Below are 144,179 nucleotides of genomic sequence, written 5' to 3'. Positions count from 1 at the left end.
TCAAACCTTTGCAAGATTTGATGAAAACATGTAAAATACTCAAGAAGGACAGAGTCTCACCTCAAAAATTGAAAGGAATCGGCGTGCCTTATCCTTTCAACCGACTGAGGGCCTTTTATAGGTGGCTTGCCAGACCACCTTCGGCGGCCACACGTGAAACCGAAAGCCATGCATGTTCGGCGGCCGAACCTCAACTTCAGCGGCCGAACCTGGCTTTTCTGCCTTGGTTTATTTCACTCAAAAACTCATTTCCTTATGCTTTAAAACTTATGAACATATCAAAACAAGATAGAAAAACATAAATTGAACCCTGCTAGCGTCTTCCGGCATCCAAAACTCCATCGAAAAGTAGAATTCCAATGCCGAACTCTAGCCGGGTATTACATTCTCCCCCCCTTAAGAACATTCGTCCCCGAATGTTCCGAAAATAAATAACTAACACATAAAAAGGAGGAAACTAACCTCAAAATAAATATGGATATTGCTGGAGCATAGACTCCCGCGTCTCCCAGGTGCATTCTTCTAGATTATGGTGGTTCCACAGAACTTTCACCATTGGGATCTCTTTGTTCCTTAGCTGTCTGATCTGCGTGTCGAGAATCCGTACTGGCTGCTCTATATAGGTGAGATCTGTAAGAATTTCCACCTCAGGCTCACTCAGAACCTGATTCGGATCTGACACAAACTGCCGTAGCATAGAAACATGAAATACCGGGTGAATTCTTTCCATAGAAGCAGGTAAATCCAGCTTATACGACACATTTCCGATCCTCTGCAAAACCTCAAAGGGTCCAATGTACCGTGGAGCTAATTTACCCTTCTTCCCAAAACGAACCACTCCCTTCATTGGAGACACTTTCAGCAATACCCAATTACCCTCTTGGAACTCTAACTGTTTTCTGTGAACGTCTGCATAACTTTTCTGTCTGCTCTGCGTTGTTCTGATTCTCTCTCTGATCATAGGCACCACTCGACTAGTAATCTCGACTAACTCTGGCCCTGCAAGAGCCTTCTCTCCTATCTCTTCCCAGCAAACAGGGGATCTGCACTTCCTCCCATACAAAGCTTCATAAGGAGCCATCCCTATGCTAGCATGATGGCTGTTATTGTAGGCAAACTCCACCAGAGGTAGATGCTGCCTCCAAGAACCGCCAAAGTCTAACACACACAGTCGAAGCATATCCTCTATGGTCTGGATAGTCCTCTCTGACTGTCCATCAGTCTGTGGGTGGAAAGCAGTGCTAAAATCCAATCGCATGCCCATCGCACTCTGCAGACTTCGCCAAAATCTGGAGGTAAACTGAGGTCCTCTGTCTGAGACTATAGACACTGGAACGCCATGTAATCTCACTATCTCATCCAGATATACCTGTGCTAACTTATCCACAGAATAGTTACTCCGAACTGGAAGAAAATGAGCAGATTTCGTGAGGCTGTCCACAATCACCCATATAGAGTCTATCCTGTTGGATGCTGCTGGTAAACCCACTACAAAATCCATAGCTATGTTCTCCCATTTCCACTCTGGAATCGGCAGTGGGTTAAGCATTCCAGCTGGTTTCTGATGCTCTAGTTTCACCCTCTGGCAAACCTCACAGGCTGTCACAAACTGCGCCACTTCTTTCTTCATGGCTGGCCACCAATAGACCCTTTTCAGATCCTAGTACATCTTGGTGGCTCCTGGGTGAACACTATACCTCGCATTATGAGCGTCCCTCATAATGTCTTCCTTCACACTGCTCCTATCTGGTACACAAAGGCGACTCCCATAGCGGAGGATCCCTTTACTGTAAAATCTGAACTCTGCACTGTTGCCTGACTGAACAGTCCTGGCAATTTTCATCAACTCTGGGTCCTCGTGTTGTTTCTGAGCTATCTGCTCCAGAAACATAGGTGTCACTCTCATCTGTGCTATCAACACACCTGTACTAGACAACTCTAGCTGTAACCCCTCCTCGATGAGCTTGTAAAGCTCCATCACGACTGGTCTCCGCTCTGCTGCTATATGGGCTAAACTGCCTAGTGACTTCCGGTTTAGGGCGTCTTCCACAATATTCGCCTTACCCGGATGATACTGGATCTTACAATCATAATCACTGAGCAATTCTACCCATCTTCTCTGCCTCAAATTCAGCTCTCTCTGACTCAAGATGTACTGTAAACTCTTATGATCGGTGAAGATCTCGCATTTAACCCCGTAGAGGTAATGCCGCTACATCTTGAGTGCAAAAATAACTGCTGCCATCTCTAGGTCATGGGTGGGGTAATTCAACTCGTGCTTCTTCAACTGTCTAGAAGCATAAGCTATCACCCTATCATTCTGCATCAAAACACAGCCCAATCCCACTCGAGATGCATCACAGAACACTGTGAAATCCTCATTACTGACAGGCAGAGCTAGTACTGGTGCTGATGTCAATCTCTTCTTGAGCTCCTCAATGCTCTCTTCACACTGGTCTGACCAGATAAACTTCTGATTCTTCTGAGTCAGTTTGGTCATAGGAGCTGCTATCTTTGAGAAGTCCTGAACGAACCTCCTGTAGTAACCTGCCAGTCCCAGAAAGCTCTTAATCTCAGTCACTGTAGTGGGTTTGGGCCAGTTAGCTACAGCCTCTATCTTCTTGGGGTCTACCTCAATCCCTTCTGCTGATACCACGTGTCCCAAGAAGGAAATGCTCCTCAACCAAAACTCACACTTCGAGAACTTGGCATATAACCCATGCTCTCTCAGTGTCTGCAGAACTATCCTCAGATGTTGGGCATGCTCCTCTGCATCTCTGGAATACACTAAAATATCATCAATGAAAACAATGACAAAGTGATCCAAAAACTCACTGAAAACTCTGTTCATGAGATCCATGAATGCTGCAGGGGCGTTAGTCAACCCGAACAGCATCACTAAGAACTCATAATGCCCATATCTGGTCCTGAAAGCTGTCTTTGGCACATCTGCCTCTCTGACTCTTAACTGATGATACCCGGATCTCAGATCTATTTTAGAGAAACAACCTGCTCCAGCTAGCTGGTCGAATAGATCATCAATCCGAGGTAAAGGATACCTATTCTTGGTAGTGACCTTGTTCAACTGTCTGTAGTCGATACACAGTCTGAGGGATCCATCCTTCTTTCTGACAAAGAGCACTGGAGCACCCCAAGGTGAGGTACTGAGGCGGATGAAACCCTTATCTACCAAATCCTGCAACTGTTCTTTTAACTCTTTTAACTCTGCTGGTGCCATCCTGTAGGGAGGAATAGAGATAGGTCTGGTATCAGGCAGCAATTCTATTTCAAACTCGATCTCCCTACCAGGTGGTAGTCCTGGAAGTTCGTCTGAGAAAACATCGAGAAACTCTCGGACTACTGGTACTGTGGCTGGTTCCCTCACCTGACTGTCTAGCTCTCTCACATGAGCTAGAAACCCCTGACAACCCCTCCGAAGCAAATGACGAGCCTGAAGGGCTGAAATCATACCTCTGGGTGTACCCCTCCTGTCTCCTCTGAAGACACACTCTGACCCATCCTGGTCTCTGAGGCTAACTATCTTCTCTCTACAGTCCAAAGTAGCACTATATGCAGATAGCCAATCCATCCCTAGAATGACATCAAAATCTGTCAAGTCTAGAACCACAAGGTCAGTTGGAAGGCATCTACCCTCTATGAACACTGGACTGAAACGACAGACTGACACTGCCACTGATGGGTCACACTTGGGTCCACTGACCCAGAGAGGATACTCTAACTCAGAACTGATCAAACCCAATCTCTCTATGGCTCTCGAAGCAATAAAGGAATGAGAAGCACTGGGGTCCATCAAAGCATACACATCTGAACACCCAATGATGAGATTACCTGACACCACTATGTTCGACGTGTTCGCCTCCTCCTGTGTCACAGTGAAAATCCGTGCTGGGGCTACCGGATTTCCACCTCGGGAACCTGCTGCTGAAGTAGAGGCTGCCCCTCTCCCTCTACCTCTGCCACTACTCTGAGGCATGACTGGCGTTGTTGGCTGTACAACTGGCTGTACCACACTGCCTGAACTCATCTGCTAGGATGGTGCAAAAGTCACCTGAGGACAATCCCGAGCAATATGCCCTTCTTGTCCACATCTAAAACAAGCTGTAGATCCCAATCGACAACCTCCTCCATGTGGTCTTCCACATCTTCTGCATACTGGAGCTGTGCCAGAGCTTGAGCCACTACCTATTCCCAGACCTGACTTGACTTTACTTCAGAACTTACTCTTTGTTCCTTTTTCTCTATCCCATCTCTTGCTGCCTGAAGGTGCTGAATTGGGGGCCTTAGAACCCGAAGCCTGTGCCTTTGACTGTTTCTGAATATTGGCACTAGCTTTCATTTTCCTGGCTGCGTCCACTATAGTGTGGAAACTCTCCTTTTCTGCTGGAAGAATCAAGGAAGAATACCTGGGATGCAGTCTCATAGTATATCTCCTTGCCTTCTTCTGATCAGTATCATAGGCTTGACCCACATACTGAAGCAAATCCAGGAACTTATCTGTGAATTCATCAACACTCATTTCGTCTGTCTGTCTCAACTGTTCGAACTCTATTACTTTCATCTCCCTGGAACTATCAGGAAAAGCCCACCCTGCAAATTCATTGGCGAACTCTCCCCACGACATGTTGTCGATCCTAGGCTCCATATAGTTCTTGAACCATTCTCTGGCTTTCTTGCATTTGAGTGTAAACCCTGCCATCTCAATGGCTCGACTATCATCTGCTCCCAATTCACTGGTTATCATCCTAACTAATCTGAGGTATTCAAATGGATCATCTCCCGTGTTGTATTTAGGAGCATCCAATTTCAAGTAAAGATGTGAGGAACTCGTCGATCAGCTCGATTGACTGGAGTCCCACCAGATAGTGAGAGAACAGCTGCTCGTCCTCCTGCATTGCCGAGGGCAAGGTCTCAGAGATCTAGCAGGGAAGGTACGTCAATAGACCCTAGAAGGTCTGTCGACGAGAGCAGAAGGGGAACAACTAGGGGAGGAAGATTAGAGGAAAGGAGGGAGGCTATGGAGATTGACCAGTCTAGAGATGACAACATGGGTATAGGTAGATTTGAGGAAGGTATGGGAGAGTCGCAGGGAGGCGCTCAAGCCTCAGGTTTTGGCTATCCAGTCTTTCCGCAGGATCCAGAGTATCCGATGGGAGGTATGTCGGAGTACTCTAGTTTTGTCCCATATCCTCCTTACATGCCATATATGCCTTATCCGCATTATTACCCACCATATCCTATGTATCCACCTTCCTCTACCCATCCAAGTGCAGCACACCCAGAGCTAAATGACCCAGTACCTCCACCACCACCACCAGAACCAGTAGCTCCTGTTGTTGACAGACATCAACCTAGCTCATCTGGAAAACAACACATAATATAGCACTTTAGCACATAAACATCACATATCAATAATGCACATGCATAACTCATGGCATCAAACAGATAGGACTCACCACCCTCTCCTAGTGAACATGATTTCCTATTGTGCTTGACCACCTCTACCCTCTATGAGCCCGACACTCTCTCTATAGGTCCGATCATGTGAACCTAGGGCTCTGATACCAATCTGTAACGACCCCAAAATGGACCGTCACCGGCGCTAGGATTCAGGTCGGCTTAAGGTCGCCAGAACCCGTAGCAAGCCTGCTATACTCTCTGTGTACCTATAAATCTCATACATGATCATACATTTTCTGTGAAAATAAAAACTCTTTTCTCTGTACCAAGGCTTAACCTGTGCATGCACTATCTCTGTACTCTGTACTCTGTACCCCTGACTAGAGCTTGCTCTAGATGGGTAACTCATACCTGTTAAGCCTGGTTTTTCACATACTCTGTAAAACATATACATATACAGATCATGTACATAACAAAAGATTTACAACACAAACATCACTAAGTCAAGCACATTTCTACCTTTATACACAACTATTACATCTCTTTAATATTACATGTCCACTCTAAGCTATTACAAATCTCTTTACTCTTTATGTACTCTGTTGATCTCCTCTGTACACTGAACCTGCAAACCTGGGGTTAAGGGAGTGGGATGAGCTCTATAGCCCAGTGAGTAGAATAGTAAAACATATCATTAAAATATGATCTTATGGAATGCATCAGAACACAGACAATCCACATCAAGGGTAAACCTGTCACCACATAGTCCCGGTAACTCTGCCGTGCCAGGGCGTAGAATCGAGCACCTGATCTTCCTGTCATATATATATATGTGTATATAACACCTCTGTACTTACCATTGGCAGGGCGTAGTCAAAGGCTCCTGGACTTTACTATACCTGCCAGGGCGTAGTCAAAGGCTCCTGGACTTCTCTATACCTGCCAGGGCGTAGTCAAAGGCTCCTGGACTTCTCTCAGAGACTATTGGATCATTCAGCATTCACCCACATCAACAAATAACTATGCAATGCAACATATTCGTGGATTCTAATGCCAACAACCTACTATATACTCATGATGCATGAACTATGCCAAAAGCATTTCATTTCTCAATTAAACACATTAAGTTTAGTTCCACTCACCTCTAGCTATCTGGACTGACTCTGCAGGCGCTGAAAACTCTGGAGCAGTACTCACTACTGCTCTCTCTGGTTCCTCTGGTCTGTACCTATACAGATAGACTCAAATGAGGGACCAAACTAGCTTATGAGCAACTCTAAGAAACTCCCCAAGAATCCCCTTAAACTCACTCTAATCATCCATGCAAAGCATGCAAAGGAAGGCTGGACAGGACACTTTCGGCGGCAGGTTCGGCGGCCGAAAGTCCTCTCCAGAGACGAAACTCATGCACCTTCGGCGGCCGAATCTCTACTTTCGGCAGCCGAACCCTTTCGGGGGCAAGTTTTGGAGGCTGAAAGGCACTCCAGAGACGAAAGTCTCTAACCTTCGGCGGCACCTTCGGCGGCCGAACTCCCCTCCAGAGCCGAAAGTCCAAAAGCTCGGGGGCAAGCTTGGGCAGCTGAAGCCACCTCCTCATGGGTTCGGCGGCCGAATGTACCTTCGGCGGCCGAACCTGAGTTCATCCGCAAGACAGAAACGTGCTCTACCTCTCGCCAAAAGCACCAAAACTCTCTCAAACTCAAACACCTTAAGTCCTCAACTTGCATACACTCATGTATATGCTCAAAGGGGTCAAAAACTACCTTAAAACCCCAAACACACAACACATACAACACAGAAACAAGTTTTACTCACAAAATCATCAAAACTTCACAAATAACCCTATTCATGCAACTCTCCCCCAAAACCTCATAAAAACCTTCAGAAAACATAAAAACAAGCTCAGGATCTTCACTTACCTCTTGAAACCAAGAAGATGAACGATCCTAACGTGGAGTTTTGGAGCAACTCTCCTTCAAACTCTCCAAACTTCACAACTTTGAGTTTTTAGCTTAAAACCTTCAAAATAACATAAAAACTAATCAAACCTTTGCAAGATTTGATGAAAACATGTAAAATACTCAAGAAGGACAGAGTCTCACCTCAGAAATCGAAAGGAATCGGCGTGCCTTATCCTTTCAACCGACTGAGGGCCTTTTATAGGTGGCTGGCCAGACAACCTTCGGCAGCCACACGTGAAACCGAAAGCCATGCATGTTCGGCAGCCGAACCTCAACTTCGGCGGCCGAACCTGGCTTTTCTGCCTTGGTTTATTTCACTCAAAAACTCATTTCCTTATACTTTAACTTATGAACATATCAAAACAAGATAGAAAAACATAAATCGAACCCTGCTAGCGTCTTCCAGCATCCGAAACTCCATCGAAAAGTAGAATTCCGATGCCGGACTCTAGCCGGGTATTACAGTCTACATGAGCCTTTAATTGTTAGCCTTCCTCCAACAGTAGGTTCCTCTCCTCCTTCAAAATCCCAATACTCCCTCCTCAGGGCTTTGTCCTACTCCTTTGCAAGGTACACAGACAAAACACATTCCATAGCATAATGGATGGCATTGGCATACAGGTCATCAATCTCAATCACCCCTAGCTGATGACAGTCACCAGGTTGTATTGCATTTTTTGTACTTAGGAGAGAAAGATGCGGCTTCTCGAGGAGGGAATCCACCTTGGTCAATGCAAACTCTAGGTTATGAATGCTTTAGGGCCAGAGGGCACTAGTACTGCCCTCCTCATGAGCATGGGGAGAGCTCCTAGGTGAGGGAGGAGGAGTAGTCCCCTGGACTTGGTCCTCGGGCTGGGAGGAAGAAGGCCCGATAGTAGTTGTGAGAGGGGCTTAAGGGAGAGGCAGTATAATGAGCTCCTCCTAATGGCGAGCTCATTTTGGTGGGGGGCAGAGGTTCCAGCAGCAGCCTTCCCTTTGCAGGCAGCACAAATTGCTTCAGCAACCTTATCTTTCTTCTTTTTATTTCCATTGGTTCATGGTCCAACGTATGTTTTATGAGTAGAATGAATTGATAAATTTGATACTCTAACTTGCAATATTTATTGAACATAATCATCAAAACTTATATGAAATAGATTTTAGGAATATTTTTTGTTGGTATAACTACATATATCTCTAAATTCATTGAGATAAAATTAAATCATGTTTGTAGCCAGTAGACTCATTAAAAGGTAAAGTGCTCTCCATCAATGAAAATTAAATTCTTGACTTCACTTAATTGTGAAGATTGTCGAACCATTTATCATAATACTCGTTAATAGATTTTAGGAATTTTAATTGTTAACATAACAACCACATGCATAATTATCATGGGATTGTTTTCATAATTATAATCATCATTTTAGTGTAAATTATAATACCAGAAATAATCATCTTCTTCTTACTCCACGAGGATCAATTGTAAAATATACATGTTCAGTAAATAATTATTATATGCATGTTTGTAACCTCATAAATCTAAAAAGTAAAATTCCGTAATACAAAAGCCTGCCTCACTTCAGTGTAGCAATAAAAAATTAATAGAAAAATTACTATTTAATCCTTATAGTACGAAAAAAAAATTACTAGTTAATCCCTCAATTTTCAAAAATGTATTAAAACGTTTCTAACATTTTAAAAAGTCTACTACTTAGTCCCTCCATTAATTTTATTGTTAAATATTCTACTACTTTGTTCTTATAGTTTTAAAAAACTTAATAGTTGATCTCTTAAATTTTTAAAAAGTTTATTAATTAATTCCTCCGTATCAAGGGTATTTTAAATTTTTTTTATAATGTTTAATGGCTAAAATTAATAGAGAGATTAACTAATAGACTTTTTAAAATGTCAGAGACACTTTAATGCGTTTTACAAAATTGAAAGATCAAGCAGTGAGTTTTTCTATACCATAAGAACTAAATAGTAATTTTTTTAAATCAGTAAAAGTATTTTTTTTTTTATTTTGTACTACTTTCTTTACTCTTTTGATCAATTGAATATCTCTATCTTTCACACTATTTCTTTTTATATAATTCTTTTCCACGCATGAAAGGAAGAGGTGGTTGAAATGTTAAAAGCACCAACAGTTCATTATACAAAATTCGTTGAGATGTAGAAGCAGAATTTCTAAAGAATTAAAATAAAAGTACATACGCTTTTTATTTAACATGATTTATTTTATAAAAAAATATTAAATAAATTTTTATAAAATTTTTTAAATTAAAAAATTTATTTTGAATAAAAAAATTATTAAAAAATTAATTTTTATGAAATTTTTTATTTCAAACGAAATGATAAAGACACCAAGCAGAAATGAAGCAGAAATTGCTTGAATCTAGAATGAATATGTAAAAATCTCAATGAAACCCAAATTCACAGGGGGCATGCAATTTAGAAATTACAGTAAAAAGAATCACGTAGCCATTGGAATTTGATATTTGACCACTTTTATTTGTGAAAAATTATATATATATATATAATTTTTTATGTATAAAATACTTTCTATAAAAATTTTTATATAGAAGAATTTATTCTATATTACTTAGTTTTCATTTATAAAATAAAAATATTAATAAATATATATACATAATAGTATTAATAAAATTATTAAAATATAAAATTTTCTATAAAATAATTTATTTTTTTAATTAAAAAATATTTTCATTGATTTATTTTTTTAAGTATTTCAAACATTAAAAATGTAAAAAAAAAATATTTTGAAACAAGTGAAATTTAAATAATAAAAATAAATCTTTCACAAATCCAAAAAATAAAAGAAAGGAATGAAAAGAGATAAAGTCGAATGAAATTGCGAAATAGAGAAAAACAAATCAAAAGTTTCATAGTCTAGAATTATAATCCAAAGCTAGCAACATGTATGGTGGAAACTGAACTATGGGATATATCAAGCTAGGACAATGAAAATAGAGAAAGTGTAAAGTAAGAGAAACTTTTTTTTTTTAAGATTTTTTTTGTCGGAATCTTACTTGGATTAGACTAATTAATTTATTTTATTTACGATAAAGTAAATGAAATTAAAGTATTCCCAAGTAATTACTAAATATTGTCAATTAAACGAGACTTATTTTAACACTTATAAATAATTTTTATTTTATTAGAGCTTATTTGGCATTAACTTTGGAAGGTTAGAAAAGTTTTTTTTTAATTAGTTGGTGAGAAAAAAATAAATTTAAAAATAAATTATTTTATTATTTTAGTGTTTTATAATTAAATTATGTTATAAATAATTTTAAATTAAATTTTAATATTTTCTAACTATTATTTTAAATAAAATATTTTTCTTTTATTCAACGCATAATTAGTCAAAATAAATTACGAATTATCATTATAAAACAGGGTCATGTGATAATTATATAATAAATCGAAACGTGATTTCACATGTAAAAAGGAAGATCTGAATACTATGACATCCGACTCTTCATCATTAGCCGGTGGTATCATTTATCAATTAGTCGGCAACAGCTAAACTTTCAGGAAATATTATAATTAGCTCTATTTTCTTATAATATAAAACCTCATAATCGCAAAGATAAAGATATGCAATTCCTACACAACTACTCTTAAGTTCTAAGTAATTTTTTACACTCGCTCTTTTCTTCAGTTTATTGACTTGAATGTCGGAGTGACGGTTGTAAATGTAACCATTTCACATTCTCTTTCTTACATATTATCTAATTGTAACACAGTTTTATTTCGGCCACATCAAAACCTTTAGCTATAAATTATTTAAAATGAAAGCCTAAATTTGAAGTTTAAGTCTTGCTAAATGAGATGGAAGTGACCATGTTAATGTAGCTTGAAGAATATTCCAATGTATAAAAAAAAAACAAGTATAATTAAACTTTAGTATTTTGTATGGACATAATGAATCAAATTATTTATGAATTATTTTAAAATCGACTAGATGAAAATTTGATCGGACTCACTCGATTTCTAAATGAGTTAAACCCAAACTTAATTTTTGGACTTGTTTAGTAAATAAACTTAACTTAAGTTTCACATTATTTGAATCATTAAATCTAATGAATTCGATTTATTTTCAAGTTCATGAGTAACCTCGTAAACTAGTTCGTTAAGAAGGCTGAATTCAATGTAATAAAAGAATTGAATTCAAAATTTATATAAATTTTTATGAGTTAAAGTTGAGTTTTTTAAAATTTAGTTATGGACGGTTTGATTACACGTTTTAAATCTCGTAAATATTTAAATTTTTAAAATTTAAAAGTTATTCAAATTTTTAATATGTAAGATTTTGATTTTTACACTATTGTAAGTTAATTTTTATATATATATTTATTTAATTAAAATTATTTAATTTTAAATTTATATTATTTTAAATTAAAATTTATTATGCTGTAAATAAATTAAACTGTTTGATATTAAATTTGATAAAAATTCGTAAACGAACCAAATTTGAATTTGTTAATATTTGATTCGAGTTTGAAATGTGTAAAACTTGAATTTGACTTGAATTAAAAAATATGATATTATTAAAAATTATATTATATTTAGAATTGAGAAAAATATATAAATTTAATTGAAAAAATTATATTTATTTAATTCTTAAATAAAAATATAGAAATTTAATTGGATTTTTTTCTATATATATATAAAAGAATGGTAGAGTTTTATCAAAACTATAAAATGGAAGTAATCTCAAGTTTCATCATCATTGTCTGTGATGACAAACAAATCTTGTAATACTATAAATGAAATGAAAGCATTAGATTTTTTTTTTTTTGTCAAAAACAAACTTCCATTGATAATAAATAGGATCAGATCTAAATACAAGTTTAATAAACACCAAATCCCAAAATTAAGCTCAAAAAATATCAAGACCACATAAGAAATGCCTATATAACTATGGCCGAAAGACTAATTAAAGAAACAGGTCCATTGGCCCAGCAGTCCAGAACTGAAATTCTAACTAGAAAGACTGTATAAGGAAAGGGCAAAATATGCCACTTGAATATTTGAATCAAGCTTAAGTGCGAACTTTATAAAGAAAGTAATCTCTCTTTTTTCTGCGAAATATTAAAGGCACAGCGAAAATGCAATTTGGCATTGGAAGTTGCATTAAAATCTTTCGGCGACTTGTACCAACTTTACTTGCAGCTGCATTTCAATGGAAAAAGGAGAAAGATTAGGTAATTAGGTTGATGATAGATTAATTATTGAAGAAACATCTGCCTAACTCTTTTTGCTTTCAAATCCCACCGCAAATTTGCAGAAGCACTTCCACCAATCATATTGCTCTACCATTTAATACATATGAGCATGCCTCAATTTACTAAAAAAAAAAAAAGACAAGACAAGAATATACAAAGACAGAATTATAGTATAATATACTTATAATAGTAAGTTTACTTTAAAGGAATACTTCCAGTAGTAAGGAAAAAAAGGATTTCTTTCGCTGGCCCCGGAGCTTCAAAAGAGTATAGCCAGCTTTTAGATTTTGTTTGGTTAAGAGTAATTTATTTAAAAAATTTTAAATTTTTAAAAAGTATAAAATTATATTTAATTGATTAATTATTTTTTTAAAAAAAGTCAAAATTCTTATTTCAGAAAGTAAGTTAATTTACCTAATCTAATTAAAGTAAAGGTATATAAAAATTTATTAATTAATTTATTAGCTCTTAAAAACATATCAAAATGCCTCAGAGTATTAAAAAAATCTATTAATCAATTTTTTGTTAATTTTATATATTAAGTTTTCTATTATTTACAAAAAAAAAAATTATTTTCAATTTTATAAAAATATAAATTATTAGTTTTTATACTTGCAAATATGGTGTGGTTTTATAAATATGTATTTTTTCTTTTTTTTTTTTTTTCAGTTTCTCACTATCTAAGAGGTTAATATAAATCAATATAACCCACTCTTAAAAATATATTTTAAGCTTATTTTTTTAAGGACAATTTTAATAATTTTAAAGAATTAGCGATGGAAAAAATTATGTCGCTAAATTTTACTTTTTCATTATTAATTTATCAAAAATCTATATAATATATTTTTATCGTAAATCTTTTGCTGCTAGTTCCATTGCTAATCTTTTTTCTCAATAGAAATAAAATCTATCGTAAAGTTTATCAGATATTTTTTTTATAATATTAAAAAAATAAAATTATACATAATTTATTTTTAAAATTTTTCATTTATTTTTTCTATTATTTTTCATTCATCTCTTATCATTTTTCTCTTTCTTTTTTTATTCTCTTTCCTCTTCTATTATTTTTTATTATTTTTCATAATTTTTTTCACTCATTTTTTCTATTATTTTTCATTAATGTCTTATCATTTTTCTCTTTTTTTTCTTATTCTCTTCCTCCCCTATTATTTTTAATTATTTTTCTCTATAAATTTCTTTTTACTTTCTTATTTTCTTTTCCATCATTTTCTTCCCTTTTTTCTTCCTCGTATTCTTCATTTTCTCTATAATTTTCATTCATATTATTTTCTCTCACATTATTTTCTTTTATCATTTTTTTCTATTTATATATTTTTATTATTTTCTCTTCATTTATTTTCTTCTCTAATCATTTTCTCTTTTTCTCATTTCTCTAATTTTCTTTTTACTTTACTCTCATTCTTTTTCCTTTTCATAGTTTTTATTTTCCTATCATTTTCCTTGTTTTTCTCTTTTTTTTCTTTCTTTTTTTATCATTTTCTTTTATTTTTTTCTCTTATTTCCACTTTTTATGTATTTCTAATAAATATTGAATATAAATTAAAAATTTAATAATAATAATAATATAATTTTAAATCTTATTAAATTAATAAAAAATAATATTAATAATAAAACTTATTATTTAATTAAAATAATAATTATTTTAAAATTATTTAAATTTTTAATAAATTTACTAATAAATTGTAATTTATTAATAATTTACTAACGAATTCATCAACGGATTTCACACTTATTAATAAATTATTTTTCTAACAAATTTACTAACGGATTTAAAATTCGTTAATAATAATAATAATAATTCTATTAATAAATTCGTTAGTGTTGCTAACGGACTTGAAAGCCACTAATAAAAATTTATTAATAATTTTTTAACAATGAATAGTAATATATTAGTAATTGTTAATAAATAATTTATCCACAGATTTTTATTGAATTATGAATGGAAAAATTCATTCATAATTTGAAAGTTTGTTATCGTGGATAAAAGGGTAAATAATTACAACTTTTAAGAATTAAATGATATTTATCTTAAAAATACCAAAAAAATAGATGAAAGAATGATAGATAGTAAAATTGAGATACCAACATAGTTTAATTTTTAATGTTTATAGACTCTGATGACTGTTGGACCTCATCCACCCAGGGCAAGGTCAAGTTCAAGTGAACTAGCTGGCCTAAAACCCACAAAACTCCTTAGGCTGACCCAGACATGTTGGACCGGATAGGTTACCCGCGAGCCCAGATCCAGCAGGAAGAAGCCCAGCTCGGTGATGTGACGTGAGGGTGAGGAGCTGGTCCAGTCACTTTGCAGCCCTGCCCGCACGCGCGCCGGGAAAATTAAATGGCCGCCTAGCATGGAAGGGGGTCTGACACGTCCGTACGTACGGGTCTGAGTGACATAAACGTGTAGCACTGTAATAGAGAGGCAGATATAGATAGCAGAAGAGAAAAAGGGTTTTTTCATTTTATTTTTATTTTTCTCCTCAACTCTTGCCTATCCAGACGACTCTAGTTTAAAAACCTGACTTGAACGTTGGAGAGTCTTCACCGGGGACATTCCCGATAGACCCCTGACTATCTTTCTTTACTTTGCAGATCATTTCCTCAAATCGAGTATTGAAGGACCCATATGATGGAGTAAAAAAAAAAATCAAATCTATCATGGAATAAGAAAAACATCAGATTTATCATACTCAAAAACTTTTTTTTCCGTTTGAGCATTGGGAAATCAACCCTGGGTCTCTTGGCAAGTGATATACCTCTAGCAGCTAAAACCAATTAGGTTAGGCAAGGACTTAAGTACTGTTAATAATTAAATTATTATTTTTTATTTTTTTATCAATTGAATTATAATCAAATTAAATAATAATAATAACAATGTGAAATGCAGCATCTCATATAAGATAGAATCTGGCGTTTTGACGTGAGCAATTCTGTAACGACCCGAAAATCGGACCGCTACCGGCGCTAGGATCCGGGTCGACTTAAGGCCGCCGGGACCCGTAGCAAGCCTGACATAAAACCTGTAAACCTGTATAATCCCATACATGATCAACAACATGCATATATCTCAACCAAATCATGCATACAAGTTCCTAGGGGCCTCAAAACATCAAATACCCCAACTACAACACTTCAAACACCCACAATCAACACACATTGACCAAAATATCAATATTAACCCATAACTCAACATATAACCTAACATGCATTTCTACCCATAGATCTAGCATAAAACTTACTTAAAACATATAAGGAGCTTAAGATCGGCCCTTACCTCTTGAAGATCGAGAGGGAGACGACCTAAACTTGGAGATTCACGAAAATGAGCTCCTGAGTTCCCAAAGCTCCAAAACTTGGTTTAAATGTTCAAAACTTGCAATGTGAGTTTAAAACTCAAGAAAAATGGAAGAGATTTGGAGGAAGAACACAAGAGTTGCAAAGGGAAGGTCGGAAGCTCGCTGTGGCCGAAAATGGGAGAAAGCTCGCCCATTTCGGCTAAGTGCCACATTTATAGTGGCTGGCCAGGCCACGTTCGGGGGCCGAATGTGCCTCCGCATCCATGAAATGTTCGGCGGCCGAACTTGACCTTCGGCGGCCGAACCTGAACTTCCCTAACTCATGCTTTCGGGGGCCTAACGTGCCTCCAAAACGCATGCATGTTCGGCGGCCGAACTTGACTTTCGGCGGCCGAACCTGGGTTTTCCTCCAATGCTATTTTCATGCAAAAACTCATTTAGTTTCATACTTTAAAACCATTAAAAACATGAAAATATTTTTATGAAAGCATGGTTCCACCCTTCTAGAGGTCTCCGACATCCGAGATTCCACCGGACGGTAGGAATTCCGATACCGGAGTCTAGCCGGGTATTACATTGTCAATCAATCGTGACCCAATGATTAGATTGATCATTATAACTGAAAATCAAATGAAAACCTCTTTTCAGAAACTAAGGTAACATCATATTTGAGAGAAGGAGATGACTATACAAAATCTTCAAAAATGGAGAAAAGGAAGTGTCACGTACTACCTAACCAAGCTCCTCAAAGCAGACTAAAATACCCATATATGAAAGGGTATTTCTTTTCTTTTCTTTTCTTTTCTTTTGTTGGGAGTAGAATGTAATTCAAAAATGTAGAACTTAATAGAGAAGCAGAAGAAACAAATAATAAGTTAAAAAGCAGTCAACAAACAATAAAGGCTTGCTTAATTTTTTATTATTATTATTATTATTTTCTCCTTGATTACTTTTTGATGACTTCTATGATTAGGCTTCAATAAAATTTCTTGGGACTAATCCACACCGACTTTTTGCACGGAAAGCCAATCATTGAACCAAATTAAACATTTAAAACAAATGCTTAATATTGAAGAAGAACTATACTTATCATTGATAACTCAATCCTCCCCTCATATAGACAGAGGATGAGTCCTCAATGACCATCTTTCTTGTCCATCAAACAGTTAGAGGTAAAAAAATTTAGATGCAAATTTGTAATTGCTATCTCAGCAGACAAAAGATTTATAAAAAACAAGATAACATCTGACCATCCATGTAATTATGTTTGCTTTTGGTTAGAGGCTGGTTGAGATTGGAAAGAGACCAGTCCCAGCTTGTAGTATAGAAGGTTGGAATTCGATAAGGCGGTGGATTTGGTGAAAACATCAGCTAGATGTGACTTGAATGGGATGTGTACAGTTTTAACAAATCCATTTTGGATGTGATCTCTTCTTACACAGTGGCAATCCAAGTTAATATGTTTGCTGTGTTCGTGGAATGTGGAGTTGTTGTTGATGTGTATAGCAGCTTGGTTGTCGCAGTAAAGAGTAATGGGTAGGTGGAGTGAGATATGAAAATCTTGTAGGAGATAAGATATCCATTTGAGTTCATAAGTTGTGCTCTTATTTCCATAAAATAAGAGCATCACTAAGAAAAATACAGAATCTTGTGACAGATCTTCGACTTAAAGGACAAGTTGTCCAATCGGCATCACAATAAGCGGTAAGTGAAAATAAAGAGGAATCTGGAAAGAAAATTCCTTTTGATGGGCAACCTTTTAAATAAGGTAAGATTTGAACCATAGCTTACCAATGAGGGACACAAAGGGCTTACATGAATTGGCTTAAGTGTTGCACAAGAAATGCAATGTTAGGTCTGGTAATGCTAAGGTAAAAGAGCCGACCAATGGCGCTTCGATATTACTCTAGATCATGTAACAATGTTTGAAACAATCCGGTCGAAACTGATCCAAATAAATTTTGGACCTAATTTTTACTTGGTCCAAAATGATTAACCCAAGTTATTTAGTAGTATTAAGTCAGGATTTATATATTACCAATTTAATTAGTAATTTGCCGATGTGGGACTCTTTCCCACATCAAGCAGGCAGCTGAATATCATACTCTCCCCCGTTAAATTTGTGACGTCCTCATCGCAACTGAATGGGATATGATGATCTGAGATCCAAAAGAATAGGGTTTTACAAGGGTTTGTGTATTGAAGAATAAAGCTCTTTTTTTTCTCTCTATAGGGGTATCCCTTTTATCCTTTCTTTCTGCTTGCTGGTGAAGTATAACGGCTCTCCCATGATTGGGCCACGCGTCTCTGCCATACAGATATGGGCGTACGAGGATATCAGGCGCCTGCTCCATGCGTAACGGCCTCTGATTCTCCCCCGTGCATACGCTCGAGCGGATCTGCCAGGCTGTATGACGAGTCTCGTTCTAGATTCTGGGCTGGGCCGAGAGCTGGGTTGGACGCTGAACCCAGGAGGAGAAGGAATCCATGGGAAGGTTATACAGGCTGGGCCGATCTCGATGAGGAAGAATCTGGCGGAGTCCGGCCTCAGGAGTCTGATGATCTGGGCTTGTTTTGAGAGGGCGTGTGGGCCTTCCTTTCATGGGTCGTGGCCGTAATCTAGGCCCAGGATTGGGGGTAGGGAAATCCAGCTGTCATCAATTGCCCCTTCATCTTCTTGGCAGTTATTGCTCTGACTGCTGAGGGGGTGAATATCGAGAACCATTATGACCGCGCCTGTTCGCGTACAGATGCCTTCATAACTCCCTTTCATCTTTTTGTCATTCCTCATTTCTTGAATCCTATCTGCCTCTTTCCCTTTCTGGCCTTTCCTTACCTCTCAGATACTCTGCTCTTCTTTACTTTCCTGTCATTATCGCCTGGACATGCTTCTTTTTTCCTTTTCCATGAATATCTTTTAAAGATCCTGACATCGTGGGCTTAGAGTCTAGAGTTACTTTGTGCTAAGACTTCAGATTTTGAGTATATATCAGTGTTGACTCCTCTTCACTTCTAGGCCCTTTGTTGGAGAAAGGGAGTCTTTCCTTCCAGCCCTCTGTCTGTTTCCTTCTTCCAGCGAGATTCTCCTGTTTTTTCTGCAAAGGATCTATTTGACGCCTTCTTCAAACGGATTGAGGTGAGCCTGGGGCTTCATTGCTTTGTTTCCCCAGGGGTTTGCTTTAATCTTGCTTTCATTATCTTGACAAAAGATTATCCTAACTTGTCTCTGTTTGGAACTTTTTGCAGTACCTGAGATAAAGATGGGTCAGTCCAAACCTCTGGAAAATCTGATATTACCTCGAGGGAGTCTGAAGGTTGCTTCCGAGGTCCTCCTAGTAGGGCGGTTGATGGGTGGAGCCATTTGGCAGGTCGTTGAAATTGTTTTACCCGGATCGTCTGGCTGGCCTCCTCCTCTGGTTACTGTTCGAGCTCCAAAGAGGCTATGGGCTGTTGAGGGGTCTGTTTTGACTTTTCCTTCCTTCGAGAAGGAAATTTCCCCGATGTCCTTGTTGTCTGCTTTTGATATAAATGGAGGTGGCGAAAATGATCAATTTATTGTCCCCTTTGGTGTGGAGTACCTGTATTATGAGAGGCAGAGATCTGCTGCACTCAGTCAAGCTTCCGTCGATGCCTTCGAATATATGCTCTGTGATCTTCTTGAAGCCGTAACTCGAAGACTTATGTTTTTCATGCGTGACATACGAACAGCATATAATATCTGAGCTTGTTCGTATGTACCGTGCATCACATTTGGGCAACCGAATGTTTACCTATAGGGGAACAGTGAGAAATGCTTATGGGAATCAACTTATTCAGTTCCCCTATAATAACGAAGCAGGGCTCGGCCGACCTACAGAGCTCGTTTTCTGTATTCAAGAGTTCCTCTGTATCGAAAACTAGGATAGTGTGATAGGTGATAGTGATGTAAACATAGATGATGTACTTGGTCATGTAAATCCTCTGAGGATAGCTATTTATTCTGTAATGTGGGTATTCGTAACGTGCTGTAATGAAACTTTCGTTTTTTCGTTCATATTCGAACTGTTCCTTCTTTATTCTGAATGAGATGTTGAGACTGTTTTCTTCGTGGTTTTCTTTGAGAAGTCTACGATATTGTTTTTTCCTTCTTGCCTTTTAATTGATCCGACCTAGAATCCATTTAGTCAGTCTGAGTTTTTAGTTTACTCTTTCCGAGCTGTACCAATCGATCTGCGAGCTCGCTTTTGATTTACTTTATCCAAGTGAGACTAATCGACCTGCGAGCTATGCTTTTAATCAAGGGGTTGAGCTTCTGACCCATAACTTTCAATTTACTTTTTCCGAGCTGGACTAACCGACCTGCGAGCTCGCTTTTGGTTTACTTTATCCAAGCGAGACTAACCGACCTGCGAGCTCTGCTTTTAATCAAGGGGTTGAGCTTCTGACCCATAACTTTCAATTTACTTTTTCCGAGCTGGACTAACCGACCTGCGAGTTCGCTTTTGGTTTACTTTATCCAAGCGAGACTAACCGACCTGCGAGCTCTGCTTTTAATCAAGGGGTTGAGCTTCTGACCCATAACTTTCAATTTACTTTTTCCGAGCTGGACTAACCGACCTGTGAGCTTTGTTTTTAATCAATGGGTTGAGCTTCTGACCCATAACTTTGTAGGATTCCGAGGCGTCTTCATCGCTTCGTTCTGGGCTCCTGGCCTTTGCTTAATGATGATCCTTCTTAGGTGATAGGCTGGTCTGACCTTTATCATGCTTCCCCCTGTTTGTCTCCTTGGGTTTTTCTATGACTTACTCTTTTTCCTTAGTTTTTACTGCCTGAGCAGTGATGATGTACATTTTGCATGTCAGGTCATCCTGAGCGAGAGATTCAATTGGAGCTCGGTCTCAAGGTTTTGACAATTTGGGTTTATCTTATGTAGATAGCGTGTGGGCCTTCGGCTGATGGGCTATTGTCGTGGGCCTGGCCCTTTGTAGGGGTGGAGAAGCCCAGCGGTCATCTCCTTGCCCCTTTACCTTCTCGCCGGTTATTATCTAACCGTTGAGAGGGTAAACTTCGAGAGCAATTAATGATCGCGCCGCTCCAAGACAAAACTGCTTAGAACAACGTTTCATCTCATTATTGCCTTTCACTTCGAATTCTCCCTGTCTTCTGAAGAAACTCGCTCTCTTCTGCTCTCTGTTTTCCTGCAACTTCTTCTGCTTTTTCCACCCTATTGCGTTTTCAGGTACGCTTCTTTGTTCTTCCATGGAGGGTCCAAAGCTCCCGGATGTCGCTAATCTTAGGTCGCATATCACTTCTTCTACCATAAATAAACATATTTCTCGGAGGTATTTAGATACTCCGCTTTATCTTATTCGAGCTCCTTTCCAAAATGAAAGGATAGTTCTTCCAAACCCTCCCCCCCTGGTTTGATGGATCCCCAGAGGGGGCGTTGTATAGTCTTTTTTCTCAAACAGAGGGATTTCGGTTTACCTTTCCCTTTTACTCCTTTTTTTGTCGAGGTTTTCCAATACTTCGGAGTAACCCCCCGGATGTTATCCCCAAATTCTATTCTGTTCATGAGTTGTTTCGAATCCATCTGCCGAAGCTGGGGTTTCACACCCACGGCCTGTCTGTTCGTCACTTTCTTCCGTCTCGTTAGGGCGGTTCAGAATTTCTATTATTTTTCCCCCCGTAGTGGGTTGTCTCTTTTCACGGGCTACAAGGATTCCATAAAGGGATGGGTTGAGAATTTCCTTGTGGCGGAGCTGAAATTAGAATCCGCCTTATAATGGGAAGTGGATCTAGGTTGGGAGGATGTTCCTTCGGGCTGCAATGACCTGCCCCGATTGAGCCTTATTGAGCAGGTGGGGTTGCTTCGACTGACTTCTGTTGAGAGGAAGTATGACGTCGAGAAGTGTATGTTCGTGTCTAATCTTAGGGATATTCGGGACACGGGTATAGTGCCTCGTCCAGCGATTCCGTTTCTTCTTTGTAAATAATATTATAAAATGAGCTAATCCTTTATAGTTTCGTGTTTTTGCAGCTTCTGACGTTAAAATGGAAGAGATCAAGCATCCGAAGAACTTAGTCCTGTCTCGGGATAATATGCATGCAATTTTCGATGCCCTTCGGGCTGGGCGTTCGGTGCCTGAGGTCGCTGCAGAGGTGGCTCAAGTTGCTTCTTCCAAGAAAGTTAGCCGACCTCCTACCAAGGCTTCCTCTCGAGATCCTAAGCTGAGTTCTCGAGGCTCTAAGTCATCTCGACCATCCAGTCGTGGCAAGTCGGCCTTGACTATTAAGCCTACTGAAGAGTCTAAGTCTGCTCAAGCTTCTTCAGAGGGTGTGAGGGAAGTTTCTCTAGCCATTATGGAGCAGACCGAGGTCGTTGAACAAGCACAGTTGGGTCTTGCTCATTCTTCTGAAGAGGTGTCAGGGGGAAAATTTAAGTCCCCCATTACCGAGGATGAGGAGGCCTCTGGGAAGGGAAAAGAGATTGTCCTTGTGGAGGATGACGTCTTGGAGGCGCCTGCCAAGGATGCCCCTGCCCCTGTGGGGGTCAGGTCTGAGTCTAGAGACTCCGTAGGGAAAACCGGGGACAAGTGTCCAGCCCCTCATGGAACATCTGCCCCTCCTCCTGCCCAGAAGAAGCCCAGGGTTTCCAAAGGATCTTCTCCTGCCCTTCCTCCTATTGGGAAGGGAAAAAATGTTCCTGTTGTACCTCTATTGTCTTCTACTGACAACGATACTCTGAACGTGGCGGACATCACCTCTCAATCTCCGGCCAATGCCGTCGCCGAATTTCTTAGAGAACGGATGTTCGGCGGAGCTACAGAGGCCTCGGATCCACGACTGCTTACCCTTACTGGTTTTTTAGCCAGTTCTACAAGGAGCAAGCGTCCTTCCAATCTCGATCTCGTGAAGAGCTCGGGAATACAATCAGGGAGATGCTTTTGATGGTAAATTATTTTTCTCTCTTTTTTGGTCTTCTTTATTTCTTTCTTTTGACGGTTGTTCTCCCCTACTAGGTGACGGGTCTTTTTATGGAGGTGGACGCTCGCGACCACTCCCTCCGGGAGTCCGTGGATCGCCAGATTGAAGAGGCGCGCCTGGAGGAGAATATATCTGCCACCAATGACGCCAGAGGCAATCTTATAGCTGCCCAGGAAAATTCTCAGTCCCTCCAAGTGGAGTTGCATTCTGCGTTGGAGGCCCTTAAAAGAGCTGAAGGCAGAGCAGTTGAGGCAGCAGAGCACACCAAATCCCTGGAAGCAGAGTTGTCTCGTACTCGCAGGGTTCTCAAGGAGTCTGATGAGAGGACAGCTGAGGTGGAAGTTCGTTGTGTGGAAGTTTTGAAGCAGCTGTCCTCTATGACAGCGGCTCTTCAGGAGAGAGATGAGGCTGTAAGTCAAAGGAATGAAGTTCAGTGCCAATATGAAGCCTTAAAGGCTGATTCTGAAGGACTTCAAGTTCGCCTGAATGAAGTGAATGCTCAGAAGGAGAGGGCCCTAGCTCGGGTGGAAGTCCTTGAGCAGGAGCTGAGCACGAGCTCTGAACGTATTAGAGTCTTGGCTTCATCGGCGGAGGAGTCCCAACTTCGCCATCAACAGCTTAACCATAAAGTCAGGACTTTGGAACGTAAATGTTCAGCCCTGCTCGAGGTGGTAAAACATGCTGAAGGCAAGGTCCTGCTAGAACGCGAGAGGTGTCTAGCGGAGTATCAGGAGTCGAAGGAGCTGAAAAGAAAGATTGAGCAGGCCTGTGAAGCTCACCTTCAGGACTACAAGAATTCTGCTGAGTTGAAGGCATTTATAGCTGAGGCCTGTGAGACACATCTTGACGAATATAAAGCCTCATGAAGGCTGCTATTCTTCATAAAGCCTTCCGCATGTACGTAACTAGTTACAATCGCGGTATAAGAGAGGCTAGACACGCTCCTGATACTCCTCTGGCAAAGCTTCGTATGGCCGAAGATGGCGAGCCGGTGTTATATGGGGAAGATGATTTCCCTATGCCTAGAGGTGATTGTCGCATTGTAGGCTCGTTAGCTGTGTCTTCTGAAGAAGAATCCGAGCCGGATGGGGAGGACATGGAAGCCCTTGAGTCTGAAGGAGGCGACCCCGAATCTGAAGGGGAGGACCTCAATCCAGGGTTGGAGATTGCCCCTGTTGTTGATACTAAGACATCTGACCCAAAGGATGTCGGGCTTCCTCCAGATACAGTTGTAAATAAACATAATGTAGGCGAGGATGTTCTTACAAATGTAAGTCCTTTAAGGACTATCTTTCCTTCAACCTCTTCTGATAAGTAGATTGTAACAGCCCTGTATTCTTAATGAAATTTTAATTTCTTTTTACTTGAACTATTTTTCGCTTTATAATTTCTCTCCTTCTCGTAACTGTAATGCTTACATTGTATATTTTTATTCATAAGCTTTTTCTGAACTGGATTATCCTTTAGTCATGAGCTCGATTCTTAGCTAACTGTCTGAACTTATAAAAAGTCAGATCACATACCTTCTAATGGTGATTAGCAGGGCTGCCTTATTGCTTTTAGTTCTGTCTTGTCAGGAAATGAAGCTGAGGTCCTTTCTTCCCAAATTGCCCCCTTTACCTCCTCAACCTTTCATTACATGTGTGTTGAGGGGGTAAATAATAATTTTTTCCTGTTTCCTTGGTGATGAGCTCGGATGTCTATGTATGGCGAAGCTGAGGTCCTTTTTTTTCTTTTTTTTTTTTTATATCCGAGCTGAGAGCTCGGCTCTTCACTCTTTACGTAGGCTTTTACACCTATGGCCTGTGATGCTTCTCGTAGCCCTGGGTGTCTTCCAGGCTATTTGCTGTCTAGACCTTTTTGTAGACTGAGCCAGCTTAGCGTCAGCGATCACTTTTTACGTTCAGTGCCTTTTGGCCATAGTGCTCCGAGCTCCTTCGGGGGATCGGAGTTTAGCCTTTCTTTGATGCGTTTGGACGCATCTTTTTGTGAGGTCGGAACTGTATTTTTATGAATTGTCCCTGCATATGATATGGGGAATTTTTGCTTAAAGATGGTCTTAAGGCCTTCTCCAACTGTTTTTTACTTTGTTTTCCCGGGAGTTCTTAGGATATCCCGGTCTTCTTTGTATTTCCGGGACGACCTCGGGGCCTCGCCGGCTATTTTTACTCCAGGAGATCTTACGGGATCCTGGTCATTTTTGTATTTCCGGGATGATCTCGGGGCCTCGCCGGTTGTTTTTGCTCCAGGAGATCTTACGGGATCCTGGTCATTTTTGTATTTCCGGGATGACCTCGGGGCCTCGCCGGTTGTTTTTGCTCCAGGAGATCTTACGGGATCCTGGTCATTTTTGTATTTCCGGGATGACCTCGGGGCCTCGCCAGTTGTTTTTGCTCCAGGAGATGATCCTGGTCATTTTTGTATTTCTGGCATGACCTCAGAGCCTCGCCGGTTGTTTTTGCTCCATGAGATCTTACGGGATCCTGGTCATTTTTGTATTTCCGGGATGACCTCGGGGCCTCGCCGGCTATTTTTTTCTTTGTTTTCCCGGGAGTTCTTAGGGGATCCCGGTCTTCTTTGTATTTCTGGGACGACCTCGGGGCCTCGCCGGTTGTTTTTGCTCTGGGGTGACCTCGGGGCCCCGCCGGCTGTTTGTGCTCTCAATTTGGTTTGTGGTGTCAGGAAATCTAGGGGATCCTGTACACCTACCTTTCTTTTTCTTGGAGGAATTATTATTCATGATAATAAAGATAATCTCATTGTGTAAATAACTTGTTTCCTTCATATGTATCAGAATACAATGTTTTTCTTTACAACTATATCAGGGGAAATACCTCTTTAGGTGTTGAATATTCCAAGCGTGGGGCTCATGATTCCCTTGCATATCTTCAATCCGATATACTCCTGGCCGGACTACTTTTGTTACCTTGAACGGGCCCTCCCAGGTCGGTGCTAGCTTACCAGCTGCCGCCCTTTTTCCTGTGGCTTCCAGGTTTCTTAAGGCCAGGTCTCCCACTTTCAAGCTTCTTTCTCTGACCTTTTGGTTGTAGTATCGTGCAGCCCGTTGTTGATAGGCAGCAGTTCGGATTTGAGCTTCTTCCCTGATTTCCTCAAGGGCATCCAGATTGCTTCTTAGCTTGTCATCGTTAGTGCTTTCACTAGCAAATTGGACTCGATGAGTAGGAATCTGCAACTCAACTGGGACTACGGCCTCTGTACCATAGGCAAGTGCAAAGGGCGTTTCTTTAGTGGGTGCTTTAGGGGTGGTTCGGAGTGCCCACAGGATGCTGTTGAGCTCTTCTGCCCAATTTGTCTTTGCCCCATCTAGTCGCTTTTTTAATCCTTGTAGGATGGCTCTGTTGGTGACCTCTGTTTGGCCGTTAGTTTGAGGATGAGCCACGGAGGAGAATTTATGCCAGATACCCATGTTCGTTGTGAAGGCTCTGAAGGTGCTGCAATCAAACTGTCTGCCATTATCTGAAATAAGCACTCTGGGTACACCAAATCTGCAGATGATATGTCCCCACACAAAATCTATCATCTTTTGAGCTGTAATTGTGGCTATTGCTTCCGCCTCTGGCCATTTTGAGAAGTACTCTACAGCCACCACTACAAATTTCCTCTGCCCCGTAGTCTTGGGGAAAGGTCCCAGGATGTCAATTCCCCATTGCGAGAAAGGCCATGGACTGGATATGCTAGCTTGAGGAGTGGCTGGAGTTTTGATGGCATTAGCAAATCTCTGGCATACGTCGCATCTTCGGACGAACTCTTCTGCTTCTTTTTTAACAGTGGGCCAATAATACCCTTGCCTGAATACTTTATGAGCTAATGTCCCTCCTCCCTCGTGGGCTCCACACATGCCTCTATGTATTTCTTCCATTACCTTCGTAGCCTTTTCCGGGCTCACGCATCGGAGCCACGGACTGGACTTTCCTTTTCTGTATAAGGTCCCCCTTATCGCTTGGTAGTTAGCGGCACGAGCTGCTATCTTTTTGGCTTCATCTTTATCCTCGGGGAGTTTACCTTTCTCCAGGTATTCTAAGTAAGGGGTCATCCAAGTCGGGTTCTGTTCTACCTGCAATATTGTGTTAGTTTTATTAAAAGCAGGTATATGGACATGTTGTATGTACACTTCATCGGGAAGCTGTTCCAATTCTTCTTTGGATAATCGGCTAAGCAGATCTGCTTCCTCATTTTCCTCTCGGGGTATTCTTTGAAACCTGATGGTTACTCCTCGACTTGTGAGCTCGGCTTCTAAAGTTTTTACTTTAGCCAGGTAACTCTGCATAAGGGGGTCTCTAGCCTGATACATCCCTGTTACTTGGTTGATCACCAGCTGAGAGTCGCTGTTTATCTCGAGATCGGTTACTCCCACTTCCAGTGCCACCAACATCCCATTTATCAGGGCTTCATATTCTGCCACATTATTCAAGGCTTTGAACTCTAGACGTAAGGCGTAACATACCTTAAAATCCTCTGGCCCCTTAAGCATTATTCCGGTGCCACTGCCCTCAGTGCCTGATGCTCCGTCTACATACAACTTCCAGTTAAATTCTGGATGAGGCTCCCCCTCACGTTCCTGTCCTGCTATCCCTGAAGATGATCCTCCCTGCTCCTCGTTGAATGAGCACTCTGCTATGAAGTCAGCCAAAGCTTGAGATTTTATAGCTGTCCTGGGTCGATATTCTAGACAGTAAGGGCTGATCTCTACGGACCAAGCCAACATCCGACCTAAAGTTTCCGGCGTGCGTAGAATCTTCTTTAAGGGTTGGTCTGTCATCACAACTCCTTGGTGGCCTTCCAAGTAAACTTTGAATTTCTGGACTGCTAGCAATAGGGCGTAAGCCATTTTTTCAATGTTCGAATATCTGACCTCGGTATCTCTGAGTACCTTGCTGACGTAAAAAACGGGTTTCTGCTCCCCTTCTTCCACCCTTACTAACACTGCGCTGACTGCTTGTTCTGAGGCTGCCAAATATATCAGGAGTTCTTCCCCTTTCATAGGACTACTGAGCACGTGGGGCGAGCTGAGATATCCCTTAAGCTCTGCGAAGGCTTTTTGGCAGTCTTCTGTCCATTCAAAGTTTGGCACCTTCCTCAATTTTTTGAAAAATGGTAAGCATTTTTCTGCTGACCTTGACATGAATCGGTTGAGTGCTACTACTCTTCCGGTTAGTCTTTGGACGTCCCTTACACAGGTCGGCTCTGGCATTTTCAATATGGCTTCTACCTTCTCTGGGTTAGGCTCGATGCCTTTTCCGCTCACCATGAATCCTAAGAATTTTCCTCCTCTAATAAAGAAAGCACATTTTGCTGGGTTCAACTTCATTCTGTACTGGTTTAATACCCCGAATACCTCCTTCAAGTCTGCTATGTGCTGCTGGAAATTTGGGCTCTTGACCACCATATCATCTACATAAACTTCTACATTTCTGCCAATCTGGTTTTTGAAGATTTTATTCATCAATCTTTGGTAAGTTGCCCCGGCATTCCTCAATCCGAATGGCATAGCTCTGTAGCAATAAGTTCCATCTTCAGTTATAAACGAGGTCTTTTCCTCATCCGACCTTTCCATTGGGATTTGATGATAACCAGACATAACATCCAAAGAAGACATATAATCGAAACCGGCCGTAGAGTCGACCATTTTATTAATATCAGGAAGTGGATAACAATCTTTAGGGCAGGCCTTATTTAGGTCAGTAAAATCTATGTACATCCTATATTTGCCATTGGCTTTTTTGACTAATACAGGATTTGCTAGCCACTGCAGGTACATAACTTCCCTAATAAAGCCTGCCTCCTCGAGTTTCTGCACCTCCTCCCTGGTGGCCTGCTGCTTCTCTCTTCCTACTACTCTTTTCTTCTGCTTTACTGGTTTGGCTTCGGGGAGTACATTCAGCTTGTGTGTCATTACTTTGGGGTCAATTCTAGGCATATCGGAGGGCTTCCAGGCGAAACTAGACGCATGACCTCGGATCAGGGCCATGACTTCAGCTTTTTGTTCTTTAGTGAGGCCGGCATTGAGACTGAAGACCTTTTCTGCCTCCGCTTCTGATAAAGGGAAGATCTCCAGCTCCCCCACCGATTCTGTCCTGGCCTCTGTTTTTTCATCTGGAACCTCTAGAACTTCCGAGTCAAGAGCTTTTTCAGTGGAGCTCGGTTCTGCTACTGTGGCTAAGTATACCGCTCTTGCCTCTTCCTGGCTGCCCCGGACTACTCCCACTCCTTCTTCTGTTGGAAATTTAAGCGCCAAGTATCTGATACTGGTGACAGCTTCGAAGTTGAACAGCGCAGGCCTCCCCAGGATCACATTATAGCTTAACGGAAGTTTGACCACTAAAAATACCTCGTGGTGAGTGCGAGTCCTGGGTGCTTCACCTAAGGTGAGAGCCAGCTTCACCTTCCCTTCTACGAGCACCGGTACTCCTCCGATCCCCTTGATTGGTGCCTGGTCTCAGACCAACTGTTCTTCCGGAATTCCCATCTGCTGAAAAACCCGGTATGGTAGCAAGTTGACTTTACTCCCGTCATCCACTAAGACCTTCTTTACCCGATAATTATGAATGACGGCTTCAATGACGAGCGTGTCATCATGGGGCATCTAAATACCCTAGGCATCTTCTGAAGAGAAAGTGATGGTCATGGGAGAGTGATCAACGATTTGCATGACCTCGGTACTGCTGGTCTCTCCCTCCCAATTTCTCTTCTTCCCTCGGCGGCCCATCCGACCTCCCGTTCCTCCAACAATCATGTTGATGGTCCCACTGGATCCATCGTTCACTGGTCCAGTTCCTGTTCTCCTCGGCATCTGAACCGCCGGACTGGATTGAGGCCTTTGTCCCTCTGATTTCTTCACGAAGTTCTTGAGATGCCCCCTCTTTATCAACCTCTCGATTTCTGCTATCAACTGGAAGCAGTTGTTGGTATCGTGGCCATGCGTCCGATGATACTGACAATATTTGTCAGGATTCCGTTGGTCTGCTTCCGACTTCATAGGTTTGGGCCACTGGAGGAATTCCTTATCTTGGACAGCCATGAGCACCTCGGCTCTGGACGCATTTAGTGGAGTTGGCTTCTCAGGGACCCAAGGGGGAGGCAATCTTGGCTCAGGGACCCGTGGAGGGGGAGGCCTTTGATCCCTTCGCTCCCAAGCCTGCTTGTACGGCTCGGGCCTCTTGCCGTGTTTCTTTTCATGTCTCTCCGGCCTCCTTTCTTCTGAGGCTTTTTCTTTTCCTATCATCCCTTTGGCAAATCGGCTTGTTACTAAGGCGTCATCCTGCCTTATATACTTCTCCGCTCTCTTCATCAACTCGGCCAGGGAAGTCGGAGGCTTCCTGCTTAAGGAACCGAAGAACTCGGCAGAGGTCGTTCCCTTTTGCATGGCTTCTACCGCCCTTCCTTCATCAAGTTCAGGAATCTGCAGGGCCTCCGTATTGAAATGAGCGACATACTCTCTGAGTGGTTCGCCCCCTCTCTGTCTTATTGTCTCCAAGTAACTCGTCTTCCTCTCTGCTGGCACCCCGGCTATGAATCGACTGATGAAGCGAGTGGCTAGGTCTCCGAAACTTCTGATACTTCCGGCCTCAAGGCTGTTGAACCACGCCCGCGCTGGTCCCGAGAGCGTCGTTGGGAACACTTTACACATTAAGGCATCTGACAGAGTTTGCAACTCCATGAAGGTCTTATAGTTCATGACGTGCTCTCTCGGGTTACCAGCTCTGTCATAGGCCGCCATTGACGGCATCATAAACTTCTTAGGGACAGTCTCTTGCTGCACCCACTTTGAGAAAGGGGAAGAAGTAGGCAAAGAGGTTTGGCTTTGGTCTTTCTTACCTAGCTCGGCTAAGAGCTGTTCTCTCAATCTTTTCAACTTTTGGTCCACCTTCTCGTCTTCCAGGCTGGGTTTTTTCTCCAGGTGGTATTTCTCCTCCTCTGCTTCAGTTCCCGTCCACCCGGTTGTTTCGGCTGAATAGTTATCCACCTCCTCATTTTCTATCACATCTCTCGCCCTCCTCGCATGGATTCGGGCCTCCGGTTCTTCCTCTTCCTCGGCTCTTCTCCCTCTTTCTCCAGTATCGCGGCTGCTAGTTTGAAGACGGTCAGATGCAGGTCGGGGGTCATTGGTCTGAGGTTCCTCTACAACCGGGAGTGTATTTACTGGGGTGCTGAGACCTCTCTGTTGCATTATCTGCCCCAACCAGTGGGCGGTATTTTGTAACTGGAAAGCCATATTTTGAAGATCCTGGTTAGACAGGGTAACAGTGGGAGTATTCCCTGCCAAACTTGGCGAGGGATGAAGATGTAACAGCCCGGAAATCCGGACCGCTACCGGCGCTAGGATCCAGATCGGCGTAAGGCCGCCGGGACCCGTAGCAAGCCTGACATATATCCTGTAAACCTGTAAATCCCATACATGATCCACAAAACTCATAAACCTATAAACATTCTCATATAACAACCGAGCTCAACCTGTACATAAACATAAACATATCATAAACCTCCACTGGAGTCCTCATCAAATGCTCCAATGGGGTAACTCATCATACATAAGCTTGGTTGAAACATAAGCTCATATCTCATATCATAAAGACCATGTACATACAAGTGGGATTAACAATCTGTATTGGTCAAGCACAACTCTATCCTCAATATTCAAATTTTCACAACATAAATTAAAACTCTTTTACATTACATCATAATACAATTGTCATGTCCACAATCTAACTATTACATAACATCACTTCGTGCTCTGGCTAACCTCCTGGTCTACCCTGTACCTGCACATCTGGGGTTAGGGGAGAGGGGTGAGCTATAAAGCCCAGTGAGCAGAATAGAGAAAACATATATTAAAATATTTCATGCTTCCATGAAATGCAACACATCACAAACATATCACATAAGGATGGTATTGTCACCTATAGTCCTCAACATAGTCCAATCGTGCCAGGGGCGTAGAATGGGCCTCACTGGTCTTTCTCTTACATACATAACATAACATAACATTCCAATATGCCAGGGGCGTAGAATGGGCCTCACTGGTCTTTCTCTTAACATAGTCCAGGGGCGTAGAATGGGCCTCACTGGTAATCCGTACCGTATCATCCTCATATCATACCATAGGAGGACTAGAGGATCATCCAATGACCCATCCGCATCCACATCATATTATGCAATGCAACATATTCGTGAATACTAATGCAAACAACCTAGAATATCGCATGGCATATATGATGCATGAACATGCTCCAAAAAGTTATATTTCATTTAATTAAAAACTTAAGGTTCATTCCACTCACCTCTTAGCTGAAGCTCAACAGACTCTGAAGCAGCTATCTCACTGCTGGGGTCCCTGATTTCTCGGGTCCGAACCTACACAGGTGGACTCAAATAAGGGACCGAACATACATAAACATGACTCATAAATACTCCCCAAAAACCCCCTAGAACATCATGAAAACATCACATAGAAATATGCATGAAATGGCTGAACAGTGCACTTTCGGCGGCACCTTCGGCGGCCGAAAGTCCTGGACAGATCCGAAAGTCAGGCACTTTCGGCGGCACCTTCGGCGGCCGAAAGTCCCAGACAGAGACGAAAGTCTCTTTCCGGGGGCAACTTCGGCAGCCGAATGCTGCCTCCACAAAAGAGGGTTCAGCGGCCGAAAGTCACTTCGGCAGCCGAACCTGAGCTTCTCCCGAAGGGCAGAAACTCAGCTCCTCTATGCACATTTTGCCTCCCACGCTCAAATCATGTAAAAACTAGTTCTAAAACATGCATACCTCACATACATTACACCTAGGGGTCTCAAACTATCATATACCCCATCTACAACACTTCCAACAACACATAAACAAGCTACATTGTTCATCAAAGCATCAAAACCCATAAACTCAACATATACCCTAACATGCATTTCTACCCATAGATCTTGCATAAAACTTAGTTAAAACACATAAGGAGCTTAAGATCGGCTCTTACCTCTTGGAGATCGAGAGGGAGACGACCTAAACTGGGAGATCCACGAAAATGAGCTCCTGAGTTCCCAAAGCTCCAAAACTTGTTTCAAAAGCTTAGATCTTCAAAACCAAGGGAAAACAAGTGAAAATCTTGAAAGATTTAGAGGAAGAACATCAAAAATGGGTGAGGGGCGGCGGAAAGCTCACCTTGGCCGAAAATGGGGAAAAGCTCGCCCGTTTTCGGCTAAGGGACCCTTTTATAGTGGCTGGCCAGACCACGTTCGGGGGCCGAATGTGCCTCCGCATGCATGCCATGTTCGGCGGCCGAACATGAGGTTCGGCGGCCGAACCTGGACTTCCCTCACTCATGCTTTCGGGGGCCTAACGTGCCTCCAAAACGCATGCATGTTCGGCGGCCGAACTTGCCTTTCGGCGGCCGAACCTGAGTTTTCCTCCAATGCTATTTTCATGTAAAAACTCATTTTCTTTTATACTTAAAACATTAAAATACATGAAAACATTTTATAAAACGTGTTCTTACCCTTCTAGAGATTTCCGACGTTCGAGATCCCACCGGACGGTAGGGATTTCGATACCGGAGTCTAGCCGGGTATTACATTCTCCCCCCCTTAAGAACATTCGTCCCCGAATGTTCCTCGACTAGTACATAGCATAACAAACATCATAACATACATACATACATATAAAACACATAGGGACTAACCTTAAAAGAGGTGGGGATATTGCTGGAGCATAGACTCCCGTGTCTCCCAAGTGCATTCTTCTATGTTGTGGTGGTTCCAAAGGACTTTCACCATTGGGATTTCCTTGTTTCTCAACTTTCTGATCTGAGTGTCAAGAATCCGCACTGGCTGCTCTACATAGGTGAGATCCTCTTGGATCTCTACATCAGGCTCACTAAGAACCTTGCTCGGATCTGACACGTACTTTCTTAACATGGAAACATGGAAAACCGGATGGATTCTGTCCATAGATGCAGGCAAGTCCAGCTTGTACGATACACTCCCAATCTTTTGCAAGACTTCAAAGGGTCCGATGTATCGTGGGGCTAGTTTACCTTTCTTTCCGAAGCGAACCACTCCCTTCATTGGAGACACCTTGAGCAATACCAGATCCCCCTCCTGAAACTCTAACTGTCTCCTGCGGACGTCTGCATAACTCTTCTGTCTGCTTGCAGCAGTCTTGATTCTTTCTCTGATGATGGGTACCACCCTGCTAAAGCCTTCTCTCCAACTTCCTCCCAGCAAACAGGGGACCTGCACTTCCTTCCATACAAAGCTTCATATGGAGCCATCCTGATGCTAGCATGATGGCTGTTATTGTAGGCAAACTCCACCAAAGGTAGATGCTGCCTCCAAGAACCGCCAAAGTCCAACACACACATTCTGAGCATATCCTCTATGGTCTGGATGGTCCTTTCTGACTGTCCGTCCGTCTGTGGATGGAAGGCAGTACTGAAATCCAATCTGGTACCCATGGCATCCTGCAGACTCCGCCAAAACCTGGAGGTGAACTGGGGCCCTCTATCTGACACTATAGAAACGGGAACCCCATGCAGTCTGACAATCTCGTTTACATACACCTGCGCTAACTTGTCCACAGAATAGCCACTCCTGACAGGGATGAAGTGAGCAGATTTGGTGAGTCTGTCCACAATCACCCATATGGAGTCCAATCTGTTGGACGCTGCCGGTAACCCCACTACGAAGTCCATAGCTATATTCTCCCATTTCCACTCTGGAATAGGTAGCGGGTTAAGCATTCCAGCTGGCTTCTGATGTTCCAGCTTCACCCTCTGACATACTTCGCAGGCGGACACAAACTGTGCCACTTCTTTCTTCATCGCTGGCCACCAATAAACCTTCTTTAAATCTTGATACATCTTGGTGGCTCTGGGGTGAACGCTGTATCTTGCATTATGAGCTTCTCTCATAATGTCTCCCTTAAGCCCTATGTCATCTGGTACACATAATCTGCTCCCATAGCGGAGGATCCCCTTACTGTCAAATCTGAACTCATTATCTTTGCCCGACTGAACAGTCCTGGCAATCTTCACTAACTCTGGGTCCTCATGCTGTTTCTGAGCCACCTGCTCCAGAAACACGGGTATCACCTTCATCTGTGCAATCAAAGCACCTGTACCAGACAACTCTAACTGTAGACCTTCATTCATGAGCTTGTAAAACTCCTTCACCACTGGTCTCCTTTCTACCGTGATGTGGGATAGACTGCCTAGTGACTTCCGGCTTAGGGCGTCTGCCACGACATTCGCCTTACCCGGATGGTACTGAATCTTGCAATCATAGTCACTCAGTAGCTCTACCCATCTCCTCTGCCTCAAATTCAGATCCCTCTGACTCAAGATGTACTGCAGGCTTTTATGATCCGTGAAGATCTCACATTTTACCCCATAGAGGTAGTGCCTCCACATCTTGAGTGCAAAGATTACTGCTGCCATCTCTAGGTCATGTGTGGGGTAATTCAACTCATGCTTCTTCAGCTGCCTAGAAGCATAAGCAATCACCTTCTCATTCTGCATCAGTACACAACCCAGTCCCACACGGGAAGCATCACAAAAGACTGTAAAGTCCTCATCACTAGATGGCAGAGCTAAAACTGGTGCTGAAGTCAACCTCTTCTTAAGTTCTTCAAAACTCTCTTCGCACTGGTCGGTCCACAGAAACTTCTGATTCTTCCTGGTTAGTCTGGTCAGAGGAGCTGCTATCTTCGAGAAGTCCTGAACGAACCTCTTGTAGTAACCTGCCAAACCCAAGAAACTCCTGATCTCCGTCACTGAAGTGGGTCTAGGCCAGTTAGCTACGGTTTCTGTCTTCTTGGGGTCTACCTCTATTCCATTCTCTGACACTACATGCCCCAAGAACGAAATGCTCCTCAGCCAGAACTCACATTTAGAGAACTTGGCATACAAGCCATGTTCCCTCAAAGTCTGCAAGACCAACCGCAGATGATGGGCATGCTCCTCTGCATTCCTGGAATACACTAAGATATCATCTATGAAGACAATAACAAAGTGATCCAGGTACTGGCTAAACACTCTGTTCATGAGATCCATGAATGCTGCAGGGGCGTTGGTTAACCCGAACGGCATTACAAGGAACTCAAAATGCCCATATCTGGTCCTGAAGGCTGTCTTCGGCACATCCTCATCCCTTATCCTTAGCTGATGGTACCCCGATCTTAGATCTATTTTGGAGAAACAACCCGCTCCGGCTAGCTGGTCGAATAGATCATCGATCCTTGGCAGAGGGTACCTATTCTTGGTAGTGACTTTGTTCAACTGCCTGTAGTCGATACAAAGTCTAAGGGATCCATCCTTCTTTCTTACAAACAGCACTGGAGCACCCCAGGGTGAGGTACTCGGTCGGATGAAGCCCTTGTCTACCAATTCTTGCAACTGTTCTTTCAATTCTTTCAACTCAGCTGGTGCCATCCTGTAGGGAGGGATAGAGATCGGTCTCGTTCCAGGCATTAACTCTATTTCGAACTCTATCTCCCTAGCAGGTGGTAAACCTGGAAGCTCGTCTGGGAACACATCTAAAAACTCATTAACCACTGGCACTGCGGCGGGCTCTCTAATCTGACTATCTAGCTCTCTCACATGAGCCAAATACCCCTGACATCCCCTCCTAAGCAACCTACGAGCCTGAAGAGATGAGATCAAACCTCTAGGTGTACCCCTCCTGTCTCCTCTGAAGACTACCTCTGATCCATCCTGACCTCTGAACCTGACTACCTTGTCCCTGCAGTCCAAGGTAGCACCATGGGTAGATAACCAGTCCATCCCTAGAATGACGTCAAAATCTGTCAACTCTAGAACCACAAGGTCGGCGGACATGCATCTCCCCTCAACAAACACTGGACTACATTGGCAGACTGACTCTGCCACTGATGGATCACACTTGGGTCCACTGACCCAGAGAGGACACTCTAACCCAGAAGTCATCAATCCCAACCTCTCTACGGCCCTCGGAGCAACAAAAGAATGAGATGCACCAGGGTCCATCAATGCATACACATCAGAACAACCAATGATGAGATTACCTGCCACCACGGTGTTGGATGTGTTAGCCTCTTGCTGTGTCATTGTGAAGATCCTTGCTGGAGCTGACGGACCTTCACCTCTGAAACCCGCTGAAGAAGAGGCTGCTCCTCTCCCTCTACCTCTGCCACTGGCTTGAGTTGGTGCTGGGGCTACTGGCTGAGCTACACTGCCTGAACCTGTCTGCTGGGACTGTGCCATAACAGCTGCTCTAGGACAATCCCGAGCCATATGTCCCTCTTGCCCACATCTGAAGCAGGCTCTGGACCCATAGAGGCACACTCCCCTGTGTGGCTTACCACACTTCACACATGCTATATTGTCTGCTCCTGAGCTCGAGCCACTTCCTAATCCCAGACCTGACTTGATCTTGCTCCAGAACTTGTTCTTCTTCTGCTTCTTGGTGGTACTGCTCCACCTCTTACTACCTGAACTTAAAGAAGAAGGATCCATTTTTCCCCTACCTGGGGTTTTGGAACCGGAAGGCTGTGCTGCTGACTGTTTGACATTTCCCTCGATGATAGCACTAGCCTCCATCCTCCTAGCCATATCCACTATGGCATGAAAACTCTCTCTATCTGCTGACTGTACCAAGGAGGAATACCTGGGATGGAGCTTCATGATATACCTCCTTGACTTCTTCTGATCTGTATCAAGGTTCTGCCCAGCAAATGGCAGCAACTCCATAAACCTGTCAGTATATTCATCTACACTCATGTCATCAGTTTGCCTCAACTGCTCGAATTCTATCATCTTCAATTCCCTTGAACTATCAGGGAAAGCCCATCCTGCAAACTCATTTGCGAAATCCTCCCATGAAAGACTGTCCACCCTCGGTTTGATGTAGTTCTTGAACCACTCACGGGCCTTCTTGCATTTTAGGGTGAACCCAGCCATCTGAATGGCTCTACTGTCATCCGCCCCTATCTCGTCTGTTATCATTTTGACCCTTTCCAGATACACAAATGGGTCATCACCACTATCGTATTGGGGAGCACCCAGCTTCATGTAGTCGGTCATCTTGACCTTGCTCCCTCTGGATGAGCTAGGGTTAGGAGGTTGAGTAACTGGGGCTGCTGGTTCTGTAGGTGGTGGAGGTGGTGCAACATTTTCTGAGGTAGGGTTTGCTGGATTTGGATAGTAGGGTGGAGGTGGGTACATTGGGTACTGAGAGTATGGTGGGTAGTATGGTGGGTATGGCATCTGTGTGGGATAAGGGGTGAAACTAGGGTAATCCGATGTACCTCCCATCGAATACCCGGGATTCTGTGAGAAAGGTGGGTAATGAGGTGGCTGAACAAAACCCGAGGCCTGAGTGCCTCCTTGGGACTCTCCCATGCCTTCCTCTGGCATACTCATCCCCAAACTGCCATCCCTCCTCTGGTCCACATCCATGTCATCTCCCACATCTTCTGACATACCACCTTGAACTGTTCCTCGTACTGATCTGCTCCTACCCAGATCCAGAGACCTTCTAGGGTCTCTTGCTACTCTGTCCCTGTTGGACCTGCTAGACATTGCCCTAGGCAATGCTGGAGGACGGGCGCTCATGCCCTCATCCTCAGGTGGCACTCCAGTCAATCGTGCAGATCGACGAGTTCCTCTCATCCTGTTTTCTGGAAAACCACACATAGCACAAACATCAGCATCATATGGTTCATGTGGGCACACATGAACCCTCATCACAAACATCACATAGCATAGCATATCATTTATGCACATGCATATAATCATGGCATATCACATCATCATGTAAGACAGGACTCCACATCCTATCCTAGTGGACATGACCTTTCCTATTGTGCTTGACCTTCTAGAACATCTATGAGCCCGACACTCTAGGTCCGATCATGTGAACCTAGGGCTCTGATACCATTCTGTAACAGCCCGAAAATCTGGACCGCTACCGGCGCTAGGATCCAGATCGGCATAAGGCCGCCGGGACCCGTAGCAAGCCTGACATATATCCTGTAAACCTGTAAATCCCATACATGATCCACAAAACTCATAAACCTATAAACATTCTCATATAACAACCGAGCTCAACCTGTACATAAACATAAACATATCATAAACCTCCACTGGAGTCCTCATCAAATGCTCCAATGGGGTAACTCATCATACATAAGCTTGGTTGAAACATAAGCTCATATCTCATATCATAAAGACCATGTACATACAAGTGGGATTAACAATCTGTATTGGTCAAGCACAACTCTATCCTCAATATTCAAAATTTCACAACATAAATTAAAACTCTTTTACATTACATCATAATACAATTGTCATGTCCACAATCTAACTATTACATAACATCACTTCGTGCTCTGGCTAACCTCCTGGTCTACCCTGTACCTGCACATCTGGGGTTAGGGGAGAGGGGTGAGCTATAAAGCCCAGTGAGCAGAATAGAGAAAACATATATTAAAATATTTCATGCTTCCATGAAATGCAACACATCACAAACATATCACATAAGGATGGTATTGTCACCTATAGTCCTCAACATAGTCCAATCGTGCCAGGGGCGTAGAATGGGCCTCACTGGTCTTTCTCTTACATACATAACATAACATAACATTCCAATATGCCAGGGGCGTAGAATGGGCCTCACTGGTCTTTCTCTTAACATAGTCCAGGGGCGTAGAATGGGCCTCACTGGTAATCCGTACCGTATCATCCTCATATCATACCATAGGAGGACTAGAGGATCATCCAATGACCCATCCGCATCCACATCATATTATGCAATGCAACATATTCGTGAATACTAATGCAAACAACCTAGAATATCGCATGGCATATATGATGCATGAACATGCTCCAAAAAGTTATATTTCATTTAATTAAAAACTTAAGGTTCATTCCACTCACCTCTTAGCTGAAGCTCAACAGACTCTGAAGCAGCTATCTCACTGCTGGGGTCCCTGATTTCTCGGGTCCGAACCTACACAGGTGGACTCAAATAAGGGACCGAACATACGTAAACATGACTCATAAATACTCCCCAAAAACCCCCTAGAACATCATGAAAACATCACATAGAAATATGCATGAAATGGCTGAACAGTGCACTTTCGGCGGCACCTTCGGCGGCCGAAAGTTCCAGACAGAGACGAAAGTCTCTTTCCGGGGGCAACTTCGGCAGCCGAATGCTGCCTCCACAAAAGAGGGTTCGGCGGCCGAAAGTCACTTCGGCGGCCGAACCTGAGCTTCTCCCGAAGGGCAGAAACTCAGCTCCTCTATGCACATTTTGCCTCCCACGCTCAAATCATGTAAAAACTAGTTCTAAAACATGCATACCTCACATACATTACACCTAGGGGTCTCAAACTATCATATACCCCATCTACAACACTTCCAACAACACATAAACAAGCTACATTGTTCATCAAAGCATCAAAACCCATAAACTCAACATATACCCTAACATGCATTTCTACCCATAGATCTTGCATAAAACTTAGTTAAAACACATAAGGAGCTTAAGATCGGCTCTTACCTCTTGGAGATCGAGAGGGAGACGACCTAAACTGGGAGATCCACGAAAATGAGCTCCTGAGTTCCCAAAGCTCCAAAACTTGTTTCAAAAGCTTAGATCTTCAAAACCAAGGGAAAACAAGTGAAAATCTTGAAAGATTTAGAGGAAGAACATCAAAAATGGGTGAGGGGCGGCGGAAAGCTCACCTTGGCCGAAAATGGGGAAAAGCTCGCCCGTTTTCGGCTAAGGGACCCTTTTATAGTGGCTGGCCAGACCACGTTCGGGGGCCGAATGTGCCTCCGCATGCATGCCATGTTCGGCGGCCGAACATGAGGGTCGGCGGCCGAACCTGGACTTCCCTCACTCATGCTTTCGGGGGCCTAACGTGCCTCCAAAACGCATGCATGTTCGGCGGCCGAACTTGCCTTTCGGCGGCCGAACCTGAGTTTTCCTCCAATGCTATTTTCATGTAAAAACTCATTTTCTTTTATACTTAAAACATTAAAATACATGAAAACATTTTATAAAACGTGTTCTTACCCTTCTAGAGATTTCCGACGTTCGAGATCCCACCGGACGGTAGGGATTTCGATACCGGAGTCTAGCCGGGTATTACAGAAGAGGAATAGGCGTTTGGTTGTTTAATGTCGTAGGACTAGAAAAGGAGAATTGTTGCCCCTCTTGGGCAGAGTTTAGGTCATTTGGGACGTTAAGGTTACTTTCTTGGTGATTAGCCATCGTAGATCTCAGTGGGTTTTGTTAAGAGTGAAAACTCCGGTGATGAAAAGATCTCCGTCGTTTCCCACAGACGGCGCCAATTGATGATCTGAGATCCAAAAGAATAGGGTTTTACAAGGGTTTGTGTATTGAAGAATAAAGCTCTTTTTTTTCTCTCTATAGGGGTATCCCTTTTATCCTTTCTTTCTGCTTGCTGGTGACGTATAACGGCTCTCCCATGATTGGGCCACGCGTCTCTGCCATACAGATATGGGCATACGAGGATATCAGGCGCCTGCTCCATGCGTAACGGCCTCTGATTCTCCCCGTGCGTACGCTCGAGCGGATCTACCAGGCTGTATGACGAGTCTCGTTCTGGATTCTGGGCTGGGCCGAGAGCTGGGTTGGACGCTGAACCCAGGAGGAGAAGGAATCCATGGGAAGGTTATACGGGCTGGGCCGATCTCGATGAGGAAGAATCTGGCGGAGTCCTGCCTCAGGGGTCTGATGATCTGGGCTTGTTTTGAGAGGGCGTGCGGGCCTTCCTTTCATGGGCCGTGGCCGTAATCTAGGCCCAGGATTGGGGGTAGGGAAATCCAGCGGTCATCAGGATACAATTGCTAAGTCAAAACCGAATCCTCATATATTGTGGTTCGCTAGTTGACTGTGCGGTTATCGAACCCGGTCAAAAATAACCTTTTTGGTTATCCACAATTTTACAACTGTAGATAGTGGTAAAATAATCGAATTCACAGGGAATTGATACTCACCTATTTTTCTTATCAAAAACCAAGTAAATAAACTAAAAATAAAATAAAGGGGGGTTTTGAGATTTGATGAACTAAACTTGTAACGACCCGAAAATCGGACCGCTACCGGCGCTAGGATCCAGATCGGCTTAAGGCCGCCGGGACCCGTAGCAAGCCTGACATATAACCTGTAAACCTGTATAATCCCATACATGATCCACAACATACATAAAAATTAAAACTTTTCTTTACATGAACATCAACCAAACTCAACCTGTGCATAAACATTAACATAACATTGATCCCTCTGTGGGATCTCATCAGTGCCCCCAAGGGGTGACATAACATACGTTGAGTTGGTTTACATAAACATCGTAAAAATCTCTAAGATCATGTGTTAAAGGGATAGCACAATCTATGGTCAAGCACACACTAACATCCATAAACCTCATTACATAACTATACTGTACTTTTACATTACAATTTGATCATGTCCATTGCTAGCTATTACATAAGCATGACTTCTTTACTCTATCCGGACTCCCGCACTATACTGTACCTGCAAGCCTGGGGGTAAAGGGAGAGGGGTGAGCTAAAAGCCCAGTGAGTTGAACTATAAAACATATTAACACTATGTTTTAATGAAATGCATCATAACACAGACAATTCACATAAGGGTTGGGTGAACTTGTCTCCAATTAGTCCAAGCTAACATAGTGCCAGGCCGTAGCATGGGGTCCTGGTCTTCCTGTCATACATACATTACTTACCATTATTCCAGGGCCTCCTCTGGGCTCCTGGTCTTCGAGTCCACAATCGTGCCAGGCCGTAGAATGGGGTCCTGGTCTTTCATTTCCGTGCCAGGCCGTAGAATGGGGTCCTGGTCTTCCTGTCATGGACTAATTGGGTCATCCAACATTCACCCACATCAACAACACATAATACAATGCGGCATATTCGTGAAACTAATGCAATCACCCTATTGCATGATCATGATGCATGAAACATGATAAAACATTTAATTTAAAAGATTAAGTTTAGTTCCACTCACCTCTGGCTGACTCTGACAACACCGAAGCAGCTGAACTCACTGCTGGGGTCCTCGGTTCCTCGGGTCCGAACCTACACAGGCGGACTCAAATGAGGGACCCAACATACCTGAACATAACTCTAAACTACTCCCCAAAAACCCCCTAGAACATCATGAAAACATCACATAAAAACATGCAAGAAATGGCTGAACAGGGTACTTTCGGCGGCAGGTTCGGCGGCCGAAAGTCCCTCCAGAGCAGAAAGTCAGGCAGGTTCGGCGGCACCTTCGGCGGCCGAACCTCCCAGACAAATCCGAAAGTCTTCTTTCGGGGGCAAGCTTCGGCAGCCGAATGCTGCCTCCACAAGGGGGTTCGGCGGCCGAACCTGGTTTCTGCCAGAAGGGCAGAAACTTGGTTCACATGAACCCCTTGCCTCCCAAAACCTCAAATCATGCATAAATCTCAACCAAAACATGCATACAAGTTCCTAGGGGTCTCAAACAGTCATATACCCCAACTACAACACTTCAAACACACACAATCAACACACATTGTTCAAAACATCAATATTAACCCATAACTCAACATATAACCTAACATGCCTTTCTACCCATAGATCTTGCATAAAACTTATTTAAAATACATAAGGAGCTTAAGATCGGCTCTTACCTCTTGAAGATCGAGAGGGAGACGACCTAAACTTGGAGATCCACGAAAATGAGCTCCTGAGTTCCCAAAGCTCCAAAACTTGGTTTAAATGCTCAAAACTTGCAATGTGAGTTTAAAACTCAAGAAAAATGGAAGAGATTTGGAGGAAGAACACAAGAGTTGCAAAGGGAAGGTCGGAAGCTTGCTGTGGCCGAAAATGGGAGAAAACTCGCCCATTTCGGCTAAGTGCCCCTTTTATAGGTGGCTGGCCAGGCCACGTTCGGGGGCCGAATGCGCTTCCGCATCCATGCAATGTTCGGCGGCCGAACTTGACTTTCGGCGGCCGAACCTGGACTTCCCTAACTCATGCTTTCGGGGGCCTAACGTGCCTCCAAAACGCATGCATGTTCGGCGGTCGAACTTAATTTTCGGCGGCCGAACCTGGGTTTTCCTCCAAAGACTTTTCATGTAAAAACTCATTTAATTTCATACTTAAAATCATAAAACACATTAAAACATTTTTATAGAACATGATTCTACCCTTCTAAAGGTCTCCGACATCCGAGATTCCACCAGACGGTAGGAATTCCGGTACCGGAGTCTAGCCGGGTATTACAAAACTAGATTTAAAAGCCAAAACGTAAAGCAAATAATAAAGTAAAGAGAATTCAATAATGAGAAAAGTCTAGTTGAAGAATTGGATCCACTTCAGTTGTTGGCATTGATCATTGACTCTTATATTCTTTTATTTGACTCAATAAATTAGTTACGGGGGTGGAAGACGCTTCTCACCACCATATCCCTCCTTAAGCATAGACTAACTAGGAAACGTTCTCTAATTAATCACTAATCAATAAGTTGCCAAGAAATATACTTGGGGCTTTAGATTCATTCAACTGTCAATTGCATTAAGAAATAGAGAGACCTAATTCTAGCTATCCAAACGTATGGTGATATTGCTAGGTTATGCAATCTCCTTGGTTTTTACACCAAGAATTACTAGTGTTTGAATAATTCAAGAAATTACGGACTTAAACTATCCAAACTAACAAATTATTACTTTGCAATTAAGAATCAATGGACCCTATTGATCTAAACAACAAAGTAACAATAGAATTAAGCATGAAATTGCATAAATATTGATAAATAAAAAATAAACATCATATGTTCAGATCTCACAATCCATAAACAAACTAAAGTTTCACATAATCTTCAACTAGAAAAAGAGGTTTCAACCACTCATAGCTGAAACTAACATAAAAATAAAAGAAAGAAAACAAAAAAGAAGAAGAAGAAGGGTCGGCCGTGCTGCGGCAAGAGGCGCGAAGCTGCTGTGGCAAGAGGCGCGCAGCTGCTGTCTTCAATTCCCAAGATGAAGATTGTTTTTCTTGCTGATTTGGTTCCCTATTTATAACTGATTTGTGCAGCCCTTTGTTTCCTTATTTAGATGGAGTCCTTTTTCCTATTTAGAGTTGGATTCTTTGAAAGCAATTGAATCTTTTTTAGATTTGGCTTCCTTGATATGCGGGATAGGGTGCTGAGTTGTCTTGAAGAGTTGCTGAGCTGTTGGACAGCTTTAAAGCCATTTTTCACCAAATTATCCTTTTATATTATTTTCTGCAAAATAAGATCAAAACTACAAAATTAGGTAGAAAATGTGTAAATTAGCATTGATAACATCATGAAAAATGAGACTAATTTTGGCTTGATCACTAGTATCTCTGGCAATTCCACCTCGTCTCACACGGGTAGTCCTTTTTTCGCAGTCCCACTAGCTCTGCACAATTTTTCTGACCCAGGGTGGCTCTGATACCAATTGAAACAATCCGGCTCAAACTGACTCAAATAACTTTTGAACCCACTTTTCAATTGACCCAAAATGGTTAATTGACTGTGCGGTTGTCGAAACCGATCAAAAATAACCTTTTTGGTTATCAACAATTTTACAACTGCAGATAGTGGTAAAAGGATCGAATCCACAGGGAATTGATACTTACCTATTTTCCTTATCAAGACTAAGTAAATAAACTGAAAGTAAAATAAAAAGAGGGGGGTTTTGAGATTGATGAATTAAATTAATACTGAAAGCAACAAAGTAAAGCAAATAATTAAAGTAAAGAAATTCAATAATGAGAAAAGCTCTAGTTGAAGAATTGGATCCACTTCAGTTGTTGGGATTGATCATTGACACAAAGATTCCTTTATTTGATTCAATAAATTAGTTATGGAGGTGGAAGACGCTTCTCACCACCATATCCCTCCTTAAGCATAAATTAATTAGGGAACATCCTCTAACTAATCACTAATCAACAAGTTGCTAAGGAACGTCTTTGGGCCTTTGGCATTTAACAACTGTCAATTGCATTAAGAAATAGAGAGATCTAATTCTAACTACCCAAACGCATGGTGATATTGCTAGATCATGCAATTTCCTTAGTTTTTACACCAAGAGTTACTTGTGTTTGAATAATTCAAGCAATTACGGACTTAAAACTATCCAAACTAATAAATTATTACTTTGCAATCAAGAATCAATTGGCCCTATTGATCTAAACCACAAAGCAACAATGAAATTAAGCATGAAATTGCATAAATATTGAAAAACAAAAGATAAACAATGTATGTTCAGATCTCCCAATCCATAAAACAACTAAAGTTTCACCTAATCTTCAACTAGAAAAAGAGGTTTCAGCCACTCATGGCTGAAACAAAACACAAAATAAAAGAAAGAGAAGAGGAAAGGAACCAATCGGCGCTTGGGGAGGAAGGAGAGGTATGACCACTTGCAATCCGTATGTTGGAGAGAAAGAAGAGGTGGGCGTGCGGCTTGGAGAAGCTTTTATAGCCCAAGGTGTTATCCTAGGTTTTCTTGATGAGGTGGAGCCTTCTTTTGAATTTTGAATTTTGAATGTCCTCTTTTGAATTTTGAATTTTGAATGTCCTCTTTTGAATTTTGAATTTTGAATTTTGAATTCTTGGGAGGCAAGTACATCTTCTTGAGATTTGGGTTCCTGAATAAGCTGAATTGAATGCTGAATTTCAAATTTCAAATTTTGAATGTTCTCTTATGAATTTTGAATTTGAATTCTTGGGAGACAAGTGCATCTTCTTGAGATTTGGCTTCCTCAACAAGGGAAAGACTTCTTGAAGATTTGAAATTTAAATTTCAAATTACTCTGCTGAATATACTTTCCTTATTTATCTTCACTTCAGCTGCAACTTGACTTGGGCAAACATGCTTGTTCTCCTTTATCCTATTTTAGGCAGTTTTAAGAGTATTTTCACCAAATTACCTCTTTACACCGTTTTCTGCAAAATAAGATTAAAACCACAAAATTAAGCAGAAAAAGTGTAAATTAACATTAATAACAATATGATAAAATGGTCTAAACTTGGTCTGATCATTAACCCAAGTTATTTAATAGTATTAAGTCATGATTTATATATTACCAATTTAATTGGTAATTTGTCGATGTGGGACTCTTTCCCATGTCAAGCAGGCAGCTGAATATCACAGTGTTCCTGTATCATTGTTGAGCTGAAGTCCTTTTTGTGGAGGAGAAAAAACAGGTTTGGCAGTAGTAATCCCAACATCTTAAATAGGCATACTTGCTTTGACTAAAGAGAAGCCCGGCATACTTGCTTTGACTAAAGAGAAGCCCAGTTGAGGATCTGGCTATTTCTTGCTAAATCATTGTTGATAAACCAGCTCCATTGTTCTCATCAGTGACTTCATTGTCCAAGAGAGTTTCATGAACCTGAGCAACATGGGCATTGCTTGATGTGCCGACGTTACTATGTTTCAAATCTTTGTACCAGTCTGGATATCCATTTAGTTTGAAGCCAGTATCTTGATAGTGCTCATGTATCTTGCAGTAGTTGCAGAATCGATCGTCCTTCTTACTGCCATCTCACTTCTTATACTGGTTCCTTATATTTTCCCCTTTTGGCTTGGGTCTAGTTTCTTTTATTAATAAAGCAGTGGTGTGATCCATAGCATCTATAACAACTTGTGCCTCTCATTGTTTCTCACCACGGTAAAGCATAGAATAAGCTTTGGGTAAGGGTTCCAATAATAAGATTTAGTTACGTACATGATCATAGCTATCGTTTAATCCCATTAGAAACTTGATTAATTTGTCTTCATTTTTTATGTCAGCCACTAACTTAGCAGCACCACAAGAGCAAGTAGGAAATGTTTTCAAGCAAGAAAGCTCATCCCACAATTGTTTTCAGCTTTGTGAAATAAACCATCAAAGTAAGATTACCTTGGCTGAAGGTATTGATTTCTCTTTTTATTTGATACAATAGTGGCTCGTTGCTTTCCCCAAAACGTTACTCTAACTCCATCCATAGTTCATATGCAGTTGTAGCATATAGGAAGGCTTCCACAATCTCCTTAGAAATGGAATTGAGAATCCATGACAGCACCATGCTATCTACATACTGCCATTTTTTGAAGTTGCATGAATCTTCAAAGGAGATTGTGGAAGTCTTTCGATATGCTACAATTGCATATGAACTATGGATGGAGCTATGCAGAGCAATTGGGAAATCAGGTCACAAGGAATCGTGGCTCTGATACTATGCAGAGCAAGCAGAAAAAGGATCATGAAAGAAAAATTCTCCAAAAATGTATATTGAGAAGGATTACATAGTGTTTATATACATGTGAATGGTACATTCTATAGCCTTATTTTATTGTAACAAATTGTACAACATTTATTCTATACTATTCTAGAGTCTTTTATTGTGGATTCATGTAGCATAGCTATATTTCTTCAAAGTGCAAAGGAGAAAAAATTTCAAATAATTTCAAGATGATAATCCCAACAGACAAGCTGATAGATCCCAGGATTCCACTCCATTGACTTCTTTGACAGCCTTGTTTTTGGTGAAATATTACCATATGTCCATTCCATGCACAACGACTTTATTATAACTATTGAGCATGGTGAATGTTAAGTAGAACTCCCTATAATCAATGATTAATATTTAACAATTTTAGATACAACGATTTAAAAAAAATTACTATAAGAAAAAATTCAATAAGTGATGTTTTAGCTTTTAAAAATATATTAAAATTTTTCTACCACTTTAACAAGAAGTCCACTTATTAATTTCTTTATTAGTTTTAACAGTTAAGTATTACGAAAAAATTTAAAATATTCTCAAAATAGATAGATTAATTAGTAGACCTTTTATAAAACTGAGAGATCAATTAATAAGTTTTTTCAAATTATAAAAACTAAATAATAAAACTCTTAATGGCTAAAACTAGCAGAATGACTAACTAATAGATTTTTTAAAACGTCATGGATATTTTAATATATTTTTTAAAATCGAGAGATTAATTAATAAATTTTTTTATAATATAGGTATTAAATAATAAATTTTATTTTTTATTAGTGTTCTTTCTTAGAGGAAAATAGAAAATTTTACACATTGAAATAAGTACGACACATGAAATAGAAAGAAAATGAGAAGACATTCATGATTGCTTTAGCCTTCTTGTCTCATCACTTTCATTTTTTTTTTCAATATGAAATTCATTGATGACCATTAAAAGGAAGAAGAAAAAAAAAACTATTATATATACACTATGCTCACTTATCCATCATGTTCTAATGTATTTGCCTCTCCACCTACAACTAACAAAATACAAGGCCCACTTAACCCTTCATTTTCTCAGAAGGAGAAAAAAAAAAAGAAAGAAAAAGAAAATTACAGAAAACTTGGAGAGTGCTAGATCCTCCATTTTCATGGTTCTTCAAGAGCTAAACAACTGTGACTGCTAGCTTTCTAATTAAGATTACTATAAAAGAAAATTAGGGGGGAAAATTATGGATGTAACTTGAAGTTTAGACTCTAAGTAAATAGATACTGAGCTCAGGAGCTCCATTGCTGTCAGGATTCATCATGTAGAAAGCTTCAGAATCTCTAGACCCAACAATTCTCTCAAACTTAGCTCTCATGTACATGACTTCACTATCAGTTCCATTGTCACCTGGCAACACACCAGCACCCATTGAAATTGGCTCCACAGCTTTCAGCACCTTCCACTCTTTAGCCCCACATTCCTTCCTTGTCCCAAAACCACACTTCTTCCCATTACAGTAACTCCTCCACAAAGGCTCTTCAAGCAATCTCACTGCTTTATTTTTCTCCTCTTCTTTCTCCTTGTCACACTCCAATGCAATTCTGACCAAACCAGATGCCATTTCTCGAACCAATCCTCTAATTGGCGTAGCAAGTTCTATAAGAAAAGCTGGAGGCGAAGTGGGATCTCTTTGAAATGCAAAATGAACATGACCACGGCGGCAGCCGAAAAGGGTGCCGATCACACGAGGCCCAAGTCCCAGTTGTAGATTAGGCCGATTCTTGCCAAAAGCTGAAAGAACAGAGCGAAGTCTAGCAACTGCTACTGCTGGAAGCTTCTTCTTTGGAGTTAGCAAAGCAGCAGCATGGTTCCTAGAATTTTCTTGCTCATCATTTTCAGCTCCAATCTTCTTAGTCCAGTGGAAGTGCCTCTTGGAGGAGGAGTAGGCGGCGGCGGCGGCTTGAGAGGGTGGAGGCATGAGTGATGGGCTTGGTTTTGAGTTTGAGAAGGCAAAATTAAGGAGAAGGGTCCCCCTTATAGATGGTGAGGGAGGCAGATTCTGAGTTTTGATATGTATTTGATATGTGGGTCTTCCATATAATTGTTTGCTTTTAGCCCCTTCTTGTTGAGCAAGAGAATCTGACAAAAGAAACATTGGGTGCCCCACTGAACTGATTTAGCAAAGAGAGAGATTTGAATGGAAAAGAATAAATCAAAGGGGACAATTAGAGTCTAATTTCACTTTGTTGTGGGGTAAGGTATGGGGGATTTGCTTGAGCTTGACTAACTCTTTTGACCTGAAAATCCAATTCCAGAAAAGAATGGCTAATGCATTCCATTAAAAAAATAATAAATTAAAAGGATTTAGTTAATATGGTGCAGAAAATTTCATTGTTTAGTGATGCGGTTACAAAATAGACCTGTGTTGTGATTGATTAAATTTACAAAAAAGGTTACAAAATAGATCTGTGTTGTGATTGATTAAATTTACAAAAAAGAGAACGTGAGGTGGTGGGTACCTTTAACAGTCACTTTGATACTCAAGTCAGTAAACTAGAGAATAGGGTGAATATATAACTTAAAAATAGTTGTATAAGAGAATTGTGTACATTTACCTCTATAATCGTTCCCTTTTTATATTTTAAGAAAATGGAGATAAATATAACATTTCTTGATAATCTGTCAATGATGTGGCCGACTAACCTGATAAATATAACATTTCTTGATAATCTGTCAATTATGTGGCCAATTAACCATATAAGGGATTCTACCGAGTTAATTAGTTGGAAATCTCATAATTACAGATGTAATAGGATCCGCTGGATTATACCTGATAACGATAATTTTATGCCAAGACTCGTCTATCCAGGGGAGAGCGAATCTTGATGATGAATCTGGTGGTAAGGTGTCTGGGCCTTCCTTTTCTCGGGTCGAACCGCGATGCACACCTATTGAATCCTTGCCACGTGTTCCTATTTTATGGTGACAGCTCATAGTTTACTTTGAGCGATCGTGGTGTAATATCAGAGATCCCCCGCTGGTCTTCAATTCTTTAGATTCAAAGGTAACAATTGTTTTAACAATTTGAGACACGTGGCTTTTTGAGATTAGTCTTCCCCTGCTCACGTCGTTTTACCTATCTAACTCTTCAATGATGGCTAGCTCGTTTCTCAAACCGCATTTAAACCCTGTCATCAAAACCGTCTTATAAAAACCCTTCTTCTTCCTCAAATATCACTTTTGCTTACAACTGTAATCTTTACTTTTACAAAGACTCAGTCGCTCATTCTTTCTCGATTATACTCCCATACTTTCTTAGCAATTTCTTTTTTTCTTTTAAAATGAATAGGGATAGTTTCTCTTCTTCTTTTGGTGAAAGCTCTGCCTTAAGCTCATCCTCCAATGGGCCCATCTGTGCCCCGACCCCTATCGTTCCACTGAGGGTAGCTCGCAAAAGCGAAGGCAGCCTAATTAATGCATCCCTTTCATACTATCGGAGCAAGATGTAGATTGTCTTCACGACTAATACTAAATTTTTTGAGAGCCTTTTCGAATTTTTGCTCCTTCCTCAGACGTTCGCGTGATTGACCAGATCTTTGTAGAAGATGCTATCATAATCTTCGAAGACTAGCTGAAGGTGGGTCTTCGATTCCCCATAGACCCTTTTTTGTTGAGGTCCTTCCATTTCATGAACTTATAGTCGCCCAACTGCATCCTAACGGCTGGAGAATTTTGACGGCCTTCCGGTTTGTTTGTCTTAATAACAACATTGAACCGAGCGTGGCCCTCTTCTCTCAGGTGTCCCAACTGGATACTCGCAAAAATGAAGAGTTCTGATTTTTTTAGCGGTCGAAAATTTCAGACGATGTTTGACCGAATACCTCTTTCACTAAAACAATAGAAAAATAAGTTTTTTGTCTAACGTCACCGGACGTCTAAGGATTTCAAGCACCTCCAAACGAGTTGAAACCTGTGGGTGGAGTTGAGAAAGGATGGGGTCCAGCCATGGAGGGATGAGAATAAGACTCCAAACTTTCTTTTGACAATGGCTAAGTCCCCAAAGAAAATGGACATTACCAAGGTGGTGAGAACACCGTTTTGTCTTGGCAAAGTCATCTTTAGGCCAGCCAAACTCGGCAACTTTACCTGTCCAGCCTTCTTAGACTTGGGGAGAGCACTTCCCTTGCTAGAGATCATGGTATTTTTCTTTTTATTTTCTTTCAAATTTCAATCTGCCTCACTTACTTACTTACTTTTCAATTTACATAGATATGGTTAGGTCAAGAAGCAAATTTTTTGAAGCGGCACGTACTTCCTGCAAAGGCAAAGCTATCGCTGGGGTAACTGGCCCCCCTTCCAAGCGTGCTCACCGAGTAGAAGAAGTGATCATGCTTCCTCCTTCTCCTCTGCAATGTACAATAGAAGAGTCGGCTTCCTCATAGCCCGAGTCTTCTGCAATAGGTGCCTCTGCATCTGTCCCAGTTCCCGAGCATTCTACTACAGTTCCCACTTCTACTAAGCCCATTCCTGCATCGGTGGGGATTGATTCCTCGTGGACTCCTAGCATCCAATACCTGGGGCTAGCACTAACTCGAACACCTTCTCTCCTTGAGGATCCCAGCCTAGTCGTCCTACTAACTAAGAATGCTCTGAGACTTGGGGACCGTCGTTGCCTGAACGAGGTCAAGACGGATGAGCTTTTTGACAATGTTATGCATTTTGCTCTAGAGAGTACCCTCTGTGCCTATATGGCCAAGGAGTGTAATAAGGTCTTGAGGTGGGAGTTTGGTGCTCAAGAAACAGATAGAAGGCTCCTGGCAAAGGAATGCTCGAGGATGAAGGCTCGGGTTGATGAGGTGGAAGGCACCATGAAAGAGATTCTGGAATTAGTGGATAAGCTCCAGGCTGACCTGGGTGAGGCCAATGCTTCCAAACTGGCCTTGAAGAATTGGGCAAAGAGCTCCGAGGATCAAGTGGCCCTACTTTATCGCTAAGTGCGTAAACTACAATCTCAGGATGAGGAGGCTCGGGTCGCCTCTATCAGGATGGCTGAGCTTGCGGCAGAACTTTGAGAGATGGTGGCCTAGGGTGGGAAGATGTTCGTACAAGGCCAAGGGTCCGTCAAGAAGGAGCTTCTCAAGTGTTTTCCTATAGAGAACTTCTCTTGGATCAACGTTATCTTCCCTGATGAGGAGAATGAGGATGAGGAGAATGAGGATGAGGATGGGCTTAACGAAGAAGGACTAATTGAAGATAACCCTCCTGATCCGGCTTCTAATGTAATAGCCAATGATGAACCTGTAACAGAAGCTCGGGAGGAGGCGACTGATAATGTCCCTCCTGCCCTGTAATAAGTCTTTTATTTAAATGAAAAATATTTTATTTTGATAGTTTTGTATGATCAATATGTAACTATAAATCTTGTCTACTCAAGACTTAAATGATTTCTTTTAAAAGACTGCTAAGGGATTGACACCTGACTATCGTACCGGTGATAAAATAAATAACTTAAAAACTTTTGAACAACGGGGTTAACACTCGGACATATGGCTTAGCAGATGCCTGCCTTGGGCCTAAAATACCTTATAGGATTTCTTATAATCTCGAGGCTAGTACTTGTCCGCAAACACCCATCTTATGGTTTGGGCCTTAAATGCCTTGAAAATTTTATATGGGTCAACACCCTGTAGTTGAACCTAGCAAAACCTACCTCCTGGCCTGGTATGAATGTCTTGATTTATGGGGCCAACGCACAGTCTTTTTCCTGGCTTATACTCACCTTATGGCCTGGCCTGGCAAATACCTTAGAACTTTTTATGGGTCGGGACTATCACCCTGTCACGTGGCCTAGCTAACAGCCGCCTTATGGCTTTGGCATAAAATGCCTCTTTTAGTGAGACTGATGCCCTGCCTTTTGGCCTAGCAAAGCCCGTCTTGTGGCCTTGATCAATGGATTTGATGCCTAGATTGCGATCTGACAGAACCTGCCTTGTGACCTAACCTGGTGAAACCCGCCTTATAGCCTTGATTAGTAGATCCAATGCTTGGAATGTGGTGTGGCGGAACCCACCTTGTGACCTGGACTGGTAGAACCCGTCTTGTGGCCTCAATTAATGGATCTGACGCTCGGATTGTGATCTAGCAGAATATGCCTTGTGGCCTTGATTAGTGGGACCAACGCTCAGATTATGGTCTAGCGGAACCCACATTGTGACCTGACCTGGCAGAACTCGCCTTGTGGCCTTGATTAATGGGATCAATGCCCGGATTGTAGTCTAGCTGAACTCGCCTTGTGACCTAGCCTGACAAAACGCGTCTTGTGGTCTTGATTAGTAGGACTAACGTCCAGATTGTGGTCTAGCGAAACCCCCCTTGTGACCTGGCCCAGTGGAACACGCCTTGTGGTCTTGATTAATGGGATCAACACTTGTATTGTGGTCTGTCGGAACCCGCCTTATGACCTGGCCTGCCGGAACCCACCGTGTGGCCTCGATTAGTAGGACCAATACCTGGATTGTAGTCTAGCGAAAACCGTCTTGTGGTCTTGATTAGTGGGACCAATGTCTGGATTGTGACCTGGCAGAATCTGCCTTGTGGCTTGCCATGAATGTTCCTTATCTTTTTTGAAAAAGGTAACCCCATCATTTTTTGTCACTAAAGAACACAATATGTAAAAAAAATACCTTGTTAACTATTATTAATAAAATTTTCTCATGTTACAAATATTCCATGACTTGGTCATCTAATTTGGTCAGCCTATAAGACTCTGGGCGAATAACCTTTGAGACCTTAAATAGTCCTTTTTAGTTTTTTTCGAGCTTACCAGATTGGTTGTTACATCTCCTGTGGTTTACTTATTTTTCCAAATCATCACTAGGTCCTTCTTCGATTACATGAATAATCCCCATAGGCTCCCTATTAAGGGTGGTTTCAGGAGTTGTTGCCTCGGGTTCAAGTCTTCTCTCCTCCCTACCCTTCTTGGTGAACTTTTGAAGAGTGTCATCCCTTATCAGCCTCTCGATCTCATCTTTTAGCTGCCGACACTCCTCCGTTGTATGGCCGTGATCTTCCTGAAAATGGAAATACTTAGTCCTGTCTCGTCTTTCTGCTTTCTCGGGATTGAGTTTGGATGGCCACTTGACCTCCTTGTCATTTTTCCTGACCACATCAGAATATGTGTCCTGAGTTATTTAATAGAGTATAATTCTTATACTTACTTTGGTCATCCCTACTTCGGGAGACAGGGTAACTCCTGTGATCTTCTTCATATCCTTGCCTCTCTGGCTTTTGACTTTGTTTTTAATTCACCCTCTTATCCTCCCTTAATGCTTAGACTTTGTCATCCAGCTTAACATACTTCTGGGCTTTTTTCATTAACTGTTGATACATAGCGGCTGGATTCTTGATCAAGAAATATATGAACTTAACGTTGTGTATTCCTTTCTTCAATACTTCGCATGTTATCTCATGATTTAGCTCCTCTACTTGTATTGCTTCAGCATTGAATCATGAGATAAATCTCCTTAAAGACTTGCCCTCTCCTTAGCGAATCTTTCGCAAGTCAGAGAAGAGTTTTTTAGGAGATATACAAGTAATAAATGTGAATTTGAATAACATAGCAAACTGCGTAAAGTTCTGAATTAAACCTGGCCTCAGATGTTGGTACTATTTCTAGGCCAAACCTATGAGTATTGACGGAAACACTCGGCACAACACAAAGTCGTTGACATCCTAAAGCTGCATGGTTGTCCTGAAGATCGCCAAGTAGCTTTTGAGATTTGTTGTTCCATCATATTTGTCCAAGCTGGGCAGCTTGAACTTGGTTGGGAATGTTTCTTCTAAGATTTCTTCTGATAAAGGCGAGGCACCATCCATGCCAAAATCCTCCTTATGCTCCTTCTGGTACCTTTGAATAGCCCTGATAGCGGTTGTCGAAGCCGTAAAAAATAAACCTATTATCAATCAACAAAATAATTTGTAGATAGTGGCAATAGGGTCGAACCACAGGGATTTGACACTAAAGATCTTTCTAATTATGACTTGGACAAGTGAATAAAAAATAATAAAAAGAGGGGGGTTTGTTTTGATGACAATGACTTAAAACTAAATAGTAAGAGAAAGTAATAATTTAAAAAGATTAGTAAATCAATAGGAGAAAAGCTCTAGTTGAAGTATGGATCTATTTCAGCTATTTAGAATTGATCATTGATTCTTTGATACTCTTATTTATTTCAATAAATTAGTTTAGGTTGTGGAAGACGCTTCTCACAACCAAATTCCTCCTTAGCTTTAGTTTGATTAGAAAACGTTTGCTAATCAATCACTAGTTAACAAGTTGCCAAGGAACGTTCTTGGGGTTTTTTACTTTTCAACTGTTAACTGCATTAAAATTTAGAGAAACCTAATTCTAACTTTGCCAACCGCGTGGTCAAGTTTATATTATGCAACCAAGTGTGCTTGTGTTCAAATAATCTAAGCAATTACGGATCTAAATTGTTTAAACTAACAATTTATCACTTATGCAATTAAAAGTAACAGGCCTTAATTGATTCTAATAACAAAGCAATAATAGCATGAAGATCAAGTTGCATAAATATTGAAGAATAGAAGCTTAACAATGGAGTTTTAAATCTTCCAATTCATCACAAAACTGAAATTTCCCAACTTCAACTAGAAAAGAAGGTGTTTAGCCACTCATGGTGGACAAAAATACAAAAAAAAGAAAGAAGAAAAGTAGAAGAAGAGAGCTGCGTGTTGCTTGCTGAATTTCTGCAGTAAATTCGATTCCCCTTGCTGGTTTTGGTGTTGTCCCTTTTATAGGTGGAGAGTCCTAATTCAATTAGGATTTGGAATCTTACTTTGAATTGGTCTTATGATGGTCTTTTAATTCCCCCTTGCCTTTGTATTTTATAATGAATAAAATTCCTTTGGTGAAGAATTTTCTTTGGTGTGACTTTTGGAGTTGTCATAGGATTGATCTTGTAGTGTTTGAAGTAGGATAGGACTTCAATGCTTTTGAAATTTGAAATTTTCTTTTTTCCCACGCTGCTGTCCTTGTCTGCGTCAGTTTGATTTGGGCAGTTGATTTGCCCAAATCGTTTGCCCATATCATTTCTACAAGTCAGTCCCAGTTTTCTGCTTCAGTTTTCTGCTTCAGCTTCCTGCGAGTGATTTGGCCAAATCACTTCGACCCAATCAATTTTCCAGCTTTTTCTGCACTTTTTCTCTAACTTTTCATTTTCTTACTTTTCTGCAAAAATATCACAAAAATATAAATTAAGCTGAAAAAATGTGTAATTAAACAATAATAAAGATAATAAAAATGTGGCTAAATTATGCTTGATCAAGCCCCTACCAACTTCCAATCGATATCTTTCAGTGTATCGTCTAATTCATCTTCTTTGAACTCGGCCTTCCCTCTGGACCGCCTCTTGATCGCCTTTGTCCGAGTCCTAAGGGTGTCAACGGAGACTTCCTCCCTTCCCCTGGGAGTCGTGACTGACGCCTCTCCTCGAGCTTTGTACTGCTCGAGGGTAACTTGCAACTTTTCGATGTATTAGATCATTTGCTTATTGTTTATACTACTCGAGAGTAGCTTGCAACTTTTGAATGTATTGGATCATTTGCTTGTTGTTTACATTATTGAGATATGCTTCGTAGACCATTGAGGGCATGTTTTTTCCACTGCCAGTGGTGGAGGAAATGATAGCGCCCTCATTAGTAACAACCTTAGCAGCAGTTCGTGAACTATAGGCCATTTCGAGAAAAAGAAGAGAGATTTTTTTTTCTAAAAGAAAAGCGGGTAAGAGACCCGCTTTAATCCAAATGAACAGAAAGGATTCAATGGACTTCCCGCCAATGGAACCAAATATTGCGGTCAGAAAACAGAGTTGTGATGTGATTGACTAAACCTGCAAGAAAGAGAACGTGAGGTGGTGGGTGTCCTTGGCGGCCACTCCGACACTCAAATCAGTAAATTAGAGAATATGGTGAATATAGAACTTGAGAGTAATTGTGTAAGAGAATTATATATCTTTGCATCTGTGATCGTTCCCTTTTATATTGTAAGAAAATGAAAATAAATATAGTATTTTCTGATGATCCGGCAATGATATGACCGGCTAACTTGATAAGGGATCCCGCCGAGTTAACTGGTTGAGATCCTGTGATTATAAGCGTAACGGGGCCGCTGGATTATACCTGCTAGTGGTAACTTTATGCCGAGACTCGTTCTATTTAAAAAAATGTGAGTCTTGATGATGAACCGGATATTAAAGCATCCATATCTTTCTTTTCTCAAGTGGGACCGCAATGCTCACGTATCAAACTCTTGCCACATACTCCTATTTTGTAATGAAAACTTAGGACTTATTTTGACCAATTGTAATATAATATGATTTAATTTCTTAATTTTAAAAAGATATTTTTAAAATTTTTAAAAATATATTAATTAAATATTTTTTAAAATTTTTTAAAATATATTAATTAAATTTTTTATTAATTTTAACTGTTTAAGTGTTTTTAGCCAATGTAATATAAAAAATTTTATTAGTAAATACTGTAAAAATATAATTTAAAATAAACTTTTCAAATATTTAAATATATTTACAGTAATTATTGCCCCTCAAAAGAATTGATGACTGCATTAATTTACTAAAATTAAAATATATTTAATAATTAATTTTTCTATATTAAAAATATTTTAACTTTTTTTAAAAAATTAACAGTTAAAATTAATAAAAATATTAATTAATAATTTTTTTAAAAAATTTCAAAACCATTTTATTATATTTTTTAAAACTCACATATTATATTACAAAAATTAAATTTTTGCTCTCATATAACAAGTCAGATAAATTATTTTATATAAATCATACTCTCGAATAATAGAAATTTTTTAAAAAAGTTTAATTTAATTATTTTTTATTAATTGTCTCATTTGAAATAAAAATAATTTATTTTAAAAAATAAATCGTAAATGATTTTGTGAAAAATTGTTTAAAATTTAACTAAAAAATAAATTAAGAATTGGATCAAGTTAATTTAACTTAAATTTTCAATTAAAACATCTAGTATACTCTGGCTAGTCACAGGACAATGTCGTCTCCCTCATCGTCTTCCGAGATAAACGTGGTTCAGGCAGGTGCTGTGACATCGGCGATCCGTCTACGTTTCGCCAACCTAGGAAGCCCCACCTCGTTCCACGTGGGTCCCTCGTAAGAACCACTCTCTTGCCTGCATTCATTGATTCGGATTTGGATTTCGCCAAAAATTGGAATAATGCTTATATTTAGGCCTGTTCAAAGTCAGCAAAAAATCAGCTTTTCAACTGTAAATTATTTTTTTCATTTAATATGAATTTAGCATATTTGTAAAATCACGTGTTTGAAAATAATAAATAATTATGCTGTAATCATCGACAGCTGATTGTGTTGGAGAAATTTTTTTTTTTTTCCCTTATTTAATCGCACTCTTCCCTTTTCTTTAGACTGGGAGAATTTTTGTCTCCGTTTTCATCCATTCTCTGAGGTTCGATCCTCGCCATGCCGTCGCTCGTCCATTGTTCCCTGCCCCATCCAAGTGAAAGACGACTCTTTCTAATCCATTTAATTTGTAGGTTTCTTCCTTCCTCTTTTTGGGTGGGTGTATAATTTTTGTTTGGTTTTGTTACAGATTTGAGCTATACAGTGAGGGTTTTTTTAAATCCACTGGAGTTTATTTTCCTTGTGGTTTGGTTTTTTCAGAGACAAAGCAAATCTGAGACTTGTGGATCCTAAAAATGGTGTTGCGTGCATCAATCTAGGAAAAATTGTTTTTTCTGTGTTTTGCTTTGTCCTGTTGGTTCCTTTTGCAGGGTTTTCTTTTGGGAAGCTTAAATCTAGGCTCTTTTCCTTGCTTCGACAAAGGTTTCAAGTGGCAGTGATTCGTTGAATTCAGAGAATTTCAGAAGACGCGAGTGGGTAGCTGAAGAGCACATCGTCTCCACCCTTGTTCGTGTTCATTTGATAGATTTGTTGCTTCTTGGCCCTTGGCTGGGCGCTATTGACGCAACGGTTCGGTTTGAACTGTGAACCGGATCGATCAAATCCGAAATTGAACTGAAATTTTAGACTAAAAAGCCAGTTGCGGTTTTTTCTGTGATCCAGAATCGAAATCGATTAATTTGAACCAATAATCCCATTTAATTCTGATTTGATTTTTTATTTTTTAACAATCATTTTAAAAAATTGTCACCTTAAATTATTAAATAATTAAATTTAAATTTATTTTTAACTTAAAAAGAATTATTTATATTTAAATGTAATATTATTTTATTTTTATATTATATGTATATTATTTTATTTTTATATCATGAAAAAATAAATAAATTTTACAATTTGTTTAATAAAATGTATATTTAATAATATTTAAGACTTATTTTATTTCTTTATATTTTATTTAAAATTTTTACTTTTAAATTTTTTTAAAATCAAAATTGAATTAATTATTTATAATTTGAATTTAATTAAAATCGCAATCGAAATTGTAAAAATTTAAAATCGTAATCACCTTAAAATCAGATCGAAACTATTAAAAATTTAAAATTATTTTGAATTATTTTAAATCAACCAAATTTTGATTTAATTCAAAAAATAAATTAAATTATCAGTTTCAAATTGAAATCAAACCGAAACCGGCTGTGGCTATGACTACCCCCTCTTGTATGGATTCTTGTTCAATCTTGATCGTTCTTTGCTTCGGAAAGATCCTTGCTGGGTTCTGAGGCCTTGAAATCTTGTTGCTAAAACAACTGTTCGCTGTTGGGCTTCCTTCGCTGTGACGACTGCAATGGAGGAGAGGGGTGTTGTTATAGTGACCCTACTTGGTACTGGGTCACTCGCTTTCGTTGTAGCCTAGGGATTTTTTCTGGCCCAAAGCTTGTTCTTAATTAGATTTGTTATTTTTGTTAGGTTTTAGACCTGCGTTGTTCCATTTTGAATTTATGCCTATGTAATCTTGTACGTTTTTTCTCTACTAATCAATGAATCTTTACCTTACGACAAAAAAAGACGGTGAAAACATGGTTTATTTAGTTAAAGACAGCAACATTTATGTTTAACGGTTCCAGGTAACATTTATAGTTAGAGAATTAAACTATTTATTAAAGTAATATTTACACCTATCAATAGTAAAGTATACATTTAACAAGATTATATTTAATATAATTATGTTAAATTAAGCATAATTTAACTAGATTTAAATTTAATAAAAATACAATTGTAATTTATTAAACTTATTAAATTTCAAGTTCTTGGAAATTTATCTGATTTCTTTAATTCAATCAAATAAGTTGTGGAGGTTTGTTGCGGAGGAGCAACATAGTTTTCAAGTGACTAAATCGCCATTGCTGCGGGTACAGGGGAGGAAAAGCATTCTTTGGATCTCATCTTTTCTAACTCAAAAGTCGGTAAAAATGTTAATTTATCTTTGAATTATATAATAAAAGTTAAAAGTATTAAATTTTATTTAAATTTAACTTTTTAGCCCTAAAAAATCCATCATCTGTGTGTTCAAGATAATAAAAATCTCATATATAGCATTTGGAGATCAGATGAACGTTGTAAAAGTGAAAAATGAGCAACCTATAAACATAGCTATGCTTCAAATTACTTTTTGTAACAGAAGTAGTGAAGAAACAGATGAGGATTTGGACCAACTTGCACTAATTACATTAAGTTACAAACATCATCCCATAAGATGAGCTACAATTCCAAGTGCATCTCCACATGCTAATGCACTTGGTCAAATGACTTTTTGTACACTATATAGGACTATATAGGGCAGTCACAGCACAAAACGAAAAATGTCATGGATGCTTGCCTATGCTTTTTAATAAATTAAATTAAATTAAAAAAGCACCTACAATTAGCTTTCTAAACTTCTGTCACTCTCTGGTTGCTTTGGAGCGATAGCTCCTCCATTCATTCTTGCACGTGCCTCGGCAAACATCCTTTGCTGCTCTGCCACTGCTTCTTCCTCCGTCATCTCTGCCCCATTGCTCCATTTACCACCTCTTAAAGAGTCCTGCTGAAAAGAAAAACACGGCAACTTAGCCATAGTCTCAAACCAGTTTAGGTTCCAGAATAAATTCCCAAAAAGTTTCAGGAAATATACTTCGCAACGCCCTCACAAAAACTTTATTTTTCCTAATGTCCAGATCAGATATCGGTTTGATAAAGTAATTGACCATAAAAATAATGCAAATCCAAAAGACCTTTATATAATGCTATTATTGTCAGAGATAAAGCGAAGGTTGAATCAATGAACCAGCACATTACAAGTGTACTATGAATTTTCATGGTTTTTGCATCCCCAAATCTTTTCTTAGAAATAACCAAATGCGAATCGGAATAAGAAAATGATGAATTACCATAGTCTCAATCTTGTGTTGCTCATATGCAGTATAAACCTCCTCGATGTACTCTCCAAATCCAAGAACCTGATGTCAGAGAGGAATCAGATTAATATGCAAATAAAATGCTTCAAGGAACAACTTGGCTTTCGTACTTATAGCATACACAACAGAAAATGCTAAATCTTGAAATTCACATATGCCCCATCCCACTTGAGATTTGGTCATCATAAGAGCCACTCTTAGGTGAATAACTGAATATATCCATGTCACCATCCAATGGATTAAAATGTGGAAGAAGTATACAAGCTGATAATAGAAAGAGAGCTTGCCAAGAATGAGCATTTCACCTTAAAAAAAATGACTGTTTCACCTAAACATTACACCCACAAGTGTAAAAATATGATCGTCAAATGAAAGGAATGCCATATATCTCGAGTTACTTTAATTCAAAATCTTGAACATTGACTGGGCTTTAACAACAAGTGGCAGAAGGATGTTAAGGCATTATATAGATCTTAAAAGCAGGATAGATTAGCTTTATGCCAATGAATAGGTTATGCTGGATGAATTACTAGCAAAATTAGAAGTGAAGAAAACATGAATAAATTAACCTGAGCAAAAGATCAGTATAAACACAATCTACAAATTCAAAAGGAAATTTAACAATATTGATCCGTATGCAAAAAAAGTAGCATAAACTAAATTCAAAGGGGAAGGGAAGAAATGAAAAGAAAAGAATGGTAAAAAATAGTTCTTTTTGGAAGGGTGGGGGGGGAGGATAGAAAGGATTAGTTAAAAACCTGTAAGGCCTTGAGAACATGCTCAGGTGCAATCGTCCGCTTCTCCTCTCTACTGCATACTTCATTGGACTCTGATGATACAAGGTTTATAAATTCTGAAAAGAGAAACATTTGCCAGTCATGAGTAGAACACAAAAAATTAGAGACACCTCAGCACACAAATATATTAGAAAATCCAGTAAGAAAATAATGACAGAAGCAGAACTACTATTGTGGATTTAGAAAAAATGTTAATAAAAATCAGCAGCCAATTAGAACAATAACAAACAAAATGGCATAAGCAAATAAATCTCAAGAACTCGCACTATTCTAAATAGACAACCCAAAGCTGCAACTTTGTTTTGGGGAAAATCGCTTTAACAGCAAAATAATTAGTGAAATAATTATCTTCTGTCAGATTGGATATGCTTTCTTCAAAGTAGAAAGTTGTGTTGAAATCCTCTGAAATGCAAATAGCTTCTTTTGGAAGCTTATCTGCAAAAAGATTGAATACCTTACAGAAATTCCCTCATTGAGACATCCAAAACTAGGGACAATACTTACAATATACAATTCCAAATTTATTCATTGATAGCACAGGAGTCTCTGACTTCAATATTTTTGAAGGGACTATTTTATGATTTAAAGGTTTTCGTAGACATGCAGCTAAGTGATACTGTTTCAAGCAGTACTTGAAAATAATTCAAATATAAAAAGTGTGGGTTAACACGCCAAAATATAATCCTGAAGTTTAGATTAATATGCTTTTTCACCATTTTATTTTAATGAAAAATTTCGATTCTTTACTTTTGTTAAAGTCAAAAAGTTAGGCCAACAAATGACAAATCAATGTTCTTTTACATGAAAAAAATTCTTTTGACCTTCTTTGGTTAATAAAATACTTGCATAAAATTTAAATGTCCATGAATTGAATTTTGAAAAAAGAGGGAATTAGAATGTGTAGAAGACCATATCTCAAGGAGTTTTTTAATAATTTCCCCATGTAGATTAGAACCCCAAACAGATACACTATTTTAAAATGGATCGATAATTTAATAATAATATTTGTGCTTCTGCTTCATCAGGAGAGATTTTAACTTTTAAGAGTTGGCTTCATGTTTAAACAAGTACTAAAGAAATGACTCCATAATAAAAGAAGAAACAACCGACTGGTTCAAGCAGATATATAAGCGAACAGCTGACTTCATAGATGTTATAAAGGAACTATTCTTTTGGATCCTACCATATAAACTGAATTTCCATGAAAGTTTTTCTAAATGATAACCTTTGGTATTCCTCACAGCAAGAATATGTTGTTATAAAATTATGCTTCCTGTATACCTCTATGTACTCCCTCTTCTTTCTCTTAGGGTGAGTGAATGCATGTGTGTGTGTCCGCAATGTAAAAGGACAGTACTTCAATCAGCCAGTCATGAAAGAGTTGCCTTAAATAGCAAAAACAAGTACTATAAAATTACTTGTGCACCTATTTTTCTTAAACCCTTGCTGCCTGGAAGGTAAAAATCTTGTTTGACAATACTAAACAATAATATTATCTCTCTTTCGACAAATGTAACATCTTGTGGAGACCTAGAGGCATATAATACATTATACAGTAATAAAGCAGTTCCTAAGAAATTAACAAAATGGCACATGATAATGGAAGTAACAACCTTGTGATCAACAGCACATATTGGAAATATCATGCATAAAAGGAGAAGAAAGATGTAAGGAACCTATAAGGGAAAACTGGACAGATAAATCGATCAAAGAACATTTTAGAAGCTACAAGTCCAAGTAAAGACAATAACATTAATAGATACAGGTTAAGAAATGGAAAAGTTCAAGCTAGATAGGCAGAAATCTTATAAAGGAAAAAACACACCTACACAACACTCTATCAAAAGATCTTGAGCGTCTCTTGCAACACGAACGTCTGGGGGTAACATCTCTTTGATAATTTTAGTCATAGTTGCTGGAAAAGAAATATATTAGTTTTGAGTCATAAAGGAGCACGGAGCATTATTTGCCAAGCATCAAATACAGTTCACGGCCAATCACTAGCACATACTCAACTACCGACAAAATATAATGTTCATTTATGGTCATGCACATCCATGCATTAATTGATGCACTTCAACCAAATAAATGTCCCATATTATAAAACCTAACTCAGCACAACCAATGAAACAAGTACCAAAACTAGGCAGATGCCATTATCAACCCACAACCACGCTAAAACTGAAAATGCATAGGCCACTCTCATTATGCTACAAAACCAAATTTCAGAAACTAGTAACAATCCAGTAAGAACTCTATTACTGAGCAAAGAAACTTTTTAGAACTCTCAATTACACAGTAATTTCCCAACCCTTTACATTCTTCCATAACATTACACTTGCAACAGTCTGCATTTCCCTTCACTATGCACTAGCTTAGAATCCTTTGGCTAGATGATAGCTTACGCAATAAATCAAGTCAAACAAAGAAACTAGCCAGATTATAGCTGTACGGAATTAGTCAAGCAAATGTATTTGACACAAGTTATTAGAATCACTTTTAACTCAAATCGCACAAACTTAAACTTACCAAGGTAAAAGCATCTAAAAAGTAACGTAAAATCTATTCCTTTAGCTACTCAATCCAAAATAACAGTAACATCACTGATAAAGCATTTAATAAATATAGTTCTGAATTGTTCTGCATACCATAAATTAGAAAGCACGTCTAGAACATCCTTACTCATAGAAAACCATTATGATTGAATACCTATGTAAAATCAGCACAATAATAATGATATTTACAGTAATATTACACCCAAAAGAAAACACTTCTTTTGAAATTTTGACATCCCTGCAACTTAACCAGCAGCTCAAACTTTCTAATTTTCAACAAAAAGAAAAATTGCTGCTATAACCATAAAACTAATAAACTGCCAACCCTAGCATAAAGAAATTTATAAAAAAAATCCGAAAAAAAAATTGACATAACCACTCAAAGTTAAATCACGATTGTAAATTTTTCACCTTTAGGAAGCGACGCATCCTCTTTTGATTTACCAACAATATCCATCGGTTCCATCTTTAATATTCAAAACCCTAATCAATAGAAAAAACTTATATTCACGCATGAAAAAATAGCGATATATGATTTGAATCGAATCAACCAAAATCAATAGATCTGAAACACAAAAAAAAAAAAAAAAAAAAAAAAAAAAAAAAAAAAAGAAGAAAAGAATAGAAAGCGATTGAGTTGACTCACCGAGTCGAAACGCAGAGAGCGATTACGGAAATTTACCGCCGGAGAAAACGAGCGAACCAATTCACGATCGGAGATGTTGCGTGAGGTATCAAACACGAGAAGAGGAGGAGGAGGAGCATCGTTGATATATGGATTTATCAGGCAAGGGCATGATTTGGGTCTTCCTCTTCTTCACGATAAGAGAACCAGGTCTTGCTCGCAGGCGATTAGGGGCAAAGTCCACTCTTCCCCAAAAGCAGTTGCTTCTCGTAAAAAGCACGCTCTCAGTTGAGCGCGTCGAAATGTCATTAAAGAAACACAGTTCGTAGGTAGGAGTAGGACCCATAGAGCTGATTGGTGGGTGCATACACGAACTCTTTGGCGCGTTATACTGGGTCTCTGAATTTTTTATTTCCTTTTTTTTTATTATGATGTTTATGATTCGCTTGTTGTCTATCAGACGACTTTGCGGTTCCTATCTTGTTGTAGTTTCGCGTCATTTTCTTCCTTCAGCAATCGGAAAAGAGACGGTGTGGGCCTGGTCCTGGGCCTGGGCCTAGCCCAATAAATATCCTTCCTTCAGCAATCAGATCTTTTATTATAAAAATAATAATATATATTTTATAATTTAATTTTATAATAAAATATTAAAATTATTTTTTTAAAAAAAATAAGAATTAAAAATTAAAAAAATAAAACTTGAGATTTCTTAAATTTATTGAGATCCATTTACCACTGTGAGTACATTATTAAAATTATTTTTTATATTTATTTCATTACTTTCAAATATAATATAAACTTATACTATAAAAATATTTTTTATTATAAAAATAATAATATATATTTTATAATTTAATTCTATAATAAAATATTAAAATTATAATATTATAATATTATATATGAAAACTTAAAATATATAATTAAATCAGTCAATTTCAAATTAATTTATTATTTATACATATATAAATTAATTTACAATAATAAAATAATTAAAATAAAGAAATATATTTTAAATATAATATAAAATTATATTATAAAATACACTTCAATTTTTATAATACACATTTTATAGTTTAATTCTACAATAAAATATTAAAATTATAATATTATAATATTATATATAGAAAAATTAATTATATAATTAACTTCAAATTCTCAAAGCAGTGCTAAATTATATTTGCTTGGTTAGATTTTTTTTTTTTTTACTTCATCCAAATTAATCCTTCAATTTTAAAAATAGTTTATATTTATTTCTCAATTTTATTTATTATCATAAATCGTTCAATTTTAATTTTATTTAAATAAAAACATTTTCTACCTACAATGGCAGGCTTTTAGATTAAAAAAAAATAAAATTATTTTTTTTCTTTTCTTTCTTTTTATTTCTCTATTTTACTTTTATAATTAAATTAATAAATGTTTTATTATATTTACCTATAAATTAATTATTTATTGATGATCACTTTTGTTATTAAAATAAAATGCTATAATTTATTTTTTTATTTTTTTATTTTTTTAAATTTCTCAATGTTTATTTATTTATTTAATAAAAATATTTTAAAAATAGCAAAATAATATTAAAAAACTTAATTAACATGTTACATAAATAAATAAATATTATAAAGTAAGAAAGAGAAATTAAAGGTGATTTAGGCAATTGCATTTTTTTAACAGATTTTTATTAAAATAAAATTAAAATTGTGGGGTTTTTTAACAATCAAATGAAGTTAAGAGACAAAAATAAAATAAACTCTAAAATTGAGGAACGAATGATATCATTTACCCATCGAGCGAAAATTTCAATTACAGAAACAAAGTGAAAATTTTAAAAAGTGCAAAAGGAAAAATATATTAAAAATTATAAAAGATTTATCACCTTTTAAGATTTTTGAATATTAGCTTGAAATATTTAAGATAATCTTTTAAAATTAACTTATTATTAGCTCTCGTCACACTTTTAAAAATGATAATCTTAAAATTTTCTTTCTAAAAATCTATCGTGAATCTCCATCAGATGTCGACAATAAAAATTAAATTCAATCTAAATTTACCATAAAGTTCAAAATTAATTATTCTGTATCATAATAAAAAACTAATTGTTCTATATCATAAACTTTATTATTGTAAAAACTTTAAGTAACTTTATAATAGCATTTATGAGCTCATCAACGATTTTAGGTGATATTTTATAATACAAAGGTTGAATAGCATTAAAAACTCAAGATTTAAAACGTTCAAATATAAACAGTTTTGAGATTGACATATTAAAGGAATGTTTTTCTTAAACAGTATTTTAGCAAAATTCATCATCATTCTAATCAATGCGTGCTCTTGCATTATTTTGCTTAGTACATATTGGATAACCTACATCTTATTTTATCCATTTTAATTTAATGACATCTAATAATCTGAGATCCATAAAAAGTAGGATTTAGGTGTGTATGAGTAAATTTAACTGGAATGGTTCATGCCTCCCTCTTTCAATTTTTTTTTTATTCTCTAGTGACGCATAACTGTCACCCTGCTACATGTCACTGTGAGACAGAATCGTACGTATGGACGTACTTGCCTTTCCACCATCGGCATGCGGCCATTTAATTTTTCTCCGATACTCGTACTGATAAGGTCATGGCATAGCTGGGCCTGTCCCCCTACTTCCCATCAAGTCAGATGAGCTGGGTTCCTCTCTCTGATGAGACCGGGCCCCGGTCAGCCCGACCTGCTCGATTGTGGGATAGGTTGCATGCTAATGGACCAACTTGCATAGTGGGCTCTAATAAGTCTTGGGCCCGACTCTTCTGTAAGGACTCGACTACAGTCTGAGTGTCAGTAGCCCAGCAGTCATCAACATATATAATTTTTTTAATTAAATATAATCTTATAACTTTTCTTTTTATCAGAATTATGGATTTTGTCTCTTAGAGTACTTATAGCTCTATTGATACTCATTATTTTATTTGCTCATATATAACAAAAGGAGATTCACCATTTTTTTCAAAGAAAACTTTACTCACTGTGCATCAAAACCTAATAACTAAAAATATGACTTTTTCTAATAAAACTTTTACTTTTAAAGTGCACATGGAATCTTCTTCATTTGATAACAAGTACTAATTCTCAAATATTGTCATGTAGAATCACTTACGGTAATGTGAATGATGTTGTACACCCCGATAGAAATTGAATTACATAGTATGCTACCATCATCCAGCATTGATATGCAAATTTGCAATTAATATCTTTTGTTTGATTTGATATAATTAAAAAACGTGTTTGTTTTTGGAAAGTACAAAAAAATATCTAGCGGTTTTATTCATTTTTCACTTCAGAATCTGTAATTCAATTTATATTAAAATAATATATGTAATATCACACCGTTAGTAAATAGCGGCAATTTTTAAATATCATCAGAAATGTTGATATAAAATTTATATTATGAGATACAAAATTAATATAACTTGAACGACAGATTCTGAAATAAAATTAGTGAAACTATATAGTACTTTTTTTATACTTTCTCTTTATAATTAATAATTATATTTTACTTGCCACGTCAGCATTTTTTGATGGCGTCAGAAAATTATCATTATTTGCTAACAGTACAATATCACAAATACTATTTTAACACAAATTGAATTACAAACCCTAAAGTAAAAATGAGTTAAACCACAAGATATTTTTTTATACTTTATCCTTTTTTTTTATCAAAGAACAACTTAAAGACTAAATACTTGTTTGTTGGTGCAAAGAGACCTCAATGGCTAAAGTCAAGTTGAATTCTTTTGGGACCATAATTTCTCATCTTCCCATGGGTGCACTAGCATGGCATCCACTTATCTTTTAATTGTTTCTAAATTTATTGAAAGATATATAGAAACTATAAAGTGTGATGCTACATTTTTTATGGCTCCTCATTTCAATTTCCCATCAACACTTCTTGTAGTAGCATATATGTATGACTCTACACTCATTTTTATTTAAAGTTTTGAGTTTATTCTCAACTAGTAAAATAATATATAATAAAAGTTGAGGACAAAGACAGTGTGAAAGATCGAGAGAAAAAAAAAAGCAAATCAAGGAAGAAGTATTATCTCAATAGAAAAAAAAAAAAAGAAAAGCAAGTCGAGGAAGAAATTATAAATTGGGTTAACCTTCTTTTTTACTCTTGCATGATTTTATTTAGGTAACTATATATGTATATTCAAGAAAATATATCCAATGAAGGTTTTCCAATCATTGGAGAATATATATATACATTAAAACTCAGTTGCAATTTGCAATAGTCTTTAAACGGTGTGAATTTTGGAATAGTGAAATTACTAATTTACCCTTGCCTACTGTTGTTGCATGCCATTTCATCATGGTTTTTTAGTTTTTGTAGCGAATGTATTTATTGTCTTCCTACCATGTTTTTGTAGTAAAAAAATGCTATGGCCACCATCTCTTTTTAGCGGCTTTACCCTTTTTTTTACCACTGGCCATCATTGACTTCCTATTTTTGTGACACAGCCCTCTTCCTCCCACCCTTTACAAAATGAAATCATTTATTACTATTATGTAGTCCTGTAATTCAAAGCCTCTTGATTTTTTTCCTTCTCTCGCAGCATTGCGCTGCCGTTCATTATTGCTATTGGGCTACCACGATGTTGCTCCTGTGGGACGACGTCATTTGAGAGAGCATGGCTATACACGGACTTCCATCTCCACTGTTTGCCTATGCTTTGTGTGCTCTTGTTGTTCTCCTCTATGAATCCGTTGTATTTTTTCAAAAAAAAATAATTGTCTTTCATAATCATGTGTTGTCTATCAGTTGACTAGCGCATCCTGTAAAATATTGTTGCTGATGAAATATTATTTTGCATATCATTCTTTGTGTTTCTTGCTCCATGTATATTTAGTTTGTTTCCTATGCTTTAAAAGTAAAGGGTATATTTCCATGGTGATTCTCGCTTATTGAGTGGTGCAGCTGAACTCCCATTTTGGTTTTACATGCAGTGTTTTCTTAACAAACTTACATGGAAGTAAATTACTTGATGGCCATATATTCTTATGCATGGGTCTGTATGTTGTTCACGTTGACTAAACACTTCACGTCTATTGTCCACTTTATGAATATCCTTGCATCTATTCCATGAATATTTTCATGCACCAGTTACTCTGTTTTATGAATAGTAGCATACATGGCTTGTGTTCGAGGTTTAGCTTTATCTTAACTATAGATGTTTTGTTTTATTTGCCTCTTATTAGTTGTTGGTGCTTTATTAGACATGATATCTAACTGCTTATTCAATTTCTCTTCAGAATATCATTAGTTCTTTTAATAGAATTGATTGTTAACTGACTATTTAATGCGAATTCATCTCATTTTTTAGTTTCACGCTTAGCTTTCATCCATGCTCTAGATATTATGCTCTGCACTTTATTAATTATTTTGCTAGATTTGGTAAGATATTATTCTGTTTGCAGGATTTCCTGAAAGATTCGAGTTTGTTGGCTTCATTTTACCTATAAATAGCAAGCATCGTTCCTTTGTTTGCATGGTTGTCTTCGAGGTTGGTATTTTGTATTCCTTCTACTTTCTTTTTCTATTTTTTCATATTGTCTTTTAATTGTTCCTTCTAAGATTATTATTGACTTCTTAGTCCTTATTATGCAGTGTTGTTATCCCACTCTGCTGGTAGTGCACTGGCTTAATTTCTTTTTATATTTTTTCTTTGTTCTTTTGTTGTCTATTTCGAAAATGTTTAATTACAAGGAAGAGGACCAGTGTTTTTTCTTACGGCCCTTGCAAGTGAGCTTGGAAATTTATCCAACTCCAAGGACCCATGCGACACTTAACCTTCCCCCAAGACTAAGCCAGCCTTATACCTCTCAACTCTGATACCAACTATCACGGTATGAGAGGGCTTCACTTCCACAGGCAGCTCGACAAAAGAGCTGAACAATTAGAACAGCAGCAGAGTGGCACAATGGAAGCAACACTTTGAAGCAGAAAGGTAGAAGGAAGAACTCAACACATTAGAGTTAAGAAAGAGGAGCTTTCATTCACTCAAACACATTTACAAGGACCAAACTACAATTGAACACAACACAAGGAATACATGGACACAATTTGGAAGAGGGACTCTTGGCTACACATCCTCATCTCTCTCTGCCGAGTGTGTGCCTTAGGCTCTCAACTCTCACCTCTAGAGCTTACTTCACTGGAGCTTTCTCTCTTGGGATTCCCTCAGCCTCGCATCTAACATGATGCTCGTCCCTCGGCAGCTCTTCCCACCATCAGCTCCTTCCGCCGACAGCTATGCCTACTCCGCAACTCTTCCTGCTTGCTTAGCAAGTCGTCCCGCCAATCTGGCTTCACAATTCTCGCCTGCTCCCTTTGCCAACTCGTTCGCCAAATCCAAAAGTCTCGCCAGTCACCAAAATGGTCTGACCATCCTTCAAAATAGGCCTGACTTCTTGATTCTTGCCCATCCACGACAACCAAACACACATGGCTTCCCTCCAACTTGCGGGAGCCCAAAATCAAAGGTGTCACACTTTGTATTGAACCTATTAGGAATTTTGACTGACCAAGAAGACACAAGCATTAAATGAGGAGTTAGATATCACATCTAATAAAGCCACAAACAACCGGTAAAAAGGTAAATAAAACAAAACACCCATAATGATACGAAGCAATTAGGCTTGGACTTTACGGCAGACTTTCACTGGACCTAATTTTTACTGCCGACGTCCGATCGAGACCCACGATAGCTTTTTGGAAAGGAAATTTTGAGACGCACGACTTTCAAAAGTGTGACAAGGGCCATAGGCCTGTCACAAAGTTTGAGGCAAAAATTTCATAATTTAAAGGGTCAATTTTGCATTTTGATTATTTTTTTTGAATTATTTTTATAATTTTTCATATTAGGATTTTTCTACTATAAATAGTCTTTCCTTGGCTGTTTTGAAACACTTTTCAATCTTTCAAGAATTTCAATAAGAGTTTTTGGCTTCTAGTCTCTCGTTTCTATTATTTCGTCTTAGTTATTGGTTAAAACTCCTAACGGAGTCTAATAAGTCCTATATCACATAGTTAATATAAAGTCACACCTCTGGTGCAAGCCATGTATGACACTATTCTTAAAACATAGTAAATAGTGCATGAAGATACATATGTGGCCCAAATGCAAGGATATTCATAGAGTAGACAATAAATGTGCACCATTCACTCAGTGTAAACAATAAACAGACCAATGCATAAACATGTATGGATGAACAGTGGTAAAATCGGATTTGCACACAACTGTAGCGAACTTGTAACTAAAAAATTAAAGCCAATTGATCCTAAAAGGTCCAACATTTGTGTGTATTTGCATTTTAATCAAATTCTTTTAATTTTTATTTAATTAACATAATCTTTGCGTCTTGGTGCAATTTTAGTCAATCTGTAAATCTTTCAATTTGATAATCTAGACCATGTCATATGTATTATTGTTATTATTTTTTTAATTATAAATTAATGACCAAATAACTAAAAAGGCCAAATGTATACATTTTTGCGTTTTAATCAAAACGTTTAAATTTTGGATGAATTGGTTCAATATTTGCATTTGGTTGTAATTTTAGCCAATTTTCAAAAATCAAAATGTACGAGTTTAGATAGAATACTAAATGTAATATTTTATTATTTTTTTAAATATAAACTAACTTTATATATGAAAATAATATTAACTCATACTTAACTATAGTTAAATGATATATTTAATTCTAAATATAATAGTAATTTATCTATTAAATAAGTCGTTAGATAGTTTCAACATTAGATATATTTTATTTTCCAATAATAATTATGAAGATTTTACAATAGATATATTATTTTTAATTATTTCATATATGTAGCTATTTTGAATTAAATAATATGTCTACTATAAAATATTCATAGTCATTACTGTAATATAAAATTCATTATCCTTAAAGATATGAATAACATATTTAATAATTAGATTGTTTATATTTAATTTTAATTTTAAAAATTGACCAACAAACACAAACATTGAACCAATTTATCCAAAATTTAAATATTTAGATTAAAACATAAAATGATATAAATTTTGGGCCTTTTTTCAGTTAGTTGACCTAATAATAATGCATGTAGCATGCTAGCTATATTATCAAATTTAGAAATTTGCAAATTGACTAAAATTATATTAAAATGCAAAGATTGAGCCAATTAAACCAAAATTAAAAGAATTGAATTAAAATACAAATACATACAAACTTTAGGTCTTTTTGGATCAATAAGTGTAAATTCTTAGTGATTATGATAAATTATTACAAAAAAAAATTGGATGAACAATATAAAATAAAAATAGGTTAAAATACAAAATAAACATACCATTAATGACTGGGAGGAAGAATTAGGTGTACGAAATTTTTTTAAAAAATGCTCAAGGTTGCAAGCAATGAAAAAAATTAGGTGTGTGAACAAATTTTTAAAATCCATAGCCAGAACGGGTTGCAAAAAATTTAATTCTTATTAGGGGTATATATATATATATATTTTACCGAAGTCGGTGCAGCCACCGACCCTATACTCCTTTGTCTATGCCATGGTCTCTAAATTATTTATTACCACGTAAGTTCTTTAGAAGAACATTGCAGGTAAAACAAAACATGGGAGTTCATGGGCAACGGGATAAATACTATCCATATATTATAATCGAAACTACACCACTCGATAAGCAATAATCACTTTCTAAATATAGCTTTTACTTTCAAATTATAGGAAACAAACTAAATATATATGGAGCAAATAAACACAAAAAAAAAAACAAACTAAATATACATGGAGCAAAGAAACACAAAAAATAGATGCAACGAAGATCAAGGTTCCATACAAAACAATATTTCTTTAGCAAAAATATTATACGGAGCGCACAATATTACAGTCAACGGATAGATATCGCACGACTATTAAATACAACTTTTTAAAAAAATATACAATGAATTCAGAGAGAAAAGAAGAACATTAAGAGCACATGAAGCAAAGGAACACATAAAAAGGAAGACAATGGAGATGTAGGTTCATGCATAATTGCAATTTTGCAAATGATATTGTTATATAGGAGTGGCCCAACAGCTATAGTAAACGACATCGTAATATCAAGCCAGAGATGATGTTGTTTTAAATAAGGTAAGGGAGGGCTAGCAATTGTTAAGCCACAAAATAGGAATCCAATGATTGCTAATAATAAAAAGATAAAAAAAAAACCATTGAAAGGAGACAATGGGCTGAAATCGTATAATAGGGCATGATAGCGATTTTACATTGTTGGCAAAAAAGACAATAAACATTATCGGTCCAAAGCCAAAAAACCCCATAGAGATAAGATTTGGCTCGAAGGGAATGTAAGGGCATGAGTGAAATTTTACAAATGAAAATGTTATTGAATGGGTCCAATGACAATACAAAACAACATTTTAAAATAGTATAAAAACGGTGCCATCTTATGAAGGGAAGGAGAGCAATGGCAATTGTTGTGTTACGAAAATAGAGAACTAATGATTCACTAATGATTGCCAATGATAAAAGACACGAAAATTGCTCAAAGGGGATGGTAGACTGAAATCACATAAGAGGGCATGATTGTGATTTCTCATACTTGCCACGGAAGATAATAAACACTCCTACCACAAAAGCAAAAACCTATAGAAAGAAAATCTATCTTGAAGAAAAGGTAAGGGCAAAAGTGAAAATTCTTATACCAAATTGATAGTATTTATATATTATTACAAATTACACCCGAGTTTTAATGTGTGTATATATATATTATATATAAATTTATTTTTTAAAAAAATTATGTTGTTATAAAATAATTAAAACTAACCTATAACTAATGTTATAAAAAAATATAATTTTAATGGTTAATATTATTAATAATTTATTTTATTAGTTAAATTAAATAATTATATTATTTTATTTGTTATCTTTTTAGAGTGAAAAAGTAAACAAATTTTTGTGTTTATTATTTTATATTATTTAACATAATAATATTTATTTTTATTTTTTTAAATTTTAAATTTTAATTTTTTTTGTAATGTATAATTAAATGTTATTTCATCTGTCTCATAATTTTTATTTATTTTTATTTTTCACACATAAAAAATAATTTTTTATTAATTTTTTAATTATACTCATCTTAAATACATTATATTTTGAATAATTCTTTAAAAAATAATAATTAATAGAAATTATATTGAAATTAAGATAAAATTAAATATGATTATAATAATCCATTAAATGTTATTATAATGTAAAAATGAGAATAGACAATAATTTTAGGAGAACATAAAAGGAAATATGTACAAAAATGATAGAGGGAAGGAGTATTATTTAAAATTTGAAATTATTTTTTAAAAATATTTAAATCTTATAATTTAAGTAAATTTATTTTAATAATTATTTGAAAAATAAAGATAATAGTTACAATAAAAATAATATTATTAAATTTAAAATATTTATTTAATAATATATCAATTATATTCCGATTCAACCACATTAAACCTTAAATTCTAACATTATTGTTTTCTGTTTTAATATTTTATTCTTAATGTATAATAATATAGCATTGGAATAATAATATAGCATCTCCAATTTTTTAATTTTATTTTTTGTTATTAATTCACTAAAAAAACCAATGAATCTTTGCTCTCTTGATTTTCACGCGGCAGTATGCTTACCGGTCTATATTACATAAGAATTAACTCGTAAATATTTTTAAATATTATAAATATTTACGTATATTTTTTAATACTAAGATCGACCAATGAGTTTCCTGTAACATAAATACTGTCTTTTTTTTTTTTTAATGCATTTCTCGGTTTCTCTTATTTTACATGAAAACAAAACGACATAGTTTTTGTTATGGAAACTGTTTCCACGATTAAGCAGCCCTAACATTTTCAGTCTGCCTAACTTCTCTACCCAATTGCTCTCTTGATCGATTAGAACCCATTCAATCTCCCATCTTTTCAATAATCTCTGTTGGATCTTAAGATTCATCGAGCTTCAACCACTCGCTAAAAATAATACTGATAAATTATAGTAAGAATGGATATGGACGAAGAGGATTTCGTGTTCTTTGGTACCCCGATAGAGCGCGAGGAAGAGCTCACTAGCCGCAAGAAGAAAGCCATCGCGGAGGCCTCTGGTCACCTCCGAACCCTCCCTTCTTGGAAGCAAGAGGTAGTTCTTTCATTTCCCATGTGTTTGTTTCTAGAGAATGTAAAGGAAAATGCGGATTTGTCTAAAGGAGGAGAAAGAAAGTACAGAACTGCTTATAACTGTATCTGGTGGTCATTGTCAATTTTGTATGTTTCTTTTTGCGCCTGTCTCGGTTTATATTCCTTAATTTTTGTCATTTGTAAAAAATTTAAACTCAGTGAACCTCGTTATAATGTTTGGTTGCTGACGTATGTAATTTGCAAATTGAAATTAACACTCCCTGCTCTATTACTACCAAGTTTGTTTAAGGAAGATAGAAATATCTCTGTTAAGAGTGAGTTCAAATACAGACCCAGGAGCCCAGGAAGTTGCTCAATGTAATTGATTCCATCCTATCTTGTGAAGAGCTAAATGGGCCAGAACATGGAACATTGACCGTATAGACTCATAATATTATAGCCAACAAACCCCTTGAGGCATTGCTTATTCTTATGGAGCTTGGATACAAGTCCTTTTAGTCAGTCTCAACAATAATGTTTGTTATGTCAGTTCCCGAGCAATTTGAAGTTCATACAAGCTAGGGCAAGCTGTGCGCCTTTGCTGCTTTGGGAATTGGGATGCAATAAGTTGACTTCTTTACCCGTGCGGCTAATTTTTTCCATACTTGTCCCTGATTGTGTCAATTGTCTCAGTGCCTTTGTCTTTGTTAATCTGCCCTGATCTGAATTTAACTTAAAAAATCTGATGGAGGCTCCTGAGTTAGTTTGGTTTCTTGGACAATATTTCAATTTTTTTTGCTGGCTTATCATGTCCTTGCAAGAGAACAAGTTGTAAATTTTTAAGTCATTTGGTTCCTTGTAAATTTTCTTCAACATAAATTGTGATGGTTTCTAGTTATAACTGAATTGGTTCATTTGATTTAATATTTCAAAAGAACTGGCACTTATTCACTGATGCCTTGTGGTTCAACAAAAACATATCATGCCTTCTGGTTTCATCTTGGTTTTTTGTTTAATTTCATCTCAGGTTAGAGATGAAGAAGGACGGAGAAGATTCCATGGAGCATTTACTGGAGGATTCTCTGCTGGTTATTACAATACAGTGGGATCAAAGGAGGGTGTGTTTTCAAGACTGACATTAGACCTTATCATCTGCTTATAAAAGTTTCAAGTAAAATTTATGAGCTAATCTGGTGAAACATCCTGCAGGTTGGGCTCCTCAGTCTTTTACATCATCCCGGAAAAACAGAGCTGAAGTTAAACAGCAAAGCATTCTTAACTTCTTAGATGAAGATGAGAAAGCTGTATGTTTCGCTTCATTTTATCAGTTGTACTCGCATATACATCTTATGAAAAATAATATGATTCAATGTGGTTCGACTATGATTAGTTTATATGGAGTTGCTATTGTTGTTTGTTATGTTATAATAAATTTTTAATTCTTATAATGTGAATGCAAGTGCAGATGAGATATAAAAAATTTTGCTGTTATGGTTCTACTGTTTTGATAAATAATTTTGTCAATGGTGTAACTTTTACGAGAGTAAAAATGCTTCTATAATGCGAGATATTTTGTTATATTGATTCCAAATCCAATACTTCAAGAACCTAATAATTGTTCTTTTTAAGTAAAATTAAGAGTTCTGTTAATAATTTAATGTGCATATGAAGGGGTTATATGACTTATGAGTTATTATCCATTTCCACTAGGATTGTACATTGTCAACCAAAAATGGGATTATGCTGCTGATACTATTAATATTTTCATTGATTCAAAACTTTTCCAAATTTTCTTTTCTATAGGCCAAAGAAATGACAGTCTCAACTTCTATAAGCTTACCTTTGCAGTTATCCTCCAAGTGCATAGAAGTTGGTTAAATGTTAATGAAGGCCAACTGGCTAACCTGCTAGCCTTTTTTCACAGTTTATTTTTGTGTGGTATTGGAAGGTTAGCTGGGGTCAATTATTTATATGGTTAAGGCTCCTTATAATACCCATTTTCCTTTAAACTGGAAATTGGCAGTTGAAGTGGATAATACCATGTAAAGTTTGTTTTGAATACTTTATACTTATTTATATCCTACACTTTTTTAAACTCCCAAATACAATGAAGTTATTTAATCTTTGTTTACATTACATTTTGTTTCCTTTATCTTCGCTAATATTCCTCTCTATTACCTCCATCCTAGTTTATCCCAAATTAGATTTCACTAAACACCATAGTTCCCCAGTCACCATGTAAACTCACTCTGGCGATATTGTAAAATATTTGGTAAACCCTTTTATTGACTAGCTTTAATTGCTCTGTATGAGTGTACTTTAAATTGACATAAAAACCTTCTTGATATACTTTTCATGGTTAAAATCTCATTAGTCTTATCAGACATGAATATGTTTGGTGGCCTTTGTCTTTATTTTGCATTTTAGGAATTGGAAGGTCGATCTTTGGGGACATCATCACAATTTGACACGTTTGGATTTACAGCTGCTGAATTTGCTCGTAAACAAGCTGAGAAGGAACAACAGCAGAGGTAGTATTCTTAATGCTTGTGATTAATATTCTTTGGTTGGTGATATTTTATGGCAATATATGCAGTTTAAAGCTGCTATTGGTGCCTCTTATGAACAAAGTATACCATAAGTTAAAATATATGTTGTGATTTTCATTTTGAATTACCGATAGCGTAATTATGTGGATGAAAATGATAAGTTGTGATGCACCAAATTTACTACAGTTTCTTTTCAATTTCTATTTTTATATAAGTTTTCCAACTTATATTCCTGAAGACTATGGTCAGATGCATTCGTTACCTAATTTGCTGCCTCCCTCTAGCATGCACATTCCAGGACTTATGTCCTGGAATGTTGTACTCCAGCAACTTGGGATCACACTGGTATGTTGTCCAGATCTCCAAGAACTGGAGATCCATTATGTTATGGGTCTAGACATTTATCAATATGCATGCACACGTATTGAAAGAGATATCATGTCTACTTCCTACTCTGTATGTATATTTTATTGTGTGCTTGATGTATTAATTAGCTGCGTTTACATGATTTAAAATTTTGAAGTTGTTCTGTTGCTAATTGCTTCAGCAAGTTATAAATTACTACTACTCTACTCTCTCTCTCTCTTTCTCTCTCCAGTTTTTCATGAGAATTGGAATTGTTTTTATGACATTGAGCCCCATAACTGTTGCTTTATTTAATGAACATAGCATTTTATTGTTTCATAATGTTGAATTGTGTAAATATTTCATCTTGACAATTAGTATTTTGAATAACTAAGGGACATACCACAGATATATTCATCTATGTTTGTATGTGAGTATGCCTCACTTAGTTGCTAGTTTTTGGCGCAGCTCAGCTATGCAAATCTAACGCAACACACATAAGAGAGGGTAAACTTGAGAGAGAATCTCTGCTGAAATTTTATGTATTTGAAAAGCTACTGAAATCCAAGCTATTAAAGGTTATTTATCATTGTTGTTAAAAATGGACCTGACCAGTTTGTCGGACCAGGTTAACAGGAACTGGAGCCTGGTCCGGTTCATTTTAACAACCAGATCCTGATGTTAAAGAACCAGTATAATTCCATACAAATTGGTTGGGTAATCAGCAAAAAGGACAATGCAGCCAGTTTTAAATTGAGCTACCCAGTTGCTCAATTAAAAAAATTGTGATTGCATTCCAAAAGGCTTGAATATGGGATCAATAACTTCTTTTCAAGAGTGTAACCAAGTGAGCTGTAAAGTCAATTCACTATTGTCCTACTATATTTGATGTATAGCGACGCAAATAGGTTATTAGTTTTAATTAATTTATATTAATATAATATAATATGATAATAATATATATATAATTAATTAGTGACCATTATTCTGTAATAATTGCGAAGAAATTTATCAAATTTTAATTTTATTAACTTATAATTAATAATTAATAATACTAATAATTTATTTTATTACTATGGTAACTTATTGTTTTTCTATTTTATTATCATTTATACAATAAAAATATATTTAATTAATAATTTATAGAATATATGTAGTAGTAATTATTATAAAGTATTATCATTAATTTTATAATATTTATTTAGTAATATGCCGGTTAAACCCTGTTCAAGCCATCTTAAACCTTTAACCTTTTGCCTTCTTCAGTTTAGTGACCGGGTTGTGTTAAAAAACCTTGGTATTTATAGAGTTTTAATTCCCCTAAATAGGATAACGATAGAAGTCTAAAAATTAGAAAGTCAAGGTACGTTAGAAAGCTAAGTAAAATAGGAATAATCGAGTACTAACTAAAGGAAAACTACAAAACAACTCCTAAATGAAAACAAAAGACTGAAATGAAGCTAATGTAGGAATAGCAATTAAGCTAAATAAGAAGTGTAGAAGAGATAGGAACGCATAGGAGAACCCAAGACAAACTAGGAAGTTGAATTGCTACCTTGAGTTGAGCACGCGTGGGAACACCTTAGGGTGTCTAGCAAGCAGGATTGGAGATTCCTGTAGCTCATGCGTTAAAGACATTGTGGGCATGTTGGGGCTTGTTTGGCATGCCTTGAGGCTTGCTGAATACTTGTTTCACTTTCAGTACTTTCAGCTGCTGAGTCGTGCAATTTGAACTTTGAAGCCTTCTTCTTTCTTTTGTTTCTCCTCTTCCTGTTGCTCCCATTTCATCATAAATTCATCTCTAATCTCTTCCATATCAGTCTCCTCCACTTGGGAAAAACTTGACCTTGAGTTGAAGTCATCACATACAGCATGTTGGCTTCTCCGAGCTTCAACTTCACTTCTTGATGCACCTCAACAATTTGTTAAGTGATATGCTTGGCCATTGCACTCTTCTCTTCCGCTTTTGGCAATTTCACTAAAATCAAGTGCATTTCAAGGACTTTAGTGTAAATTACTGAGAATGGTGATCTTCCAATAGCATGATGGATGATGGTATTGCAAGAAAATTTACCTTTAGTAAAGCTACATCCCATTGCTTTGGCTTATCTCCACAAATGCTTTAAATCAAGTTTCCTAAAGCATGATTGACCAGCTCAGTTTGGTTATCTCTTAGTGGATTAGTTGTGCTACTCAAGTCAAAGAAGAATTAAATAACTTACATAAATTCTCCAAAATTAACCAAGGACTTACTACCTCGGTCCGAGGTGATTGATTTTGGTACTCCATGCAAGCATACAACTTTCTTGAATTATTTTGCAACACGAAGCACTGGTGGTCATTCGACAATGAATGAAATGTGCCATTTTAAGAAAACTTGTACCACCAAAAGCGCAAAATCTACTCTTCTTTGTCTTCCTGGTAATACAAAATCCATGGATACAGTACACCTCCCAAATATCTTCAAGTAAAGGCATATAACAACTAGTATTGGGATCACCCCTGGAAGTTTGACAAGTGCAACACATCATAACAAATCTTGTTACATTTCTGTGAAAATGGGGCCAAAAGTGCCTATATTTTACTGTTCCAATGCTTTGTCTCTTCCCAAATGGCCAACCAATCCTCTACATAAATCATGAATTACCTTCTAACGAGGTTCGAGGAAAGCAAAGTTGGTTCTCATACGTCAACTATCCATCAAGCACATAAAATTATCAGAAGGATGGTCGTGCAAACACTTGACCCAAATTTCTCCTGAGTCTTCATCATTAGCATAGGGCTCTTTTAGTTGATTAAACCCCACAATCTCAAGGCTCAATGTCAACAATAACGTTCCACAGCTTCTCAAAGCATCCGCCATGTAATAAAGTAGATATTTGAGAATAAGAGTTGTATATTCTCTTGTGAAAGTAGGTGTATATGTACAAATTACAAGGTATAGGTATCTAATCAATCTCTTACAAATCCTTTTTCTATCATTTAATCCTATGATTTTGCTATCTATACAAGGCAAGCTAATCATTTACAGGCTGTTTTTACATTCTAACACACCATATGATCTTGAGTCTCGTGATTGTGCTTAAGCATAAAAGGGAACTTTTGCAAGAGTTGATGCCACCTTGCATGCATGCCCTTGTTAATCATCTTTGGCTATTGGGTATTTTACGGCCTTCTATCTTACTACAAAGTGAATTTCTTTCCTACCAAATAATGCTTCCAAGTCTTAAGAGCACGCACCACAAATATAACTCTGTTATAGGTGCTGCAAGTCCTTGTTTCTTCACTTAGTTTCTCACTAAAGTATGTTATGAGATTCTTTTCTTGGGTTAAAACAGTACCAATCTAAACTCCACTTGCATCATAATTTACCTCTCATAGCTTGTCAAAACTAGATAGAGTTAAAATGGTGGGGTGTATAGCTTTTCCCAAGGATGTTAAATGTATTTGTGGTTTACCCTCCCATTGGAACATGTTTTTTCTTAGGCAGTCGGTTATTAGTGTTGCAATGGTGCTAAAGTCTTTGATGAAGCACTAGTAGAAAGGTGCCTATTCATGGAAATTCTTGATAATAAATACCTTAGTTGGAATTGGCCACTCATTAATTGTTTTGATTTTTTTCTTCAACTTGAATGCCTTCCGCACATACAACTTACCCCAAGAATAGTAGTTTGTAGGTTAGGAAACAACACTTGTTGAAGTTTTTATACAATTTGACTTTTCTCAAGTGTATTAATGCTCATCTTTCAAGTTGTTATAAATCAAGATATCATTAAAATAAATAACTACAAACTGCCTAAAAAGGGTTTTAATACCTGATTCATCAATCTCATGAATTTACTCGGTGCATTAGACAATCCAAATTGCATGACAAGCCATTCATAAAACCCCTCCTTTGTTTTGAACGTTGTTTTCCATTCATCTGTAGGTCTTTTTTGAATTCAATGGTAATCATTCTTCAAATCAAACTTGTAATCCATCTAGCACCATGTAATCGATCTGACATGTCATCCAATTTAGGAATTCAAATTTGCTAATCCACTTGACCTTGTTGATAGCATGACTATCCACACATATTGTCCAACTCCTCGTTAGGTGTTAGCAATGTGGGGATAACACATGGACTCATGCCCTACATGATTAGCCCCCTCTCACAAGAGTTCCCCCACTTTTGTCTTTTAATGTGTCACTCACCTTTGGACTCATCCAATAATGTGAGCAAGCTTGCACACAGAATAAAATCAATGTGATTTTGGATACCACAAATTGGAGGCAATCCATTCTGTACGGCTTCTGTTATCAAATCTTTGAACTCCTTCGATACTAGCTGAACAAGCTGAGAGGCTCATCCACTAGAGGCTTTGGTTCCTCCAAAAGCACTTGTCTCACTACCAAGGCATGGGATATGCCTTGTCTCTTTGACCTCCATCTTAAACTCTTTGGTTATTGTCAAGATATTACAAGTTTCATCCTTTTGCATTTTGCTTTTTGTGGCAATAGAGCATACTTTTCCCCTCTCCTTCTCAATACAATAGGTGTTGCTCCTTTTAGACTGTTGTGCATTGACATCACATTGCCATGGCCTCCGAAGCAAAAATGGGTGCACATTCATGTCTACTACATGACAATAGAATTCATCTTTGTATTGGCCAATGGAAAAGGCACATTGCATATCTCATTTAGCTCAATAGTACTAGTTGCTGTTGTAATCCACCTCAAAGTGTATGGTTGGGATGTTTTTCATTGGCAAACCCAAACTCTTCATGGTCTCTCTTCGTATAATATTTTCACAGCTACACTATCTGAAATAATACCAAAAATTCTATTATTAATAACATACCTAGTTCAAAATAGTTGGTAGTGTAGAGTTTGATCCTTTATCTTTGGGGCTAGCATCATTCTTCTTACTACATAATTTTACCCTTCATCAAGCTCTTCAATATAATGATCTTTAGCACATTTAGCTTCGCAGTAGATTTCAGCCTCATCCTCTTCTTCTCTTGCAACTTCATTTACCATCTTTCTTAAAGGGCAATCACCAGAACAATGCATTTTGGTTGCATTTGAAACACTTCTCATGGATTAGTCTAGCCTAAGGATTGGTGGTGTTTGGCATCTCTTTCTCCTTCCCTTCATTCATGTCATGCTTCCTTGTAGCTTTATCCTTTTGGGCATGCTCCTTGGTGTTTTGATTGTTTGTAGACCTCTCATTGATTCCACATGATCAAATATCTTTTGCTCTTAGCACAAATACTTGCTGTTTTCTTGGAATTAAAGTTCTTTCTTTGCATCATTTTGGCTTTCAAGGCTATTTTTTTTCTTGGCCTCGGATAAGGTTCTCATCATTTGAATTCCAATTCTCCCTTTTGGATGGTTTAATCCATCCAATAACCTTTGCAACTTGTTGCTCTTTGGATTCATGTTGTTGATACCTTTGGTACTGTTGGAAAGGAATTTGCTCATAACTGGGCGGTAAAAAAAAGCTCTTGTTGTAATAAGTGTTTTATTCAGTACCAAGTTCATAGCGTACCCTTCCCTTCATGCCCTTTTGGATTGCAATCTTTCCCACCAGGCAAAGGCTCCACTCTTCAATTGGCACACCACAATCTTTACTTTCTTTCTAGGCTGTCTCCATTAATTACAGAACAATTTAGAAATTTTGGAATATTGAAACTCCCTTCAGCTTTGAGGCGAAAATGCTTGTTCTCCTGTTCATCAAACCACGAGCACCTCTGCATATTGTCCTTGACATTGGTATCTAGGAAAACCTTGGGGTTCACCGTCTTCCTCTTCCTCCAAGTCCTCCTTGTATGCATGGTACCCACATGCAGAAATTTGCCCATCAATGTGGTCACAACAGGCTGCAGCATTTCCTGGCCATCTATTGTCCGCATGGTTCCTGTTTCCTTCAATTTCCCAAGCATTGCTAAGTTCTCCAATTTATTTCAATAAATTGTTCCATATGCTCGAATCTGAGGTCGGTCCACTTGTTGTTTGAGACGTTGCTCCCATCATTGCAGTATGTTGTTCTTTTCTGTTGTAGTGTTATTTATTTGAAAAGCTACTAAATATTACAAGCTATTACGGAGTATTTATAGAGTTTTGATTCTCCTAAATAGGAATGTAGGATATGAATGCTACTCTATAAATTAGAAAGTTATAATACATTAAAAAACTAACTGGCGTATGAACAATCTAGTCCTAACTAAAGTAGGATTACAAAGGAACTCCTCAATGAAACAAAAGACATAAAGAAACTAATTTAGAAGTAACAATTAGCTAAATAAGAAGTGTAGAAGAAATAGGAATGCATAGAAGATAAATCCAGGTCAAACTAGGAAGTTTAATTGCTGCCTCCTGAGTCGAAGATGCCCTGGGGCATGTAGTAGTCCTGGGCTAGGGCATGTAGCAATTAGGACTGGAGATTCCTGTGGCTCCTGCCTAGGTGTGTTGAGGTTGTCTGCCATGCCTTTCAGTATATAGAATGCTTGTTTCAGCTGCTGAATTGTGCAATAGCCTTTCTTTTTCTTTTGTTTCTTCCTTGCTACTGCTCCCATTTCATCATAAATTTATCACTAATTCCTTCTGCATCAATTTTTCTTGTTATTTTCATTTCCTGTATTGTAGTATCGTGATTCTTTTTGGATGTTAATTGCAGGCCATCGGCTATACCTGGACCTGTTCCTGATGAAATAGTTCTTCCAGCCACAGAGTCTATTGGTTTGTTTCTGTTAGATTGTAGTAGTGCTCCATTGCATTATCTGTTTTTTTTTTTGCAATTTGGGCAACTCTGTCTTATGTAATTCCTATTGGTTAGGAGTAAAATTGCTGCTAAAGATGGGATGGAGACATGGTCATTCAATTAAGGATTCACATGCAAATTCGCTATATGGTAGGTTTTGTCCATGCCTTCTTGTTTGGTTGTTATATTACTTCAATATACAAATCATCAATTTCAACAGACATTTTGCTCTTTGGGCAAATCATTGATTTCTTTCTATTAATTGGCTTTTGATGTAAATTTTTATTTAGTGTTTTCTATCTGAGCATATGCTGAGAACTCTAGTTTATTTTGCCTCTTTATTATTATTATGGTGTGGCCTACCACTTTATCTTTCCCGTCTTGGTAATTTACTTTCAGATGCTCGTAGAGAAGCTAGAAAAGCTTTCCTGGCATTTTCTTCTGATGATGCAAAAGCACATCATACTGAGACTGAGCCTGATGAGGATTACCTGGGAAACTTAGAGCAGTCTGTTAATGATGCTGTTCAGACTTCTCAAAGCACACCAGTGAGGACCTTTTTGTGTAATTCTATTATTTTATTTCCTGTTCCTTCTATAAACCAATTTTGCATTTCTAAGAACTTTCTGTCCATTAAAGATAGTAATGTTCCAAGTCTTCGTCAGGGCCCATTTGGCATGCTGCTTTTTTAATTGTTCTTGTTGTCCATCAGTTTAAAACTTTTGCATGATTAGAACTTTTTTTTGTTACTTGATGTCTTAAAAAGAAAAATGGTTGGTACAAGTGAAAACCACAACAATTGGTTTTACTGTTTCATCAACCCGTTTATCACATATCCAATTTTACTATGGGACAACACGCGCTGAAAAACAGAAACAGCACGAATACCAAAGAGGCTGTGAGTTTATGGGTGTTGCCCACTATAATTGCATGCTTAATATTACTCTTGCCATAAGTCTCTTGCATAGAAATGGATCACTGTGAAGTTATTTCAAGTAAAAAGGATAGTTTATATAATATTGAAGACAGTGGTTGTTCTCTTGGTGCTATGATTCCAGTTTGCCTGTGGTTTACAGGCCACAAAAAGATGCTTAATTGGCTGAAGGCACTAAGCTTTTGTGCTTTAATAATTACAAAATGAAGTACATGAATAAATGGTGGTCAGAGTAATTTCTTCCATTGTTATGATGGTACAAACACAATATAAGAGTCTCATTATGGAAACTATTATACTTAAGTCATGCAACCAGTACATTATTCCATCACTATATTAAAATAATTTTACTTATATTCTAAATGAGAATTTATAGTTTCTCCTCCCTCCTTTTAATGGAAAGGAAAATATGATTTACAGTCATCAAACTAAAATTTCATAGCCTTGCTCCCTATTTCTTCAATACTTATATAAACTGATCTGGATTTATGCCAAGAGTGAGCCCGTCATTGTATTGATTCTTTGTTGATATAGATACTCCTTGTGTTTTGATGTTGGAGGTTTGTGAAAGTATATTGAATCTATAAACCTTTGTGTAATAACTAATTCAATTGTAGATATTCATTTCATAGTGGCAGTATAACCTGTATATCATTTTTCTGCTGCAGGTTTTTGTGCTCAACCCAAAGCAAGATATGTATGGTTTAGGTTATGATCCTTATAAGCATGCTCCTGAGTTCAGAGGTGTGTTGTTTCTTGAAGTTACTAGGTTATAGTCACCAACTTGGTTTCCATTGATGCTTTGTAGCAGTTATTTTCTGCTTCCCATTTTCAGAGAAGAAAAGGTCACGTGCATCTGATCGCAGAGAGCCTGGGAATAGAAAAGCTTTGTTAACAAGGGATGGTCTCTTTGGTTTCAAGTGTAAGATCTATTACTTTTTGTCTGTTTTCATGCCTTGTTTACAAATTATTGTTGCTTGTTATGTATCTTAGTTATGTGTTTATTAATTTATTATTTAACTCGCTTCCTTGAATTATTTGTCCTGAAATTGATTCAACTAATTACTTTTAAGTCATCAGCAGGAAAGGCTGCTCCTGGGTTTGGCATTGGAGCACTTGAAGAATATGATGCTGAAGATGAAGATGTCTATGCAGTTGGTTAGTATCTCTATTTTATCATTATGCTGGCTGCTGTCTTCCTGTCACATTCTATGCAATGGGGAAGAAGCTATTCTTTGTGGTGGATAAAGGATTTGATCACTATCATTACCTTGACATTTTCTTTGTTGGAATAGCGATTTTTATCCAAATTGAAAATGTGATAATGTGAAAATAATATTCTACAAATGTCATCATCTTGATTATTGATTTTTTTACTTTTATTGTTTGTACCTTGTATTTTATGAATTTGTCAGACTGACAAGAAGGTTTAGACTTCTATCCTTCATCATTATCATGCTTCATTTGGAGGGGGTGATAGGATAGGAAAACCCTTCCCTTTCCTCGGATGTTGTTTGAATTATGGATGAAAGCTCAAGAGATAGTTATTCTCTTGAAACCCAATTTCATTTTACCCTCAAACTAGGTGGACTGGACCATGTTGTTTTTTGAAAAAATATTCTATTTGTCTATTTTGGCTGTAGAGAAAGCAGTGCATTGTCTAAAACATTGTATCTAATTAAAAAAAGAAACAAAAGGGAAAAATGAATATTCCTTTTTGGATAGCTGCTTGATCTGGGGCTCAACTGGATGGTGCCATGTGTCCTGGACTGGTGGTTCGACTTATAAGAAGAGTTGTCTGAGTAATAGAATTTCAACTGCGCTATTCTGCAAAACAAAGAAGTCAAAAAAGGCCAGCAGGGTCTACTATGCAGGGGCACTCTAATGCTCAAGTTAGAAGGGTTGTGGTAGAGAAATAAAAATGTGGCTTTGGAAACATTAAATGTAGAGAGAATGTGGTGTAAATGCTGTGGCCTACTTAGAACTAGTGTATGTACCTGCATCCTACCTCCTTTCCGTTGCATGTGACCATACTCATATCTAATTTATTCTAAACATTGACTTTCTAACATTAAGGATTAATTAGATCCGTAGGATTACACCTCTTAAGAGGGATAATTATGATCCATGATACCTCGGGTTAGAGGCATGTGGTGTGAGGCCACCATTCAGTGGTGCAGCACTGTTGGCAGCATCTCTTGCAAGTTAATCTACTGTTGGAGGGCCTCAGACGACGTCAAGTCATGGTTGTTCTGGGCCCACCTTATTTTATTATTAATTAGATCTATTAGTCATTAGCCGACTAGGGAGAGGGTGCCTCCTGGTCAGTTTCGATAGTATCTTCTTGTCCGAGCTGCATTCCCAATGGAATTAGCCTTGATCTAACCCTACCTCTTGTCCGTTTGAGAGTTGAGACATGTCTAAGTCATACATGTGTCATCATCTAGGGATGTATATAATCCAATGCGTGTGGTTTTTTTGCCAACCTTCTCTCTTTATTGGGTGAAAACATGCTTTCTCCCTTTCTCAATTTATCATTAAATCTATTAGCTCTTCTTAGACTTTTTGAACATCCAAATGATGCTATTGCTTTCCTAATTTTTGTTGTCTTCTCTCATTAGACCCAGCTTTCTTTCTAGTCCTATGAAAATTGCCGATTTAACACTGTGATACTATGATTTGAATCAATTCTGGTATTTCACCTTGATGCAGGAGCAAATGTTTAGAGTTAGCTACTGTTCTATTATTATCGTGTTATTATTCATAGGTTGTGCCATTGGGCTGCTGAACCAAAGAAAACAAAAATCAAAGGAAAAAATTTTTTAGACTAAACCTGATAGAGTTAGGAACATGATTTCTGCATTTGTAGAGAGAAAGAACATTGGAGGAAATGTAATGCTCATATATCTATAAAGATGCTAGGATGCCTTTGAATGTATATGGTTTTTATTACAATTCTCTCACTACTCATGAAAGAACTCAACAATACAATAAAAGAAAAAAGATAAAAATGACTATAACAACCCCTAAGAAGAATTTCTGTGTAGATTCAACTCTGCCCCTTTGAACCAAAGAACTTGCTATGTTTCTAGATGCCTCTTTTCATTCCCCTCTTCTCCTCCTTATATTAATTTGTGTACCCTTTTGCCAGTTGTCACATCACTTGTTTCAAATCCACAATTATCCCGACAAACGTCATCCTTCTTTGTTGCCATCTCTTCTAGAGTACTACACATTCCTATTGTTACCAACCCTTGAAAAACTAGTGTTGACCTCAAGGCTAGTCATGTCATCCGTCATCATTTGGTAAGTTGCAAGTTGAAGATTTTTACCCAATGAACTTGAAAAATATTATGCAAGAAAATGGAGTTCACCAAATCATTTGATGTGGTGCTTGAAGATGCTTCCCTAACATTATTCCCCTTATATAGTATCATCAAATGAAGTGAGCAAACAAGCCTTCCACAACTTTTGAGCCTTGCCCCAGTAAGAATATATTCAATTGGCATCCCAATTTCATGAAATTTGTAATTGAAAGAAGCAATCAAGAATAGGATAGGCACATTGTCAGGTCCTATATTTAGAGCATCCCATGTGATTGCAATGAGCGGAGTGAGAAGAATATTGAATATAATGTAATTTTTTAATAGATCACTTGCATCCCTAACCTTTGTTCCATTGTCTTTGAAGACATAATTCACAGCTTTTTCAGCTTTCAAGTTTATTTTCAAATCTTGAACAAAGAGTACAAGGCAATATGCACCTATTTGTCTCTTCTTATGAACCATAATTTGTTGCTCGATCTGAGTAACTCTAGTTCTATGGAGATAGTGCTCTAGTAGAGACCGAACCTAAACCAATAGGTAGTTTTTGTTAGAAAGCCTCCATTCTTTTATTACTAATAGTTTGACTAGTGAGTCATGGCTATTGTGAGACTGATGAGGAGGTCGGTGGATATATTGATGAAGATGATGGATTTATATAGGATGAAGATGACAAAACTAAAAATTACTAGAAACTTGTAAAAAGCTAAAGAGTAGAACAACAAATTATGAATGTTTTTTAGCTTTATTTGGGGGTCTGGGAAGAAGATCTTCCATGTGGCGGCTCATTTGCTTTCGTCCTACATTAACATAAAGTGTTTTGGTTCTCTTGGTAAGAATTGAGCTTATCCAAAAATGAAAAAAATTCTGAGCCCATATCTCCCATCTGCCCCACAATCTCCGCAAATAGAATACCTTGTCATTATTTTCGCATGTACCATATTTGTCATTATTTTCACACATACCATATCTAAATGTAATAATCCTTTGTTTAAATACATCGAGCCATCCCCCTCCTTAGTATTGTGCAATTGCCATTAACGCTGGAAGTCTTTACCTGATCCTGGTATCAAAAACCCTAGGCCATATGCATTGAAATTGCTGTCTCTAGTTTTGTGTTGCCTTAGATCAAGAGATGAGTATATCTTCAGTTCTTTTGAATTTCTATTCTTGCTTCTTCCATGGAATATGGATAATGGATAGACCAAACTTATAACATATAGATTTTATTTATGTATTAGTTTCTTATCATATTTTCCATTATCTTTATCCTAGATCTAGTAATCACTTGTATCATACTTTTATTGTGATAGAAGTCCTATAATTGTATGAATCTCCACTATATAAGAGATTTCTTAATATCCAATAAAACAATTAGATTAATTACAAACACATTTGAGATTTAAGACTCTTTCTCATCAATGAGTCTGAGGTGGTAAGAGCTGTCTTTGATGGGCTCCTTCCCATCAATCTTACCATGACGCATATACGACTTGAGACCAAAACAACTTAGTATCAGTGGCAATTGTCATGGGAAATATGACAAACTCAAGCGATGAACTGAAAATCCTTACTTTGCGAAATGCAAGCACAAATTGGGGCCAGATTGGTTAAGCTAGAAGCGAGGATGGAAGCTATGGTTGCTCAATTCTAGTCTCAAATATGAAATATGTCTCAATAATTACAAAATTTTCTAAGTAATCACAATGACTGTTGCAACAAAGACTTGGATGCAAGTACAAGTACTAATAGTAGTAGTATTACTAATAAAGGCGTTTAAATTGAAGATAGAACTAACACTCAAGCGGGGAAGATGACTACCATGAATCTAGCACAAGCATTTGACTCCAAGCAACAATTGGAGAGAAGTAATGGATGGAAGGCAATTTTTTTGGTCCATTGCACAATCTACAATGGTTCCTTGTGAAATTATGAAGGGATAATTTGGCACTAATATGAGCAATATGTCGAGCTTCAAATTGAAAAGTATGCTTTTTTATTCATTAAAAAGCTCACCGAATCAAAAATGGCAAAAAGAAGGGTCGAAGATCTTTCTTACAACGAGTTTTTTGTGAGTGGAAGCACAAGAGGATCAAATACTGACAACAAAAGATGATGTCCCAAAAATGAGTCAGTTTAGCCAAGTTTATCTAGAATTTGAGCTTGAGGATAAGCTCCTAGGAATAATGTTATGGATGATGGATAGACCAAATCCATAACAAACAATTATTATCTAGCAGTTTCTTATCGTACTTTCCATTATCTTATTCTAGATCTAATAATTACTTGTATTAGACTTCTATTTTAATTAGTTTTGTGATTATATGAACTTTCACTGTATAAAGGGTTTCTAGTTATTCAATTACAAGCATATTTGAGATTTAAAACATTCTCTCGTTAACGAGTCTGAGGTGTTAATAGCTCCCCTGATAAGCTCCTTCCCTATCAATCTTCTCGTGACACTATCTGTGACCTAGGACCACATGGAATAGTTAGTTTATGTGCTAGGGAAGCCGTGTTCCTCTCCATCTTCTCTGGTCTATTTTCCATTGTGGGTTTGTGGATTAGACCTATTGATGGAGTTTGGAACTTGATTTATGTGTTTTAGAGATGTAGAAGGATAATATTTGTTATATTTCACAGTAGAGATTACAACCTATTTATACATGAGAGACGGTATCTAAATAGGAAGGAAAATCAAGCCTATGATTATACAATCCCTAAGATTAAGCAACTGACCTATCTATCAATATTTACTTCCTATATTAACATATTTACTTTCTATAACTTATAACACTCCCCCTCAAGTTGGATCATAAATGTTAATCATGCCCAACTTGTTACATATAATCAACTCAAGTCCCATTTAGAGCTTTAGTGAAAATATCTCCTAATTGTTCTCCAGTTCGGATATGTCCTGTTGATATTATCTTTTGTTGGACCTTTTCACGAACAAAATGACAATCAATCTCGATGTGTTTAGTCCTCTCGTGAAATACTGGATTGGAGGCAATGTGGATAGCTGCATGATTATCACACCACAACTTAGCAGGCACCGAATTTGTGAACCCAACTTCTTCCAACAGTTGACGTACCCACAAGATTTCACAAACGGCTTATGCCATGGCTCGATATTCAGATTCAACACTAGAACGGGAGACCACATTTTGCTTCTTACTTTTCCATGAGACCAAGTTACCTCCCACAAAAACACAATACCCAGTAGTTGACCTCCTATCAACTTTCGAGCCTGTCCAATCAGCATCAGAAAAGCATTCAATATTTGAGTGCCCATAGTTACCATAGAATAGGCCTCGCCGTGGGGCCCCTTTAAGGTAACAAAGAATCTGTCCCAGAGCATCCCAATGGGCAACAGTAGGAGAAGACATAAACTGACTTACCACACTCACTGAATATGCAATATCAGGACGAGTCACCGTCAAATAATTCAGCTTGCCAACTAATCTTCTATACCTTCTAGGATCAGCAAATGGCTCACTTGGCTCACTGTCTTCTGTGGTAAGTTGAAGGCTAGGGGTCATTGGGGCACTACAAGGCTTAGCACTCAATTTTCCTGTTTCTGTCAACAAATCAAGAACATATTTTCTTTGAGATAAGAAGATGCCTTTCTTACACCGCATGACTTCGATTCCCAAGAAATATTTCAAGGAACCCAAATTCTTTGTATGAAACTGTGTTTTAAGAAATTCTTTTAGGGATATGATGCCAGCAATGTCACTTCCTGTAATAACGATATCATCCACATATACTACAAGCAGAATTACTCCACTATCAGAATTTCAATAAAACAATGAGTGATCACACTTACTCATCTTCATTCCAAAATTGTTGGACCACCTCACTAAACCTGCCAAACCATGACCGATGACTCTGTTTCAAGCCATAAAGGGATTTTCGAAGTCTACAAACCTTACTTGACTCCTGAGCAACAAAACCAGGTGGTTGCTCAATATAAACCTCTTCCTGAAGATCACCATGAAGAAAAGCATTTTTAATATCTAGTTGATGCAAAGGCCAATCATGAGTAGCCGCCAAGGAAATAAACAATCGGACAGATGCGAGCTTGACAACTGGGGAGAATGTATCATAATAGTCAACTCCATAAGTTTGTGCATAACCTTTGGCCATTAAACGGGCCTTGAGGCGAGCAATAGATCCATCAGGGTTTATTTTCACTGCAAACACCCATTTGCACTCAATAGCCCGCTTTCCTGGAGGTAAGGACATCAACTCCCAAGTACCATTAGTGTTAAGGGCCATCATTTCCTCTTCCATTGCAGCACGCCAACCAGGATGGGACAAAGCCTCAATAACAATTTTGGGAATTGAAATAGAATCTAAAGCAGTGACAAAACAACGAGAAGAGGAGGATAATTGATCATAAGAGACACAAGATGAAATAGGATAAGTGCAAGTACGTTTACTTTTGCGAAGAGCAATGAGCAAATCCAAATCAGACAGTGAAGGATCAGTGGGAGCAGGATTGGTCGATGAAGAAGCGGGTAGCGGAACGGAGTCAGAGTCCTCTAAGCGTCTGGAATACAAATGAAAGATGGGAGGCCGACCTGGCACATGAGCGAAAGGTGTAGGAGTAGTCTGAGGAGACAGAGAGCGAACAGTGTATAACAAGAGGTCATCTTCCTCCTCCTGGGTGTTATAAACAGATGATGGCGGAAAAAACGGAGTAGACTCAAAGAATGTTACATCCGCATACACAAGATACCGATTCAGATCAGGAGAAAAATAACGATATCCTTTCTGACGTCGAGAGTAGCCAAGGAAGACACATTTGAGTGATTTGGGATCCAATTTAGTAATCTGTGGACAAACATCACGAACAAAACAAGTACAACCAAAGATACGTGGCTCAATAGGAAATAAAGATTTAGTGGGAAACAAAATGTTATAAAGGATATCACCATGAAGGATGGAGGAAGGCATGCGATTGATCAAAAAACAAGCAGTGGATACAGCATCAGCCCAAAACATGTAGGTACCTTCATTTGGAATAAGAGGGCTCTGGCTACTTCAAGAAGATGTCGATTTTTTCTTTCAGCAACTCCATTTTGTGAAGGAGTGGCAACACAAGAGGACTGATGAAGAATCCCTTTTTGTAACAAATAAGATTGAAATTCCCCCAGAGAGATACTCTTTAGCATTATCACTTTGCAATATACGAATGGAAGTATTGAATTGGGTTTGGATTTCAGCATAAAATGCACAAAAAATAGAAAATAATTCTGAACGGCTCTTCATTAAAAACAACCAAGTAGTACGAGAGAAATCATCAACAAAAGTAACAAAATACTTAAAGCCAGACTTAGACACAACAGGACAAGGACCCCAAACATCTGAATGGACTAACTCAAAGGGGGACGAAGCCCGTTTATTGACTCGAGACAGTGTAGGTAAACGATGATGTTTGACAAATTGACAAAACTCACAATCTAGAATAGACAAAGAATGAAACTGTGGATATAACTTCTTCAAAGCCGAGAGAGAAGGATGCCCCAAACGACAATGAACATCAAAAGGTGTTAAACGCGTGGAGCATACCAGAGATCAAGGTGATCGAGGTAGTTGCTGATCCAAGACGCAAAGACCCTCTGACTCACTCCCTCTACCAATAATCTGCTTCGTCGAAAGATCCTGAAAAACACAGTGATTAGGAAAGAATGAGACACAACAATTCAATGCACGAGTGAGTTTACTCACGGAAAGCAAATTAAATGCGAACTTAGGGAGACATAATATAGAGAATACAGAAAGAGAAGGGGTTAAGTTGACATGACCAAAACCCAGGACAGAAGATTTAGTGCCATTAGCAAGAGTAACATAAGAAGACAATGTATGAGACTCAAGATTGGATAAAAGGGTAGAATTACCTGACATATGATTGGTAGCACCAGAATCAATAACCCATTTGGAGGATGAAGACACAAGACATGCAGTAGAATTACCTGACTCGGCAATTGCAGTGATAGAGGAGGAATTAGAGGATTTTAGAGATGCCTGGTATTGGATGAATTGTGCATACTCATCTGCAGATATCAAAATTCCCTGATCGGAAGATCCATTCAATGTGTTCCGTGATTTTAGTTATCATAAGAATCACATCAGTTATGGTGGTGGTTTTAACTTCAGCCATAAGGACAACCAACCCGAAACGATAGCAACAAAAGAAACACAGAATCAGAAAACAGTACCCGGCTTGAACAGTACCGATGAACAATAACCCCCATGAACAGTGCGGATGAACAGTACTGTGAACAGGCCAATGAACAGTACCGATGAACAGTACCCCCGAATATGAATAGTACCTAAAACACCTCCACTCAACATCCGAACGGCAAACAAACCTCAGATTTGACAAGGGAATGGTGTGGCAACTCCGGCGATGGTGAGATCCAAATGTTACCCTTTATGGGTAACCCAAATGAACAGAACCCTAAGTCTCTAAAAAAAATTTTAAAACTTGATGAGAGAAAAAATTAAATCTATACGAGAATAGCTTTGATACCATGTAGAAATATAATATTTGTTGTATTTCACAATAGAGATTACAACCTATTTATACATGAGAGACGGTATCTAAACAGGAAGGAAAATCAAGTCTATGATTATACAATCCCTAAGATTAAGCAATTGACCCATCTATTAATATTTACTTCCTATATTAACATATTTATTTTCTATAACTTATAACAAGAGAGAAAGAAGAACAACGGAGGAAACATAATGCTCATTTTATGAAGATGACAAAATGCCTTTTACTGTATGGTTTGAATTACAATATCCTCAATATTAATAGAACTCAGCAATACAATAAAAGAAGAAAAGACAAAAATGGCTATAACTCCCCCGGGGAAGAATTCCCGTGCATATTAGCTCTGTCCCTCTGAACCAGGGGGATTGCTATATTTTCAGATGCCTCTTTTCATTCCCCTCTTGACTCTTCTCCTCTTTATACTAATTTTTGTACCCTTTTGCGAGCTGTCTTATCTCCACCTTACAATTATCTCCAACAAACCTCATCCTTCTCTGTTATCATCCCTCTGCATTTCTATTATCATACCAAAGTAATAAGTAAACTAAATCAAACTAAACTGAAAAAGTCTTTGGTTTGCTGCATCCTTACTCAATAAACATAGCAAGGGAGCAGGCAAAAAACATTCTTTTATGCATCTATAAGCCATAAATCTCAGAACATCCATGCCAGATTATTACAAATTCTAGATGAATTAGGATTTTGTGCTATGTGTAGGAGCAGGGGTGGCAACTTGAGACATGATCCATGAACACAACTTGAAAATAGAGGGCGATGAGGTGCTTGTGCTTGCCGATAATCTTATTTACTCTTGAGTTGACTGCTTGATCTACTAATTTGATTTGATGCATATATGACGCACTTAATTATTCGGCATATGTCTACTTTTTGCCCTCTAACCTGCTAATCAGCAAATGAAAGTATTATAAAATGATGGATTCATAAATATGAGCATTATTATTTATTATATTCAAGATTTGGTAATTTATTAGTTGGTTTATATTTGATTTATATTTTCCCTTATTAAACATTATTTAGTTTATGAATATATGCAATGTTTTATAATTTTTTGATCTTTTAGTTAAAATGTTTAACAGCTAAATGTTGAAATATCACTTGTTTGTTTGATGTTAGATTTCATATTTTTATATGTATACTAAATTTATGCATGATTAAAATGAATATTTAAACTTCATCTAATATATTGTTCCATAAATATTATAAGTGTCGAGTTGTAGTCATATCAAATTGTTTAAATTAGTAGAGTCGTGTCAAATTGTGTGAAGTGGGTTAATTCCCGTCAAATCATGTTAAATGGATCGTGTCGTCAAATTAACCAATAGATTTAATATTAATCATGTGATGTCTGTAATCCTTATAATAAAAAAGTTGTGGTTTGTATAGGGTTTTGACACAATCCTTTTGTGTTCATGTCAACCCTATTTGTGTGTATTGTGTATTGACATGACAAGAACACAACCCACAAACCTGAATTTCCACCTTTATGTAGGACTAACGACTGTAATACTCAGATGTAGAAGCAGATTTCACACGTTAACAGAACCAGTGTATTGTAGTTATTTTTCATGGCTATGTAACAAGAATTAGTCCTTTGGTTGATCTTTGATCTCTTTTATATCACTCCTTTTTGCTAATAAAATCTATAACCTAATTTACAGCTAGGATTACTATCTACATTAATATAATGTACTGTATATGTCCTTGGTTTTTATTATTATGCATATTATTGCATTTGTAGTCATGGAAGCTTGTCTATGATTCAAACTTAAATTTTTTGTTTAACATGGTTTCTATTATTTGCTTGTAACAATGGTAGTGTATATTTAAGTTTTTACTGATTTTAGCCCTTGACCAGCTTATGACTTTGAAGAAACTATTGTTCAAGACCAAGAAGTTGAAGAGCCACCAAGACCCAGCACAGACCATAAGCCGAAATTGGCCTGGAAGGAGCAAGGCATTCTTCCTGGCTTTAAAGTTGCATCAAAATCTGATTACCAGTTGGAAAGGTAATTGGGAAATCAAAAGTTTACTTGTCTAAACCATCTGTACCATATAATGATCAAATATCATAGTCATCATTTATCTGGAATCTTGGAATCAGATGAATCTGAAATGATCCTGTTGTTGTTGTTCTTATTATTCTTTGCTTTGGAAATGGAGGGGTGGGGGTGGGGGGAGGGGGGCGCATTGACTACTGGTATTTGGTCCCAATATAGTTCTTAATTCTTCTTATGCAAATTTTGGTCAGATTTGATCCTCCAGTAATTCCAAAGGATTTCGTGCCCCACCACAAATTTCCTGGTCCCCTGGATGCTGATGACAAGTACAGCATTCCTCCTCCACCAGAGGTTCCACCTCCTGATGACAATAATATGAAACTCTTAATTGAGGGGGTTGCAACTTTAGTTGCTCGATGTGGTAAATTATTTGAGGATCTTTCCCGAGAGAAAAATAAATCAAATCCATTATTTAGTTTTCTTAATGGAGGAAATGGTCACGACTATTATGCTAGGAAGTTGTGGGAGGAAAGACAGAAACGTAATAATCAGAAGAGTCTAGCTTTGGATGGGAGATCATCTCCAAGTGTTCAGAAAATGACTGCAGAAAGCCGTGGCAAAATATTAGGGGAAAGGCCTCTAGAAAGAAGCTTGAAAGATTTAAGCTCGTCTGTTGTTTCTGCAGATGTTAATCTTCAATTCAGTCTTTCAGATACATTTACAAAACCAGCATCTTTTGTAAGTGGTTTACTTGATACTTTCTTTGTATTCAAAATTTGTAGGTAACTGTTGGTTAAAGTTTTTTTATCCTTTTAATACTCTGCATTTAGGGTGGGGTGCCTGAAGTGGCAAAACCTTTCAAAGATGATCCTGCAAAGCAAGAAAGATTTGAGAGGTTTCTGAAGGAAAAGTATCAAGGAGGCCTTCGTTCTATCGATTCTATTGGAGCTAGCAATATGTCAGAATCAGCTCGTGCACGAGAGAGATTAGACTTTGAGGCTGCAGCTGAAGCAATAGAGAAAGGAAAGTGGAATGAGGAAAGCAAACTCTCTACCCAACAGTTGGAATTCTCTGCCGGTGGAGGGATGCTGTTTACATCTGCTGGATTGGAGGTAATATTTTGTTATGACTAAGGAATAAAGAAATAGTAGATTAGTCTCTTCAATCACTGTAGAAAGTAGTTATGAGACCCAAAATAGTATAAATAGGAACTTGTAAGGAGAAAAATATCCAAATCATTAGTAATCAAGATAAACTCTTTCTCCCTATTTCTGGTCTCTCCTCTTCTCTAATTCTCTCTATTACTTCTCCCCTTTCTATTTCTTTTCTCAACCCAATCTACTTCTATTTCTTTTTCTCCCCATTTCTCCCTTTCAAAGGGAACAAGGGAACTACTGGTGTGTTATGTAACAAGTGGTATCAGAGCCTACGATCCAAAGACATTAAATTCCAGGTTTTTCTCATATTCTCTTCTGCTGCTTCCTTTTTCTTGGAATCCATATATCTTCTGCTCTTCCTTCTATAATTCTTCTTCTTTATTGAATTTCTTGGAGATCCAAGAAATATCAAGATTCTAATCATTTTCCCTCTCTAATTCTCTCTATTCTCTCTCATCTACATTCTGCTTTTCTCTCTATTTCTTCTTCTATTCCTCATCTCTTTCTTTCTCTATTTCTGCCTAATTTCTACTCTTTATTTTTCTGTTTCTCTTGAATTCTTCTGTTTTCCCTCATTCTTTCTTTCATTTCTGTTTCGTTTCTCACCTAATCTCACTTCTGGGGTTCCATTTATATTTTTAGAAAAAACATTGTTCCTTCTTTCTCATTTCTTGAGTTCTTGAATCACATTTTGTTCTTTCTTGAAATTCACTTCTTTTGCTTCCTCATTCACTTAATAATGAAAAATCAACAAAAGAATGAAGATGACCAGCTGGAATTGAAGCTAGAAGTGAACCAGAAAATAGACTTGATAGTCCAAAAGCTGGAACAAATGTTAGAGATATTAAGGGCTTCACAATCAAAAGATAAGGGAAACTGTTTCTCAGCTGGTTCCAGATCCTGAGCCCACTTCGCATGAGAATGATACTAGGGGAATTTTGTGCTTGCCATGTCTGAAGGTTAGCAAAATTGAGGAAGAAAGTTGTGAGATAATATCCAATCTTGATGAAGATCAAGAATTTGATAACATAGATTTCCATAATTCAGATTGTTTCAATCTTGAAAATGAGAATCTAGATTCTGATGATAACGATGGTCTTGCAAAAGACGAAGAAAGTTCTATGGATTTTGGTTGTCCTAATCTTCAAGAACATGATTCTGATGGGAAGACTAATCAGGTTCTTGCATCCAAATTAAATTCTTTTCAAATATTTGATGCAGATGTAGACTCTTCAATTCAATATTTTTTGGTCCTTCACTTTGCTGAAATTCTTGAGAATAAGCGTGGGGCATTGTTGGATAAATTTGATTCTAATCCAAGAATATTGACGTCAAAATCTTTTCTTGTTGCTGAGGCTGTTCTTGATAAGGAAAAAAAAGGAAACAAGGGAAGGAAGGCATTGTGAAAGATGGTATCAATCTTGTGGCTTTGTAGTTTGAAAGTGCAGCTGAATTATCTTGTGATCCTTAAAGAAGAGAGGTTTGAAATTAGGAGAAGGCAGAGAAAGAAGAGGGATTCTTTGGGATACTGCAGTCATTTACTGCTAAAAGAAAACTGAGTTTGAAATGAGGAGACGACGGAGGAAGAAAATCAGGCCCTTGCTGCAGCTATTTGTTTGCCAACTGCCACTCCAAGCAGCTGCAACAAAAGTCCTTCCTGCAATCACTTGATGTTGGAATATATTACATATGGAGGCAACAGTTTCATAGTTATATTGCTGCTTTCCTTATTCATTCTTGGGGACAAGAATGATTTCAAGGGGTGGGGAATGTTATGACCAAGGAATAAAGAAATAGTAGATTTTAACTGTAGTTATGCGATTCAAAATAGTATAAATAGAAACTTACTTGTAAAGAGAAAGATATCCAAATCATTAGTAATCAAGATAAACTCCTTCTCCCTATTTCTGCTTTCTCCTCTTCTCTAATTCTCTCTATTACATCTCCCCTTTCTATTTCTTTTCTCAACCCAATCTACTTCTATTTCTCTCTTTCCCCCATTTCTCTGTTTCAAAGGGAATTACAAGTCTGCTATGTAACATATTTCTTGACAATTACTTTCTATTTGCAAATTTAATGCTCATGGTTGATTTCCTTAAATAAAATTTCTGGAACAGCAACATAAAGATGTCCATGCTGAAAATTTAGTGACAAGAAAAGCTTATCCCAAAAGGGAAGAATTTCAATGGCGCCCTCTTCCTGTTCTGTGCAAGCGCCTTGATCTTATTGTTAATATCCTAATTTCTACTCTTTCTTCTTCTGTTTCTCTCAAATTCTTCTGTTTTCTCTTATTCTTTCTTTCATTTCTGTTTCGTTTCTTACCTAATCTCACTTCTGGGGTTCCATTTATATTTTTAGAAAAAACATTGTTCCTTCTCTCTCATTTCTTGAGTTCTTGAATCACATGTTGTTCTTTCTTGAAATTCACTTCTTCTGCTTCCTCATTCACTTAATAATGAAAAATCAACGAAAGAATGAAGATGACCAGCTGGAATTGAAGCTGGAAGTGAACCACAAAATAGACTTGATAGTCCAAAATCTGGTACAAATGTTAGAGATATTAAGGGCTTCACGATCAAAAGATAAGGGAAACTGTTTCTCAGCTGGTTCCAGATCCTGAGCCCACTTCACATGAGAATGATACTAGGGGAATTTTGTGCTTGCCATGTCTGAAGGTTAGCAAAATTGAGGAAGAAAGTTGTGAGATAGTATACAATCTTGATGAAGATCAAGAATTTGATAACATAGATTTCCATAATTCAGATTGTTCCAATCTTGAAAAAGAGAATCTAGATTCTGATGATAACGATGGTCTTGCAAAAGACGAAGAAAGTTCTATGGATTTTGGTTGTCCTAATCTTCAAGAACATGATTCTGATGGGAAGACTAATCAGGTTCTTGCATCCAAATTAAATTCTTTTCAAATATTTGATGAAGATGTAGACTCTTCAATTCAATATTTTTTGGTCCTTCACTTTGCTGAAATTCTTGAGAATAAGCGTGGGGCATTGTTGGATAAATTTGATTCTAATCCAAGAATATTGACATCAAAATCTTTTCTTGTTGCTGAGGCTGTTCTTCATAAGGAAAGAAAAAAGGAAACAAGGGAAGGAAGACATTGTGAAAGATGGTATCAATCTTGTGGAATTGTAGTTTGAAAGTGCAGCTGAATTATCTTGTGATTCTTAAAGAAGAGAGATTTGAAATTAGGAGAAGGCAGAGAAAGAATAGGGATTCTTTGGGATACTGCAATCTTTTACTGCTAAAAGAAAACTGCGTTTGAAATGAGGAGACGACGGAGGAAGAAAATCAGGCCCTTGCTGCAGCTATTTGTTTGCCAACTGCCACTCCAAGCAGCTGCAACAAAAGTCCTTCCTGCAATCACTTGATGTTGGAATATATTACATATGGAGGCAACAGTTTCATAGTTATATTGCTGCTTTCCTTATTCATTCTTGGGGACAAGAATGATTTCAAGGGGTGGGGAATGTTATGACTAAGGAATAAAGAAATAGTAGATTTTAACTGTAGAAAGTAGTTATGAGATTCAAAATAGTATAAATAGAAACTTACTTGTAAAGAGAAAGATATCCAAATCATTAGTAATCAAGATAAACTCCTTCTCCCTATTTCTGCTTTCTCCTCTTCTCTAATTCTCTCTATTACATCTCCCCTTTCTATTTCTTTTCTCAACCCAATCTACTTCTATTTCTCTCTCTCCCCATTTCTCTGTTTCAAAGGGAATTACAAGTCTGCTATGTAACATATTTCTTGACAATTACTTTCTATTTGCAAATTTAATGCTCATGGTTGATTTCCTTAAATAAAATTTCTGAAACAGCAACATAAAGATGCCCATGCTGAAGATTTAGTGACAAGAAAAGCTTATCCCAAAAGGGAAGAATTTCAATGGCGCCCTCTTCCTGTTCTATGCAAGCGCTTTGATCTTATTGATCCTTATATGGGGAAGGTACTCTCTTTGTGCTTTGTTTATATATATGTATATAATTTTATGGCAATTCTGCTATTGTTTGTGATAGTCAAAAGTTCAGTATGTCAATGGTTTTATTTACATAATAAACACTCAAAGCTCCTATATTCATTTAATGAAAATAGCAGGCTCCTTCGCAATTATATATACACTGGTGTTTCTCCCTGCCTCCAATTCAATTGGACATGAGTTCTTTTTCTTCATTCTCCTCTTCATTTGGGTGTGCATCACTGTTACTGGAGCTATCACATTGTGAAAATGAATTTATGCATATTAGAATTGTGCTTAACTGACTGTGATGTTGCCATTTACAGCCACCACCACCTCCACGGATGAGAAGCAAGATGGATTCTTTAATATTCACATCAGATTCTGTCAAAACCTCAAAATTTGAAGAAATTGTTACTGCAAATAGAGATCAAGTTTCAGTTCTTCAAACTGACACTCAAGAAATCAGCAAAGATGTAGCTCATGGGAAAAAGGAAATTGAGGTGCAAGTGGAAAATGTGGAGAGGCCAGTTGACCTTTACAAGGTATTGGTTTCTGCTGAATTATCTGTTAATAATTAATATTTGATAATATGTAAAAAAGTTTTGCATCAGAAATGGATATACATGTAGGTATTACATAAGAAATGGATATGCATGTGGTAGTCATTCATAATGCCGTAACAGATACAGTTGTCATGCAAGAAGGTGATGATGGAGAGCGATTTCCTGAAGGAGTCTTCACATATTTCAAACTGGCTACAAATTTGTTCCTTTCACTTTTCCTTGCTAGTGTTCATATTATTTCGAGGAGCTTGTACTGTCTCCTAATTTTATGCTGGATATAGTCGTTCATATAGGATTGCTTAGAGCTCCTCAATTTGTCCATCTCAATGTCCTCAATTTATGCACCTTGTATCTGCAAACTTGTTTCTTGGAATCTTTAACCAATTAACCCAAGATAAAGTACTTGGTGAAAAGAGACACTGAAAGTTTTCACTATCAATGTCCTACAATCTTTAATTTGATCTTTGGGGTTGAGTTAACAATGATGAAAAAGCATCTGCTCTTAGTCACTGGACAGGTTATCATATAATCCAGCTGTAGTGCTCCCTCACTTAAAAAAATGTGGGTCCTCCACGACATTAGGAGAGTGGAGTCTCTGTAAATGCGAGTTAAGGTGCATGTGCACCTCATGCACTGAATTCACTTTCGTGGACAGCTATCTACCTTAACTTACAGGCAGCCTAGCATTTCAAATACTGCCTTTTCCTCTTTCAAACCAAAGAAGAAGAAGAAGAAAATTGGTCATGGATGGCTTGTGTAATCAGTCACGGTCATTTTGTTTCTTTATTGACATTAGAATTGATGAGACAAGAAGATTATTCCTTAATTTAAAAAAGTTAAGTCTCCTTAATTTAAGGAATTTATCTTCCTAAATTTAAGTATCTATATTTTGACAATTTTTCATTATAAATATGCACTACATATTATGTAAGAGAAGTTGGAAATTGAGTAAAGATGTAACCCTTTTAGTTGTTTCCCTTCTATTCATTCCTTCCCTTCCCTTCCCTCCCTTCTTTCTCTTATAATAAACTCTTAACATGGGATTAGATCCTACAGAAAATTCTGGGCTTCTCCTTCCTTAATCTCCCTGGAAAAGTTCTGGGATTCTTCTACTTATTCTTCTCTCTGTCTTCATGATTTGATAGTGAAGATTTTTGGGAAAATTTTGAGTATTCTTGTATTTCACTCTTGATTTGTACAATATGTCTACATGGCTATTTATACACAAAGAATCATATCTAAACAGGAAGCAAATAATCAAATAATAATTACAGAGATAATTAAGGATCCTAATCAAATCAAATCAAATCTCTAGAATCAATTAGGATTAGCAAATAAGTCAACACTCCCCCTCAAGTTGGTGCAAAGATGTCACACATGCCCAACTTGCAAATCAGATTATGATAGATCTTGTTGTTAAGCCCTTTAGTAAACACATCCGCAAGTTGCTCAGTAGAAGTCACATGAACTAGGCTCAAGACACCGTCTGTTAATTTTTCTTTAATGAAGTGCCGATCAATTTCAATGTGCTTCGTTCGGTCATGTTGGACCGGGTTTTGTGCTATACTTATAGCAGCTTTATTGTCACAATACAAGGTTATCTTGTCTCTCTCGGACAATCTCAACTCTTCCAATAACTTCTGCAACCATAAGAGTTCACACACTCCTTGGGCCATTGCTCTGTATTCTGCTTCCGCACTTGACCGAGCAACAACACTTTGTTTTTTACTCCTCCAAGTGACAAGGTTTCCCCCCACAACTGTGCAGTAGCCAGATGTGGATCTCCTGTCATCGAGAGATCCTGCCCAATCTGCATCTGTAAAAGTTTCAATTCGGAGATGACCATGTTTGGAATAAAGAAGCCCTTTCCCTGGCGCAGACTTTAGGTATCTCAAGATGCGAAGTACAGCTTGCATATGAGTCTCGCGAGGGTCATGCATGAATTGGCTGACTAAGCTAACAGCATAGGCTATATCCGGTCGAGTGTGTGAGAGATAAATCAACCTTCCTACCAATCTCTGATATCTTCCAATATCCACGGACTCACCAGTTCCTGCTTTCAGCTTGTGATTACTTTCGATGGGAGATTCTGCTGGTTTACACCCCATCATACCAGTTTCTCCCAAAAGATCCAGAATGTACTTTCTTTGAGAGATGAAAATTCCTTTTTCTGATCTAGCCACCTCGATACCTAGAAAATATTGCAGTTTTCCCAGATCTTTGATTTCAAATTCCTGAGCTAACAACCTCTTTAGTTGAGCCATTTCCTCTTTGTCATCACCTGTCACCACTATATCATCAACATACACAATAAGAAGGGTGATCTTACCCTTATGATGTTTGATAAACAGAGTGTGATCAGCATTGCTTTGTTGGTAACCGAAGGACATCATGGCTCTGCTAAACCTGTCAAACCAAGCTCTGGGAGATTGTTTTAGCCCATACAAAGCCTTTTTTAACTTGCACACCTTTCCTTGTGTCTTCTCATCAACGAACCCAGGAGGAATTTCCATGAATACTTCTTCCTCTAAATCTCCATGGAGGAAAGCATTCTTCACATCAAACTGTTGCAAGTCCCAGTCCAAGTTGGCCGCGCAAGATAACAGAACTCTGATTGAATTCATTTTTGCAACTGGGGCAAATGTCTCTTGATAATCCACTCCATAGGTTTGGGTGAAACCTTTAGCAACCAATCTGGCCTTAAATCGTTCAATTGTACCATCAGCTTTGTGTTTCACTGTGAACACCCACTTACAGCCAACGAGTTTCTTTCCAGGTGGAAGAGTGACGAGCTCCCAGGTCTCATTTTTAGCCAATGCTTTCATCTCTTCAATCATTGCTTCCTTCCATTTAGGTTCTGCAAGAGCTTTCTTCCAATCCTGTGGAATAGACACAGAGGAAATAGACAAGGCAAAGGCTCTATAGGAAGGAGACAAGGATTCATAAGAAACAAAGTTAGAAATAGGATGTTTAGTACAAGATCTGACCCCTTTTCTTTGTGCAATCGGTTTATCTAAATCATTGAAGCATTCAAGAGTTGTGGATAACTCACCAGAAGAAGATTCTTGACTCTGAGTAGACTGCATAATGGCCTCTTCTGCCTTGTCTCTCCTTGAATACCTTCTCAAATCTGGCTTGTCCAAACGACCAATTCTTCCTCCCTGATTGGACATCTCCCCCTGTCGATTAGAACTCAAACTCTCTAGTTGAACCATATTATCCGGAATCACACAATTTTGGATCACCTCTTCTTGCTCATTATTCTCCCCCTGAAGAGGTGAGTGGGTGGTATTGAAGTAGGGTTCAGTTTCTCGAAAGGTAACATCCATACTGACTAAGTATTTTCTAGAGGGAGGGTGATAACACCTATATCCCTTCTGTGTCGGAGAATACCCAACAAACACACATTTAAGGGCCTTGGGGTCCAATTTCCCTGCCGTTCTAGTATGGACAAAACAAACACACCCAAATATTTTTGGTGGAACAACGTATGAATTCTTCCCTTGTAGAACTGCCAAAGGACTCATAAAGTCAAGGGTCTTGAGAGGCATTCTATTTATAAGGTAAGCAGATACAAGAACTGCATCTCCCCAATATGCTTTGGGTAGATTCATGGTGAACATAAGAGATCGAGCTACCTCCAATAGATGTCTATTTTTTCTCTCAGCAACGCCATTTTGAGCACTAGTATAAGGACAACTAGTCTGGTGTACTATCCCATTACTCTCCAAATAGGCAGAAAAGCTACTATCCATGTATTCTCGTCCATTGTCAGTTCTCAAAATTTTCACCTTAGCATCAAATTGAGTACAAATCATCTTATGAAAAGATTGAAAACAAGAAAAAACATCACTTTTAGCTTTAATCAGATAGACCCAAGTCATTCGAGTGCAACAATCAATAAAGGTGACAAACCATCGATTACCAGATAAGGAGACAGTTTGAGTAGGCCCCCAAACATCAGAATGAATAGTTGCAAAAGGAATTTGACTTTTATTATGACTCAAAGGATAGGATGTTCTAGTGTGTTTAGCATACTCACAAGCATCACAAAATAAAGAGTCAAACTGGGTTTTAGCAAACAAATCAGGATAAAGTTTTTCTAAGACAAAAAATGATGGATGTCCTAATCGCCGGTGCCATTGTATTATTTCCCGATTGACATCCTTATTTTCTCCAAAACAAGCTTGAGATATCGAAGAACCCGGATCACTCTCCAACATGTATAAGCCATCATGCAGCCTACCATTGCCAATCCTCTTCCCTGTGCGAAGATCCTGAATAACACAATGATCAGGAAAGAATTCAAGTTTACAGTTAAGGGCATTGGTGATAGCACTGACAGATAAAAGGTTGACAGGAAAGTGGGGAACATGAAGGACAGATGATAATTTAATGTTGGATGTGCAAATAACAGAACCTGTTCCGGATATTGGAGTAAAAGAGCCATCAGCAATTCTGACACTATCTTTGGTTAGAGAAGGAGAATAATTGAGAAAGCCTTTAGAAGAGCCTGTCATATGTCTATTCGCACCAGAATCGATAATCCATGGAACATTATTAAAAGAGGAAGCATTACCTGACTTTACAAAGTTAGATGTGGCACCAGAGGATGAAGAGGTGTCAATATGAGACAAGAGGCGCTTGAGACTCTGAAGTTCATTAGCGGAAAGAAACTCAGTCGTTGTTGTCTCCTTAAAAGGCTCCTCCACAGTTTCTGCTAAATTAGCTTGATTTCTAGAGGTACCTCGTTTTCCTCCACGACCTCTAGTGGGACGACCATGTAACTTCCAACAAGTCTCTTTGGTATGCCTCGGTTTCCCACAATAGTCACAGTGTAATTGATCTTTCTCAGAAGTAGGAGGCTGTAGTGTGCTCAAACTAGTAGTCAACCCAGCCTTTTCAACTGGTGCAGTATAGAGCATAGCATGTCGACGACTTTCCTCTTGTTGAACATGAGCGTGGGCCTCTTGTAGAGAAGGAAAAGGATTTCTTCCCAACACTTGGACTCGAATTGGATCATATTCATTATTCAACCCTGCAAGAAAATCATAGACCCGCTCCTTTTCAATCATTCTCTGAAATTTGACTGTATCTCCAGTGCAGTCTGCCTGAAAGTCTTGATAGTAATCAAGTTCCTGCCATAAGCCACATAACTCAGAATAAAATTGGGAGATAGTCATTTCTCCTTGCTTAGTACCATGAATCTTATTCCGAATATCATAAATTTGGGCATCATTCCCAATCTTGGAATAAGTTAAGGACAAAGCTTTCCATATTTTTGCAGCAGTATCAATTAACAAATAGGACTTAGAGATATTAGGTTGCATCGAGTTCAGTAGCCATGTCATAACAAGACAATTATTTGAGTCCCATTGAGGAAAATCTGGATCACGCTCATCAGGTTGCTTTTTATTACCAGTGACATAACCCTGCAGCCCTCTAGCCTTGATAAACAACAAACAAGACCTTGACCAAGCAAGATAGTTGGTTCCATCAAGTTTTATGGGACTAATTTGCAAGGAAGGATTATCAGAGTTAGGAATCGAGACCCTTTTACCTTCTGCCATAGTAAAGATTTATGAACCCTGAAAGAATATGAGGTACCCAAGGTTGTACACACAAGAGAGCCCAATTGATTCACCAAAAAGACCGGGTAACAGCACGGGAAGGCCGGAAGATGGTCGGAATCGTCGCCGGAGTGATCGGAGCGGCGAAGCAGTGACAGACGGTGGGTCACGCGCCAGGAAGCGCCGGGTCACGCGCCGGGAAGAGGTGGCGCGTGAGCCTCACGCGCAAGCTTTTCCGGCGTCGGAGCAGGTCGGTCGGCCGGCGGCAGTCCGCCAGTTCTTCTGGTGCCGGCGGTGAGAGAGTGAAGGGCTCCTAAATGGGTTAGTACCAAAAAAGTAAATCTAGGGTTTTGAAACCCTAAAGAGGAAAAATTGAATTTGAACCCAAAAAATCAGGAAAAAGGCTCTGATACCATGAAGATTTTTGGGAAAATTTTGAGTATTCTTGTATTTCACTCTTGATTTGTACAATATGTCTACATGGCTATTTATACACAAAGAATCATATCTAAACAGGAAGCAAATAATCAAATAATAATTACAGAGATAATTAAGGATCCTAATCAAATCAAATCAAATCTCTAGAATCAATTAGGATTAGCAAATAAGTCAACAGATAGCCAATGATTGAAGTTGTTACTCTTCTTAATTTCTTATCCTTCATTATAGCCGAGGGTTGAAGTTCATACTCATTATCTTTTTCCTTTCCAATGGGTTTGAGTCCCCAAATATATTCTTGATCTTATGGGTTTGAGTTCCTAATCTCTTATTTTCTCTCTAAAAATAACTTCTTTTACCCAGCTTTTGTCGAGGAAAAGGGAGCCTAACCAAGTTTGTTACTATCTCTTCAGGCATTGGTAAACTTGTTTAGTTGTTGGACATATTGCATGGTTTTAGGTCACTTTTGTACTATTATTTTTATTGTTTGTGTTACTTATGAGTTAGTTTTTGGATTCAATTAGAATCTCATCGCGGGAGTGCTAGAATTGATGAGATTCTCATTAAATTAGTAAGAAGATTACTAAATTAAGATTAACCCCTTGTTTGGAATCCAAGATTTCATAAGAATTCATTTCATTTCTTTTCTATGAAATTTTATGTTTGAAATATAAGAATTCATATCTTTTTTTAACTTGGAGAATTTTTATTTTTAAAGAAAATGAAATCATTGCATGATTTTATAAGAGTGCATTTGAATTCTTTTCTTGAAACGAATCATGCCAAACGGAGGATAAGTGTCTCCTCAATTTAAGGAATTTGTCTTCCTAAATTTAAGCATCTATATGTTGGTAGTTTTTCAGTATAAATATGCACTACACGTTATGTAGCAGAAGATGGAAATTAAGTAAAGATGTAACCCTTTTAATTGTTTTCCTTCCCTTCATTCCTTCCTTTCTTCTCTCTTATAATAAAAACTTAAGCAGTTGAATTGCAGTGAACCATCATTACTGCCAATAAACAAAAGTTTCAGGTTTGATCAGGGCCTGGAAAGGGCAATCACTAATCTAATATACTGTCTGTATACCACCTGATTTCATCAAAGTTCATAGGGAAGACACTCGGTGGTGAACTACCAACAATATTGAAATAGAACCTGCACTTTCGTAACTTTGTTATTAATGTGCTTGCATGAGTGCACCCTCATCCATTGCAGACAATTTAGATGGATTTATTCTTCTTCTCTAAGCAGATATGCTGCAACTTTTTGCTGCTAATGATCATCTTGTGCAGGCTATTTTCTCTGATGATTCTGATGATGAGGTTGAAACTCCTATTGTCAATAAAGTGGATGACCCAGAGAAAAAAGTTGAAGTAGCTCATACAACACTAAATCGCTTGATAGCAGGTGACTTTTTAGAATCTTTAGGCAAAGAACTGGGGTTAGAGGTTCCCCCTGATCGTTCCTACTCAACGAATATAAGCGGAAGTTCTCCTAAGAAAGAATCTGCTGTTGCCAGTGCTGCTGGGAATATGAATTTCATGCCAGTTGAAAATAGGTCAGCTTCCACCTCCAATACTGGTTGTCTAGCCTCCAGGAATGAGAAGGTTCTTCATAACCAGGAGATTACTAAAGTGACTGAATCCCAAAAGAATGATTCCATTCAAGGTAGCCCACAAGGTGGTAGCAGCAGGCATGTTGAACATGGTCCATCTGATAAGAGGTCTGGCGAAACCGATGTCGAAAAGAGCGAAAAGAGGGCTCAAGATGATAGGAAAGCTAAATCCCCATCTATTCGCCACCGAAAATCGAGCATCAGTTCATCAGATGATGAAAGGACCAGGAAACGCTCGAGGTCACATCGGTATAGTAGCAGTGACTCATACAGTGATTCATCAGAAGATGATCAAAGTCATTACCATTCTCGGACAAAAGGAAGAAAGAAAGGTTCATCGCGAGAAAAGAGCAGCAGCAGTAGAAGAAGAAAGCATTCAAAACAACGTCAGCACAGAAACTGGTACTGAAAAAGAGCATGCAGAATCAAACATAGAGAAGTGGAAATGCAGGGACTGAATTTCCTTACATTATATTACATGTGGAAGGGCATCTCTTTGTGGAAGAAATCACCAAGTAAGAAGGTAATTGTGCAGTGTTTTGGTTCATGCCTTGGCCTGCTACTGCTTAAATTCATTGAATTGACCAAGGACCTTGAGCTACTTCTGAGGCTTCAGATAATACATTTGCTGCAACTAAAATGCACAACCATTATTTGGTTGCAACATTACAGCAAAAGCTTAGACGATTGTTTCAGTGAAGAGGGGAAAAGGGAATAGGAAGGATATCATAGCAGGCAGGAAACTATAAGCAATTTTTTGTTTTTTTTTCCAGTGAGTTCTTATCAGTTTTCTGTTTATAAGCTTCACTTAGCTGCTGAATATTGCTGGTATGCTCAACTATCTGCTACTTTTTTTAACGTAGATGACAGAGTTATGTTCAATGGTATACATCACTTTCTAAAAATGGAAGCATATTAAGAAAGATTTCCCAGTTTTCCTTTAGTTGCATGATCTTGCATTTGTATGCGCTGTTGCAGAGAGGATGATAGAAAATTGTATTTAGCTTTCAGTGTTCACTCAATTCAATGATTGATGGAGGCTGCTGCAGTCGGTCTGGGTTGGGCAATTTAAAAAAAAAAAAAATTATTCTCGTCAGTAGTATTATTGAAAGCTGCAGGCTGAACGCTGTCCCTTTCGGCTGATATCAAGCCCATGGCAAATAAAGCGATGAAATTAATACGACAATCGGGCAGTTGCTGCCTTGAAACTGACATTTTCCCACTCTTAGGTTGCAGTTGGATTAAATTCCTTTTTTTATGTTTGAGAAATATTTTAAGAAAAAAAATCCATCAATTTAGTATAATCTACAAGCTTTTATTAATTAAGAAATATTCAAGGTGGCTTGCAAATATTATCCATTTAAATTTAAATTATATTATCTATTGTCTATTCAAAATTTAATTTCGATTTACAATATTACTATAATATATATAATATCAATCTGCTGAAAATTCTATTTTGTTTGAAGCTTGTAAATACCAAAAAAAGTTCTCTTACTTTTATTTATGATTAAATAAATAATGTAAAAATTATTTTAGAATTAGATGTTAAATTAGCTTTAATACATATAGTATATACTAATATATTATTTATAATAAACACTAATAAATATAAAAATATATTTTGTAAGTATAGTAAATGCTTTTTTGCTTAACTTTAAGAATAATATAAACAAAAAATTGGATGGATAACTATTAGTATATATAGCAAATATTTAACTATAACCATGAACTTTTTTTTACCATATATACACAATTTAAAATTTCATTAAATATTTCTTTTAACTATACTTATAACATAAAATCTTATTAAGGATAATGGAATTCTGAAATTGATTTGAATGTTGAAGGGTCTTAATCGAGACATTCTCGATAGATCTCTAATCTCATTTTTTTTTCATTTTGTAAATTTTCTTTTTTAAATTGCATATTATAGAATTCATTTCTTTACCGATAATTATAATGGTTGAATCTCACTTAATGCAATCAGCAAAATCAAGACTCCTCTTATTTTATTAAATATTTTTTATAAAAAAATGTAAGAAATTATTTTTAAATTAAAATAATATTATAATTTTTATATATTTCCGATTATGAATTTCCACAAATATTTACAGTTGAATGGAGCTAATTATATTTTAATAATTATAGGGCAGGAGACATAACATCAATGACATAAAGAGACGGTGGTCATTTTGAAAAGAAGAAAGGAGACATGTAGTGTTGGAAAAATAAGAGCAGCCACATCCTGAATGCTGATGGTCATATTGACATGTGGTGTGGTGGTTTGGTTTGTTTTCAGGGACCCCTGCCCTTCTTCTTCTTCTCTTCTCTTCTCTTCTACTTGCTTCATATGTGGCCTCTTATAAACATATCCATTTTAGGTTAGTTGCAGTTGGGCCCATCACTTTAGCTTCTTTTATCCCTCTCTCCTTACATTTGTCGGTGGATTTTTCTCTTCCATATATATATATAATTAAATTTTTTATTAAGATTTTAACTTGAAATTTCATAATTTTAAAAAATATTACAGAATTAATGAATTAAAGTTTATTGATCAGTGAATTTTTTACATAAGATTTTATTAAAATGTAATGAAAAGTCTGTGGGTCATATTTTTACATAAGATTTATAAAAATTGAATATTAAATATTAATTATAAAAACTACCAAATAATTTTTTAGGAATAAAAAATGAAATCTGCCACTGAAAATGCCATATTTAACTTTATAGATCTATCAAATCAATATCAAAATTGATTTTCAATAGCTCAATTAATTTAATTAGATAAATTTGATATTGAAATTTTCCCCTTTCTTTCAAGAAATATAATAACAGAGTGCAAAAGAATTCATAGTTTTGGTGACATTTGGTAGTTTTGCATAGCAAGTGGCAAACAAGAATTGGGAATTTGGAAAAATGATTAGGTGGTTTTGGTGAGACCTTTGATTTTGGATTCTTTCATTAATATCATCACCTTTTGAATCTTATTTAAATTTTTAACCTACAATATGGACAAAACCTAATCAATATAAAACGTGCTTAGTTGCCCTAATTTATTATTTTCATTTGATTTTTTTTTTTAAAAATATATTTTAAAAAGCAGTGTTAGTTGATTTGCTGATCCATTATTTCTTTAACTACTATTTTTTGTATGTTTTTAGCTATTGAATAAAACTAGGTTGCTATATATATAATTTTAAAATTTTTACTTATGTCAAAATAATATATTATAATTTTGCATTATAAATAAATAGCGAAATTTTCTAATCGTCGTCGGAAAAAGCTGACATAAAAGTATATTACTTTAATATTACTTTGTTTTTCATGAGTTTGTTTTTCCTTTTCTTCATTGTTCTATTCTTTTACCGAATCTTCTACTTCACATTCTTTTCTCCCTATTATTTCTTCATATGACATATTGAACCCCCTTTCAACGGCAATGTCCTAATTCTATTAATATTTTTGCACAGTCTGATTTAGTTTCTCAATCACCCTCAGTGTCATGTCCTATTCTTTCTTCGCTACCTTTAAGAAAAAGAACTAGAACACATAGTAGACCACAATGGATGCAAGATTTTGTTGTTAATAATTTGCATACACATTTTAATATTGATTTCTCCATTAGTTTCTCCCTCCTCATCGTACTTACTTTAACACAGTCTCTAATATTTATAAACTTTGTACCTATATCAAGCTTTAATTGAGTTGAAGCAATGCATCAAGAGTTGTTAGCTCCCAAGAGAAATGGAACTTGAGTGCTAATAGAATTACCAAAAAGCAAAAAGGCCATTGGTTCAAAATGGGCACAAAGGCTTGTTTAGTGGCTAAGGGATATAATCAAGTAGAGGGGATGGATTTTAAGGAGAGATTTTCTCATTTGGCAAAGATTGAGATTGTTAGAATTTTTATTTCTTTGGCTACATCTAAACATTGGTCTATTTTTCAATTTAATATAAATAATAGTTTCTTATATGGTTTCTTGAAAGAAAGAGTATATATGCAGCCTCTGCACGTTATTTAAAAACTGGTCCAAATTAAATTTATCTATTGAAAAAATTACTTTATGACTTAAGACAAGCATCTAGGCAATGGAAATTGGAGTTTACAGCCTTACTATAATCATTGGGCTTTCATTAATCAGTACATGACAACCGTCTCTTCACAAGGGATGCTCATGGTACCTTTACTGCTTGGTTCATATATGCAGATGATGTTATAATTACTGATACCTTTGTTTCTGTCATAGACTAGGTTAAAGAAGTTTTACACTGTAAATTTATTATAAAAGATTTTAAGAATTTGAAGTATTTCTTTGACTTGAAAGTGGCCTGGTCTTGTTTTGGCACTATTATTAGTCAAAGAAAAATTATTTTGGATGTGTTGCATGACACTGGTACGTTACATGTTAAGGATGTTTCTACACCTTTGTCTAAAGATTTAAATCTTGATCCCTTTATTGGCGATATATTTTTTAAACCAGATAAATATAGGAAGTTAGTTGGTAGATTGTTATACATTAATATTACTAGGCTAGATATTAGTTTTGTTATTCATTATCTGAGTCAGTTCATCTCTTATACTAGGAAACCACATTGGGATGTTGCTCGTCATGTTTTGAGATATTGATAGAGCATATTTTAGTCCATTTTATCTTGATATTATTGATGATTATTTACATGATTTTTGCTTAATTTTGTGCTTTTGACATTATTTTGCAGAAAATGGTGTAAAAGGACATTTTGGAAAAAATATCCTCAAAACTGCCTTAAATGGAGTAAAGGAGAGCAAGCCTGCCAAGTTGAATTCAAGTGAAGCTAAATAAGAAAAGTGGCAAACATGGAAAGAACAATCAGCCAAGACAATTTGAAATTCAAATTTCAAATCTCCAAGTAGTCTTTTCCTTATTCAAGAAGCCAAGCCTCAACTTGCCATATATGAAGAGTCAAATAAGGAAAGTATTTTGAAATTCAAATTTTCAATATTCATATTCAAATTTTCAATTTCAAAATCCAGCTTATTAAGGAAGCCAAATCCAAAGATCACATGTTTGCCACCTCATGCCTTGCACATTCAAAATTCAAATTGCAAAGGAGGCTCCACCTTCCTTATTAGTGCGTAGGCGGCAAGAAGAGTGTGAAGGCAAGTCTTGGGCACCTTGGGTAGCATCTTGAAGACATTTGGGCAGCAAACAAAGACCAAAAGACCCACTCTTGCACAAGCCACACATGCCCCACGTTTTTCCCTTCACACATGTGCATGGATGGCACATCTTGGACCAAGGGCATTTTGGGCAGCCTCTTGAAACCCTAAGAAAGCATCTTAAAACATATTTAAAGATCTCAAAGAAGCCATCCAAGGAGATTGGACAGCAAATCCTTCTCCCCCATCCGGCCAAGCAAGGCGCACCATCTCCATCTCCAATTCGGTTCATCTTCCTTTGCGTTCTCCTTTTATTTTCTGTTTTGTTTCAGCCATGAGTGGCTGAAACCTTTTATTCTAGTTGAAGATTGGTTGAAACTAAGGTTGTTTTATGGATTGTGAGATCTGAACATAAACTATTTGTCTTTGATTAGTTTAATATTCATACAATTTTGTGCTTGAATCTATGATTGCTTTGTTGTTTTGATCAAATTGGCCACTTGATTCTTGATTGCAAGGTAATTGATTGTTAGTTGGGATAATTTTTAGTCCGTAATTGCTGTAATTATTCTAACATAAGAACACTTGGTGTAATAACTAAGGAATTGTATGATCTAGCAACATTTCCATGTGTTTGGATAGCTAGGATTGGATCTCTCTATTTCTTCATGCAATTGACAATTGTTTTGATGCCTAAGGCCCAAAGACGTTCCTTGGCAATTTGTTAATTAGTAATTGATTAGAGGACGTTCCCTAATTGATTTAATCATAAGGAGAGACATGGTGGTGAGAAGCGTCTTCCACCTCCATAACTAATCTATTGAATCAATCAAGAGAACATAAGTTTCAATGATCAATCCAAACAACCAAAGTGGATCCATCTCTTCAACTAGACCTCTCTCATATTGAATTTCTCTTTTATTTCTATTACTTGCTTATTTAATTGGTTTCAGTAGTGTGTTAATCAAATCAACCTCAAAACCCCCCTTTTACTTTTATTGCACTTTACTTTTGTTCCGCTTCAGTTACTTGCTTTCAGTTGCGTTTTCAGTTAATTCTCTTGATCTTGTTGAGAAAGATAGATAAGTTTACAATTCGCTGTGGATTCGATCCTTTACCACTATCTGCAGTTGTAAAATTGTTGATAACCGGAAATATTATTTTTAACCGGTTTCGACAACCGCGAGTCAGATATTAAGACATGTCCATCTAGATGCTTACATTTTTCTATTTCATCTAAGTTGTCTAACCTCACATCCTATTGTGATGTAGATTTGGCACTTGTTCCTTTTCTCGGTAATCTATTATTAATTTTTGTGTGTTTCTAGGTGAATCTCTCATCGGTTGGAAGACTAAGAAATAGAAAACAGGTTCTAAGTCTTATGCAAAGACAGAATATCACAGCAAGGGGGCACTAGTAAGTGAATTGTTATGGATTTATTATCTTCTTAAAGATTTAAAGATTGATGTTCAATTTTCTATTTTTTTACAATGTAATAACAAGGCGGCTATTTATATAGCTAACAAACCTGTTTTTCATAAAAAAAAAAAAAAAAACTAAGCACCTTGATGTTGATTAGTATAGAAGGGTTTTATTGCTCTTCTTCATGTGCCTTTAGTTTGCCAGGTTACAAATATCTTCACCAAGTCATTATCTACATAGTTACACTAGTGTTTTCATCTCTAAGTTGCACCAGATGCCTTGTCCATCTAACTTGAAGAGGATGTTACCATATATAATTTGTTTTAGTTAGATAATTAGGTTCATTAGCTGTAATAGGTTCTAGTAGTTTTTAGTAGCTAGACACACTATATATAAATACTCCTCCGCATACTTTATACATTACAATTTTCTAGTTGAATACATAATATCTCATTAAACCAATAATCAGGATCAGCTAAAAAAAAAATTATATTAGGAAGCTAATATATAGACTATAATTTTTAAAAAATGTAATTTATAATTGAAATAAATAAAAAAATAAACATATTTATTATTTTATTAAATTAACTATTTGACTCTTGATGACCGCTGAATTTCACCATCCCGTTACGAGGCCGGGCTCATAATGACAGTCCCCATTTTAAGGCCTCTAAGTCTTCTTAATGGGCCGGCCCAGTTCGTTCGGCCCTAAGATCAGACCTCCCCTGAGCTTCAGTCCTAATCTCATCTTCCAGCCCAGTCCGGAGGAGAAGAAGTAGCCAGCCCATCTGCCTAGTGGGTCTATCTGCATGCGTGCCAGGAGAGAATTAAATGGTCGTTACGCATGGAGCAGATATCTGATATTCTTGTACGTCCGTATCCGTATGGCAGAGACAGGTGGCCCAATGGCAGTGCGGCCATTACACGACACTGACAGATAAAGGAAAAGAATAAAAGGGGGAAAATATTCTCCTCTCAGATCAAGTTCACTAAACCCTTGTAAAACCCTATTTTCTGGATCTCAGATCATCAATTGACGCCGTCTGTGGGGACAAAGGAGATATTTTCATCGCCGGAGTTTTACTCTTACAATACCCACTGAGATCCACGATGGCCAACCATAATGAAAACAACCTCGTTAATACCCCAAATGACCTGAGCTCTGCTCAGGAGGGACAACAGTTCTCTTTTTCCAGTCCCACAACCCCAAACAACCAACCACCAATCCCCTTCAATCCCTCGCCGAACTCGGCAGGAAACATACCCGGAGCTGCCTTATCTAACCAGGACCTCCACGCCATGGCCCTTTAACTACAAAACACCGCCCACTGGTTGGGGCAGATGATGCAACAGAGGGGCCTCAATACCCCAATGAACGTGTTGCCTGTGGTAGAGGAACCCTGAACCAATGAACCCTAGCCTACCTTTAACCACCCCCAAACAAATAGCAGAGAAATCGGAGAAAGAGGTAGGAGGGCCAGGAAAGAAGAAGAACCGAAAGCCAGAGTTCGTGGGAGAAGGGTGAGGGAGTTGATAGAAAATGACGAGACAGACAATTATTCTGCCAGAACAACCAGGAGAACGGAGAAGGATGAATGGAAGGAAGAAGATCGTCTGGAGAAGCGGCCCAGACAGGAAGAGGAGGGTGTGGATCAAAAGCTGCAGAAAATGAAGGAGCAGCTCCTGGCTGAGTTGGGAGCGAAAGATCATAACTAGGCTCTCTTGCCTATCTCTTCACCTTTCTCGAAATGGGTGCAGCAGGAGACCGTCCCCAAGAAGTTTATGATGCCACCCATGGCAGCTTATGATGGAGCGGGAAACCCAAGGGAGCACGTCCTTAACTACAAGACCTTTATGGAGTTGCAGACTCTATCGGATGCCTTGATGTGCAAGGTATTCCCCACGACGCTCACAGGGCTGGCACAGGCGTGGTTTAACAGTCTGGAGGCAGGAAGTATCAGAAGTTTTGGAGATTTGGCCAACGCCTTCATCAGCCGGTTCATAGCCGGAGTGCCAACTGACACGAAGACCAGCTACTTGGAGACGGTCGGGCAGAAAAGAGACAAATCGTTGAGGGAGTATGTCGCCCGTTTCAATACAGAAGCCTTACAGATCCCCGAGCTGGATGAAGGCAGAGCGGTGGAGGCTATGCAGAAAGGGACGACTTCGCCCGAGTTTTTTGGCTCGTTGAGTAGAAAGCCTCCCCACCACGCTAGCAGAGTTGATGAAGAGGGCAGAGAAGTACATAAGGCAGGATGACGCCTTAGTAACGAGTAGATTTGCTAAGGAGTCAGCAGACAGGGGAAAAGCCCTAGAAGAAAGGAGGTCGGAGAGGCATGATAAAAAGCAAAGCAAAAGGCCTGAGCCGTACAGATAGCCCTGGGATCGAAGGGACCAAAGACCCTTCCCCCCTCAGGTTCCAGAACAAAAGTCGTTTCCCCACCGGATTCTAGAGAACTTGACCCCACTCAACGCCTCCAGAGCCGAAGTGCTCATGGCAGTCCAGAATAAGGAGTTCCTCTAGTGGCCGAAACCAATGAGGGCTGAGGCGAGCCAACGAGATCCTGACAAGTACTGCCAGTACCATTGCACGCACGGCCATGACACCAATAACTGCTACCAGCTGATCAGTGAGATCGAAAGGCTGATTAAGAGGGGACACTTGTGAAACTTTGTGAAGAAACCAGAAGGAGAAAGGCCTCAGCCGAACCATACAGCAGAGAGACCCCGGAGAGCTGGAGCAGGACCGATGAATGATGGCTCCAGTGGGACCATCAACATGATTGTGGGAGGAACCGGAGGTCGGATGAGCCGAAGGGGAAAGAAGAGAGGCCGAGACCGGGAGGGCAGTAGTGCCGAGGTCATGCAGGTAGTTGAACATTCTCCAGTGACCATCTCCTTCTCTCCGGAGGATGCCTAGGGCGTTCAGATGCCTCACGACGATGCTCTTGTTGTCGAGGTCGTCATCCACAACTACCGAGTGAAGAAGGTTCTCGTCGACGACGAAAGCAAAGTGAATTTATTACCATACAGGGTCTTCCAGCAGATGAGAATCCCCGAGGAGCAGCTGGTTCGAGACCAGGCCCCAGTCAAAGGGATCGGAGGAGTCCCAGTACCTGTGGAGGGAAATGTGAAGCTAGCCCTCACTCTTGGAGAAACACCTCTGGCTTGGACGCACCACGCGGTCTTTCTAGTGGTGAAGCTCCCCCTGAACTACAATGCAATATTGGAAAGACCTGTGCTGTTTGATTTTGAGGTCGTAACCAGCATTAGATATCTGGCTATGAAATTCCCAACAAAAGCAGAAGTGGGAGTAGTCAAAGGAAGCCAGGAAGAGGCGAGAGCAGTGTACCTAGCCACAGTATCAGAGCCGAGCTCGGTAGGGGAAAGGTTTGACTCAGAAGTTCTGGAGGTCCGAGATGAGAAAAAAGAGGCCAGAACAGAGCCGGTCGGAGAGCTGAAAACCTTCCCCTTATCAGAAGCAGAGGCAAATAAGGTTTTCAGCCTTAACTCTGGCCTGACTGAAGAGCAGAAAACTGAAGTCATGGCCCTGATTCGAGGTCACGCATCAAGCTTCGCCTGGAAGCCTTCTGACATGCCTGGGATAGACCCTGAAGTGATGACTCACAAGCTAAACGTCCTTCTAGAGGCTAGGCCGGTGAAGCAAAAGAAGAGGGTGGTAGGAAGAGAGAAGCAGCAGGCCACCAGGGAGGAAGTGCAAAAGCTAGAGGAGGCCGGGTTTATTAGAGAGGTTATGTACCCACAATGGCTAGCAAATCCTGTATTAGTCAAAAAAGCCAATGGCAAATATAGGATGTGTATAGATTTTACTGACCTCAACTAGGCATGTCCCAAAGATTGTTATCCCCTCCCTGATATTAATAAAATAGTCGCCTCCACGGCCGGTTTTGATTACATGTCGTCTTTGGATGCAATGTCCGGTTACCACCAAATTCCAATGGACAGGTTGGATGAAGAAAACACCTCGTTCATAACAGAAGATGGGACCTACTGCTATAAGGCCATGCCTTTCGGGCTGAAGAATGCTGGGGCAACATACCAGAGGCTAATGAATAAAATCTTCAAAGACCAGATCGGCAGAAATGTAGAAGTATTCGAGGTATTAGAGTAGTACAGAATGAGGCTGAACCCATCAAAGTGTGCCTTCTTCATCAGGGGAGGAAAGTTCTTGGGATACATGGTGAGTGAAAAAGGCATCGAGCCCAATCCTGAGAAGGTGGAAGCCATCCTGAAGATGCCCGAACCGACCTGTGTAAGGGACGTCCAGAGACTTACTGGAAGGGTAGTAGCACTCAATCGCTTCATGTCGAGGTCGGTTGAGAGATGCTTGCCGTTTTTTAAGAAGTTGAGGAAAGTTCCGAACGTTGAATGGACTGAAGACTGCCGAGAGGCTTTTAAAGAGCTCAAAAGCTATCTTAGCTCGCCTCATGTACTCAGTAGTCCGTTGGAAGGAGAAGAGCTCCTGATCTACTTATCAGCCTTAAAGTAAGCAGTCAGTGCCGTATTGGTGAGAGCGGAAGGAGGAGAACAGAAGCCAGTTTTCTATGTCAGCAAAGTGCTCAAAGATGCTGAGGTGAGATACCTGAACATTGAAAAAATAGCGTACGCTCTGTTGCTGGCAGTCAGAAAATTCAGAGTTTACCTAGAAAGCCATCAAGGAGTAGTAATGACAGACTAGCAGCTGAAGAAGATTCTCCAGAGACCGGAAACCTCAGGTCGGATGCTTGCTTGGTCCATCGAGATCAGCCCGTACTGTTTGGAATACTGGCCTCGCACTGCCATAAAGTCTCAAGCCCTTGCTGACTTTATAGCAGAGTGTTCTTTCAGTGAGAAACAAGCAGGACCTGGTGAGACACCCCCGGAAGCACCAGAAGAGGAAAGAGAAAGACAGTCCCCTCGAGAATTCAACTGGAAGTTATATGTGGACGGGGCATCCAGCGCTGGGGGTAGCGGTGCAGGAATAATGCTAAAAGGACCTAAGGGTTTCAAAGTCTGTTATGCTCTGCGCCTGGAATTCAAAGCCTCTAACAATGTAGCGGAATATGAAGCCCTGATAAATGGGATGCTAATCGCAATGGAGGTAGGGGTAACTGATCTTGAAATAAATAGCGACTCCCATCTAGTGATCAATCAGATAATAGGGGCATATCAGGCAAGAGACCAAACAATGCAGAGCTACTTGGTGAAGGTAATAGCCATAGAGGCCGAGCTCGTCGAACAGGGGATTATGGTACGGTACCAGAGGATACCCCGGGAGGACAATGAGGTTGCAGACCTGCTTAGCCGATTGTCTAAAGAGGAGCTAGAACAACTCCCTGACGAGGTATACATACAACATATTAGCACACCTGCTTTTGACAAAACGGCCACTGTAATGCAGGTTGAGCAGGGCCAAAACTGGATGACCCCATACCTGGAATACCTTGAGAAGGGAAAGCTCCCTGAGGACAAGGATGAAGCAAAGAAAATAGCTGATCGAGCTGCCAAATACCAAGGAGTGAGAGGGACCCTATACAGAAGAGGAAAGTCTACCCCATGGCTTCGATGCGTGAGTCCGGAAGAAGCCACAAAGGTGATGGAAGAAATACACCGAGGGATATGCGGAGCCCACGAGGGAGCAGCGACGCTGGCGAATAAGATATTCAGGCAAGGATACTACTGGCCCACCATTAAAAGGGAGGTTGAAGAGTTCGTCCGCAGATGCGATGTATGCCAGAGGTTTGCCAATGCCATCAACGTTCCGGCCACTCCTCAGTCCAGCATATCCAGCCTGTGGCCGTTCTCACAGTGGGGCATAGACATCCTGGGTCCTTTTTCTAAGACCATGGGGCAAAAGAAGTTTGTAGTGGCTATAGAGTACTTTTCAAAATGGCCAGAGGCAGAGGTAATCCCCACAATTACAGCCCGAAAGATGATAGACTTTGTCTGGGGCAACATCATCTGTAGGTTCGGAATACCGAGGGTACTCATCTCAGACAACGGCAGGCAATTTGACTGCAGTGCCTTCAGAGAATTCACAGCGAACATGGGCATATGGCACAAATTCTCCTCGGTGGCCCACCCTCAAACCAATGGCCAAACAGAGGTCACTAACAGAGCTATCTTCCAGGGATTGAAGAAGCGGCTGGATGGGGCCAAGACAAATTGGGCAGAGGAACTCAACAGCATCCTGTAGGCACTCCGAACTACCCCCAGGACGTCCACTAAAGAGACGCCTTTTGCACTTGCGTTTGGCACCGAAGCTGTGGTTCCAATTGAGTTGCAGGTCCCTACCCATCGAGTCCAATTCAATAGTGAGAGCACCAACGATGATAAGTTAAGAAGTAACCTGGATACTCTAGAGGAAGTCAGAGAAGAAGCTCAAGTCTGTACAGCCGCTTATCAACAAAGAGCGGCTCGTTATTACAATCAAAGGGTCAGAGAAAGAAGCCTGAAAGTAGGGGATCTGGCCTTGAGAAATCTGGAAGCCACTGGAAAGAGAGCTGCAGTAGGAAAGCTGGCGCCGATCTGGGAGGGTCCTTTCAGAATAATAAAGGTGGTCAAACCAGGGGTGTATCGAATCGAGGACATGCAGGGAAACCCTAAGCCTCATGCTTGGAATATCCAACATTTGAAAAGGTACTTCCCTTAAAGTGTTACCAAATGTAAGAGAATCGATTGTATTTTGAAACATGGCAATAAAGTAAACGTTATTACCATCAAATTTGTTATCTATCATAACTTACATTTGTTTCCATTGAAAGAAACGAAAAAGAAAAATAAAACAGGCACAAAGGCCTAAGACCTCAGTGAGATAGGTGACCGGGCTCCCCAAGTGCCCCCGGCACCACAAAAACCCGCTGAGATGACGAAGCGACAGTAAGGCCACAATGTCTGAATCTTGCGCAAGACCTCAGTGAGGTAGGTGACCAGGCTCCCCAAGTGCCTCCGGCACCATTAAACCGGCTGACATGATGAAGCGACAGTAAGGCCACAGTGCCTGAATCTTGCACAAGACCTTAGTGAGGTAGGTGACCGGGATCCCCAAGTGCCCCCGGCACCACAAAACTGGCTGAGATGATGAAGCGACAGTAAGGCCACAGTGCCTGAATCTTGAGCAAGACCTCAGTGAGGTAGGTGACCAGGCTCACCAAGTGCCTCCGGCACCACAAAACTGGTTGAGATGACGAAGCGACAGTAAGGCCAAAGTGCCTGAATCTTGCATAAGACCTCAGTGAGGTAGGTGACCGGGCTCCCCAAGTGCCCCCGGCACCACAAAACCAGCTGAGATGGCGAAGCGACAGTAAGGCCAAAGTGCCTGAATCTTGCACAAGACCTCAGTGAGGTAGGTGATCGGGCTCTCCAAGTGCCCCCGGCACCACAAAACCGGCTGAGATGATGAAGCGACAGTAAGGCCAAAGTGCCTGAATCTTGCGCAAGACCTTAGTGAGGTAGGTGACCGGGATCCCTAAGTGCCCCCGACACCACAAAACCGGCTGAGATGACGAAGCGACAGTAAGGCCAAAGTGCCTGAATCTTGCGCAAGACCTTAGTGAGGTAGGTGACTGGGCTCCCCAAGTGCCCTCGGCACCACAAAACCGGCTGAGATGACGAAGCGACAGTAAGGCCAAAGTGCCTGAATCTTGCGCAAGACCTCAGTGAGTTAGGTGACCGGGCTCCCCAAGTGCTCCCGGCACCACAAAATTGACTGAGATGACGAAGCGACAGTAAGGCCAAAGTGCCTGAATCTTGCGCAAAACCTCAGTGAGGTAGGTGACCGGGCTCCCCAAGCGCCTCCGGCACCACAAAACCGGCTGGGATGATGAAGCGACTGTAAGGCCAAAGTGCCTGAATCTTGCGCAAGACCTCAGTGAGGTAGGTGACCGGGCTCCCTAAGGCAACCCCGGCATCTCAAATGGTGAAAACCATAGAGGCCAAAAGTGTAACGACCCGAAAATCCGGACCGCTACCGGCACTAGGATCCAGATCGGCATAAGGCCGCCGGGAACCGTAGCAAGCCTGACATAACCTGTAATCCTGCTTAATCCCATACATGATCAACAGTACTCATAAACCTGTAAACATTTTCATATAACAACCAAGCTCAACCTGTACATAAACATAAACATAACATAAACCTCCACTGGAGCCCTCATCAAATGCTCCAATGGGGTATCCCATCATTCATAAGCTTGGTTGAAACATAACCTCATATCTCATATCATAAAGACCATGTACATACAAGTGGGATTAACAATCTGTATTGGTCAAGCACAACTCTATCCTCAATATTCAAATTACATAACATAACTTAAAACTCTTTTACATTACATCATAATACAATTTTCAAGTCCACAATCTAACTATTACATAACATCACTTCATACTCTGGCTAACCTCCTGGTCTACCCTGTACCTGCACATCTGGGGTTAGGGGAGAGGGGTGAGCTATAAAGCCCAGTGAGCAGAATAGAGAAAACATATATTAAATAGTTCATGCTTCCATGAAATGCAACACATCACAAACATATCACGTAAGGATGGTATTGTCACCTATAGTCCTCAACATAGTCCAATCGCGCCAGGGGCGTAGAATGGGCCTCACTGGTCTTTCTCTTACATACATAACATAACATAACATTCCAATATGCCAGGGGCGTAGAATGGGCCTCACTGGTCTTTCTCTTAACATAGTCCAGGGGCGTAGAATGGGCCTCACTGGCAATCCATACCGTATCATCATCATATCATACCATAGGAGGACTAGAGGATCATTCAATAGCCAATCCGCATCCACATCATATTATGCAATGCAACATATTCGTGATTACTAATGCAAACACCCTATAATATCACATGGCATATATGATGCATGAACATGCTCAAAAAGTTATATTTCATTTATTTAAAAACTTAAGGTTTATCCCACTCACCTCTGGCTGAAGCTCTACAGACTCTGAAGCAGCTATCTCACTGCTGAGGTCCTCGGTTCCTCGGGTCCGAACCTACACGGGTGGACTCCAATGAGGGACCAATCATACATAAACATAACTCTAATAAACTCCCCAAAAATCCCCTAAAACATCAGGAAAATATCACATAGAAATATGCATGAAATGGCTGAACAGGGCACTTTCGGCGGCACCTTCGGCGGCCGAAAGTCCTGGACAGATCCGAAAGTCAGGCACTTTCGGCGGCACCTTCGGCGGCCGAAAGTCCCAGACAGAGACGAAAGTCTCTTTTTCGGGGGCAACTTCGGCAGCCGAATGCTGCCTCCACAAAGGGGGTTCGGTGGCCGAAGGTCACTTCGGCGGCCGAACCTGAGCTTCTCCCGAAGGGCAGAAACTCAGCTCTTTTATGCCCATTTCGCCTCCCAAGCTCAAATCATGCAAAAACTTGCTATACCACATGCATACTTCACATACATTACACCTAGGGGTCTCAAACTATCATATACCCCATCTACAACACTTCCATCAACAAAACAAGCTACATTGTTCATCAAAGCATCAAAACCCATAAACTCATCATATATACTCTAACATGCATTTCTACCCATAGATCTTGCATAAAACTTAGTTTAAACACATAAGGAGCTTAAGATCGGCTCTTACCTCTTGAAGATCGAGAGGGAGACGACCTAAACTTGGAGATCCACGAAAATGAGCTCCTGAGTTCCCAAAGCTCCAAAACTTGGTTTGAATGCTCAAAACTTGCAATGTGAGTTTAAAACTCAAGGAAAATGGAAGAGATTTGGAGGAAGAACACAAGATTTGCAAAGGGAAGGTTGGAAGCTTGCTGTGGCCGAAAATGGGAGAAAACTCACCCATTTTGGCTAAGTGCCCCTTTTATAGGTGGCTGGCCAGGCCACGTTCGGGGGCCGAATGTGCCTCTGCATCCATACAATGTTCGGCGGCCGAACTTCACTTTCGGCGGCCGAACCTGGACTTTCCTAACTCATGCTTTCGGGGGCCTAACGTGCCTCCAAAACGCATGCATGTTCGGCGGCCGAACTTGACCTTCGGTGGCCGAACCTGGGTTTTCCTCCAAAGACTTTTCATGCAAAAACTCATTTTCTTTAATACTTAAAAATCATAAAACACATTAAAACATTTTTATAAAACATGTTCTTACCCTTCTAGAGATTTCCGACGTTCGAGATCCCACCGGACGGTAGGGATTCCGATACCGGAGTCTAGCCGGGTATTACAAAAAGTGCCCGACCTGAGCCCAGTAAATCAAACAAGAAAAGAACCAAATTCAGGAAAGCCAGAGGGATAAAGTGGAAGTCATGAATTCCCTCTAATCCAAAGAGCAAGAGGAAATCTAATGCATGAGCAGACAAGGCCCCAGCCTCAATTCCTACCTGCACAGAACTAAAAACAAAGAGGTCAGTTCTGCTCATCACTCTAAAAGGTATATGTTCCATTTCACTTTGATTACATGAAAATTATATATCCGATCTCAAGTCATGGATTAATTAATAAGAATGCCTTTGCGAGATTATAAAAACTTACGAGTTAGAAGTTCAACCAATTATTGGAGTTCCAGCCCTAATTAGCCCTAGGGTAAGAAAATGGCTAATTGAACTGGTCAATCCAAGGTGACCGATCTCTTTGGGAAATCACTGAATAAGAGTATAGCTTAAAATTTTATCCTTAATTTATTGATTAAGTAAATTAGGCTTTTAGCAGATTAAGTAATTTGATAAGGCCAGAAAAATAAACAAAGACAAGAATAGATCAAGTATAAACAACAAATGAAAGCTGTATTTCATTAAACAAAAAGAAAATGGGTTACAACCTAGTCTAGTCATCTACAACTACTGGAGGAAAAATTGTCCGTAAAGGACTTACATGTCTAGTTACATCATTATTTACATCACTATTATCTACACTACTGTCTCTGGGAGGACCGGCATCCTCTTGCCCAGACCCCCCAGTACCCACAAAGGGCACTATCTCTCCTCCTTGAGGCCCAGCATCTTCCTCCCTCAGCTCGGCATCTTCTTCAAGGGATCCAGTTGAAGTATGAGGAGCTCCTTAGGGCAAGGGTCTGTCATCCTCCCCGTAAAGCACCTCCTCGCCATCGGAGTCTACCTCAGCAGCTCGGAGTTCAGCTAGCGGGGTGGAAGGGGCATGCCTGGCTTCCCTCAAGCCCCGATTGAAGCCAGAGACGAACATGCAGAAGACCTTGTGCCATATTGCATTCTTCATTTCGTCAGAGGCTTTGTATTTCGCAAGTCGCTCCTCGCAGGCCTCAGCTATCTTGGCCTTCAACTCCGAAGAGTCCTTATAACCTTGGAGACAAGCTTCACAGGCCTGCTCGATCTCTCTTTTGAGCTCTGCCGACTCCTTGTACTCCCTTAAGCGCCCCTCACACTCCAACTGGACTCTGTCCTCAGCGTGCTTGGCATCCTCAAGCAAGGCTGAACACCTCTTCTTAAGAGCCTCGACTTCCTGGCAAAGGTGCTGGTTCTGAAGTCTAGATGCATCTACTGCCAAAGCCAGGTCTTTTTCATTATCAGCACGCTTGCTCAGCTCTTGCTCGAGGACCACAACCCGAGCTAGGGCTTCATCCTTCTGAGCCAGCATGGCATCGAAATCTGCCTTCAACGACTCGTGCTGGTGCCGAGCCTCATCCCTCTCCTTCTGAGCTTCTTCTAAGGAGGACAGTTGCTCCAAGACCTCATCACGGCGGACCTCCGCAGCAGCTGCCCTCTTATCAGCCCCCTCCAGAGCCTCCTTAGTATGGGCCAGCTCCTCCCTAAGGGTCTTCAGATGCTCCTGAGCTGCAACAAGGTGACTCCGGGCGTCGCTGGTTGCGATTAGATTTTCTTCAAGACACACCTCTTCAATCTGGCGGTCCACTGTGCTCCGAGTGGACTCGTCCCGGGCGTCTACCTCCATGAAGAGGCCCATCAGCTAACACATAGAGAAAAAATATTAGAATGATAGACAACAGAAACCAAATGAAAGAATTCGAAAGTAAGAAGAATAAGTTACCATCAGGAGCATCTCCCTAATTGTGCCTCCGAGCTCCTCTTGAGTCTGAGATCGGAATGCTATTTGCTCTCGTGTAGAACTTGCCAAAAGGCCAGTGAGAGCAAGCAGAAGAGGATCTGAAGCTTCTGTGACCCCGCCAAACATCCGCTCCCGTAAGATTTCTGCAACAACGCTCGCTGGAGATTGATGAATGATATCCTCCGCGTTCAAAATGTCGTTGTCGGGAGCAGACAGCAGAGGCACCACAGAAGTCTCCTTCTTCTTCTCGAGAGGAGGCAGAGTTGGAGCTGGTCTTCTAGAGGCCCGAGACCTCTTGGGGACAGGAGCCGAGGCAGGCGCTTCAGAAGGAGGAGGACGCTTGCTCCCGACCCTCTCTACAGCGCCCTCATCATCAACTGGTCTAGGCTCCACTCCCTTAGTAACAGGGGCAACCTCAATAGGAGCCTCCTGGACACATCCACTAGCCAGGATAACCTCCATCCCCCCTTCAGGAGCCCTCTCCTCAGTTGCGGAGGTCTCGAACCTCTCCTCAGGAACGTCCCCAGAAGACAAGGCAGAATCCGTCCTCACCAGCTCGGTGCCTTCAACCGGCCTGGCGGTGACCCTTGGAGCCTTTTTCGCCCCCTCAGTAGAAGCCCGTTGGGACCTGGGGGCTTGAGAAGACTGAGGAGCCGAGCTTGATTTTCTGCGGCTGGAGGGCCTGGAAAACCTAACACCTCGAGAGCTCGGCTTAGGAGCTCGGGAAGAAGCAGGAGTAGGAAGAATGGACTGGCCTGCCGACCTGGAAGAGATGACCTGGGCCACCTCCTGAGTGTCTTCTGACACAGATCGCCTAGCTCGGAGGGCGTCTAATACAGCATTCATACTCTCCCGAGAGAGGGTGAAGTTCTTGGGGGCCTTGATGTTGTCGATATCTACCCGAGAAGCTGCAAATGCATCAAATCAACACAAGTTAAATGTAATACCCGGCTAGACTCCGGTATCGGAATTCCTACCGTCCGGTGGAATCTCGGGTGTCGGAGACCTCTAGAAGGGTAAAACCATGTTTTCATAAAATATTTTAATGAGTTTTATGTTTTTAATCAAGAAAGAAAATGGGTTTTTGCATGAAAATAATCTTGGAGGAAGACCCAGGTTCGGCCGCCAAATCTCAAGTTCGGCCGCCGAACATGCATGCGCTTCGGAAGGGCTTTAGGCCCCCGAAAGCATAAGTGAGGGAAGTCCAGGTTCGGAAGCCGAACCTTATGTTCGGCCGCTGAACATGGCATGCATGCGGAGGCACATTCGGCTCCCGAATGTGGCTTGGCCAGCCACCTATAAAGGGGTCCCTTAGCCGAAAACGGGCTAGCTTTTCTCCCCATTTTCGGCCAAGGTGAGCTCTCCGCCATCTCTCACCGATCTTGAGTTTCTTCCTTCAAATCTTTCACGATTTTCACAAGTTTTCACTTTGTTTTGAAGATTTTCGAGTATAAAGCAAGTTTTCGAGCTTTGAGGTTCAAGAAACTCAATCTCTCCCACCTCCGAGCTAGGGTCATTTTCCTCTCGATCTTCAAGAGGTAAGGGCCGATCTTGAGCTCACTATATGTTTTAAACAAGTTTTAAGTTGATTCATGGGGTAGAAATGTATGTTGTATATGCATGTTTGATGTGTTGTAGATGGGGTTTAGGATAGTTTGAAGCCCCTAGGAGCTGATGTATGTATCTATGCATGTTTTGGATGAGTTGTATGCTTGTTTGAAGGTTTTGGGAGGCATATGGGCATGAAGAGCCAAGTTTCTGCCCTTTGGGCAGAAACCAGGTTTGGCAGCCGAAGGACTTTCGGCCGCCGAACCTGCCTGGGAGGCAAGCCTTTCAGCTGCCGAAGCTTGCCCCCGAAAAGAGACTTTCGTCTCTGGAGGGCACTTTCGGCCGCCGAAGGTGCCGCCGAACCTGCCTGACTTTTGGCTCTGGAGGGACTTTCGGCCGCCGAACCTGCCGCCGAAAGTGCCCTGTTCAGCCTTCCTTTGCATATTTTGCATGATCGTTTTGAGGTGTTTTAGGGGGTTTTTGGGGGATGTTTTAGAGTCATGTTCTAGTATGTTTGGTTCCTCATTTGAGTCCACCTGTGTAGGTTTGGACCCGAGGAACCGAGGACCCCAGCAGTGAGCCAGCTGCTTTAGTCTTTTTCAGAGCTAGTCAGAGGTGAGTAGAATAAACCTTTATGTTTTAAAGCAAATAAATTATAAAGTTTGAGCATGTTCATGCATCATGAATGCCATGTGATATCCTAGGTTGTTTGCATTAGAATTCACGAATATGTTGAATTGCATTCTATGATGTTGATGTGGATTGGTTATTGAATGATCCTTTGGTCCTCATATGATACGATGTGATATGATACGGTATGTCATGGTATGGAAGTCCGGTTGACCCATTCTACGTCCCGGCACCTTGGAAATGTTATGTTATGATATGTTTAAGAGAAAGACTGGTTGACCCATTCTACGTCCTGGCACTTTGGAATGTAGAGGACTATTGGTGACAATACCATCCTTGATGTGATTTACCTGTGATGTGATGCATTCCATGATAGCATGTATTTTAAATGTTTTTATTATTCTGCTAGGTTCGGACCCGAGGAACCGAGGACCCCAGCAGTGAGCCAGCTGCTTTAGTCTTTTTCAGAGCTAGCCAGAGGTGAGTAGAATAAACCTTTATATTTTAAAGCAAATAAATTATAAAGTTTGAGCATGTTTATGCATCATGAATGCCATGTGATATCCTAGGTTGTTTGCATTAGAATTCACGAATATGTTGCATTGCATTCTATGATGTTGATGTGGATTGGTTATTGAATGATCCTTTAGTCCTCATATGATATGATGTGATATGGTACGGTATGTCATGGTATGGAAGTCCGGTTGACCCATTCTACATCCCGGCACTATGTAAGAGAAAGACCGGTTGACCCATTCTACGTCCCGACACCTTGGAAATGTTATGTTATGATATGTTTAAGAGAAAGACCGGTTGACCCATTCTACGTCCCGGCACTTTGCAATATAGAGGACTATTGGTGACAATACCATCCTTGATGTGATTTACCTGTGATGTGATGCATTCCATGATAGCATGTATTTTAAATGTTTTTATTATTCTGCTTACTGGGCTCTAGTAGCTCACCCCTCTCCCTAATCCCCCAGGTTTGCAGGTACGGGCTAGGCAGAGAAGTCAAGATGAATGAAGTCATGTGTATGTAATAGTTAGAATGTGGACATGATAAATTGTAAAATGATGTAAAGTTATGAATAGTTATGTCATGTATATGTTGATTCAGAGATTGAGGTTTAGAAATTGTGCTTGACCGAGTTGTATAGTAATCCCTTTTGTAAACATGATATATGTTTTAATGATGCTTATGTAACCAAACTCAATATATGTGATGTCACCCCATTGGGGCACTGTTGGGACTCCAAAGAGGAGTTAATGTTTATGATCATGTTATGTATAGTGCATGAACGGGTTGAGTTTGGTGAATGAATGAAAGAATGAATGAATGTAAAGAAAAGTTCAAATTTTTATGTATGTAGTTGATCATGTATGGGATTAAACAGGTTTACAGGTTGTATGTCAGGCTTGCTACGGGTCCCGGTGGCCTTAAGCCGATCTGGATCCTAGCGCCGGTAGCAGTCTGATTTTCGGATCGTTACAGAATGGTATCAGAGCCCTAGGTTCATATGGTCGGACCTAGAGTGTCGGGCTCATAGATGTTATAGAAGGTCAAGCACAATAGGAAAGGTCATGTCCACTAGGATAGGATGTGGAGTCCTGTCTTGTATGATGATGTGAAATGCCATGAGTATATACATGTGCATTAATGCTATGATTTGAATGATATGCATATGATGCGGGTTCATGTGTGCTCACATGAACCATATGATGCTAATGTTTTTGTGATGTGTACTATTTTTCAGAAAACAGGATGAGAGGAACTCGTCGATCTGCACGATTGACTGGAGTACCACTTGAGGATGAGGGCACGAGCGCCCATCCTCCAGCATTGCCTAGGGCAATGTCTAGTAGGTCCAGCAGAGAAAGAGCAGTAAGAGACCCTAGAAGGTCTTTGGATCTGGGTAGAAGCAGATCAGTAAGGGGAACAGTGCAAGGAGGAATGTCAGTTGATATGGGGGATGAGATGGATGTGGACCAGAGGAGGGATGGCAGTTTATGAGTGAGCATGTCGGAAGAGGGAATGGGAGAGTCCCAAGGAGGCACCCAGGCCTCGGGATTTGTTCAGCCACCTCACTACCCACCCTTTTCGCAAAATCCCGGGTATTCGATGGGAGGTACATCGGATTACCCCAGCTTTAATCCTTACCCTTCTCACATGCCATACCCATCTTACTACCCACCATACCCACAGTACCCCATATACCCACCTCCACCTTATTACCCAGGTACAGCAAACCCTACCCCAGGGGATGCTGCACCTCCTCCTCCACCAGCAGAACCCACAGTTCCAGAAACCCCAGTACCTAAGCCTAGCTCATCTGGTGGGAGCAAGGTCAAGATGACCGACTACATGAAGTTGGGTGCTCCTTAGTATGAAAAAGGGGATGACCCGTTTGTGTATCTTGAAAGGGTCAAGGTGATCACAGATGAGATTGGAGCTGATGACAGTAGAGCCATTCAGATGGCTGGGTTCACACTTAAATGCAAAAAGGTCCGAGAGTGGTTTAAGAATTATGTGAACCCGAGGGTGGACAACATGTCTTGGGAAGAGTTTGCAAACGAGTTTGCAGGATGGGCTTTCCCTGATAGTTCAAGGGAGCTGAAGATGATTGAGTTTGAACAGTTGAGGCAGACTGATGATATGAGTGTGGATGAATTCACAGACAAATTCTTAGAGCTGTTGCCATTTGCAGGGCAAAATCTTGACTCAGACCAGAAGAAGTCAAGGAGGTATATCATGAAACTCCACTCCAGATATTCCTCCTTGATCCAGTCAGCAGATAGGGAGAGCTTCCATGCCATAGTGGATATGGCCCAGAAGATGGAGGCCAGTGCCATCATTCAGGGGACAGTTAAGCAGTCAGTGGCACAACCTTCTGGTTCTAAGACCCCAGGCTCTTCTTCTCTGAGTGCAGCAGCTTCAGGTAGCAAAAGGTGGGGTAACACCACTAGGAAGCCCAAGAAGAACAAGTTCTGGAACAAGATCAAGTCCAGTATGGGACTAGGGAGTGGCTCAAGCTCTGGTGCGGATAATGCAGTTTGTGTAAAGTGTGGTAAGCCACACAAGGGAGTTTGCCGGGCTGGGACAGCAGCCTGCTTCAGATGCGGGCAAGAGGGACACATGGTTCGGGAGTGTCCTAGGACAGTACCTATGGCTCAGTCCCAGCAGACAGCTTCAGGTAGTGTAGCGCAGCCAGCAGCTCCAGCCACGACTCAGGCCAGCGGCAGAGGCAGAGGGAGAGGGTCAGCCTCTTCTTCAGCGGGTTTCAGAGGTGAAGGTCCATTAGCTCCAGCACGGATCTTCACGATGACTCAGCAGGAGGCAGATGCATCTAACACCGTGGTGGCAGGTAACTTAGTCATTGGTTGTTCAGATGTGTACGCCTTAATGGACCCTGGTGCATCTCATTCTTTTATTGCTCCAAGAGCCATAGAGAGGTTGGGTCTGATGATCTCTGGGTTAGAGTGTCCTTTCTGGGTCAGTGGACCCAAGTATGATCCATCAGTGGCAGAGTCAGTCTGCCAGTGCAGTCTAGTTTTTGTTGAGGGGAGATGCCTTTCCGCCGACCTTGTAGTTCTAGACTTGACAGATTTTGACGTCATTCTAGGGATGGACTGGTTATCTACCCATGGTGCTACCTTGGACTGCAGGGACAAGGTAGTCAGGTTCAGAAGTCAGGATGGGTCAGAGGTTGTCTTCAGGGGAGACAGGAGGGGTACACCTATAGGTCTGATATCAGCTCTTCAAGCTCGTAGGTTGCTTAGGAAGGGATGTCAGGGGTATTTGGCTCATGTGAGAGAGCTTAGCAGTCAGGTTAGAGAGCCCGCCTCGGTGCCAGTGGTCAGAGAGTTCTTAGATGTGTTCCCAGACGAGCTGCCAGGTTTACCACCTGCTAGGGAGATAGAGTTCGAGATAGAATTGATGCCTGGAACTCGACCGATCTCTATCCCTCCCTACAGGATGGCTCCAGCTGAGTTGAAAGAATTGAAAGAACAGTTGCAAGAGCTGGTAGAAAAGGGCTTCATCCGACCGAGTACCTCACCATGGGGTGCTCCAGTTCTATTTGTGAGAAAGAAGGATGGATCCCTTAGACTTTGTATCGACTACAGGCAGTTGAACAAAGTCACTACCAAGAATAAGTACCCATTGCCAAAGATCGATGATCTATTCGATCAGCTAGCAGGAGCGGGTTGTTTCTCCAAAATAGATCTGAGATCTGGGTACCATCAGCTGAGGATAAGGAGGAAGATGTGCCAAAGACAGCTTTCAGGACCAGATATGGGCATTTTGAGTTCCTTGTGATGCCGTTCGGATTAACCAACGCCCCTGCAGCATTCATGGATCTCATGAACAGAGTGTTTAGCTAATACCTGGACCACTTTGTTATTGTCTTCATAGATGATATCTTAGTGTATTCCAGGAATGCAGAGGAGCATGCCCATCATCTGAGGTTAGTTTTGCAGACCTTGAGGGAACATGGCTTGTATGCCAAGTTCTCCAAGTGTGAGTTCTGGCTGAGGAGTATTTCATTCTTGGGGCATGTGGTGTCGGAAAATGGAATAGAGGTGGACCCCAAGAAGGTAGAAGCTATGGCTAACTGGCCTAGACCCACTTCAGTGACAGAGATCAGGAGTTTCTTGGGTTTGGCAGGTTACTACAGGAGGTTCGTTCAGGACTTTTCAAAAATTGCAGCTCCTCTGACCAGACTAACCAGGAAGAATCAGAAGTTTGTGTGGACTGACCAGTGCGAAGAGAGTTTTGAAGAGCTTAAGAAGAGGTTAACGTCAGCACTAGTGTTAGCTTTACCAGCTAGCAATGAGGATTTCACAGTTTTCTGTGATGCATCCCGAGTGGGATTGGGTTGTATGTTAATGCAGAATGAAAGGGTGATTGCTTATGCTTCTAGACAGCTGAAGAAGCATGAGTTGAATTACCCCACACATGACCTGGAGATGGTAGCAGTAATCTTTGCACTCAAGATGTGGAGGCACTACCTCTATGGGGTTAAATGTGAGATCTTCACATATCATAAGAGCCTGCAGTACATCCTGAGTCAAAGAGATCTGAACTTGAGACAGAGAAGATGGGTAGAGCTGCTGAGTGATTATGATTGCAAGATTCAGTACCATCCGGGTAAGGCGAATGTTGTGGCAGACGCCCTAAGCCAGAAATCACTAGGCAGTCTATCCCACATCATGGCTGAGCGAAGACCGGTGGTGAAAGAGTTTTACAAGCTCATTGATGAAGGTCTACAGTTGGAGTTGTCTGGTACAGGTGCTTTAGTTGCCCAGATGAGAGTGGCACCCGTGTTTCTGGAGCAGGTGGCTCAGAAATAGCAGGTGGCTCAGAAATAACATGAGGACCCAGAGTTAGTGAAGATTGCCAGGACTGTTCAGTCAGGCAAGGATAGTGAGTTCAGATTCGACAATAAGGGGATCCTCCGCTATGGGAGCCGATTGTGTGTACCAGACTACATAGGGCTAAAAGGAGACATTATGAGAGAGGCTCATAATACAAGATACAGCGTTCACCCCGGAGCCACCAAGATGTATCAAGATCTGAAGAAGGTTTATTGGTGGCCAGCTATGAAGAGAGAAGTGGCACAGTTTGTGTCAGCCTGCGAAGTGTGTCAGAGGGTGAAGCTGGAACATCAGAAGCCGGCTGGAATGCTTAACCCGCTACCTATTCCAGAGTGGAAATGGGAGAATATAGCTATGGACTTCGTAGTGGGGTTACCGGCGGCATCCAACAGATTGGACTCCATATGGGTGATTGTGGACAGACTCACCAAATCTGCTCACTTCATCCCTGTCAGGAGTGGCTATTCTGTGGACAAGTTGGCGCAGGTGTATGTTGATGAGATCGTCAGGATGCATGGGGTTCCTGTTTCAATAGTGTCCGATAGAGGACCCCAGTTCACCTCCAGATTTTGGCGGAGTCTGCAGAATGCCATGGGTACCAGGTTGGATTTTAGCACTGCTTTCCATCCACAGACGGATGGACAATCAGAAAGGACCATCCAGACAATAGAGGATATGCTCAGAATGTGTGTGCTGGACTTTGGCGGTTCTTGGAGGCAGCATCTACCTTTGGTGGAGTTTGCCTACAATAACAGCCATCATGCTAGCATCGGGATGGCTCCATATGAAGCTTTGTATGGGAGGAAGTGCAGATCACCTGTTTGCTGGGAAGAGGTTGGAGAAGAGGCCTTGGCAGGGCCTGAGCTAGTAGAGATCACCAGCAGGGTGGTACCCATAATCAGAGAAAGGATCAAGACTGCTGCAAGCAGACAGAAGAGTTATGCAGATATCCGCAGAAGGCAAGTAGAGTTTCAGGAGGGGGATTTGGTATTGCTCAAGGTGTCTCCAATGAAAGGGGTGATTCGGTTTGGGAAGAAAGGTAAGCTGGCTCCACGGTACATTGGACCCTTTGAAGTCTTGCAAAAGATTGGGAATGTATCGTACAAGCTGGACTTGCCTGCTTCAATGGAGAGAATCCATCCGGTTTTCCATGTTTCTATGTTGAGAAAATTTGTGTCAGATCCGGGCAAGGTTCTTAGTGAGCCTAATGTGGAGATCCAAGAAGATCTCACCTATGTTGAGCAGCCAGTACGGATCCTAGACACCCAGATCAGAAAGCTAAGGAACAAGGAAATCCCGATGGTGAAAGTCCTTTGGAATCACCACAATATTGAGGAATGTACCTGGGAGACACGGGAGTCCATGCTCCAACAATATCCCCATCTTTTCTAAAGTAAGTTTTATGTGCTTTGTATGTATGTTATATGTATGCCATGCTATGTATTGTTTGGTGAACATTCGGGGACGAATGTTCTTAAGGGGGAGAGAATGTAATACCCGGCTAGACTCCGGTATTGGAATTCCTACCGTCCGGTGGAATCTTGGGTGTCGGAGACCTCTAGAAGGGTAAAACCATGTTTTCATAAAATGTTTTAATGAGTTTTATATTTTTAATCAAGAAACAAAATGAGTTTTTGCATGAAAATAATCTTGGAGGAAGACCCAAGTTCGGCCGCCGAACCTCAAGTTCGGCCGCCGAACATGCATGCGCTTCGGAAGGGCTTTAGGCCCCCGAAAGCATAAGTGAGGGAAGTCCAGGTTCGGCAGCAGAACCTTATGTTCGGCCGCCGAACATGGCATGCATGTGGAGGCACGTTCAGCTCTCGAATGTGGCCTGGCCAGCCACCTATAAAGGGGTCCCTTAGTCGAAAACGGGCGAGCTTTTCTCCCCATTTTTGGCCAAGGTGAGCTCTCCGCCATCTCTCACCGATCTTGAGTTTCTTCCTTCAAATCTTTCACGATTTTCACAAGTTTTAACTTTATTTTGAAGATTTTCGAGTATAAAGCAAGTTTTGGAGCTTTGAGGTTCAAGAAACTCAATCTCTCCCACCTCCGAGCTAGGGTCGTTTTCCTCTCGATCTTCAAGAGGTAAGGGCCGATCTTGAGCTCACTATATGTTTTAAACAAGTTTTAAGTTGATTCATGGGGTAGAAATGTATGTTGTATATGCATGTTTGATGTGTTGTAGATGGGGTTTAGGATAGTTTGAAGCCCCTAGGAGCTGATGTATGTATCTATGCATGTTTTGGATGAGTTGTATGCTTGTTTGAAGGTTTTGGGAGGCGTATGGGCATGAGGAGCCGAGTTTCTGCCCTTTTGGCAGAAACCAGGTTCGGCAGCCGAAGGACTTTCGGCCGCTGAACTTGCCTGGGAGGCAAGCCTTTCGGCTGCCGAAGCTTGCCCCCGAAAAGAGACTTTCGTCTTTGGAGGGCACTTTCGGCCGCCGAAGGTGCCGCCGAACCTGCCTGACTTTTGGCTCTGGAGGGACTTTCGGCCGCTGAACCTACCGCCGAAAATGCCCTGTTCAGCCTTCCTTTGCATGTTTTGCATGATCGTTTTGAGGTGTTTTAGGGGGTTTTTGGGGGATGTTTTAGAGTCATGTTCTAGTATGTTTGGTCCCTCATTTGAGTCCACCTGTGTAGGTTCGGACCCGAGGAACCAAGGACCCCAGCAGTGAGCCAGCTGCTTTAGTCTTTTTCAGAGCTAGCCAGAGGTGAGTAGAATAAACCTTTATGTTTTAAAGCAAATAAATTATAAAGTTTGAGCATGTTCATGCATCATGAATGCCATGTGATATCCTAGGTTGTTTGCATTAGAATTCACGAATATGTTGTATTACATTCTATGATGTTGATGTGGATTGGTTATTGAATGATCCTTTAGTCCTCATATGATATGATGTGATATGGTACGGTATGTCATGGTATGAAAGTCCGGTTGACCCATTCTACGTCCCGGCACTATGTAAGAGAAAGACCGGTTGACCCATTCTACGTCCCGGCACCTTGGAAATGTTATGTTATGATATGTTTAAGAGAAAGACCGGTTGACCCATTCTACGTCCCGGCACTTTGGAATGTAGAGGACTATTGGTGACAATACCATCCTTGATGTGATTTACCTGTGATGTGATGCATTCCATGATAGCATGTATTTTAAATGTTTTTATTATTCTGCTCACTGGGCTCTAGTAGCTCACCCCTCTCCCTAATCCCCCAGGTTTGCAGGTACGGGCTAGGCAGAGAAGTCAAGATGAATGAAGTCATGTGTATGTAATAGTTAGAATGTGGACATGATAAATTGTAAAATGATGTAAAGTTATAAATAGTTATGTCATGTATATGTTGATTCAGAGATTGAGGTTTAGAAATTGTGCTTGACCGAGTTGTATAGTAATCCCTTTTGTAAACATGATCTATGTTTTAATGATGCTTATGTAACCAAACTCAATATATGTGATGTCACCCCATTGGGGCACTGTTGGGACTCCAAAGAGGAGTTAATATTTATGATCATGTTATGTATAGTGCATGCACAGGTTGAGTTTGGTGAATGAATGAAAGAATGAATGAATGTAAAGAAAAGTTCAAATTTTTATGTATGTAGTTGATCATGTATGGGATTAAACAGGTTTACAGGTTGTATGTCAGGCTTGCTACGGGTCCCGGCGGCCTTAAGCCGATCTGGATCCTAGCGCCGGTAGCGGTCCGATTTTCGGGTCGTTACATTAAACATCTCTCAAGAAAGGTTAAAAGAGGAGAAACAAAACAATCAAACAAAGTATAATACCCACGTCCTTGATATCCCAAAGATTGAACGCGAACATACACCTTTCGACATTATACTTCTTCTCAACAGAAGTCAGTCGAAGGTACCCGACTTGCACAGTGAGACTCAGCTGAAGCAGGTCGTTACAGCCTAGAAAGACATCCTCCCAGGAGAGCTCCACCTCCCAAGACAGCCTGGATTCTTTCTTCAGCTCCACCACTGCGAACCCCTCCACCCAGCCTTTTATCGAGTCCTTGTGACCCGTAAAGATGGATAGCCTTCCGCGAGGGGCAAAATAGTAAAAGTCTTGACTCGCTTTCACTAACCGAAAAAGGTGACAAACAGACGCGCTGTGGGTGTGAACCTCCAGCTCAGGCAAACTGACTCAAAGGAACACATGAAAAGGATGGAGTTAGGGGCCAGCATCCGAGGGGTTATCTCGAAGTACCAGAATACCTCGATGAAGAAGGGAGAGAAGGGAAAGGTTAAACCGTATTCCCTTTGTTTAGCGAAGAAGATCAGGTTGAGGTCCTTCTGTGGGTCGATTAAACCAGGGGGAGGAGGATCGGGAAGAACGATCCTCTCATTCCGGAGAGAGGCCCGGATGTAAAAAAGGGGGGTATTCAGGTATTCCCTGGAAAAGAAGTTTTTTAGAGTAGCAGGGGTGATGCTAGACTCTAGA

The 144,179-nt window shown here is 39.1% G+C and overlaps 4 protein-coding genes and 1 long non-coding RNA gene across 7 annotated transcripts; 2 read left to right on the top strand and 3 right to left on the bottom strand.

Moving 5' to 3' along the window:
* Window positions 1-49,212: 49,212 nt before the first annotated feature.
* On the bottom strand, window positions 49,213-50,223 carry LOC110616208 (protein MIZU-KUSSEI 1). The gene has a single exon (XM_021758556.2). The coding sequence runs from the start codon at window positions 50,136-50,138 to the stop codon at window positions 49,422-49,424; it is 717 nt and encodes a 238-aa protein (XP_021614248.1). The 5' UTR covers window positions 50,139-50,223; the 3' UTR covers window positions 49,213-49,421.
* A 9,033-nt stretch (window positions 50,224-59,256) lies between these two features.
* Window positions 59,257-60,371, top strand: LOC110616277. The gene is made up of 2 exons (XR_006350865.1): window positions 59,257-59,376; window positions 59,649-60,371. It is a non-coding gene; the product is annotated as an uncharacterized LOC110616277 (long non-coding RNA).
* A 1,457-nt stretch (window positions 60,372-61,828) lies between these two features.
* Window positions 61,829-66,848, bottom strand: LOC110615812 (protein Dr1 homolog). 3 transcript variants are annotated; one of them, XM_043956906.1, is made up of 6 exons: window positions 66,596-66,848; window positions 66,361-66,432; window positions 65,220-65,309; window positions 63,356-63,450; window positions 62,571-62,639; window positions 61,829-62,224 (listed from the first exon to the last, which is right to left on the bottom strand). In XM_043956906.1, exons 2-6 carry the CDS (start codon window positions 66,413-66,415, stop codon window positions 62,066-62,068), a joined length of 468 nt encoding a protein of 155 aa, XP_043812841.1. In that variant the 5' UTR covers window positions 66,416-66,432; window positions 66,596-66,848; the 3' UTR covers window positions 61,829-62,065. The 3 variants fall into 3 exon arrangements, with proteins under 3 accessions (XP_043812841.1, XP_043812840.1, XP_043812842.1); XM_043956905.1 differs by having other exon boundaries at window positions 61,829-62,227; window positions 66,596-66,845; XM_043956907.1 differs by lacking the exon at window positions 66,361-66,432 and having other exon boundaries at window positions 61,829-62,227.
* Window positions 66,849-77,488: 10,640 nt separating this feature from the next.
* LOC110615179 (G patch domain-containing protein TGH) lies at window positions 77,489-114,530 on the top strand. Its single transcript, XM_021756909.2, has 16 exons — window positions 77,489-77,804; window positions 78,810-78,900; window positions 78,992-79,086; window positions 80,210-80,313; window positions 87,335-87,396; window positions 87,494-87,568; window positions 87,818-87,966; window positions 89,021-89,096; window positions 89,188-89,274; window positions 89,433-89,510; window positions 100,120-100,270; window positions 100,513-100,999; window positions 101,092-101,373; window positions 105,260-105,388; window positions 105,724-105,942; window positions 113,265-114,530. The coding sequence occupies exons 1-16, from the start codon at window positions 77,670-77,672 to the stop codon at window positions 113,994-113,996; spliced, it is 2,952 nt and encodes a 983-aa protein (XP_021612601.1). The 5' UTR covers window positions 77,489-77,669; the 3' UTR covers window positions 113,997-114,530.
* Window positions 114,531-131,194: 16,664 nt separating this feature from the next.
* LOC110615365 (uncharacterized abhydrolase domain-containing protein DDB_G0269086-like) lies at window positions 131,195-133,021 on the bottom strand. Its single transcript, XM_021757207.1, has 2 exons — window positions 132,158-133,021; window positions 131,195-132,076 (listed from the first exon to the last, which is right to left on the bottom strand). Exons 1-2 carry the CDS (start codon window positions 133,019-133,021, stop codon window positions 131,195-131,197), a joined length of 1,746 nt encoding a protein of 581 aa, XP_021612899.1.
* Window positions 133,022-144,179: the final 11,158 nt, after the last annotated feature.

Source organism: Manihot esculenta, chromosome 5 (assembly GCF_001659605.2).
Source record: "Manihot esculenta cultivar AM560-2 chromosome 5, M.esculenta_v8, whole genome shotgun sequence".
NCBI lineage: Eukaryota > Viridiplantae > Streptophyta > Magnoliopsida > Malpighiales > Euphorbiaceae > Manihot > Manihot esculenta.
Note: the sequence above shows the minus strand (reverse complement) of the source record. Positions and strands in the feature narration are given on the sequence as shown.

Coding starts and splice junctions, on each gene's coding strand:
- LOC110615365 (XM_021757207.1), bottom strand. CDS start 133,021: ATGAATGCTGTATTAGACGCCCTCCGAGCTAGGCGATCTGTGTCAGAA. Junction 132,077..132,157: donor TTAGGGAGATGCTCCTGATG/GTAACTTATTCT, acceptor TCTATGTGTTAG/CTGATGGGCCTCTTCATGGA.
- LOC110615179 (XM_021756909.2), top strand. CDS start 77,670: ATGGATATGGACGAAGAGGATTTCGTGTTCTTTGGTACCCCGATAGAG. Junction 87,397..87,493: donor TCCAGCCACAGAGTCTATTG/GTTTGTTTCTGT, acceptor CCTATTGGTTAG/GAGTAAAATTGCTGCTAAAG. Junction 87,967..89,020: donor AGACTTCTCAAAGCACACCA/GTGAGGACCTTT, acceptor TTTCTGCTGCAG/GTTTTTGTGCTCAACCCAAA.
- LOC110616208 (XM_021758556.2), bottom strand. CDS start 50,138: ATGCCTCCACCCTCTCAAGCCGCCGCCGCCGCCTACTCCTCCTCCAAG.
- LOC110615812 (XM_043956905.1), bottom strand. CDS start 66,415: ATGGAACCGATGGATATTGTTGGTAAATCAAAAGAGGATGCGTCGCTT. Junction 63,451..65,219: donor TTTGATAGAGTGTTGTGTAG/GTGTGTTTTTTC, acceptor TTCTCTTTTCAG/AATTTATAAACCTTGTATCA. Junction 62,640..63,355: donor ATGTTCTCAAGGCCTTACAG/GTTTTTAACTAA, acceptor CTCTGACATCAG/GTTCTTGGATTTGGAGAGTA.